The 121896-nt window shown below is 45.6% G+C and overlaps 1 protein-coding gene across 1 annotated transcript; it reads left to right on the forward strand.

Annotated features, from left to right (window-relative positions):
• Positions 1-49725: 49725 nt before the first annotated feature.
• Positions 49726-120212, forward strand: LOC139762515 (uncharacterized). The gene is given in 7 exon segments (XM_071687496.1): positions 49726-52858; positions 113075-113487; positions 113490-113861; positions 114777-114987; positions 115704-115831; positions 117322-117487; positions 118349-120212. Coding segments are annotated over 7 exon segments (1491 nt in total). The 5' UTR covers positions 49726-52788; the 3' UTR covers positions 118480-120212.
• Positions 120213-121896: the final 1684 nt, after the last annotated feature.

A 121896-nucleotide genomic window follows, 5' to 3' on the forward strand; every position in this document is an offset into this window, starting at 1 on the left:
AGCAAACCTCTGTCTATTCCCAAGAGGTTAGAGGATAGCCACTCACCACCACCACCGCCACAGCCTCGTTCCTCTCCCACTGTAATAATCTCAGTTCATATCTCCCATCTAAACCCCGCCCCTCACTTGAAACTATACGACCCATTCCTCACTGGGTAAGAGCACCCCTCCTTCACTACCCCCTGGTGCCACGAGTGCCAAAAAAGTGGCACTATATAGTTATGAAGGAGCGTGTGGTTGACGGGCCAGGATCGGCCCATCTGTTACCAGCTGAGATGGTAGGGGAAGGGCGCCACCCCCCCCCCTCCTCCTCCCCCCACACCTGATGTCAATATTGCAGTGGCACCTTATGAGGTAGAGGAGTTACGGGGGGGGGGGGGGGGGGTGTTCCAACACTTCAGGTTACGCCGTGGGTGGTGGTGGTGGTGGTGTAGTGTTTAGGTCGCCTTTGATGATGGCTCTGAGGTTTGAGGTTCCATTGGCTAGAGAGAAGAGCAAAGAAAAAGGGTTGATGGCGACTGAGAGAGATGAGGGGATTTTGTGTTGTGAGGTTTGAGGGAACGTGTGAGGAGGGAGTCTCATTACCTCACCATGTACTCAAAGGTGCCTCACCACTCATAAAACATGACCCAACCCGATATATATATATATATATATATATATATATATATATATATATATATATATATATATATATATATATATATATATATATACTGGGGTCGTTCATCTTGGAGAAGGGAATATATAACCTCCAGCCAGCCATCCAGACGAGGGAATAAACCCAGGGCATTTCTTGCCTGCTTGTCCTTCTCAGTCACGTACTGCGAGCCCCGGGCCCACCCTGGGTGGGGGGAGGGGACGAGTTAATTTGGGCGTCGCGACGGGTAAGGGAGGGAGGGAGGGAGGGGACGGAGTTGACAGCGTCGTGGGACAAAATCCGGTTAAAGAGACGGTCCTGTGATCATGTGTTCGTGTGTGTGTGTGTGGCGGACGTGACTGGCAAAGGTGATCTGAGTCGCCGACGAGGACGTGTCGCTGCCTTGGCTTGGAAAACACGTCGCATGATATTGACGTGTCCGTACCGCTGTGTGTGTGTGTGTGTGTGTGTGTAAATGAATGAATGAAATAAATAAAGAACGATTTATTGAATTCAAGCTGCCATTCTGCTGAAAATATACATTTGAGGAACTACATAATTGGGGGGGGGGGGGGGTGCTATAATAGCCACTTAATAGCTACTAGGTAAATTGATCTAAAATGAGCTTAAGATCAAGCAGGAGGTGTAGTAGTAATAGAAGTAGTGCGTAGTGGTAGTAGTAGTAGTAGTGGATGTAATTCATAGTAAACACTGTATGTCTGCTTTCAGGTGCAAGTTCTTCAGCTGAACCCGAAGAATATCGAGGAACAGTTGGGCAACACCAGGGAACACCATGTACTTATAAATCTTAGATACTTATGACTAGTTTTCATGTTGGAATTATAAGTATGAGGCTAGGGAGTCAGGTGAGACCCTTATACGAAGTAATCCTTACACCAGACGATGTTACTTGTGTAACTGGGAAGTATGGTGTCAGACTGATATATACACCACACCATACGCCAGTTATCCGTGTATCGACCAGACCCGTGGAGGAGGATGAACACCTGGGCCGGCTGTGGACTGCGAGTCGGCGGCTCTATCCAGTCTTCGAACCGTGGCGGGCTAATATGTGGCTCACACCCAGCTCTGGCGACCTCTACAACTACAGGAGCTGTTTATGTACCGGAATACGAACGGTGTTCATCAATTCGCAAGGTCTTGTTACTCCATTACGTAAAGAGGAACCAAGTCATGTCTACAGACCCAACGTTACATAATAATTAAACATGTGGCCTGGTAATCACACCAGTCATTGCGAAGTTTCGTTATAAATTGTGACCGTTCTTTCACGTCCTCATTCTGAACAATGATGTCATCCGTATTACGGTACGAGTTATTATTATTATTATTGCTGCTGGTGCTGGTGTTAGGTGGTGTGCTGAACTGACCACACACACTACTAAGGCCCGCGAGACTTGACCACCCCAGTGCTGCTGGGTTAAGGCGGCCCAGCCCCGCACAACCGGCCCGATGGTCGAGCCACGTACGTACACAGCTGGCCCAGTACCACACACACACAACTGAACCAGCGAACCACCCTACACCACCGCACATGCGACCAGGACTCACTCCCCGCCCTCTACACCGGCCTCTTGTGAATGTAAACATCTTCATCGGAATGAGGAACACGAGTTGCGAGGGGATCCCATAGGGTTGTCATGGGGTGACGGGGGGTCTCTCTCGGTCTCCTGTGGGGGAAGGGGGGTCTTTAGGCCTCCTGATGGGGGAAAGGGGGAGGCTTTCTCTCGGTCTCTTGCTGGAATGATGGGGAGAGGAGTTCTTCATGTTTACTGATGAGGTGATGGGGCCTTCAGGTCTCCTGATGGGGGTGGTGGGGGCCCTTCTCCGACGTGGTGCTGGTGGCTCGAGAAGTAGGTAAAGCAGGTATTAAAGAGAGAAAGGGAGGGGAGGGCGGTGAACCCACCTTGTTTAATAACAACAAAGAGCCTGCTGGAAAAGAGGCACTTTATCATCCAGAGAGTCTAGCAGATATTACAGGGCAGCTTTGGAAATGAAACCATCCCTTAATGGTTGAGGAGGGTGTTATTACTGTTCTGTCTAGATGTTCTGCTTCTTGTTCTCCGGTTTTTTGGCTCTGGTAGAACCTGTTCTTCAGCCTTTGACTGAAGGGGAACCTGTTCTCCAGCCCTCGACTGAGGAAAAAACCTTTTCAGTAACCTTTTCACTGAGGGAAGGGCCTGTTCAGCAGGGTTTGAACGCCAGAACATTGTTCAGTGAGAAAAGAGCTCTTAAACTGACAAAGAAATATAGTTAATGAGACAGTTTTTCAGTATAGCCAGCGACTAGTAACAGTGTGTGACAATATCTATAATAATTAGGCCAAATGCTTGTTCCCTCTTTTTTTAAAGGCCGCTTTATTATTTGCCATTTAGATTGTTGTCGTTATTCTAAATGGAACGTTTGGAGTTCACACTTTGTGCTAAGTTATCCCTTTTTTTATATACCTTCCTTGGAGCATGGCCTTGAATGACTTTGGTAAAGTTCAGTGTGTTAAAAGTATTTGAATGTAAAGGATAGAGACTGTGAGCATTTATGTAATGGGAAAACGGGGTATGTGTTTTGCTAAGAGGTTGGATGAAGGGGGTAGGGATGGGAAGAAGTTTAAGGTCAAGGGAGACTTCATGCTTGTGCATGTGTGGTACTTACTGTATGGGTCAGTGTTTCTCATGACCAGGTAGGACGTGGAGACGTCAACAATGAGGCAGTAGTAGCCAGAAAGATAAAATGGTTTAAAGGGAGAGAGTCAGAACACAGCAGACGAACGAGGGTGATCATGGAGACGAAGTTTCACCAGTGGAAGCATACGTCAGGGGCGGATGTGTCCATACTCCCTCATCCAGGGAATCACAACGAACTGCTCGCCCGCCGGGAAATGCAAAGTGTCATGAGGTCGTTGTTTGAATTGCCCGACACGAACAGCTCGCATGTTCAAGACGCTCGTTACGACGTGTCTTTGATCCAAAGTGGAGGAGGAGGGAATCATTCAGTGGTCCGGGATCCCCACTACTTGAGGTGGTCATTAGAGCCATCCACCACTTGAGGTGGTCGACAGAGCCATCCACCGCTTGAGGTGGTTCACAGAGCCATCCACCGCTTGAGGTGGTTCACAGAGCCATCCACCGCTTGAGGTGGTCTACAGAGCCACGTTTTGGAAACGTTCCGGCGCTGGGAGGCTTAAGATTGTGCTGACATTATTGACGTGGACTAAGATGAGGGGAAGGGGGTTAACCTCTTTTTTTCTTTACATTGGAAGAAAATGGACATAAGGATAGTGAATGGCCCTTTTCTCATCATCATTAATTCTTGAAGACGAGCCGGGGTTCTGACGATCCGAGGAGCTACAGAAGTGGAGAACGTAACGACAACTTTTGGCAAGAGAACGACTTTCAGAAAGTTTCCATCTGCAGCCGAGGTGTGGACTGTGTGGATCATGGAGGATGTACACGTGGATAGCAATGGATGTGTGGAAGAAGGCGAGCATAGAGGATGTAGATGTGGATTCAATGAGAAACGTAAGAATCTATTTTATGGAAATGTGGAGTTAAGATGTACGACCCCAGGAGAAGGCAACCCCTTCCTCATACGCTGAATAAGTACACACACACACACACACACACACACACACACACACACACACACACACTGAGTTAAAATTTTTTCTTCTGACACGGGAGTGTGTAATGATCGTCCGTCGTTGAACTTTTACATAGTAATCACGTTAGAATAATGTGCTGATATTGTATCAGTTCCTTGTTATTGCCGCTGGCCCAGTGTGACGGAGGATGTGTTATATGTTGTAACGTAATTGTTATGAAAGTCATGCGTTTCCCTTCTGGATTACCTATTGTGATGTTAATTGGTGTTTACGGTTACTATTAGTAACAGGGACATGAACGGTGACTGTACTGTAAAAAAAAAGCGGGCGCGCGCGCGCACACACACACACACACACACACACACACACACACACACACACCACAAAATAAGGCTGAAGGATGAGTCTTGTGCAAAAATTACTCGTTTGAACTGTAAGAGAAGGGAGTTCCACGCTCGTGAGGCCACACCTCTTGAACTTTCGGTATTATACAATTTGTATGTGTGTGTATATATATATATATATATATATATATATATATATATATATATATATATATATATATATATATATTATCCCTGGGGATAGGGGAGAAAGAATACTTCCCACGTATTCCCTGCGTGTTGTAGAAGGCGACTAAAAGGGAAGGGAGGGGGGGGGCTGGAAATCCTCCCCTCTCATTTTTTTTTAATTTTCCAAAAGAAGGAACAGAGAAGGGGGCCAGGTGAGGGTATTTCCTCAAAGGCCCAGTCCTCTGTTCTTAACGCTACCTCGCTAATGCGGGAAATGGCGAATAGTATGAAAGAAAAAGATATATATATATATATATATATATATATATATATATATATATATATATATATATATATATATATATATCAAAATATATACCAAGTATTCTCTCTCTCTCTCTCTCTCTCTCTCTCTCTCTCTCTCTCTCTCTCTCTCTCTCTCTCTCTCCAGTGCAGGAAGCAGACATCGCAGGTGGCGCCGTGGTGGCCAAACCCCGCCCTGCCAAACTCCGAAATTGTTTACGAGTTTTCTGTCATCCTCTTGATCCCCCGGTGACTTTGCGCCGTTGTGACCAGCAGTTCCACGAATGCTCGGCGCTGAACCGCGAATGGCGATGGGCAATTTTCGCAGAAATTTGTGGCAAGCGGGGGAAAAAGAAGAATGATCTCAACCTTCTTAAAAAGAAAGTTAATTGTGGGCAGGAATCGCGGCGTGAGTGGTTTAAGAACATGGGAAGAGAGCTGAATGTGTGCGAAAGCGGTTGGTCGTGCTTAAGGGTCGTACCGTCGTGTTAAAGGGTCGTACCGTCGTGCTCAAGGGTCGTACCGTCGTGCTCAAGGGTTGTACCGTCGTGCTCAAGGGTCGTACCGTTGTGCTCAAGGGTTGTACCGTCATGCTCAAGGGTCGTACCGTTGTGCTCAAGGGTTGTGCCGTCGTGCTCAAGGGTCGTACCGTTTTGCTCAAGGATCGTACCGTTGTGCTTATAGCATTAGAGGTGATCGTCTCATTCGAGATGGCCACAAATCTGGACCTTATCGCCAAATAAACCGAACAAACATTGGAGTTGGACAGGGCAGGCAATTATGTTTTAAAGTCCCCTCAAGGTATTAAGGGAACTGCAGCTCTAAGGACGGTATTGGAGAAGTTCGAGGCAAGAAATCACAACAATGTGTCAATAGAAAATTGGATAGTCGGGTAATCATAACTTGAAATATATTGGTTGATAATAGTAGATAGACTGCTTATTCCTTGTAGACCAATTGAAGTAGAATAGATGATAGATTAGTCGAACAGAGCATTATGCAGGATATAGCATTAGAATAAAACATGATACTCTTTGCATTACTGATGGAGACTTGTGTGTAGTTCATTATAAATGTATTTGAAAAAATAATATGATTAGAGTGGATGGGAAAACATCACTATGGGCGGATAGATAAACAGGAAAGCACTTTAGCTGCTGAAACCTTTACAAATGCACTACACCGAAATGTGATGGTTAAATCTATTAAAAGAAAGAAAAGCGATCGATAGATGAATAGAAGGACGAACATTAGAGTAGAATGATTGGTTGGAAAGACAATTCAGATCACATCAGGATCTAATGGATTATAGACGGAAAGGCGGTAAAGATCATAGAACCATAGAAATGGACATAAGGGTATTTTTGGTATAGATCGAGACAGAGAAATTTTAGGAATGGTTCGATAGAATTATACTATTTTACTTGAACGATAGAGAAACACTTCTTAGTCAGGAGGGTAGTAATTGCTTGGGTGGCTGCTCTGTATAACCATTCTACAATCTATGATTCCATCTCACCTCACTTTTATTATATATGTTTCTGTACGACAGTTTCGGCATCTTGCCCGGTATGCACTCGTTGCCCCTACCGCTCAATGCCAGCTGCACGATAGACTTGCAAGCCAAAACTTTTGTAATAAAAGTCTTAAGCGCCAATGATTTGCAGGTGATAAGCTTAAAAACTTAGCTGCAGCTTTTCTTTCCATTAGTAAAGTTTACTTCGCTGTTGATTTTCCCTCCTCAGGAAAGTTCTCTTTAGCTTCCATGATCGCCAATATTGTCTGTGGGATTGTTTTACGTATTTATGTATGTGTGTGTGTTTGTGTGTGTGTGTGTGGTGTTTTGTATTCTTCCCTCTGTCATCTCTACGTTTCCCTCAGTCCATCCCATCCTTTCCCGTCTGGTTCTCTCACAGACGAACCCTTCCCTCTCCCCTGCATCCATTGTTCTCGCTTCCTCTTCTTTTCTTTACATCTCGTCCTTCCGTCATTACCCTCATGGGATCCGAACCCTTCATTCTCACGTTTCAGGCTGAGCCAAATTACCTCTCAGCCAGCACCGTACGGAGTAATGCCCGTGATAAATGAGCCATCACTCTCCCCTCCCCTCACCCTCCCTCCTGCTCGCCGGATTTTATTTTTCTTTTTTCTTTACTTTCGGCTACTTTTCCGCCGTTTTTTCCCCTCAGGCTATATTCCAGCGCGTTTTTCTTTCCATGAGCTATTTTACTGCGTTTTTCCTTATTCATCGGCTGTTTTTCTGCTGTGCGTTTAGCAATGAGACGGACCTACTTAGTGATGTGAGAAGGGACGAGTCCAGTCAGCCCTTGACCTACCAAGGACTAAGTAATTTCATCTGGCTTGATGAAATATATTCGTATAGAAAAATATATATGTGTGTGTGTGTGTGTGTGTGTGTGTGTGTGTGTGTGTACATTTATGCACATACGTATTTTGAAAGAAAACCGGTGAAGTAATGGTTTTGAGAGAGAGAGAGAGAGAGAGAGAGAGAGAGAGAGAGAGAGAGAGAGAGAGAGAGAGAGAGAGAGAGAGAGAGAGAGAGAGAGCGAGAGACTGACAACACGATGAAACAATGTGGGAAGTTGTTGTCAGGCTGACCCCTGCCACCACGGACACCATGTACCTGACCTGCCGACACCACCTTCCACTTCCGGTCTACATGACCTCCCTGGAGCAGCACATCTCCCCACAAGTCTCCTCCCCTGGAGCAGCACATCTCCCCACAAGTCTCCTCCCCTGGAGCAGCACATCTCCCCACAAGTCTCCTCCCCTGGAGCAGCACATCTCCCCACAAGTCTCCTCCCCTGGAGCAGCACATCTCCCCACAAGTCTCCTCCCCTGGAGCAGCACATCTCCCCACAAGTCTCCTCCCCTGGAGCAGCACATCTCCCCACAAGTCTCCTCCCCTGGAGCAGCACATCTCCCCACAAGTCTCCTCCCCTGGAGCAGCACATCTCCCCACAAGTCTCCTCCCCTGGAGCAGCACATCTCCCCACAAGTCTCCTCCCCTGGAGCAGCACATCTCCCCACAAGTCTCCTCCCCTGGAGCAGCACATCTCCCCACAAGTCTCCTCCCCTGGAGCAGCACATCTCCCCACAAGTCTCCTCCCCTGGAGCAGCACATCTCCCCACAAGTCTCCTCCCCTGGAGCAGCACATCTCCCCACAAGTCTCCTCCCCTGGAGCAGCACATCTCCCCACAAGTCTCCTCCCCTGGAGCAGCACATCTCCCCACAAGTCTCCTCCCCTGGAGCAGCACATCTCCCCACAAGTCTCCTCCCCTGGAGCAGCACATCTCCCCACAAGTCTCCTCCCCTGGAGCAGCACATCTCCCCACAAGTCTCCTCCCCTGGAGCAGCACATCTCCCCACAAGTCTCCTCCCCTGGAGCAGCACATCTCCCCACAAGTCTCCTCCCCTGGAGCAGCACATCTCCCCACAAGTCTCCTCCCCTGGAGCAGCACATCTCCCCACAAGTCTCCTCCCCTGGAGCAGCACATCTCCCCACAAGTCTCCTCCCCTGGAGCAGCACATCTCCCCACAAGTCTCCTCCCCTGGAGCAGCACATCTCCCCACAAGTCTCCTCCCCTGGAGCAGCACATCTCCCCACAAGTCTCCTCCCCTGGAGCAGCACATCTCCCCACAAGTCTCCTCCCCTGGAGCAGCACATCTCCCCACAAGTCTCCTCCCCTGGAGCAGCACATCTCCCCACAAGTCTCCTCCCCTGGAGCAGCACATCTCCCCACAAGTCTCCTCCCCTGGAGCAGCACATCTCCCCACAAGTCTCCTCCCCTGGAGCAGCACATCTCCCCACAAGTCTCCTCCCCTGGAGCAGCACATCTCCCCACAAGTCTCCTCCCCTGGAGCAGCACATCTCCCCACAAGTCTCCTCCCCTGGAGCAGCACATCTCCCCACAAGTCTCCTCCCCTGGAGCAGCACATCTCCCCACAAGTCTCCTCCCCTGGAGCAGCACATCTCCCCACAAGTCTCCTCCCCTGGAGCAGCACATCTCCCCACAAGTCTCCTCCCCTGGAGCAGCACATCTCCCCACAAGTCTCCTCCCCTGGAGCAGCACATCTCCCCACAAGTCTCCTCCCCTGGAGCAGCACATCTCCCCACAAGTCTCCTCCCCTGGAGCAGCACATCTCCCCACAAGTCTCCTCCCCTGGAGCAGCACATCTCCCCACAAGTCTCCTCCCCTGGAGCAGCACATCTCCCCACAAGTCTCCTCCCCTGGAGCAGCACATCTCCCCACAAGTCTCCTCCCCTGGAGCAGCACATCTCCCCACAAGTCTCCTCCCCTGGAGCAGCACATCTCCCCACAAGTCTCCTCCCCTGGAGCAGCACATCTCCCCACAAGTCTCCTCCCCTGGAGCAGCACATCTCCCCACAAGTCTCCTCCCCTGGAGCAGCACATCTCCCCACAAGTCTCCTCCCCTGGAGCAGCACATCTCCCCACAAGTCTCCTCCCCTGGAGCAGCACATCTCCCCACAAGTCTCCTCCCCTGGAGCAGCACATCTCCCCACAAGTCTCCTCCCCTGGAGCAGCACATCTCCCCACAAGTCTCCTCCCCTGGAGCAGCACATCTCCCCACAAGTCTCCTCCCCTGGAGCAGCACATCTCCCCACAAGTCTCCTCCCCTGGAGAAACACATCTCCCCACAAGTCTCCTCCCCTGGAGCACACATCCCCCCACAATTTCTCCTCCCCTGGAGCAGCACATCTCCCCACAAGTCTCCTCCCCTGGAGCAGCACATCTCCCCACAAGTCTCCTCCCCTGGAGCAGCACATCCCCCCACAAGTCTCCTCCCCTGGAGCAGCACATCTCCCCACAAGTCTCCTCCCCTGGAGCAGCACATCTCCCCACAAGTCTCCTCCCCTGGAGCAGCACATCTCCCCACAAGTCTCCCGAGCAAGATCCTCTAATAACCCACATAGACAGAACTGCAGATGAGGCTGTCAGGGTCAGACTCGTTTTTCTTCAGCAATCAGATTTCCGAGGCGTGACCCCCAGAATGACCTTACTGATCTGAACGAAAGCCAAGGTCATGGACGAGGCGGGAATCGTGTTCACGACGCGTATCTTCGTCATTATCGATCGTAATATGAGGTGTCACTTACGGTAACCCCTCCGTCCAACGTAGAGTGTTTGTACTCAGCTGTGTCATCGGTGATAGATAGATAGATAGATAATTTACATATATATTGAAAAATAGACAAGATGGACAGTAGTTCGTGTTAGGTCATTCAGGCGTCCTCCATGCCATTGGCTGGTCATGGAGAGACTGTTTTTTTCTCTCTAGCCGGGTTATGTGAGGTCATGCAGAAGACCTGGGCCAGGACCCGGTCATATAGAGGTGATGGAGGAGGTTCCCAAGGGGGTCTCGAACCCCGGTACTGGGTGAGGCCAGGCGGGAAGGACATCCCCCCAACCCTACCCCCACCCCCCAACCAGTCAGCCACCCGCTGCACCTGGATATGTAGTTGTGGGGTTCACGGAAGTGGAGATAACCTGCAGAAATTCTGTACCTCTCTCTCTCTCTCTCTCTCTCTCTCTCTCTCTCTCTCTCTCTCTCTCTCTCTCTCTCTCTCTCTCTCTCTCTTCTTCTTCTTCTTCTTCTTCTATTGTCATTTACAGTGATATTTTCTACCATATAGTAGACTTGGAAGCAAAACAGATTAATGGATCAGACAGTGTGATATTAATGATAATGCTGCTTTTGCTGCTACTACTATTACTAGTAATGATGATAATGAGAATTTTATATATATATAAACGCGTTGCACCTTCACTTTGCAGGCAGTCAACATGGAGAGTGATAAAACATCAAGTGTATGAAGAGTAACGTCCTGAGAGAGAGGTGTACTGGACCGACCGCCTCTCCATTCATTCCCCACACCGCAGCCGACACACACACACTCACACACACACACTCACACACACACACACACTCACCACCACAGCAGCCGCCCCGCCAGAAAAATATTGTGGGTGCGGGATATGCGAGGCGCCAGGTGAGGTTAAGAAAGCCGGTGCTTATCTCTGCCTGGGGAACGGGAGCCCTCGGGCTCTCCCCCCACCACACACACACACACACACACACACACACACACACACTCACACACCGTCCTCCGCCTCGCCTACACGCCTTTCGCACTCTCCCTTGGGCGTACATCTTCTCCCTGGGACTCACTCTTGCACGCACGCCCAAAATGCCTCCAGGTCCCGTCCATAAGGTTGTATTTACGAGGTTACGTCTAAGGGGGGGGGGGGGGGGGGTAGTATTAAAGAGGCTAAAGAAAATGGGTAGTGGCTCTGATGCCTACCTTTCAAGAATTTGGGAAGAACTTGATACTTGACCTCAAGAGGAAAAAAAAAGTGCCCTATACCTTTTTTTTTCTTTAGAAAATGGGCACTGCTTGATGCTTAACCTATAAGAAAATGGGAACTGCACTCGTCCTTCCAGCTTTCAGTAAAGCAAGATTCACTGATACCAGAGAAAATAAGAAACTGAACACATCGAAGAAAACGGAAAATTTACAGTGTATACGTTGAAGATGAAGAGAGATTATAATATTGGACGAGAAATGTATGAGTCAGAATCGCGCCTTTCCAAATATTATGATGAAAATGGGAGCCTGGAAATAAGCAAATTGGCCAAGGGGGAAAGGAAAAAAAATGGAGTAACAGCACTTCTTTCTCTGCTTATGGTGATAACACATGATTCAAGCAACTACAGGATGCAGGTAAAGATAGCAAAGGATTGAGAGAGAGAGAGAGAACTAAGCGCCATGTCCCATCAATAGTAAACAAACCTGGGGGGGCTGTAAAGAAAACGGGCTTTAGCGGATGCTCTGCCTGATAAACGAAAATGAGAGTCTTGTACTGGGAGGGGTGCTTGGGGAGTGGGAGAAAACGGGCGAGGCTCATGCAAGAGATAGCTGACAGAGATAACGATGGTGCTGACGCGAGGGTGAGGTGAGTAAACACGAGATATGGAGGGAAAGGAGGATTGCAAGAGAAGAAATGAATGAGGAGAACTGACTCTAGGACAGGCGTAAGCGATACACGTTAGACATACTGTTGAATATGTGATTAGAAGATCAAATGTGGGTGTTTGCTGACAGCAACGAAGAATGGTGATGCGTAAATGGTATAATGATGATTATGATCGTAAGATTTATCTTATAGGATATTGGCTCAGCGTTCTGTAGGTTAACGATGGGATGAACAATACAGGTAGAGAATTGTTGCGATTTTGGACTGTGCCAGGAACAGAAAACGGTAAGCCGAGGCACAGCAAGAAACTATTATTATGTGCATGGGTAAGCATTGCTCGGTATGCTGTGTGTGTGTGTGTGGGCGTTAGGTACGGTTTTTGTGGCTTGTTACCTCCAGCATGTGACATGGGTTGCGAGGTTATCTTCATCACGGATCGTCACGTTATCTTCATTTGCATGTAGGAGTTGGCCTCCCCACGCACTCTTCCACCCAGGGGACCTCCCAAGGAATCTGTCGAGTGTTGTATCCTAATCCTAACCCAAGGGTTGTCTAAAGTTTCCAGGGTAGTTGTAGCCCCGGGGTAGTCCAAGTTCCCGGAGTTATCCCAGGGTAGTTCTGGTACTCAGGGTACCCTTAGTCCTAGCCAAGTCGTCGCCCGATGCTAGCTAGCCCCGGGTTAGTCTTATATCCCAGGGAAACCCTAGTTCCTAGAGACGTTTCAGCACCAAGGGGTAGTTCTAGCCTAGGGTCAGGCCCTTAAAGGTTAGGTCATGGTGTTACAGATAAGAACTGTGCCGATGTTTCATGACCGGACCTTAACATGTAATTGAACGACTAAAGTGTGCTTTGGTATTCCTACAAAACCGCAAAATATTCTTTTAGCAGTTTTAGGGTTTTGTGGAAGAGGGAGGTCATGATGTACGTGTGGGAACCCGGAAGGGAATGGTGGAATAAACCGTTGTGTTTTTTGTTCTTTTTTTTCTTGTGTGTGTGTGTGTGTGTGTGTGTGAAAAGTAAGTAAGGAGAGTGAGAACCAGGGGCTGGTAGAGCGAGGGAGGGAGAGGGGTTGGGATATGGAAAAGGGAGAGTGGAGTGAGAGCGTATAGTTCATTCATTTTCATGTTAGGCCCCAGTCACGGACGGAAATCGTACATGAAGTGAGAGAGAGAGAGAGAGAGATGCGTGTTGCAGCCCGTACGTTAGTAGTATATATGATGATTATAATCCTCTTATTTCTTACCCTCACAATACATTTGTCGTTTCCAGACCACCGCATGCAAGATAAAGAAGACTGAGCTCAGTTCTCTGAGAGAAAAAAGAAAAGAGTTATTGTCGTATGGTACCACATCTGCCACCAAGCTCACGCCGTCATCTGCAATCATGGCGGAGGAATTGGACGCCCTCCGCGGAGACCTTCGGTGATTTAACGCTGGGTTCACATTATTACCTCCTGCTGCAGTTAATCCACTTCAGTAAAGGCTGTGGTAGGGAGCGGGGTTGCGCGTGGACGGCCATAGTATGATGTTAAGAGTTATTAGTCATAGAGTGATTTGTGTTACGGACATACGCGCAGACTCTGAGGTATATAGACATACGCACAGACTCTGGGGTATATAAACATACGCACAGACTCTGGGGTATTTACACATACAAATGCGAATATATTACGAGAGAAAACCCGACAGGCGTCTTTAATATCAGTATCGGAGTCACGATATACGAAAGATATATAGCCAGTCGTATTCAGAAATATAAAGACCTGATCTGTGTAAGGACAGCACAGCGGAACAGACAGAGGAACAAATGCCAGTCTTAATCTAAAAGAAAGAAGTTATACAGACGGAAGACACATTTAGGACGGGCACACAGGCGAGAGACAAAAGACAGACGGTTAGTAGACCAACAGATTTCAGTTATTTGGAGAAATGAGTGCATTGTTTGAAAAGAAGCTGATGTAAACAATTAGGCTGGACAGAGGGGCGAATAGGATGGCAGTAGACAGAGGACAGGTAAACTAACCGGATGGAAGACACGACCGACAGACAGACAGACTGGATGATCAACAGAGGACAGGCAGACAAACAGGATGGTAAAGTACAGAGGACGGGCAAATAACTAGGATGGTTAACAGGGGACTTGCAAACAAATAGTATGATTGACAGAGGACGAGCAAACAACTAGGATGATTGACAGGGGACGGGCAGACAAACAGACGTTCCCGCCAACTTGACGCGTAAGGTGATAATGTTGCCAGTGATGGCCTGTCATCCCCTATTTTGCTGCCTGACGCTTAGTAAAGAATATACGAGATGTGATTTGTGAATTTTGCATGCTAATGGCGTCGATCATCGTCAATTTATGTTCGGCAGTCATAAAATGTCAGGGTTTAGATCGCAGTGGCGTGTAGTGGGGATTGCCAGACACCATCGTCGGGCAGGTAGTGGAAGCACAAACCTCTGGAGTTAGGTCAGTGAGAAGACTAAAGCAACCCGTCCCCCCCATATGTGTGACCAAGGATGCCGGACAGACCTTCCCTCCAGCTCGAGTTAACCGTCTTATGAAGTACTCGACGATCCCCTTCCTTGCCTGACCTTGTGCTGTCGGTCAGCACGACCCGCAAGACACCCGCCGACCTACGCCAGAGTTACGAGTGTCTCTCACCACGTAACCCATACAACGAGGAGAATGGAAGATGGCAGGTTGCACCCAGTGTAGGGTGAGCCGCCTTGGCCCCGTGTGTGTCTAGTTTATGGAGTGTAGTCGCGTCTTTCACCTGAGGTGTGTGTTGTGCCTCGTGGGCGTCCCTAGGTAATATTGGCCACCACGTCAGTACTGTGGTCTGCGTGTGTCCCGAGGAAGGCGAGGGGAAACCACACACTGTCTGGCCAGCAGGAGGAGACCCGCCCCCGACCGCCACCACAAACATGACCCCAGGCGGTGGTGCTCCTTGCGTCCATCTCCTGCTACACCCGCTGGCAGGGGCCGAAGGACCTCTCCCGAGAGGTTAACGACGATGCACCCGTTTGAGCCCGGGCGGCCGCCTGTGGCGAAAGGCCTTTTTCCCACAAGTTTTGTTCAAGTGACGTAGGGCTAGTCAGACCCCCAAATTCTGCCCATCTTATGACCCTGCAGCTGCAGCTGGTGCCGGAAGAGCAGCCTCGACCTAGTATTAGAAACGCCTCTAAAACTTCTCCTAAATTATGATTTGTCATTATCCACTGATGAACAGTTACGTCTCTGCCCATAATCACGGAGCTGGCAGCCCGGTGTTCCTACGTCAGTGACAGGCTCAAAGACGTCAAGGTCTATGACCAGATAGTAGAGGAGGCGGTCGTCTACATGTTGTACTCCCTCGCAGGGTCGCTCCTAGTGGTGCTGATGTCGGCCAGTGTCTGGTTCTTCAGGCGGTACCTGGTTGCCGCAAGAAGACCACGCACTACTCCTCCCCAGGCTACCGGGCTTACGACCGTCCAGGCTGCAGCCCAACCTGCCGATAGTGAAACCGTCGTTCCAGCCGTTAGTGAGAACGACGAGCCTGCCGGTAGTGAAACCGTCGAACCTGCACGTCATGAAAACGCCCAACTTAGCGGTAGTGAAGACGTCGAGCCTATCATGGGTGAGGTCGTCGAGCCTAGCGTTAATGCCAGACTTGAGGCTGGACATAGAGGGCATGGCTGGTGGAAGGAGGGTGCTCTGTGTGTAGCTAAGATGAAGGCTGAGTCTGTTTTTCTGAAAGGAGGTCGTCCAGTCCGCTGCAAGTGGTTTGTATCTCTTTGGTATAAACAGATGGATCACCGTCTCCCCTGATGATGTGATTGTTACACGAAAGTGCACTTGGGAACCTGAGGTCCAGCTGTCACGTGACACGGACGCTCCTCCAGTGACCCAGCAACGGCGAATTCGGGTCAACCCTAAACAGAAACACCGTGGGGCGAGGAGTCAGGCGCATCCTTGGCCTGACTCTGATATCTCTATACTGTACCTTGTCCTTCGTGGATGTCTTTCCTTGCCCTCCACATATCGGTAAGGGGGAGGTCATTGTGTTGCTGCCAGTTCCTGATCATTTCAAGCATTACAAGGTCACGGTGGAGGCAACCACAGCTACCACCAGCCACTTTTGGCACGTATGTACTCCCAAGGGCAACAACAGCAGTCAGGGATGCGTTTGTGAGGAAGTCTTGTCTTTCAATGAAAGACACAAACTAGAATAATGAATTCCTGCACCGCATCGTGCATCCTGCCCTCAACCCTGTAGGCTGGCAGGAGCAATGTTGTCCGGCGCTTGATTTGAAGCTGGCCCACATTTTCCTCATTCCCTGAAAGGAGGTCCTAATACGATTCTTTCTTCTTTCTTATTTGATGCAACAACTTTTTATACATGGCATTCCTGCAGTCATAGATTCTCGCAGATTCCTTTAGGATTATGTTTAATTAGAATAACAGATCACGACAGTCGTTGGGAGAGGGAGGGAGTGAGTGTGTTGGTGATAATGATAGTGATGATGAAGATGAGGTACAGGACGCAGCGTGACGTAAGGCACACTGGGCTAAACACCATTATCTCCACAGACGGCAGGTTCAGCTTCTATATAGCAAATTGTGATTACTCAGGTATTTAACAAATGGCTAGAAGGAGAATGGAGTGATGGGATACTCAAGCATGTAAGTCTAAACAGAACATTATTCTCTTACGCATTAACACTGACTTGGTTACAGAAGGTCAGGATTGCTCCAGCCACACTGTACTAACCTATGATATTTACGAATGATCCGTGCAAGTGATTTCTTCATTATCATCAAAAATGATCGTCTTCGTACTTTACAATCGTCCATTATCGTGTGAGGTTCATCTTGTGTGACCTTCTGGTTCACAACATTCTGTCCAGCGCCTCTGTTACTACTGTCTCTCCTGCCTGTCCAACACCACTCCTGTCATCTTCCTCCCTCCTTACACCAGGGTGTCCAGTGATCTCGTCGAAGGACTCTCTTTATCCCTCTTGCGGCTGAGCGGATCCATTCTCGACTCCCTGCTCCTTTCTCCAAATTCTTCTCCTCTGTAAAGTCATACCCAATATCTTTATCCGTAATGTTTATTCGTAGTTATCCATTTCGGTCACGGCCACGCTATGGCTCTGTGAAAATAAGATGTATTGAGCTTTTGGAACACAGGCGAGCGAAAATCCACCAGTTCCGTAGTCTTGCGTGTCACTGACGAAGTGGCAACGAGAGTAAGATTTCGTGACGTCATCAGTGACTCCATTCCGCCAATAGAGGCGATAAACGTCATTGATGAGTGAGAGCTCATGACAGGCTGATGTCTTCGTTCTTCGCGAGATAGCTTCATGTCTCGTAAATGGGATAGTTTTATGTCCAAAACAGTTCCTATGATACTTTTGCAGTAACTGTGTAAACTGTTTAAGACTGATTTTTCTTTGTTCTTTCTCAATGTCTGTCGATGCCTTTATTTTTTTTTTGATAGACACTATATTTTGAGATTGTATGAAAAAAGTGAAACTGACTACAGAGCGAGACCGAATCCAGTTCGTATATTTTCCTGGGTCTTGGGAAGACTTACGGTGTCACAGCTGGCCGCACGCTTTTGCCACATTTGGCACAGTTGTCCGTGACTTTGTTTGACCGAGAGGATGGAACTGACTCACCTGCGTCTGCTGAAGCAAGTGATAAGGTGTGTGTGTGGTAGGATGGTGAAACATAGGATTTTTCTGTATAGGGTGGTTTATACGTCGTGTTTATTAGGAGGACATATATGTATGTAGGATTATGTGTATATTTTTTTCATACTCAAAAATATGAACTGCAGACGCATGGGACTACTCCCACCCCATAGCCAAGTCCATTCACACACACACACACACACACACACACACACACAGTATCTTATCCCCTGTGGCTTTAAGATATACTAAGTTTACCAAACACTCCACGGTGGATGGGACGACAAGAGTTATCTATCGTCTGGTGCCCTGCAGGGTGTTTGAGCAGGGAGGGATCTTTTTTCTTTTTTTTTCTTGAGAGAAAGAAACAAAGAAGCTCCGTAGAAGTGAGGTACATTGGGGAGAATCAACGATCAGAGTGAAGACTTTCAGGAGTTCTGACGCTGAGTGCAAGAGACTGGGGAACAGGAGTAGCACATTGTGGAGGCCCTCTTTGGGTTCCTGGTACACAAGGAATTAGGAGATGGATTATATAACTTTGATTGTGTGAATGGTAATGAGATATGTCTATAGATGGTGAAGGAGACTGGGGAGTGAGAGTTACGAAGAATCTCAAATTGTTATGGGGCTTTAAGGTGAGACCTTGGTTCAGTTTCAGTCCTGTGATGACGTGGGTAGAGGGAGTAATATGTAAAGTACTTGTGAATATTATGGTTGAGTCATGTTAGCGAGGAGTGAAAAATCTTTCGGATTTAGCATCTTTAAATGGGAATCTTTCGGAGTAACTATGTGGGGCCTGGTTGTGGATACAGAGCTGTGATTTCGGTGCATTACACATGACTGGTAAAGAATGGATGTTACAGTCGTGTTTTTGTACAATGGTGTCTGAGGTCGGATACAACAGTAATATAATCTGCTAAATACTCTAGCGAATATTTATGATCGTTCAGGCTTTTTTCTCAAACCCTTTGACGATCCTCGCATATTACCCGTATGAGAAATTTGCAAAGACGAACCTGACGCCAAACTTTGCCATTTTCATCTCCAATCTGGTCTTCTGTTTCTCCTTGTTCCCTCCACTTATGGCATATATCTCCTCATCGTCAACCTTTCCTCACTCACTCTTTACATATTTCCAAACCATTTCAACACAACCTCTTCTGCTCTCTCTCAACCACACTTTGTTATTTCCACACATCTCTTACCCGCTCATTACTTACTCAATCAAACTATCTCATACCACATATTGTCCTCAAACATATCATTTCCTATACATCCATCCTCCTCCGCACAACCCAATCAATAGACCATGCCTCCCAACTTGACATCGTTACTAGCAACTATCATCTTCGCCACATACAACTGTCGTCTTCACAACATACACGAGTCACCTTTGCGACATATTCCTGTCATCTCCACTATACGCAATTCTCATCTTCATTACATGCACTTCAGCTCATCATTAGCATTTGCCAAATTCGTAACATCTTCACACTGTAAACACGAGTCACCTTTGCGACATATTCCTGTCATCTCCACTATACGCAATTCTCATCTTCATTACATGCACTTCAGCTCATCATTAGCATTTGCCAAATTCGTAACATCTTCACACTGTAAACACGAGTCACCTTTGCGACATATTCCTGTCATCTCCACTATACGCAATTCTCATCTTCATTACATGCACTTCAGCTCATCATTAGCATTTGTTAATCTTCCATCTTCGCACTACATACAAGATTCACCTTCACTACATGCACACTATGCATATATCTCCTCATCGTCAACCTTTCCTCACTCACTCTTTACATATTTCCAAACCATTTCAACACAACCTCTTCTGCTCTCTCTCAACCACACTTTGTTATTTCCACACATCTCTTACCCGCTCATTACTTACTCAATCAAACTATCTCATACCACATATTGTCCTCAAACATATCATTTCCTATACATCCATCCTCCTCCGCACAACCCAATCAATAGACCATGCCTCCCAACTTGACATCGTTACTAGCAACTATCATCTTCGCCACATACAACTGTCGTCTTCACAACATACACGAGTCACCTTTGCGACATATTCCTGTCATCTCCACTATACGCAATTCTCATCTTCATTACATGCACTTCAGCTCATCATTAGCATTTGCCAAATTCGTAACATCTTCACACTGTAAACACGAGTCACCTTTACTACATGCACCTGTCATCTACATATAAACCTGTCATCTTCACTATACATAGTTCTCATCTTCATCACATGTACATGAGTTCATCACTAGCATTTGTCATCTTCGCAACATCTTCACACTGTAAACACGAGTCACCTTTGCGACATATTCCTGTCATCTCCACTATACGCAATTCTCATCTTCATTACATGCACTTCAGCTCATCATTAGCATTTGCCAAATTCGTAACATCTTCACACTGTAAACACGAGTCACCTTTGCGACATATTCCTGTCATCTCCACTATACGCAATTCTCATCTTCATTACATGCACTTCAGCTCATCATTAGCATTTGCCAAATTCGTAACATCTTCACACTGTAAACACGAGTCACCTTTGCGACATATTCCTGTCATCTCCACTATACGCAATTCTCATCTTCATTACATGCACTTCAGCTCATCATTAGCATTTGCCAAATTCGTAACATCTTCACACTGTAAACACGAGTCACCTTTGCGACATATTCCTGTCATCTCCACTATACGCAATTCTCATCTTCATTACATGCACTTCAGCTCATCATTAGCATTTGCCAAATTCGTAACATCTTCACACTGTAAACACGAGTCACCTTTACTACATGCACCTGTCATCTACATATAAACCTGTCATCTTCACTATACATAGTTCTCATCTTCATCACATGTACATGAGTTCATCACTAGCATTTGTCATCTTCGCAACATCTTCACACTGTAAACACGAGTCACCTTTGCGACATATTCCTGTCATCTCCACTATACGCAATTCTCATCTTCATTACATGCACTTCAGCTCATCATTAGCATTTGCCAAATTCGTAACATCTTCACACTGTAAACACGAGTCACCTTTGCGACATATTCCTGTCATCTCCACTATACGCAATTCTCATCTTCATTACATGCACTTCAGCTCATCATTAGCATTTGTTAATCTTCCATCTTCGCACTACATACAAGATTCACCTTCACTACATGCACACTATGCATATATCTCCTCATCGTCAACCTTTCCTCACTCACTCTTTACATATTTCCAAACCATTTCAACACAACCTCTTCTGCTCTCTCTCAACCACACTTTGTTATTTCCACACATCTCTTACCCGCTCATTACTTACTCAATCAAACTATCTCATACCACATATTGTCCTCAAACATATCATTTCCTATACATCCATCCTCCTCCGCACAACCCAATCAATAGACCATGCCTCCCAACTTGACATCGTTACTAGCAACTATCATCTTCGCCACATACAACTGTCGTCTTCACAACATACACGAGTCACCTTTGCGACATATTCCTGTCATCTCCACTATACGCAATTCTCATCTTCATTACATGCACTTCAGCTCATCATTAGCATTTGTTAATCTTCCATCTTCGCACTACATACAAGATTCACCTTCACTACATGCACACTATGCATATATCTCCTCATCGTCAACCTTTCCTCACTCACTCTTTACATATTTCCAAACCATTTCAACACAACCTCTTCTGCTCTCTCTCAACCACACTTTGTTATTTCCACACATCTCTTACCCGCTCATTACTTACTCAATCAAACTATCTCATACCACATATTGTCCTCAAACATATCATTTCCTATACATCCATCCTCCTCCGCACAACCCAATCAATAGACCATGCCTCCCAACTTGACATCGTTACTAGCAACTATCATCTTCGCCACATACAACTGTCGTCTTCACAACATACACGAGTCACCTTTGCGACATATTCCTGTCATCTCCACTATACGCAATTCTCATCTTCATTACATGCACTTCAGCTCATCATTAGCATTTGCCAAATTCGTAACATCTTCACACTGTAAACACGAGTCACCTTTGCGACATATTCCTGTCATCTCCACTATACGCAATTCTCATCTTCATTACATGCACTTCAGCTCATCATTAGCATTTGCCAAATTCGTAACATCTTCACACTGTAAACACGAGTCACCTTTGCGACATATTCCTGTCATCTCCACTATACGCAATTCTCATCTTCATTACATGCACTTCAGCTCATCATTAGCATTTGTTAATCTTCCATCTTCGCACTACATACAAGATTCACCTTCACTACATGCACACTATGCATATATCTCCTCATCGTCAACCTTTCCTCACTCACTCTTTACATATTTCCAAACCATTTCAACACAACCTCTTCTGCTCTCTCTCAACCACACTTTGTTATTTCCACACATCTCTTACCCGCTCATTACTTACTCAATCAAACTATCTCATACCACATATTGTCCTCAAACATATCATTTCCTATACATCCATCCTCCTCCGCACAACCCAATCAATAGACCATGCCTCCCAACTTGACATCGTTACTAGCAACTATCATCTTCGCCACATACAACTGTCGTCTTCACAACATACACGAGTCACCTTTGCGACATATTCCTGTCATCTCCACTATACGCAATTCTCATCTTCATTACATGCACTTCAGCTCATCATTAGCATTTGCCAAATTCGTAACATCTTCACACTGTAAACACGAGTCACCTTTGCGACATATTCCTGTCATCTTCACTATACGCAGTTCTCATCTTCACCACATGCACTTGATTTCATCATTAGCATTTGTTAATCTTCCATCTTCGCACTACATACAAGATTCACCTTCACTACATGCACACTATGCATATATCTCCTCATCGTCAACCTTTCCTCACTCACTCTTTACATATTTCCAAACCATTTCAACACAACCTCTTCTGCTCTCTCTCAACCACACTTTGTTATTTCCACACATCTCTTACCCGCTCATTACTTACTCAATCAAACTATCTCATACCACATATTGTCCTCAAACATATCATTTCCTATACATCCATCCTCCTCCGCACAACCCAATCAATAGACCATGCCTCCCAACTTGACATCGTTACTAGCAACTATCATCTTCGCCACATACAACTGTCGTCTTCACAACATACACGAGTCACCTTTACTACATGCACCTGTCATCTACATATAAACCTGTCATCTTCACTATAAGCACGTCTCATCTTAACACTTCCACCTAACTTCTTGCACTTGTCTTACATATCACAGGATAGTTCTGATCCATCTGTGATACGTTTTTTTTCTTTTCATGATCAATTAAGGGTTTTCCAATTAATCAGCAAAATAAAAAAATGGCTTTATCAAAAATTTTCTGCCATCTTCTCATCGCGGCGTTGGTGTTGTACGTCGCGTCGGGCCTGTACTACATGTACCAAATAAGGAACATGAAGTCCTTGGTCACGGAGATATAGGAGAGGAGGTCGCGTCTGCCTCTGTCGGTGCTCCCTATGGCCGACCTACCTGGGATGGACGGCGACCTATCGGGGACGAGGATCCCCATCGTAGGGACGTATAAACTGGCCTCCCAGTATGCCTACGTCAATGAGTGGCTCACAGACATAAAGGCCTATGACGAGGTAGTAGAGGAGGCGGTCGTCTACATGTTGCACTGCCTCGCCGGGTCGTTCCTGGTGGTGCTGATGTCGGTCAGTGTCTGGTTCTTCAGGCGGTACTTGGTTGCCGCAAGAAGACCACGCACTACTCCTCCCCAGGCTACCGGGCTTACGACCGTCCAGGCTGCAGCCCAACCTGCCGATAGTGAAACCGTCGTTCCAGCCGTTAGTGAGAACGACGAGCCTGCTGGTAGTGAGACCGTCGAACCTACACGTCATGAAAACGCCCAACTTAGCGGTAGTGAAGACGTCGAGCCTATCATGGGTGAGGTCGTCGAGCCTACTGTTAGTGCCAGACTTGAGGCTGGACATAGAGGGCATGGCTGGTGGAAGGAGGGTGCTCTGTGTGTAGCTAAGATGAAGGCTGAGTCTGTTTTTCTGAAAGGAGGTCGTCCAGTCCGCTGCAAGTGGTTTGTATCTCTTTGGTATAAACAGATGGATCACCGTCTCCCCTGATGATGTGATTGTTACACGAAAGTGCACTTGGGAACCTGAGGTCCAGCTGTCACGTGACACGGACGCTCCTCCAGTGACCCAGCAACGGCGAATTCGGGTCAACCCTAAACAGAAACACCGTGGGGCGAGGAGTCAGGCGCATCCTTGGCCTGACTCTGATATCTCTATACTGTACCTTGTCCTTCGTGGATGTCTTTCCTTGCCCTCCACATATCGGTAAGGGGGAGGTCATTGTGTTGCTGCCAGTTCCTGATCATTTCAAGCATTACAAGGTCACGGTGGAGGCAACCACAGCTACCACCAGCCACTTTTTGGCACGTATGTACTCCCAAGGGCAACAACAGCAGTCAGGGATGCGTTTGTGAGGAAGTCTTGTCTTTCAATGAAAGACACAAACTAGAATAATGAATTCCTGCACCGCATCGTGCATCCTGCCCTCAACCCTGTAGGCTGGCAGGAGCAATGTTGTCCGGCGCTTGATTTGAAGCTGGCCCACATTTTCCTCATTCCCTGAAAGGAGGTCCTAATACGATTCTTTCTTCTTTCTTATTTGATGCAACAACTTTTTATACATGGCATTCCTGCAGTCATAGATTCTCGCAGATTCCTTTAGGATTATGTTTAATTAGAATAACAGATCACGACAGTCGTTGGGAGAGGGAGGGAGTGAGTGTGTTGGTGATAATGATAGTGATGATGAAGATGAGGTACAGGACGCAGCGTGACGTAAGGCACACTGGGCTAAACACCATTATCTCCACAGACGGCAGGTTCAGCTTCTATATAGCAAATTGTGATTACTCAGGTATTTAACAAATGGCTAGAAGGAGAATGGAGTGATGGGATACTCAAGCATGTAAGTCTAAACAGAACATTATTCTCTTACGCATTAACACTGACTTGGTTACAGAAGGTCAGGATTGCTCCAGCCACACTGTACTAACCTATGATATTTACGAATGATCCGTGCAAGTGATTTCTTCATTATCATCAAAAATGATCGTCTTCGTACTTTACAATCGTCCATTATCGTGTGAGGTTCATCTTGTGTGACCTTCTGGTTCACAACATTCTGTCCAGCGCCTCTGTTACTACTGTCTCTCCTGCCTGTCCAACACCACTCCTGTCATCTTCCTCCCTCCTTACACCAGGGTGTCCAGTGATCTCGTCGAAGGACTCTCTTTATCCCTCTTGCGGCTGAGCGGATCCATTCTCGACTCCCTGCTCCTTTCTCCAAATTCTTCTCCTCTGTAAAGTCATACCCAATATCTTTATCCGTAATGTTTATTCGTAGTTATCCATTTCGGTCACGGCCACGCTATGGCTCTGTGAAAATAAGATGTATTGAACTTTTGGAACACAGGGCGAGCGAAAATCCACCAGTTCCGTAGTCTTGCGTGTCACTGATGAAGTGGCAACGAGAGTAAGATTTCGTGACGTCATCAGTGACTCCATTCCGCCAATAGAGGCGATAAACGTCATTGATGAGTGAGAGCTAATGACAGGCTGATGTCTTCGTTCTTCGCGAGATAGCTTCATGTCTCGTAAATGGGATAGTTTTATGTCCAAAACAGTTCCTATGATACTTTTGCAGTAACTGTGTAAACTGTTTAAGACTGATTTTTCTTTGTTCTTTCTCAATGTCTGTCGATGCCTTTATTTTTTTTTTTGATAGACACTATATTTTGAGATTGTATGAAAAAAGTGAAACTGACTACAGAGCGAGACCGAATCCAGTTCGTATATTTTCTGGGTCTTGGGAAGACTTACGGTGTCACAGCTGGCCGCACGCTTTTGCCACATTTGGCACAGTTGTCCGTGACTTTGTTTGACCGAGAGGATGGAACTGACTCACCTGCGTCTGCTGAAGCAAGTGATAAGGTGTGTGTGTGGTAGGATGGTGAAACATAGGATTTTTCTGTATAGGGTGGTTTATACGTCGTGTTTATTAGGAGGACATATATGTATGTAGGATTATGTGTATATTTTTTTCATACTCAAAAATATGAACTGCAGACGCATGGGGACTACTCCCACCCCATAGCCAAGTCCATTCACACACACACACACACACACACACACACACACACACACACACACACACACACACACACACACACACACACACACACACACACACACACACACACACACACACACACACACACACACACACACACACACACACACACACACACACACACACACACACACACACACACACACACACACACACACACACACACACACACACACACACACACACACACACACACACACACACAGTATCTTATCCCCTGTGGCTTTAAGATATACTAAGTTTACCAAACACTCCACGGTGGATGGGACGACAAGAGTTATCTATCGTCTGGTGCCCTGCAGGGTGTTTGAGCAGGGAGGGATCTTTTTTCTTTTTTTTTCTTGAGAGAAAGAAACAAAGAAGCTCCGTAGAAGTGAGGTACATTGGGGAGAATCAACGATCAGAGTGAAGACTTTCAGGAGTTCTGACGCTGAGTGCAAGAGACTGGGGAACAGGAGTAGCACATTGTGGAGGCCCTCTTTGGGTTCCTGGTACACAAGGAATTAGGAGATGGATTATATAACTTTGATTGTGTGAATGGTAATGAGATATGTCTATAGATGGTGAAGGAGACTGGGAGTGAGAGTTACGAAGAATCTCAAATTGTTATGGGGCTTTAAGGTGAGACCTTGGTTCAGTTTCAGTCCTGTGATGACGTGGGTAGAGGGAGTAATATGTAAAGTACTTGTGAATATTATGGTTGAGTCATGTTAGCGAGGAGTGAAAAATCTTTCGGATTTAGCATCTTTAAATGGGAATCTTTCGGAGTAACTATGTGGGGCCTGGTTGTGGATACAGAGCTGTGATTTCGGTGCATTACACATGACTGGTAAAGAATGGATGTTACAGTCGTGTTTTTGTACAATGGTGTCTGAGGTCGGATACAACAGTAATACAATCTGCTAAATACTCTAGCGAATATTTATGATCGTTCAGGCTTTTTTCTCAAACCCTTTGACGATCCTCGCATATTACCCGTATGAGAAATTTGCAAAGACGAACCTGACGCCAAACTTTGCCATTTTCATCTCCAATCTGGTCTTCTGTTTCTCCTTGTTCCCTCCACTTATGGCATATATCTCCTCATCGTCAACCTTTCCTCACTCACTCTTTACATATTTCCAAACCATTTCAACACAACCTCTTCTGCTCTCTCTCAACCACACTTTGTTATTTCCACACATCTCTTACCCGCTCATTACTTACTCAATCAAACTATCTCATACCACATATTGTCCTCAAACATATCATTTCCTATACATCCATCCTCCTCCGCACAACCCAATCAATAGACCATGCCTCCCAACTTGACATCGTTACTAGCAACTATCATCTTCGCCACATACAACTGTCGTCTTCACAACATACACGAGTCACCTTTGCGACATATTCCTGTCATCTCCACTATACGCAATTCTCATCTTCATTACATGCACTTCAGCTCATCATTAGCATTTGCCAAATTCGTAACATCTTCACACTGTAAACACGAGTCACCTTTGCGACATATTCCTGTCATCTCCACTATACGCAATTCTCATCTTCATTACATGCACTTCAGCTCATCATTAGCATTTGTTAATCTTCCATCTTCGCACTACATACAAGATTCACCTTCACTACATGCACACTATGCATATATCTCCTCATCGTCAACCTTTCCTCACTCACTCTTTACATATTTCCAAACCATTTCAACACAACCTCTTCTGCTCTCTCTCAACCACACTTTGTTATTTCCACACATCTCTTACCCGCTCATTACTTACTCAATCAAACTATCTCATACCACATATTGTCCTCAAACATATCATTTCCTATACATCCATCCTCCTCCGCACAACCCAATCAATAGACCATGCCTCCCAACTTGACATCGTTACTAGCAACTATCATCTTCGCCACATACAACTGTCGTCTTCACAACATACACGAGTCACCTTTACTACATGCACCTGTCATCTACATATAAACCTGTCATCTTCACTATACATAGTTCTCATCTTCATCACATGTACATGAGTTCATCACTAGCATTTGTCATCTTCGCAACATCTTGACAATTTAAACAGATCATCTTCACTATACATAGTTCTCATCTTCATCACATGTACATGAGTTCATCACTAGCATTTGTCATCTTCGCAACATCTTCACACTGTAAACACGAGTCACCTTTGCGACATATTCCTGTCATCTCCACTATACGCAATTCTCATCTTCATTACATGCACTTCAGCTCATCATTAGCATTTGTTAATCTTCCATCTTCGCACTACATACAAGATTCACCTTCACTACATGCACACTATGCATATATCTCCTCATCGTCAACCTTTCCTCACTCACTCTTTACATATTTCCAAACCATTTCAACACAACCTCTTCTGCTCTCTCTCAACCACACTTTGTTATTTCCACACATCTCTTACCCGCTCATTACTTACTCAATCAAACTATCTCATACCACATATTGTCCTCAAACATATCATTTCCTATACATCCATCCTCCTCCGCACAACCCAATCAATAGACCATGCCTCCCAACTTGACATCGTTACTAGCAACTATCATCTTCGCCACATACAACTGTCGTCTTCACAACATACACGAGTCACCTTTACTACATGCACCTGTCATCTACATATAAACCTGTCATCTTCACTAAATTCCCCTGTCATCTACATTACACCTATCATCTTCACTATGCCCAATTCTCATCTTCGCAACATCTTCACACTATAAACACAAGTCATCTTCACTAAATTCCCCTGTCATCTACATATAAACCTGTCATCTTCACTATAAGCACGTCTCATCTTAACACTTCCACCTAACTTCTTGCACTTGTCTTACATATCACAGGATAGTTCTGATCCATCTGTGATACGTTTTTTTTCTTTTCATGATCAATTAAGGGTTTTCCAATTAATCAGCAAAATAAAAAAAATGGCTTTATCAAAAATTTTCTGCCATCTTCTCATCGCGGCGTTGGTGTTGTACGTCGCGTCGGGCCTGTACTACATGTACCAAATAAGGAACATGAAGTCCTTGGTCACGGAGATATAGGAGAGGAGGTCGCGTCTGCCTCTGTCGGTGCTCCCTATGGCCGACCTACCTGGGATGGACGGCGACCTATCGGGGACGAGGATCCCCATCGTAGGGACGTATAAACTGGCCTCCCAGTATGCCTACGTCAATGAGTGGCTCACAGACATAAAGGCCTATGACGAGGTAGTAGAGGAGGCGGTCGTCTACATGTTGCACTGCCTCGCCGGGTCGTTCCTGGTGGTGCTGATGTCGGTCAGTGTCTGGTTCTTCAGGCGGTACTTGGTTGCCGCAAGAAGACCACGCACTACTCCTCCCCAGGCTACCGGGCTTACGACCGTCCAGGCTGCAGCCCAACCTGCCGATAGTGAAACCGTCGTTCCAGCCGTTAGTGAGAACGACGAGCCTGCTGGTAGTGAGACCGTCGAACCTACACGTCATGAAAACGCCCAACTTAGCGGTAGTGAAGACGTCGAGCCTATCATGGGTGAGGTCGTCGAGCCTAGCGTTAATGCCAGACTTGAGGCTGGACATAGAGGGCATGGCTGGTGGAAGGAGGGTGCTCTGTGTGTAGCTAAGATGAAGGCTGAGTCTGTTTTTCTGAAAGGAGGTCGTCCAGTCCGCTGCAAGTGGTTTGTATCTCTTTGGTATAAACAGATGGATCACCGTCTCCCCTGATGATGTGATTGTTACACGAAAGTGCACTTGGGAACCTGAGGTCCAGCTGTCACGTGACACGGACGCTCCTCCAGTGACCCAGCAACGGCGAATTCGGGTCAACCCTAAACAGAAACACCGTGGGGCGAGGAGTCAGGCGCATCCTTGGCCTGACTCTGATATCTCTATACTGTACCTTGTCCTTCGTGGATGTCTTTCCTTGCCCTCCACATATCGGTAAGGGGGAGGTCATTGTGTTGCTGCCAGTTCCTGATCATTTCAAGCATTACAAGGTCACGGTGGAGGCAACCACAGCTACCACCAGCCACTTTTTGGCACGTATGTACTCCCAAGGGCAACAACAGCAGTCAGGGATGCGTTTGTGAGGAAGTCTTGTCTTTCAATGAAAGACACAAACTAGAATAATGAATTCCTGCACCGCATCGTGCATCCTGCCCTCAACCCTGTAGGCTGGCAGGAGCAATGTTGTCCGGCGCTTGATTTGAAGCTGGCCCGCATTTACCTCTTTCCCTGAAAGGAGGTCCTGATTCTTTCTTCTTTCTTATTATATCTGATGCAACCACTTTGTATACATAATATTACTCCAGTCATAGGTTTTGGTAAATTCCTTTAGGATCATGTTTTATTAGAATAACCTGATCACGACTGGCGTTGGGAGTAAGTGAGTGTATTGGTGATAGTGACGATGAAGATGAGGTACAGGAGCTGCGTGACGTAAGGCACACTGGGCTAAACACCATTATCTCCACAGACGGCAGGTTCAGCTTCTATATAGCAAATTGTGATTACTCAGGTATTTAACAAATGGCTAGAAGGAGAATGGAGTGATGGGATACTCAAGCATGTAAGTCTAAACAGAACATTATTCTCTTACGCATTAACACTGACTTGGTTACAGAAGGTCAGGATTGCTCCAGCCACACTGTACTAACCTATGATATTTACGAATGATCCGTGCAAGTGATTTCTTCATTATCATCAAAAATGATCGTCTTCGTACTTTACAATCGTCCATTATCGTGTGAGGTTCATCTTGTGTGACCTTCTGGTTCACAACATTTTGTCCAGCGCCTCTGTTACTACTGTCTCTCCTGCCTGTCCAACACCACTCCTGTCATCTTCCTCCCTCCTTACACCAGGGTGTCCAGTGATCTTGTCAAAGCACTCTCTTTATCCCTCTTGCGGCTGAGCGGATCCATTCTCGACTCCCTGCTCCTTTCTCCAAATTCTTCTCCTCTGTAAAGTCATACCCAATATCTTTATCCGTAATGTTCATTCGTAGTTATCCATTTCGGTCACGGCCACGCTATGGCTCTGTGAAAATAAGATGTATTGAACTTTTGGAACACAGGCGAGCGAAAATCCACCAGTTCCGTAGTCTTGCGTGTCACTGATGAAGTGGCAACGAGAGTAAGATTTCATGACGTCATCAGTGACTCCATTCCGCCAATAGAGGCGATAAACGTCATTGATGAGTGAGAGCTAATGACAGGCTGATGTCTTCGTTCTTCGCGAGATAGCTTCATGTCTCGTAAATGGGATAGTTTTATGTCCAAAACAGTTCCTATGATACTTTTGCAGTAACTGTATAAGCTGTTAGAGACAGATTTTTCTTTGTTCTTTCTCAATGTCTGTCGATGCCTTTATTATTTTTTTGATAGACACTATATTTTGAGATTGTATTAAAAAAGTGAAATTGACTACAGAGCGAGACCGAATCCAGTTCGTATATTTTCCTGGGTCTTGGGAAGACTTACGGTGTCACAGCTGGCCGCACGCTTTTGCCACATTTGGCACAGTTGTCCGTGACTTTGTTTGACCGAGAGGATGGAACTGACTCACCTGCGTCTGCTGAAGCAAGTGATAAGGTGTGTGTGTGTGGTAGGATGGTGAAACATAGGATTTTTCTGTATAGGGTGGTTTATACGTCGTGTTTATTAGGAGGACATATATGTATGTAGGATTATGTGTATATTTTTTTCATACTCAAAAATATGAACTGCAGACGCATGTGACTGCTCCCACCCCATAGCCAAGGCCATTCACACACACACACACACACACACACAGTATCTTATCCCCTGTGGCTTTAAGATATACTAAGTTTACCAAACACTCCACGGTGGATGGGACGACAAGAGTTATCTATCGTCTGGTGCCCTGCAGGGTGTTTGAGCAGGGAGGGATCTTTTTTCTTTTTCTTTTTTCTTGAGAGAAAGAAACAAAGAAGCTCCGTAGAAGTGAGGTACATTGGGGAGAATCAACGATCAGAGTGAAGACTTTCAGGAGTTCTGACGCTGAGTGCAAGAGACTGGGGAACAGGAGTAGCACATTGTGGAGGCCCTCTTTGGGTTCCTGGTACACAAGGAATTAGGAGATGGATTATATAACTTTGATTGTGTGAATGGTAATGAGATATGTCTATAGATGGTGAAGGAGACTGGGGAGTGAGAGTTACGAAGAATCTCAAATTGATATGGGGCTTTAAGGTGAGACCTTGGTTCAGTTTCAGTCCTGTGATGACGTGGGTAGAGGGAGTAATATGTAAAGTACTTGTGAATATTATGGTTGAGAGTCATGTGTGCGAGGAGTGAAAAATCTTTCGGATTTAGCATCTTTAAATGGGAATCTTTCGGAGTAACTATGTGGGGCCTGGTTGTGGATACAGAGCTGTGATTTCGGTGCATTACACATGACTGGTAAAGAATGGATGTTACAGTCGTGTTTTTGTACAATGGTGTCTGAGGTCGGATACAACAGTAATACAATCTGCTAAATACTCTGGCGAATATTTATGATTGTTCAGGCTTTTTTCTCAAACCCTTTGACGATCCTCGCATATTACCCGTATGAGAAATTTGCAAAGACGAACTTGACGCCAAACTTTGCCATTTTCATCTCCAATCTGGTCTTCTGTTTCTCCTTGTTCCTTCCACTTATGGCATATATCTCCTCATCGTCAACCTTTCCTCACTCACTCTTTACATATTTCCAAACCATTTCAACACAACCTCTTCTGCTCTCTCTCAACCACACTTTGTTATTTCCACACATCTCTTACCCGCTCATTACTTACTCAATCAAACTATCTCATACCACATATTGTCCTCAAACATATCATTTCCTATACATCCATCCTCCTCCGCACAACCCAATCAATAGACCATGCCTCCCAACTTGACATCGTTACTAGCAACTATCATCTTCGCCACATACAACTGTCGTCTTCACAACATACACGAGTCACCTTTGCGACATACTCCTGTCATCTCCACTATACGCAATTCTCATCTTCATTACATGCACTTCAGCTCATCATTAGCATTTGCCAAATTCGTAACATCTTCACACTACATGCACCTTACATCTGCACATATACCTTATCATCTTCACTATACGCAGTTCTCATCATCACCACATGCACTTGAGTTCATCATTGGCATTTGCCATCTTCGTGACATCTTCGCACTACATACATGATTCACCTTCACTACATGCACACTATGCATATATCTGCACACCTGTCATCTTCACTATCCCCACCTCTGACCTTCATCGTGGGCACTTGAAACTCGTCGCAAGCATATGTCACTTTCACCAGATATTCACAGCATACACGTGTCATCTTCACTAAATGCACTTGTCACCTCCACAAATACATATCTTTACTGTAAGCGCTTATCATCTTCATCACATGTACATGAGTTCATCACTAGCATTCGTCATCTTCGCAACATCTTGACAATTTAAACAGATCATCTTCACTATAAGCACTAGTCATCTACATATATACCTGTCATCACTATACATAGTTCTCATCTTCATCACATGCACTTTTCATCATATGTTCATGAGTTCATCACTAGCATTTGTCATCGCAACATCTTGACAATTTAAACAGATCATCTTCACTATATGCACCAGTCATCTACATATATACCTGTCATCTTCACTATACCCATTTCTCCCTTTCATCACATGCACTTCAGTTCATCATTAGCATTAGCCATCTTCGCAACATCTTCACATTATAGACACGAGTCACCTTTACTATATGCACCTGTCATCTACACATACACCTATCATCACTATGCCCAATTCTCATCTTCGCAAAATCTTCACACGTGTACATGAGTTCATCACTAGCATTTGTCATCTTCGCAACATCTTGACAATTTAAACAGATCATCTTCACTATAAGCACCAGTCATCTACATATATACCTGTCATCTTCACTATACCCATTTCTCCCTTTCATCACATGCACTTCAGTTCATCATTAGCATTAGCCATCTTCGCAACATCTTCACACTATAAACACGAGTCACCTTTACTATATGCACCTGTCATCTACATATACACCTATCATCTTCACTCTGCCCAATTCTCATCTTCGCAACATCTTCACACTATAAACACAAGTCATCTTCACTAAATTCCCCTGTCATCTACATATAAACCTGTCATCTTCACTATAAGCACGTCTCATCTTAACACTTCCACCTAACTTCTTGCACTTGTCTTACATATCACAGGATAGTTCTGATCCATCTGTGATACGTTTTTTTTCTTTTCATGATCAATTAAGGGTTTTCCAATTAATCAGCAAAATAAAAAAAAATGGCTTTATCAAAAATTTTCTGCCATCTTCTCATCGCGGCGTTGGTGTTGTACGTCGCGACGGGCCTGTACTACATGTACCAAATAAGGAACATGAAGTCCTTGGTCACGGAGATATAGGAGAGGAGGTCGCGTCTGCCTCTGTCGGTGCTCCCTATGGCCGACCTACCTGGGATGGACGGCGACCTATCGGGGACGTGGATCCCCATCGTAGGGACGTATAAACAGGCCTCCCAGTATGCCTACGTCAATGAGTGGCTCACAGACATAAAGGCCTATGACGAGGTAGTAGAGGAGGCGGTCGTCTACATGTTGCACTGCCTCGCCGGGTCGTTCCTGGTGGTGCTGATGTCGGTCAGTGTCTGGTTCTTCAGGCGGTACTTGGTTGCCGCAAGAAGACCACGCACTACTCCTCCCCAGGCTACCGGGCTTACGACCGTCCAGGCTGCAGCCCAACCTGCCGATAGTGAAACCGTCGTTCCAGCCGTTAGTGAGAACGACGAGCCTGCTGGTAGTGAGACCGTCGAACCTACACGTCATGAAAACGCCCAACTTAGCGGTAGTGAAGACGTCGAGCCTATCATGGGTGAGGTCGTCGAGCCTACTGTTAGTGCCAGACTTGAGGCTGAAAATCTTGCAAAGCTTCACAGACTGAAATTGGCTATTGCCAACTGGTTTAGGCATTTGGATCAAGCTTCTGGAAGCAACCTACCTCAGATCCAGCCCTCACCTGACGTCCACGATCGTCCTGTGATCCAGTCACCAGATGATCATCCACTGATCCAAACTGAAGTGGAAGATGGTCCTGTGATCCAGTCACCAGATGATCATCCACTGATCCAGACTGAAGTGGAAGATGTTCCTGTGATCCAGTCACCAGATGATCATCCACTGATCCAGACTGAAGTGGAAGATGGTCCTGTGATCCAGTCACCCGATGATCATCCACTGATCCAGACTGAAGTGGAAGATCACCCTGTGATCCAGTCACCAGATGATCATCCACTGATCCAGACTGAAGTGGAAGATCACCCTGTGATCCAGTCACCAGATGATCATCCACTGATCCAGACTGAAGTGGAAGATGGTCCTGTGATCCAGTCACCAGATGATCATCCACTGATCCAGACTGAAGTGGAAGATGTTCCTGTGATCCAGTCACCAGATGATCATCCACTGATCCAGACTGAAGTGGAAGATCGTCCTGTGATCCAGTCACCAGATGATCATCCACTGATCCAGACTGAAGTGGAAGATCACCCTGTGATCCAGTCACCAGATGATCATCCACTGATCCAGACTGAAGTGGAAGATCACCCTGTGATCCAGTCACCAGATGATCATCCACTGATCCAGACTGAAGTGGAAGATGGTCCTGTGATCCAGTCACCAGATGATCATCCACTGATCCAGACTGAAGTGGAAGATGTTCCTTTGATCCAGTCACCAGATGATCATCCACTGATCCAGACTGAAGTGGAAGATCGTCCTGTGATCCAGTCACCAGATGATCATCCACTGATCCAGACTGAAGTGGAAGATCACCCTGTGATCCAGTCACCAGATGATCATCCACTGATCCAGACTGAAGTGGAAGATCACCCTGTGATCCAGTCACCAGATGATCATCCACTGATCCAGACTGAAGTGGAAGATCGTCCTGTGATCAACACTTCAGTGGAACAGCTGACTCGGGTCAAACGTAAAAGAAAACGGCCTCAGGTCCAGCTGGCACGTGACGAGGACGTTCCTCCTGTGGTCCAGAAAGCAGGATCTTCCCCTGTGACCCAGGAGGAATTTGACGCTCGTCCTGTCTTCCCGTCAGGAGTGGGAGAGTGGCGTAAGGGCAAACCTAAAAGAAAACGGCCTCAGGTCCAGCTGCCACGTGATGAGGGCGTTCCTCCTGTGGTCCAGAAAGCAGGATCTTCCCCTGTGACCCAGGAGGAATTTGACGCTCGTCCTGTCTTCCCGTCAGGATTGGGAGAGTGGCGTAAGGGCAAACCTAAAAGAAAACGGCCTCAGGTCCAGCTGCCACGTGACGAGGACGTTCCTCCTGTGGTCCAGAAAGCAGGATCTTCCCCTGTGACCCAGGAGGAATTTGACGCTCGTCCTGTCTTCCCGTCAGGATTGGGAGAGTGGCGTAAGGGCAAACCTAAAAGAAAACGGCCTCAGGTCCAGCTGCCACGTGACGAGGACGTTCCTCCTGTGGTCCAGAAAGAAGGATCTTCCCCTGTGACCCAGGAGGAATTTGACGCTCGTCCTGTCTTCCCGTCAGGATTGGGAGAGTGGCGTAAGGGCAAACCTAAAAGAAAACGGCCTCAGGTCCAGCTGCCACGTGACGAGGACGTTCCTCCTGTGGTCCAGAAAGCAGGATCTTCCCCTGTGACCCAGGAGGAATTTGACGCTCGTCCTTTCTTCCCGTCAGGATTGGGAGAGTGGCGTAAGGGCAAACCTAAAAGAAAACGGCCTCAGGTCCAGCTGCCACGTGACGAGGACGTTCCTCCTGTGGTCCAGAAAGCAGGATCTTCCCCTGTGACCCAGGAGGAATTTGACGCTCGTCCTGTCTTCCCGTCAGGATTGGGAGAGTGGCGTAAGGGCAAACCTAAAGGAAAACGGCCTCAGGTCCAGCTGCCACGTGACGAGGACGTTCCTCCTGTGGTCCAGAAAGAAGGATCTTCCCCTGTGACCCAGGAGGAATTTGACGCTCGTCCTGTCTTCCCGTCAGGATTGGGAGAGTGGCGTAAGGGCAAACCTAAAAGAAAACGGCCTCAGGTCCAGCTGCCACGTGACGAGGACGTTCCTCCTGTGGTCCAGAAAGCAGGATCTTCCCCTGTGACCCAGGAGGAATTTGACGCTCGTCCTGTCTTCCCGTCAGGATTGGGAGAGTGGCGTAAGGGCAAACCTAAAAGAAAACGGCGGCCTCAGGACCAGCCTTCATCTGCCTCTGAAGATCCTCCTCGTATCAAGACTGCACTAGAACGGAGGATCAGCGAGTGTCAAGCTTGTGAGACTCCAGTAATGGACACAGCCACAGAGGCTGGAATCCCTGAAGCCACAGAGGCTGGAATCCCTGAAGCCACAGAGGCTGAAATCCCTGAAGCCACAGAGGCTGGAACCAGTGAAGCCATAGAGACTGGAAGCCCTGAGACCACAGAGGCTGGAAGCCATGAAGCCATAGAAGCTGGAAGCCCAGAGAGCACAGAGGATGGAATTCCTGTAGCCACAGAGTCTGAAACCAATGAAGCCATAGAGGATGGAAGCCCTGACTCCACAGAGGCTGAGATTCCTGAGGCCACAGAGGCTGAGATTCCTGAAGCCACAGAGGCTGAAATCCCTGAGGCCACAGAGGCTGAAATCTCTGAGGCTAAAGAGGCTGAAATCTCTGAGGCTAAAGAGGCTGGAATCCCAGAGGCCTTAGAGGCTGCAGAAAGAATCTCTGAAGAAATCGTCGATCCGGCAGAAGGAGTCTCAACCAATGAGCCTAAAGATATATCTTCCCCAGTCCCATCTCCTCCCACAGACGACCTCTGCGAAGAGAGAGCCTCGTCCCGGACTGCCGACTTGAGCCCTACTCTCAAATCTTATCTTCTGAGTTATATCTTTCAATCTCAGAGACTCGACACTGCATTCGCAGAACACACCGGACTTCCCAGTCCTGTCCCACAATGTTCTGCCCCATCCGCTGCCTCCGGATGCCCTATTCCTCCCGCTCCTATCGAACTCACGTCTGATAAGAAACCTTCTCATTATTCGAAGGTTAAAGTTCTCACAAAATTTGCAGAGAACAGGGGGAAGGATATCATGTTATTGCCAATTTCCCGTTCTTCCAATATTTCCACGTTGGAAGAGGCGGTCATCGAGGCCAGTCGCTACATTTGGCATACGTGTACTCCCGAGGACAACTACAACTGTACGAGATGCGTTTGTGAGGATTTCTTATCTTTCCGTGAAAGATACAAACGAAAATAATGAAATCCTCCACCACATCGTCCATCTCGCACTAAGTCCTGTAGGCTGGCAGGAGCAATGTTGTCCGGCGCTTGATTTGAAGCTGGCCAGCATTTACCTCTTTCTCTGAAAGGAGGTCATGATTCTTTCTTCTTTCTTATTATATCTGATGCAACCACTTTGTATACATAATATTACTCCAGTCATAGGTTTTGGTAAATTCCTTTAGGATCATGTTTTATTAGAGTAACCTGATCACGACTGGCGTTGGGAGTAAGTGAGTGTATTGGTGATAGTGACGATGAAGATGAGGTACAGGAGCTGCGTGACGTAAGGCACACTGGGCTAAACACCATTATCTCCACAGACGGCAGGTTCAGCTTCTATATAGCAAATTGTGATTACTCAGGTATTTAACAAATGGCTAGAAGGAGAATGGAGTGATGGGATACTCAAGCATGTAAGTCTAAACAGAACATTATTCTCTTACGCATTAACTCTGACTTGGTTACAGAAGGTCAGGATTGCTCCAGCCACACTGTACTAACCTATGATATTTACGAATGATCCGTGCAAGTGATTTCTTCATTATCATCAAAAATGATCGTCTTCGTACTTTACAATCGTCCATTATCGTGTGAGGTTCATCTTGTGTGACCTTCTGGTTCACAACATTTTGTCTAGCGCCTCTGTTACTACTGTCTCTCCTGCCTGTCCAACACCACTCCTGTCATCTTCCTCCCTCCTTACACCAGGGTGTCCAGTGATCTCGTCAAAGCACTCTCTTTATCCCTCTTGCGGCTGAGCGGATCCATTCTCGACTCCCTGCTCCTTTCTCCAAATTCTTCTCCTCTGTAAAGTCATACTCAATATCTTTATCCGTAATGTTCATTCGTAGTTATCCATTTCGGTCACGGCCACGCTATGGCTCTGTGAAAATAAGATGTATTGAGCTTTTGGAACACAGGCGAGCGAAAATCCACCAGTTCCGTAGTCTTGCGTGTCACTGATGAAGTGGCAACGAGAGTAAGATTTCGTGACGTCATCAGTGACTATTCCGCCAATAGAGGCGATAAACGTCATTGATGAGTGAGAGCCAATGACAGGCTGATGTCTTCGTTCTTCGCCAGATATAAATGAAGAACCCCCCCTCTCTCTCTCTCTCTCTCTCTTACATTTCTGTATTTGTTTGTTATGCCTCAGTTCGGAAACTGCAATGTTACTGAATCTTTTTTTTTTTTTTTTTTTTTTGTAGTTCCCGGGAAGGGCAGTGAAAAGGGAAAGGTGGGGGGGGGGGGGGGTTAAACGAACAAGACCTGACCTTGACCTTCTCAAGACGCGTCTCTGTCCCACCGCACAGTGGGACAGAGACCCCCTGCCCCCGCCCCCGCCCCACCCACCCCTTATTTTAGCGCATCTTGACCCTCGCACGTTCTTGGGTGAACGATGCGGCCGATGTACATATTTCCTTTACACATGCCTAAGTACAGGGTGAGCGGATGAAATATATCCCTGATAAGTGTTTGCTGATGATTCCTGGGGCCCCAGCCAGGGTTAGCGTTCCCTCGTTTGGGTCATGAGGGAAATAATGTAGCGATGGATGCCGCCCGGGGGAGGCCAGACACTGCCGACCACAAACGATGGGTGGGTGGGTGGCTCACTTGTTTATGTGTTGCGATATCTTTATCGTTTTTTTTTTTTATAGTACTATTCCCCGTCCTTAGCAAGTTGGAAAACGACACTGAAAAAGTAAAAAGATAAATCGCGCATTCCTGTCTCCCTAATGATACTATTTAAAAAAAAAAAAAAAAAAAGAGTAGAAATTCAATCTTTTCCTGTTCCGAAGACATAAAGGCCAGGATAAGACTTGCAGGTTTAGTGTTAGTGCGGGGAAGGAGGTATTAGCCATGGTGCGGGTCATAAATGTAGAGTATTTGGCTCTCGTCGATTTGGAAGAAGGCAGAGGAACGGGGGGGGGGGGGGGAATCGTGTTAACGCGAAAATGGAACGCTTGTTTTAGGTCAAGTCTGAGGCGTCTCCTCCAGTCAGTAGCCATCCCAGTTTGCCAATCACGGGCGCCGCCACGTGCCTTATCTGGCCGGCGAAAATCCCTTAAAATTCTGCATTACGGAGCTGGAGTTTTCCTTCTGGGTCATTAGCGGCGGCGTGGGCGTCGCTTGTCGATAGTGCACACCCTCGCTAAGGCGTGGGACGGGAGGGGTGTCGTGGAGGAAAAAGAGGAAGAGGGAGGTAAATGGAATGGAAGATGAATTCAGGGCTTGGGAAAGATGATGATGGCTTGGTGCACTGATAGCACGGGAGAGAACACCAGGGAGTAAATAGGTAGATCGAACGTCAGGGAGTAAGCAGGGCGATAACGAAAGGGAGTAAATATGGGAGGAAGAAATAAGGGAGTAAACAGAGGTAGAGGACGTCAGGGAGAAAATGCGAGAGACCATAAGGGAGAAGTATGAGTGAGAACGCAAGGGAGTAGATAGGAGTAGGAACTGGGGGGGGGGGGGGGGGGGTAAGGAGAATGAACGTAGAAAAGAAACACTGCGTCAGAGAAATTTAGAATGACGGAGTGAATATGAGAGAGACACTCTTACTATTTATGAAAAGTACCAAAAGGCGAGTTTCAGTTCCGATGAACGTTAATTAGAAGAAAATATCAACGTTACTAAAAAAAGAAATGAAACATCATAGATTTCCGTGTTCTGAAAGACAGGAAGAGATAAGAGAGATAAAGCGAGGCGAAAGGAAGATGGCAGGTGGGATCAAAGAAGAGGCTCGGCAGTCCAACGTAGACTCCTGGAGACCAGTGAGGTCTGCTGGAGAGAGGGCCTTGTGGTTTTGTCTAGTGAGAATAGCAACGTGGAAGAAGTGACATGTGAAGTTCCCATAATATAGTAGGGTTAGTAATGCCCTGAATTAACCCTGGAATATCTAAGATGTGGAATCCCTTTCTTTCCCTTGGTCTCTCCCCCCTTTTTTTTTTTCTTTTTCTTTTTTATATTCTTTCCACCTTTCTGCTCGGGTCTACAAACATCGGCGTAGCCCTGATTAATTTCTACTTTCTTTTTCCCTCACTTCATTCTTTTAACTTGAGAACTAAGTCCGAAGCTCCTCTGCACCTCCAGGAGCAGCAGCGTGACCCCTGACCTGAAGCAGCAACGTGTTACGGAGTAGCGTGTCACACGATATGGTTAACTCGTCATCGTAACTCTGGTCCGGCAGGAAAAAGCAATGTTGTCTCGGCTACCGTCGTCCCTGAGGACCAGACACACACACACTCTCTCTCTCTCTCTCTCTCTCTCTCTCTCTCGCCATATGTACGTCCGGTCTCCTTACATTTAACAGATTTGTTGACTGTTCCTGCCTGGTGATGTGCGATATTAATGAAAGCCTAAACCCTGTAATTGTCCTATTGTGCCTGGGAGACGAAATGGCTTAGTGGAATTCAACTTCGTGTTGCCCAGTTACTTTTTTTTTTTTTTTCTGTCGAGGTTTCTACTCTTCCTTCGTTGCGATTCACTTGATAATCTTCACGAAGAGAACACAGTCGTTTACAATTGAATTGGAACGATGTTGTATACAGGGTGGATGTGCCGTCAGTGGACTGACCAGGGCATGTGAAACGTCTGTGGTGGACCACGTAAAGGTATGTGGGGCCTGGTTGTGGATAGGGAGCTTTGGGTTCGGTGTAATACACATGACAGGTGGAGAATGAGTGCGAGCGGATGTGGCCCTTCTGTTTTCTGGCGCCACATCGCTGTCGTAGGGGGCGGCTGTCGAGAGAAGCGTTTAGAATATATGGTGTGGGAGGTGAGCTGCTGGAAGCGGTGGGTATGTTTGAAGTAAGAGTGATTACATCAATATTATATGGTTACGAGGTATGGGCTATAGATAAGAATGTGTCGAGGATGATGGACGTGTTGGAAGTGAAATGTTTGAAGACAGTATGTGGATGTGAGGTGGTTTGATCTAGTAAGTAAGAGAATTGCTTGATAATATAAGAGTGGTTGAGAGAGCAGAAGGGGTGTGTTCACATGGTTTGGACATATGGAGAGAATAAATGAGGAAAGATAGGGAGCAAGGAAAAGCGGGAAACCAAATTGGAGGTGGAAGAATGGAGTGAAAAAGATTTTGACCGATTGGGTCTTGAACTTGCAAGAGGGTGAAAGGCTTGCACTGAATAGAGTGAATTGGAATGATGTGCTTTCCTAGGGTCGACTTGCCATCAGTTGACTGAACCAGGGCATGTGAAACGTCCGAGGTAAACCATGGAAGGGTGCGTGAGGCCTGGATGTTGGATAGGGAGCTTTGGTTTCCGTGTAATAAACGTGACAGCCAGAGAATGGATGTGGGCAGATGTGGCCTTTCGTATATTTCCTGGCGCTACCTCGTTGATGTCGGGAGCGGTGATGGTTTTTTTCTGTGGGGCGCCTGGAATGGATAAAGGCGAATATTTTTCTTTCTTTCATAGTATTCGCCATTTCCCGCGTTAGCGGGGTAGCGTTAAGAACAGAGGACTGGACCTTAGAGGGAATATCCTCACCTGGCCCCCTTCTCTATTCCTTCTTTCGGAAAGTTAAAGAAAAAAAATAGCGAGGGGAGGATTTCCAGCCCCCCCACTCCCTTCCCTGTATTCAAATTTCTAGAAAGGGAAACAGAAAAAGGAGTCAAGCGGGGAGTGCTTATCCTCCTCGAAGGCTCAGATTGAGGTGTCTGAATGTGTGTGGATAGTAACCAAGATGAGAAATAATGAGAGGTAGTATGTTTGTGGAGAAAAACCTCGATGTTTTGGCTCTGAGTGAAACGAAGCGCAAGGGTAAAGGGGGAGAGTGGTTTGGAAATGTCTTGAGAGTAAGGTCAGGGGTTGGTGAGAGAACAAGAGCAAAGGAAGGGGTGGCACTACTCCTGAAGCAGGAGTTGTGGGGGTATGTCGTAGAGTGTAACAAAGTAAATTTTTGACTAATGTGGGAAAACCTGAAAGTGGATGGAGAGAGATGGGTAATTATTGGTGCCTATGCACATGATAATAGGAAGAAAGATCATGAGAGGCAAGTGTTCTGCGAGCAGCTGAGTGAGTGTGTTAGGAGCTTTGATGAACGAGACTGGGTTATAGTGATGGGTGATTCGTGTGCGAAGGTGAGTGATGTGGCAGTTAAGGGTACAATTGATGTACGTGGGGTCTTCAGTGTTGTAAATGGAAATGGTGAAGAGCTTGTGGATTTGTGTGCTGAAAAAGGACTGGTTATTGGGAATACTTGGTTTGAAAAGAGAGATACGCATAAGTATACATATGTGAGTGGGGGAGATGGTTAAAGGGCGTTATTGGTTTACGTGTTAATTGATAGGCGTGTAAAGGAGAGACCTTTGGATGTTAATGTGATGAGGGGGGCTGCTGGAGGGATGTCTAATAACTATCTTGTGGTGGCGAAGGTGAGGATTTGTAGAGGTTTCCAGAAAAGAGAGAATGTTGGGGAGAAGAGAGTGGTGAGAGTAAGTAAGCTTGGAAAGGAGACTTGTTTGAGGAAGTACCAGGAGAGATTGAGTGTAGATTGACAAAAGGTGAGAGGAAATGACATGAAAGGAGTGGAGTGAGGAAAGGGATGTACTTAGGAAAGCAGTGATGGCATCCGCAAAACATGCACGTGGCATGAGAAAGGTGGGCAGATTAGAAATGGCACTGAGTGGTGGGATAAGTAAGGTTGTTAGTGAAAGAGAAAAGAGAGGCGTTTGGACGATACTTACAGGGAAGTAGTCCAAATGACTGGGAGATGTATAAAAGAAGGTGGTAGGAGGTCAAGAAAACGGTGCAAGAGGTGAAAAAGAGGGCAAATGAGAGTTGGGGTGAGAGAGTATCATTAGATTTTAGGGAGAATAAAAACATATTAGAAGGTTTTGAAGGTTTGTTGAGTGTTTTTGATGATAGAGTGGCAGATTTAGGGTTTTTTGGTCGAAAATGATTTAGTAAACAGACTAGAGGTAGTGAAAGCTTTGTGGAAGATGAAAGCTGGCAGGGCGGCGGGTTTGGATGGTATTGCTGAGGAATCTATTAAAAAAGTGGGTGACTGTGTTGTTGACTGTTTGGTGAGAATATTCAATGTATGTATGGATCATGGTGAAGTGCCTGAGGATTAGCGGAATGCATGCATAGTGCCATTGTACAAAGGCAAAGAGGATAAAGGTGAGTGTTGAAATTACAGTGGTATAAGTTTGTTCAGTATTCCTGGGAAATTATATGGGAGGGTATTGAATGAGAGGGTAAACGCATGTACAGAGCATCAGACTGGGGAAGAGCAGTGTAGTTTCAGAAGTGGTAGAGGATGTGTGAATCAGGTGTTTGGTTTGAAGAATATGTGTCAGAAATACTTAGAAAATCAGATGAATTTGTATGTAGCATTTATAGATCTGGAGAAGGTATATGACAGAGTTGATAGAGATGCTCTGTGGAAGGTATTAAGAGTATACGGTGTGGGAGGTAAGTTGCTAGAAGCAGTGAAAAGTTTTTATCGAGGATGTAAGGCATATATATACAAGTAATAAGAGAGGAAAGTGATTGGTTCCCAGTGAATGTCGGTTTGCGGCAGGGGTGCGTGATGTCTCCATAGCTGTTTAATTTGTTTATGGATGGGGTTGTTAGGAAGGTAAATGCAAGAGTTTTGAAGGAAGGAACAACTATACAGTCTGTTGTGGATGAGAAGGCTTGGGAAGTGAGTCACTTGTTCGCTGATGAACGTGAAAAAGAAAGAAATAGAGAAAAACGAGACGGAGAAAGGAGCAGAGAGTCGAGAATGGAACCACTCAACCGCAAATTAAAAAGAGATAGAGTTCTTTGAGATCACTGGAAACCCTGGTGTAAGGAAGGAGGAAGATAACAGGAGTTTTGTTGGACAAGCAGGAGAGTAGAAGAAGGAGAAGAAGAAAAAGAAGAGGAAGAAGGAGAAGGAGGAGGCACTGGACAGAATGTTGTGCACCAGAAGGTCACGCAAGATGAACCTCACACGATAATGGACGAGTGTAAAGTACGAAGACGATCATTTTTGATGATAATGAAGAAATCACTTGCACGGATCATTCGTAAATATCATAGGTTGGTACAGTGTGGCTGGAGCAATCCTGACCTTCTGTAACCAAGTCAGAGTTAATGCGTAAGAGAATAATGTCCTGTTTAGACTTACATGCTTGAGTATCCCATCACTCCATTCTCCTTCTAGCCATTTATTAAATACCTGAGTAATCACAATTTGCTATATAGAAGCTGAACCTGCCGTCTGTGGAGATAATGGTGTTTAGCCCAGTGTGCCTTACGTCACGCAGCTCCTGTACCTCATCTTCATCGTCACTATCACCAATACACTCACTCCCAACGCCAGTCGTGATCAGGTTATTCTAATAAAACATGATCCTAAAGGAATTTACCAAAACCTATGACTGGAGTAATATTATGTATACAAAGTGGTTGCATCAGATATAATAAGAAAGAAGAAAGAATCATGACCTCCTTTCAGGGAAAGAGGTAAATGCGGGCCAGCTTCAAATCAAGCGCCGGACAACATTGCTCCTGCCAGCCTACAGGACTTAGTGCGAGATGGACGATGTGGTGGAGGATTTCATTATTTTCGTTTGCATCTTTCACGGAAAGATAAGAAATCCTCACAAACGCATCTCGTACAGTTGTAGTTATCCTCGGGAGTACACGTATGCCAAATGTAGCGACTGGCCTCGATGACCGCCTCTTCCAACGTGGAAATATTGGAAGAACGGGAAATTGGCAATAACATGATATCCTTCCCCCTGTTCTCTGCAAATTTTGTGAGAACTTTAACCTTCGAATAATGAGAAGGTTTCTTATCAGGCGTGAGTTCGATAGGAGCGGGAGGAATAGGGCATCCGGAGGCAGCGGATGGGGCAGAACATTGTGGGACAGGACTGGGAAGTCCGGTGTGTTCTGCGAATGCAGTGTCGAGTCTCTGAGCTTGAAAGATATAACTCAGAAGATAAGATTTGAGAGTAGGGCTCAAGTCGGCAGTCCGGGACGAGGCTCTCTCTTCGCAGAGGTCGTCTGTGGGAGGAGATGGGACTGGGGAAGAAAAATCTTTAGGCTCATTGGTTGAGACTCCTTCTGCCGGATCGACGATTTCTTCAGAGATTCTCTCTGCAGCCTCTAAGGCCTCTGGGATTCCAGCCTCTTTAGCCTCAGGGATTTCACCCTCTGTGGCCTCAGGGATTTCAGCCTCTGTGGCCTCAGGGCTTCCAGCCTCTATGGCTTCACTGGTTCCAGCCTCTGTGGCTTCAGGGATTCCAGCCTCTGTGGCTTCAGGGATTCCAGCCTCTGTGGCTGTGTCCATTACTGGAGTCTCACAAGGTTGACACTCGCTGATCCTCCGTTCTAGTGAAGTCTTGATACGAGGAGGATCTTCAGAGGCAGATGAAGGCTGGTCCTGAGGCCGCCGTTTTCTTTTAGGTTTGCCCTTACGCCACTCTCCCAATCCTGACGGAAAGACAGGACGAGCGTCAAATTCCTCCTGGGTCACAGGGGAAGATCCTGCTTTCTGGACCACAGGAGGAACGTCCTCGTCACGTGGCAGCTGGACCTGAGGCCGTTTTCTTTTAGGTTTGCCCTTACGCCACTCTCCCAATCCTGACGGGAAGACAGGACGAGCGTCAAATTCCTCCTGGGTCACAGGGGAAGATCCTGCTTTCTGGACCACAGGAGGAACGTCCTCGTCACGTGGCAGCTGGACCTGAGGCCGTTTTCTTTTAGGTTTGCCCTTACGCCACTCTCCCAATCCTGACGGGAAGACAGGACGAGCGTCAAATTCCTCCTGGGTCACAGGGGAAGATCCTGCTTTCTGGACCACAGGAGGAACGTCCTCGTCACGTGGCAGCTGGACCTGAGGCCGTTTTCTTTTAGGTTTGCCCTTACGCCACTCTCCCAATCCTGACGGGAAGACAGGACGAGCGTCAAATTCCTCCTGTGTCACAGGGGAAGATCCTTCTTTCTGGACCACAGGAGGAACGTCCTCGTCACGTGCCAGCTGGACCTGAGGCCGTTTTCTTTTACGTTTGACTCGAGTCAGCTGTTCCACTGAAGTGTTGATCACAGAACGATCTTCCACTTCAGTCTGGATCAGTGGATGATCATCTGGTGACTGGATCACAGGACGATCTTCCACTTCAGTCTGGATCAGTGGATGATCATCTGGTGACTGGATCACAGGACCATCTTCCACTTCAGTCTGGATCAGTGGATGATCATCTGGTGACTGGATCACAGGACCATCTTCCACTTCAGTCTGGATCAGTGGATGGTCATCTGGTGACTGGATCACAGGGTGATCTTCCACTTCAGTCTGGATCAGTGGATGATCATCTGGTGACTGGATCACAGGACCATCTTCCACTTCAGTCTGGATCAGTGGATGATCATCTGGTGTCTGGATCACAGGACTATCTTCCACTTCAGTCTGGATCAGTGGATGATCATCTGGTGACTGGATCACAGGACCATCTTCCACTTCAGTCTGGATCAGTGGATGATCATCTGGTGACTGGATCACAGGACCATCTTCCACTTCAGTCTGGATCAGTGGATGATCATCTGGTGACTGGATCACAGGGCGATCTTCCACTTCAGTCTGGATCAGTGGATGATCATCTGGTTGGACTTTATTGATTCTAGAATCTTCTTGCATATGCCTAAACCAGTTGCTAATAGCCCTTTTTCGTCTGTGAACCCTTGTGCGATTTTCTAACCACTTTCCATCTGGCAAAGTCAGGTGAACCATCTGTTTATACCAAAGAGATGCAGACAACTTGCAGCGAACTGGACGACCTCTTTCAAGAAAAATAGAGTCCGTCTCCATCTCAGCTGCACATAGAGCACCCTCCTTCCACCAGCTATGCCCTCCATGTTCAGCCTCAAGTCTGGCACTAACGCTAGGCTCGACGACTTCACCCATGATAGGCTCGACGTCTTCACTACCGCTAAGTTGGGTGTTTTCATGACGTGTAGGTTCGACGGTCTCACTACCAGCAGGCTCGTCGTTCTCACTAACGGCTGGAACGACGGTTTCACTATCGGCAGGTTGGGCTGCAGCCTGGACGGTCGTAAGCCCGGTAGCCTGGGGAGGAGTAGTGCGTGGTCTTCTTGCGGCAACTATGTACCGCCTGAAGAACCAGACACTGACCGACATCAGCACCACCAGGAACGACCCGGCGAGGCAGTGCAACATGTAGACGACCGCCTTCTCTACTACCTTGTCATAGACTTTGATGTCTCTGAGCCTCTCACTGACGTAGGCATACTGGGAGGCCAGTTTATACGTCCCTACGATGGGGATCCACGTCCCCGATAGGTCGCCGTCCATCCCAGGTAGGTCGGCCATAGGGAGCACCGACAGAGGCAGACGTGACCTCCTCTCCTCTATCTCCGTGACCAAGGACTTCATGTTCCTTATTTGGTACATGTAGTACAGGCCCGTCGCGACGTACAACACGAACGCCGCGGTATGAAGATAGTAGAGAATTTTTGATAAAGCCATTCTTTATTTTGATGAGCAATAAGAAAAACCTCAATTGGTAATGGAAAAGAAAAAACGTAACACAGAAGGATCAGAACTATCCTGTGATATGTAAGACAAGTGCAAGAAGTTAGGTGGAAGTGTTAAGATGAGACGTGCTTATAGTGAAGATGACAGGTATATATGTAGATGACAGGTGCATTTAGTGAAGTTGACTTGTGTTTATAGTGTGAAGATGTTGCGAAGATGAGAATTGGGCATAGTGAAGATGACAGGTGCAAGTAGTGAAGGTGACTCGTGTTTATAGTGTGAAGATGTTGCGAAGATGGCTAATGCTAAGATGAACTGAAGTGCATGTGATGAAAGGGAGAAATGGGTATAGTGAAGATGACAGGTATATATGTAGATGACTGGTGCATATAGTGAAGATGATCTGTTTAAATTGTCAAGATGTTGCGAAGATGACAAATGCTAGTGATGAACTCATGTACATGTGATGAAGATGATAAGCGCTTACAGTAAAGATATGTATTTGTGGAGGTGACGAGTGCATTTAGTGAAGATGACACGTGTATGTTGTGAATATCTGGTGAAAGTGACATATGCTTGCGACGAGTTTCAAGTGCCCACGATGAAGGTGAGAGGTGGGTATAGTGAAGATAACAGGTGTGCAGATATGTGCATAGTGTGCATGTAGTGAAGGAGACTCATGTATGTAGTGTGAAGGTGAGAGGTGGGTATAGTGAAGATAACAGGTGTGCAGATATGTGCATGTAGTGAAGGAGACTCATGTATGTAGTGTGAAGATGTTAGGAATTTGGCAAATGCTAATGATGAGCTGAAGTGCATGTAGTGAAGATGAGAATTGCGTATAGTGGAGATGACAGGAGTATGTCGCAAAGGTGACTCGTGTATGTTGTGAAGACGACAGTTGTATGTGGCGAAGATGATAGTTGCAAGTACCGATGTCAAGTTGGGAGGCATGGTCTATTGGTTGGGTTGTGCGGTGGAGGATGGATGTATTGGAAATTATATGTTTGAGGACAATATGTGGTATGATGACAGGTTTATATGTAGATGACAGGTGCATTTAGTGAAGTTGACTTGTGTTTATTGTGCAAAGATGTTGCGAGGATGAGAATTGGGCATAGTGAAGATGATAGGTGTATATGTAGATGACAGGTGCTAGTAGTGAAGGTGACTCGTGTTTATAGTGTGAAGATGTTGCGAAGATGGCTAATGCTAATGATGAACTGAAGTGCATGTGATGAAAGGGAGAAATGGGTATAGTGAAGATGACAGGTATATATGTAGATGACTGGTGCTTATAGTGAAGATGATCTGTTTAAATTGTCAAGATGTTGCGAAGATGACAAATGCTAGTGATGAACTCATGTACATGTGATGAAAAGTTCATGTGATGAAGATGAGAACTATGTATAGTGAAGATGACAGGAGTATGTCGCGAAGGTGACTCGTGTACATTGCGAAGACAACAATTGCATGAGGCGAAGATAACATTTGCTGATGATTATGTCAAGTTAATGGGCTATTGATAGGGTTGTGCGGTGGAGGTTGGATGTATTGGAAATGATATGTCTGAGGACAACATGTGGTATGAGATGGTTTGATTAAGTAATGAGCGGGTAAGAGATGTGTGGGAGTAAAACAGTGTGGTTGAGAGAGCAGAAGAGGGTGTGTTGAAATAGTTTGAAAATATGCAAAGAATCAGTGAGGAAAGGTTGACATTGAGGACATATGTGCCAGAAGTGGAGGAAACAAGCAAAAGTGGGTAACAAAATTCAAGGTGAAAGAATGGAGTGAAAAAGATTTAGAGCGATTGGGGCTTGAACATAAAGGAGGGTGAAATGCTTGTATGGAATAGAGTTAATTGGAACGATGTGGTATACCGGGGTCGAACTGCCATCAATGGACTGAACCAGGGCATGTGAAACGTCTGTGGTAAACCACGGAAAGGTGTGTGAGGCGTGGATGCGGATAGGGAACAATGGTTTCGGTGCGTTACACATGACAGATGGAGAATGAGTGTGAACGGATGTGGCCCTTCGTCTGTTTCCTGGCACCACCTCGTTGACGTGGAGGCACGTGGAGAAGAGGACAGTCAGCGCAGTGAATAATGTAAGTCTGGAAAATCTCGGGCGAATTTGGACTCGAAGACGTGAGAAGTTGGTCATGATGGTGCAGGAAATTTTGGTTCGAATATCACTTCGCAGGGAAATGTGGACTCTCTTGGGATGAAGGGCTGTCTGACTCTTCTTCACCCGCCGTGTTAGCGCCGGTTACATCTCATCTTCACTGTATAAGGGTAAAACGCTCCGTAGATTTCGCTATATGCAGAGATGTTAGATCGTTTTCGCTTAAAGGCCCATTGTAATAGTTGTAAAGAATGATGTTTTGATTTTGATTATATGATCACAGTAGCTGTTGCGTTTTTCTTCAACAATTTTGGTGTTGGTGAAGGCGTGTGGGGTTACATGGGCGATCGACGTCTTCGTCTTTTTGTTAGCGGTACAGGAGGAGCGGATTCTCACTCCCCAGTAGGACCTTGAGCCACACGTGTGGAATACACCAAGTGAACAGCACACAGCTGTTTAGATGGTCTTATATAGAGATGGTAGAGGAGATATACAGGAGAAGAGAAGATTCCAGGGGTTCAAAACTCCCTCCTCCAATACAATAAGAATAGGTAACACCTAACGACATGGGTTTGCAACACAACAGTCGGTAACATGGCGTATTTCAGTCCCGGCATGAGTGATGAGTCCTTACCTCAAGGGCACTTGGCAGAGGAAACGTACCAGGACAGAGGGAGGAGCATAGCTGTGTCCTTTCCGCAGTAAGAAAACTTCAGGACGCTCCTCAAGCCGCCCTAAAATAGTGAAAAAGAAAGAGAGAATTCTGAAGATTTCGTCAAAAAAGGCAGGGCTAGCGAGTAGCGCTCACAGCAGGAAAATCTAGGGATGCGAATAAACGAATCAGTTTAAGTTACATTTCAGGTGTTGTGTGTGAGAATGAGATATTGTATGTCTGGGGACTGAAAGTCACCAGCACACTTGTAGTGGTAGAGAAAAAAAAATGAAAGCTACCTGAGCCAAAGAGAGTGACGCTTGACAGCCACTGACGTTATATTTTAGCATTTAGTAGGAAACGACGGAAAATGTTCATCTAAAGGGAACTAGATTCATCTGTAGGTTTCATGGGTCGACGTAGAAGCTCCTGTGGGAAAGTTGATAATCATTTTGGTAAAATCTAATAGTATTATGAAGAAGGAGAATGAATGGAAGATTGAAATGGAGAAAACGAAGAATATGAGAACAGAAACAGTAATTAACATTGCATCTGACTCTCCACACTTGTCGCCTCTACCTAGCCATTTCACACAGCTTGACACCAATGTCTCATCGCCATCTTCCTCTTCTTTTCTCCGTAGCTGGCGAAAGACGAAGCAACAAGCGTCAAGGAAAACCGTTATATAAAGATGTGGAGGGGCAAGCGGCGAGTCAGTGGTGGCTCAGCCGTCATCGAGGAAGGCTGCGTCCAGTGCTCTTGGTACCTCGTGACACGCTCCACGATACCAAGTCAACTTGTGTATTCATTTGAAATTCAGTTGTCGTTCTTTGCTAATGTTCTGTTATCCTTTTCTTAACGTAATGCCCAAGATATTCAACAGTTTGATGTTGAGTATATGTCTGGCATTGTGGAAGTAAAAATCAGTGATTTTAAGAAGTCCACGTGATTTAAGCTACTTGGCTCCAGCTTGTTGCCTCCCCTCACCTACAACGAAGTCAGAGGCGGACACACACACACACACACACACACACACACACACACACACACACACACCAACTCCCCTTCTTCCCCACCTTGTGCATACGTGGTGGGTGGTAGGCTGAAGGGAGGAGGTATCTCCAAAACAATGACTTCGTCTCCTCTCTTCCACTGCCCACTTCTGCTTCTGCTACCTATCTCCCTGCTCATCCAGCTTGGTAAGTAGTATTTCTGTGAGACTTAAACTTTTCGCTTTTAGTATTAATGCTGTAAAGCAGTGGTTGGTGCCTCAACCGCTGTCGAGGGTTTTAAGTTACAACAAGTTATTTATTGTATGTGTGTGGCTGGTTTTATTTGCCATTTTGATAGATTATATATACTCTCATTTTATCAGTTTTTTTTTTTTCTTTTTTGATCTGAATGCCTACGGTAAACACGATAATTGGACAAGGCTGTCTTACTTTCGAAAACGGCAATTGTGGTAATTATGGCACTGACTAGGGTTGTAATAATATCAGATCATATCTGTAAACCTTCCAGGTCATGTTGGCTGAACTCTGAGGATTATTAGGTAGGATTTAAGCCAGCCTTCATGCTCTGCGGTTGTTTAAAGTTGATATTGAGCTACTGGCGTGGTGTGTGTGTGTGTGTGTGTGTGTGTGTTGTTACAGCGAAGCATAAGAGGCTGTAACTGACTTATAAGAATTTCTTTTCTTATTTCATGCTACAAGAGCACAACTGCCTGGAGTCATGGACAGTGGTTGTATGATTCACGAAATTTTATCAGCAAGGTGTTATTATTTTATATTGTGAGGTGCAGTCATATTTTCTTTATTTGATTACTTTGATTTATGATTACATTTATTCATGATTACCTTGATTTATGATTACATTTATTCATGATTACCTTGATTTATGATTACATTTATTCATGATTACCTTGATTTATGATTACATTTATTCATGATTACCTTGATTTATGATTACATTTATCTGATTGCCTTGATTTATGATTACATTTATTCATGATTACCTTGATTTATGATTACATTTATTCATGATTACCTTGATTTATGATTACATTTATTCATGATTACCTTGATTTATGATTACATTTATTCATGATTACCTTGATTTATGATTACATTTATTCATGATTACCTTGATTTATGATTACATTTATTCATGATTACCTTGATTTATGATTACATTTATTCATGATTACCTTGATTTATGATTACATTGATCTGATTGCCTTGATTTATGATTACCTTGATTCATTATTACTCTGATTTATGATTATATTGATTATCAGTGATATCTGAGCAGCACTTTCATTTCTTTGCGGTTAGCATGAGTGGCATTCTCTTAATTTTCTTTTTGAGACGAAAATATCTTCCGCTTGAATATTTTACGTAAGGTCAGACTGATAGAATCCACCAGTCTCGAAATGTCACCAACCCCGATGATTATGGTAAACAGTGACGTCACGCACTGGCTACGTCACTTGTGTCGTGAGCAGTCCACCACCCCACAAACCAGGATAGTTAGCGAGATAGCCTCCATTGCTAGAGTAGTCGTCAGTGTCATTATTATACAAGCTAAATGCTTCTTGGCCTAACCCAGCTCATAAGGTAGTATCTGATAGATAATTAATTAGCAGTGGTCAGTATCCCACCGCTGGCTATAATGGACTTAAAGAAAAGAAATAGAGAGAAAAAAAAAAGCGGGTGATGCAGCCCTTGAGGGACGAGCGCTACGTTAAGTTGCTGAGATGGAGGGAAAAATATTTATATATCCGCTTATCTTCTCTAGGATGGCGGGGCATCTGGGATAACGAACGATGGATGATACATCCTATCAGATATATATTTTAGAAATGATATAAACGCCGAAATGTATCATGAATATATATATATATATATATATATATATATATATATATATATATATATATATATATATATATATATTATCCCTGGGGATAGGGGAGAAAGAATACTTCCCACGTATTCCCTGCGTGTCGTAGAAGGCGACTAAAAGGGAAGGGAGCGGGGGGCTGGAAATCCTCCCCTCTCGTTTTTTTTTTTTTTTTTTATAATTTTCCAAAAGAAGGAACAGAGAAGGGGGCCAGGTGAGGGTATTCCCTCAAAGGCCCAGTCCTCTGTTCTTAACGCTACCTCGCTATCGCGGGAAATGGCGAATAGTATGAAAAAAAAAAGATATATATATATATATATATATATATATATATTTATATATATATATATATATATATATATATATATATATATATATATATATATATATATATATATAAATATATATATATATATATATATATATATATATATATATATATATATATATATATATATATATATATATATACATATGTGTGTGTGTGTGTGTGTATCATTCGTTGACAGAATCCTTTGATTCATTATAAAAGTTGGAATGTCTGTTTACGTTGCCCTGTGTTTTGAGATGTCAAAGTTTCAGGAGAGCTGATGCAGTTTGCGTGGCTATGACCTTCCTTGTTCCTCCGTATCGTATTGTTTATCTGTTGAATTACCCCTTAAGACTGAAATCGCACACCCTCATTGGTTGGTCAAGGATGTGACGTAATACTGGGTCTGTGACGTCATGAGTAATCAGGTGTTGCTGCCCTTAATGGTTGACAAGGGACTGGGTTATCCAGTGATTCACGACCCTTCAGCTTGATGTACAACAGTGCCATGAAAAGGTACTGGAAGGTGAAACACTTACGCCATGACGTCATAATAACTGCCACTGATGAGCATAGAGAACCAGCGTTCACATCAAGGGTCGGTGGGTGTGTTGTGTAGCGAAGGGACTTATTTGAGGCGACCTTCCTTGAGGTGGACCTCAGCCGGAGGGTCAGGTTAGGTAGACGGGGCGTACCGTCGTGCTCAAGGGGTCGTATCGTCATGCATGTGTCTTAGATTACATAATGAGATTGGTATTTAAGTTGAAATTTGTGTGCGATTGTATGAGGTCTATATTTGGAAGAATTTTAATTACAGTTTGAATTTCATGCCATCATAAAGTATAAGTAAACGTAAACAGTAACAGGTGCACTTATTTCGTAAGTACTTTACAAGTGGATAATAGGAGGGCCACTTACCACGTATACGCATGCAATTAGTCCAGAATTATTGCGTATAATTAGCTAATGTATAAATAATCTTCGTGTGAATTTTAGAGCACAGGAGATAATTGCTAAGTCGAGTGATTATCACTTTTAAATGTTTATTAGAAAACGAGCCATTTTACATCGTTAAGAATTAGATGCAATTTTGTCGTAATTTGTGTAACTCTGATATATATATATATATATATATATATATATATATATATATATATATATATATATATATATATATATATATATATATATAAGAGATTGTAATTTCTGCTGAATGGTATGGATACGATTCATTGCATTGTTAGGAGATGTGGAGTGGAGGACTAATTGGGTGTTACTGGTCGTTTATGCAACTGCTCAAGTCGTTACTTGTGGTAGGTGTTGCTGGGTGTTCCCTTCGTTTTAAGGTGCTCCATATTCCATGAGCTGGGGGTCTCTGGCCTCCACAATGTTACGTTCGTATTGCTGTGTCGCTCTTCCTTGGTTCATGTCCTTGGGCTTCCCACATGCTCCTTACTACTGCTGCTTGTGTTTCCTGTACCACAGGAGTTCCGTGTTCCTGGCACCTTTGGCGCTTCAGGTGCCGCTTCTGCTGCTGTTACTTTCTTCCCGTGTTCCTCTATCAGGTGTTCAGTGTTCCTAGTGCTCCACTGTTGCCCGTCGAACCTCATCACCGTCTCGGGAGCATGTTACGTGCCAGCCGAGCTGGCCGACACCAGCCTGCCGTGACTCCTCTCATATTTGCCGTGCTGAGGGGGTTAAGTCCTCTTACTGAAGTGGTTAAGTCGTCTTACTCAAGGTGTTAAGCCGTGTTCATAGGGTAATGGGTATTGAGGGCCCTCAGGGATGGATGATGGGTATTGAGGGCCCTCAATGATGGATAATGTGTGTTGAAGGCTCTTAGTGATGGATGATGGGCGTTGAGAGCCCTCAGGGATGGATGATGGGCGTTGAGAGCCCTCAGTGATGGATGATGGGTGTTCAGAGCCCTTAGTGATGGATGATGGGTGTTGAGGGCCCTCAGTGATGGATGATGGGTGTTAAGGGCTCTTAGTGATGGATAATGGGTGTTGAGGGCCCTTGCTGCGTCTCTTGGTTGAGGGAGATGTAACAGCCAGCGTGCAGCCTGGCTGTTCCGGGTCCAATTGCATCGTTAAATACTTGATAGTTTATAGATCGGTCATGTGGGTTCCCGCGTTACGTGACGGGTGGGCAAGTGGCCCACCTAGCCCACTGTGTCTGGCCAGCCATGTTTATGGCTATCTAGGTAATGTGTCTTGTCTGTCTAGTCATATGGCTGTTTACGCAATATGTCTGTCAAGTATAGTTGTTTATTCTTATTATTATTATTATTATTATTATCATTATTATTATTATTATTATTATTATTATTATTATTATTATTGGGAGCGGGGGGCCGGAAATCCTCCCCTCTCATTCTTTTTTTTTTAATTTTCCAAAAGAAGGAACAGAGAAGGGGGCCAGGTGAGGATATTCCCTCAAAGGCCCAGTCCTCTGTTCTTAACGCTACCTCGCTAATGCGGGAAATGTCGAATGGTATGACCCCATTGAATGAATGAATGAAATTATTATTATTATTATTATTATTATTATTATTATTATCATTATTATTATTATTATTATTATTATTATTATTATTATCATTACTATTATTATTATTATTATCTGCTGGCCTGTCCTCTTTGTCTCTACCCTTAACTAATTTTTTAAGGGTCAGTCTGACGTTATTGAAGATAGTATTCACGGATATAGGAATTAGAGCTCTCTCTCTCTCTCTCTCTCTCTCTCTCTCTCTCTCTCTCTCTCTCTCTCTCTCTCTCTCTCTCTCTCTCTCCATCTGGGATGGGTGAGGGGAGGGAAGGGCATGGGATTCGAACCCTGCACAATGATACGTTTGTTTAGTGTGTTTTTTTTTCTTGTAGCCGTGAATAACACAGAGCGAAGTAGCAGGGAACTATTCCTGCATGACACACTGGAACTTTTTTTCTTTTCCGTGCGACTCTGCGTAGAATATCTGCAGTGCGTATGAACGCCTTGTGCTCTTCTGTACATGAAGATTGCGTAGCGCGTAAGATGTATTTTTGTGGGTTCGAATTCGCTCATTTTCCTCGATAGTGTTCTCCCGTTTTCTGAAGTTTTTACATTTTCTTTGTGACGTGACGTGGAATATTTACCATTCCGTATTGTTGACCTTGCAGAAATATAAACTCAGATCAGAGCTAACAATGGCTTAGGTCACGACGGTTCAGGTCACCAGAGGTCGTGTCATCACAGGTCAGGTCACCACGAGGGACAATAGATTCTTTCATACACACTTACGTCCATGGGGATCGAACCGCCGATCTTATAGAAATACACGAACGCTTTACCAACAAGCCATCGAATGTCTGAAAATCCTTGCCTCACTTACGCTTCAATACCTGTGTCCCTCTGTCCGAGCTAGGAGGGGTTCGAACCCTAGTAAGCGAATCGCCGGCGAAGTGCTGTGACAAGACTCAGTATGTGTCACACACGTACACTCGTCTGTCACAACACGAGCTGTCATTACGTCTCGCCCTCGACAGCCAGCGCCGGACAGCCAGGCTGTCAAAAGTTGCGAGTCGATGTTACTTTGGCAGCGAGGGAAGGGCATATTGATACACTCCCTCCTCACGCCGCTGCTGTGGTGTACACACCCTCTTGTCGCCAAGTTCCTTCCAACCTCACTGTAATATTGGCGTCTCCTGGAACTGAAGAGGGCTGATGGGGGCTCAGTAATGCCATAGGAAGCTTGTTCTTAATGGAACCTGGAAATAAAGACGGAAGAAACATGGTCTAATGGAGTATTGATATCTTGCAACATGTATATATACATCCGGCAAGTTGAATATTCTACAGGATGAAAGACCTGGCCGCCTAGACGGCTCGACGGAGCAAAACACTTCGTGAATATCATTGTGTTGTGTTGCCTTAGTCTGGCCTGGTGGCGGGAGAGGTGTTCATTAGTGTACACAAGATCCCAGATAATTATGATGTAACATAATCCCAGTCCAATGACTTGTGGAGCCGAGTAGAAGCTGTGCCGACGTTTCTGGGTCAGGTTGTCTTATAATATCAATGAATTCATGATTCCTCCCTCCCTCCCTCTCTCTCTCTCTCTCTCTCTCTCTCTCTCTCTCTCTCTCTCTCTCTCTCTCTCTCTCTCTCTCTGATATCATCCTATAAGCTATCCCATCAGTTATCTGTGGATAGCTAATGAGATATTTATATTACATCTGTGATCGATAAGTCTTACCGAATAGCTAGACCCGATTGAAACGTTATTTGGACGAAGGGATTATGATTTGATAAGGTTGTGTGCTTAACAAACACCCTCCGAGCGAAGAAATGGTCATGTTTACGGGTTTTTTGTTAAGATTAACATCACTACACATATTTTTAACATTATTGTGACAGTTTTTTTTCCAAATTAAACTCGTTTTTGCAGACACCCGGAAGCCATAATTAGCACGGGATTTTCGGTAGCAGTATTTGTGGTAGTAGTAGTAGTAATAGTAGTATTGGTGGTAGCAGTAGTAATAATGGTAGTAATAGTAGTAGTAGTATTGGTGGTAGCAGTAGTAGTAATGGTAGTAGTAGTAGTAGTAGCAGTAGTATTGATAGTAGTAGAAATAGTAGTGGCTGTAGTAGTAGTAGTGATACTAGTAATAACAGAAGTAGTAGTAGTAGTAGTAGTAGTAGTAGTAGTAGTAGTAGTTGCGTGATGAGTTGGTCTTCCTATGTGCGTGTAACCCCCCCCCCCCCCCCCCTTCATATTAATGAGGTCATTAAGTGGGATGAGAGTGTCTGTAATTATCTAATCTTAATGATGATATTAATGACAAATGACTTACCATTTCATTGTCGAGGGGTCGCATGATCTTGTCTGTCGGTGATGGACCTTTGGATATCATGTCGTGATCTTTGACCTGAACCCTCAGCGGTTGTGTCAGAGGTCAGGCCATCATACCAGAGGGTCGTGCGTACATCCTCAAGGGTCGTACCGTCGTGTTCAAGGGTCGTTGACACTAGCCATAAGCTGGAGAATTTACCACATCTTAGATATCTCTTAATGATGAGGATGATTCATTTATCATAGCGTTGTTTTGTACCTGATGTTTCTCAGAGATGATTAATTAATTGAGAGGGGAAATTAAGGTTGTTAATGGTCTTGCGTCCTGTTCGTACTTCATTAGCAGGATAATTTATCCTAATGGGCTAATGTATGATGTATTGCATTGAGTAACCTCATCAGCTTGTGTTTATTACTGTTCAAACTCTCTCTCTCTCTCTCTCTCTCTCTCTCTCTCTCTCTCTCTCTCTCTCTCTCTCTCTCTCTCTCTCTCTCTCTCTCTCTCTCTCACACACACACACACACACACACACACACCCGTGATGTCGACAGCAGCGTCGCTCGCCCTGGTTGCAGTCCTGGACTTGTCATAAGAAGATGTAAAGAAGTGCTTTCATAGTGTGAGAACGGCGGATGACTGGAATAAACTGAGTTATGGGATATTGAATGTGGACAGCGTCCAGAAGGTTTGAAAGATGTGGTCGTAAAGGAGTTCAAGAGATAAGGAGCCCACGAGGACAGAACAAAAGTAATTACTCCCAGCTGATAACATTACAACCAGAGAACAACACAACCACAATATTAGAAAACATCATCCAGAATATCAGAGAACATCGACTAAAATTTCAGAGAACACTTCAATAAAAATATTAGAAAACATATCAACCAGAATATCATCGAACAATAGGCAAAATGGAGAACACATGAACCAGAATATCAGAGAACATCATTCAAAAGATACCGGAGAACACATCAACCAGAATACCGGAGACAGACATCAGTCAATATTAAAAGAAGACAAACAGATAATCATGTGGACGCCTCACTTGCTTCACAAAACTTCAGAATGAAACGAGACTGAATAAATCTTCGCTGCTCCACCCGAGCACTTGGCGAATATTGCACTCTCACGGATGTGATACATTGAAAGTGATGAATGTTTACAATTAATCATGTAATCAAATTAATGCGCTCGCTCCTGACATTTAATCACTTCAGTATAGGAAAGAATCCACCGTTTTCTGTGAAGATTTAGTCGAAGCGTTTCGGATCACTGGCGACACAGGTTTTGTTTCCTGCCTGAGATCCATGTTTGAGCTGGACGACTGAGGACTGCGGAATATATATATATATATATATATATATATATATATATATATATATATATATATATATATATATATATATATATATATATTACGTATAGGTATTGTTAACTCCTAATTTTTGTTTTTCTTTTTGGGAGAGTTAGAGGTAAAATACACCTGTGTCCATAGTACTGAAATCCCAAACCCGATCAAAAGCGAACATACAAAATATATTATGTAAAACAAATAATCTAATCAAACGATTGATTTTTTAAATCTTTTTCATAAGCTGTTCATCATTAGAGGGCTGTTAATCCACGCTGTTCTCTGTTCTCATCTGAAACACACACACACACACACACACACACACACACACACACACACACACATATATATATATATATATATATATATATATATATATATATATATATATATATATATATATATGTGTGTGTGTGTGTGTGTGTGTAATGACACCATATTATGTTAATCACTCTATAAAACAAGTCTTGAAACAAAGGCACTTACAGTAGTGACTACAAAGCACTACAGCCGTCCACTCTTTAATTGCATTTCCAAAGCAGAGAACAATTTGCCAGATGCGTTCCACAAATGTTTGCAGATACATCAAATGATTCATCTGGCGGTCACGTGAATACAGGATAATTGCGCATTACTTATCTCTTTGCGACTAAGCAATATATATATATATATATATATATATATATATATATATATATATATATATATATATATTAATTTTCCTCACTGCGACTTTGTTAATGAGTTGGTCTTCCTATGTGCCGAGTAACCCCCCCCCCCCCCCTTCATATTAATGAGGTCATTAAGTGGATGAGAGTGTCTGTAATTATCTAATCTTAATGATGATTATTAATGACAATGATTACCATTTCATTGTCGAGGGGTCGCATGATCTTGTCTTTGTCGGTGATGGACTTTGGATATCATGTCGTGACTTTGACCTGAACCCTCAGCGGTTGTGTCAGAGGTCAGGCCATCATACCAGAGGGTCGTGCGTACATCCTCAAGGGTCGTACCGTCGTGCTCAAGGGTCGTACCGTCGTGCTCAAGGGTCGTACCGTCGTGCTCAAGGGTCGTACCGTCGTGCTCAAGGGTCGTACCGTCGTGCTCAAGGGTCGTACCGTCGTGCTCAAGGGTCGTACCGTCGTGCTCAAGGGTCGTACCGTCGTGCTCAAGGGTCGTACCGTCGTGCTCAAGGGTCGTACCGTCGTGCTCAAGGGTCGTACCGTCGTGCTCAAGGGTCGTACCGTCGTGCTCAAGGGTCGTACCGTCGTGCTCAAGGGTCGTACCGTCGTGCTCAAGGGTCGTACCGTCGTGCTCAAGGGTCGTACCGTCGTGCTCAAGGGTCGTACCGTCGTGCTCAAGGGTCGTACCGTCGTGCTCAAGGGTCGTACCGTCGTGCTCAAGGGTCGTACCGTCGTGCTCAAGGGTCGTACCGTCGTGCTCAAGGGTCGTACCGTCGTGCTCAAGGGTCGTACCGTCGTGCTCAAGGGTCGTACCGTCGTGCTCAAGGGTCGTACCGTCGTGCTCAAGGGTCGTACCGTCGTGCTCAAGGGTCGTACCGTCGTGCTCAAGGGTCGTACCGTCGTGCTCAAGGGTCGTACCGTCGTGCTCAAGGGTCGTACCGTCGTGCTCAAGGGTCGTACCGTCGTGCTCAAGGGTCGTACCGTCGTGCTCAAGGGTCGTACCGTCGTGCTCAAGGGTCGTACCGTCGTGCTCAAGGGTCGTACCGTCGTGCTCAAGGGTCGTACCGTCGTGCTCAAGGGTCGTACCGTCGTGCTCAAGGGTCGTACCGTCGTGCTCAAGGGTCGTACCGTCGTGCTCAAGGGTCGTACCGTCGTGCTCAAGGGTCGTACCGTCGTGCTCAAGGGTCGTACCGTCGTGCTCAAGGGTCGTACCGTCGTGCTCAAGGGTCGTACCGTCGTGCTCAAGGGTCGTACCGTCGTGCTCAAGGGTCGTACCGTCGTGCTCAAGGGTCGTACCGTCGTGCTCAAGGGTCGTACCGTCGTGCTCAAGGGTCGTACCGTCGTGCTCAAGGGTCGTACCGTCGTGCTCAAGGGTCGTACCGTCGTGCTCAAGGGTCGTACCGTCGTGCTCAAGGGTCGTACCGTCGTGCTCAAGGGTCGTACCGTCGTGCTCAAGGGTCGTACCGTCGTGCTCAAGGGTCGTACCGTCGTGCTCAAGGGTCGTACCGTCGTGCTCAAGGGTCGTACCGTCGTGCTCAAGGGTCGTACCGTCGTGCTCAAGGGTCGTACCGTCGTGCTCAAGGGTCGTACCGTCGTGCTCAAGGGTCGTACCGTCGTGCTCAAGGGTCGTACCGTCGTGCTCAAGGGTCGTACCGTCGTGCTCAAGGGTCGTACCGTCGTGCTCAAGGGTCGTACCGTCGTGCTCAAGGGTCGTACCGTCGTGCTCAAGGGTCGTACCGTCGTGCTCAAGGGTCGTACCGTCGTGCTCAAGGGTCGTACCGTCGTGCTCAAGGGTCGTACCGTCGTGCTCAAGGGTCGTACCGTCGTGCTCAAGGGTCGTACCGTCGTGCTCAAGGGTCGTACCGTCGTGCTCAAGGGTCGTACCGTCGTGCTCAAGGGTCGTACCGTCGTGCTCAAGGGTCGTACCGTCGTGCTCAAGGGTCGTACCGTCGTGCTCAAGGGTCGTACCGTCGTGCTCAAGGGTCGTACCGTCGTGCTCAAGGGTCGTACCGTCGTGCTCAAGGGTCGTACCGTCGTGCTCAAGGGTCGTACCGTCGTGCTCAAGGGTCGTACCGTCGTGCTCAAGGGTCGTACCGTCGTGCTCAAGGGTCGTACCGTCGTGCTCAAGGGTCGTACCGTCGTGCTCAAGGGTCGTACCGTCGTGCTCAAGGGTCGTACCGTCGTGCTCAAGGGTCGTACCGTCGTGCTCAAGGGTCGTACCGTCGTGCTCAAGGGTCGTACCGTCGTGCTCAAGGGTCGTACCGTCGTGCTCAAGGGTCGTACCGTCGTGCTCAAGGGTCGTACCGTCGTGCTCAAGGGTCGTACCGTCGTGCTCAAGGGTCGTACCGTCGTGCTCAAGGGTCGTACCGTCGTGCTCAAGGGTCGTACCGTCGTGCTCAAGGGTCGTACCGTCGTGCTCAAGGGTCGTACCGTCGTGCTCAAGGGTCGTACCGTCGTGCTCAAGGGTCGTACCGTCGTGCTCAAGGGTCGTACCGTCGTGCTCAAGGGTCGTACCGTCGTGCTCAAGGGTCGTACCGTCGTGCTCAAGGGTCGTACCGTCGTGCTCAAGGGTCGTACCGTCGTGCTCAAGGGTCGTACCGTCGTGCTCAAGGGTCGTACCGTCGTGCTCAAGGGTCGTACCGTCGTGCTCAAGGGTCGTACCGTCGTGCTCAAGGGTCGTACCGTCGTGCTCAAGGGTCGTACCGTCGTGCTCAAGGGTCGTACCGTCGTGCTCAAGGGTCGTACCGTCGTGCTCAAGGGTCGTACCGTCGTGCTCAAGGGTCGTACCGTCGTGCTCAAGGGTCGTACCGTCGTGCTCAAGGGTCGTACCGTCGTGCTCAAGGGTCGTACCGTCGTGCTCAAGGGTCGTACCGTCGTGCTCAAGGGTCGTACCGTCGTGCTCAAGGGTCGTACCGTCGTGCTCAAGGGTCGTACCGTCGTGCTCAAGGGTCGTACCGTCGTGCTCAAGGGTCGTACCGTCGTGCTCAAGGGTCGTACCGTCGTGCTCAAGGGTCGTACCGTCGTGCTCAAGGGTCGTACCGTCGTGCTCAAGGGTCGTACCGTCGTGCTCAAGGGTCGTACCGTCGTGCTCAAGGGTCGTACCGTCGTGCTCAAGGGTCGTACCGTCGTGCTCAAGGGTCGTACCGTCGTGCTCAAGGGTCGTACCGTCGTGCTCAAGGGTCGTACCGTCGTGCTCAAGGGTCGTACCGTCGTGCTCAAGGGTCGTACCGTCGTGCTCAAGGGTCGTACCGTCGTGCTCAAGGGTCGTACCGTCGTGCTCAAGGGTCGTACCGTCGTGCTCAAGGGTCGTACCGTCGTGCTCAAGGGTCGTACCGTCGTGCTCAAGGGTCGTACCGTCGTGCTCAAGGGTCGTACCGTCGTGCTCAAGGGTCGTACCGTCGTGCTCAAGGGTCGTACCGTCGTGCTCAAGGGTCGTACCGTCGTGCTCAAGGGTCGTACCGTCGTGCTCAAGGGTCGTACCGTCGTGCTCAAGGGTCGTACCGTCGTGCTCAAGGGTCGTACCGTCGTGCTCAAGGGTCGTACCGTCGTGCTCAAGGGTCGTACCGTCGTGCTCAAGGGTCGTACCGTCGTGCTCAAGGGTCGTACCGTCGTGCTCAAGGGTCGTACCGTCGTGCTCAAGGGTCGTACCGTCGTGCTCAAGGGTCGTACCGTCGTGCTCAAGGGTCGTACCGTCGTGCTCAAGGGTCGTACCGTCGTGCTCAAGGGTCGTACCGTCGTGCTCAAGGGTCGTACCGTCGTGCTCAAGGGTCGTACCGTCGTGCTCAAGGGTCGTACCGTCGTGCTCAAGGGTCGTACCGTCGTGCTCAAGGGTCGTACCGTCGTGCTCAAGGGTCGTACCGTCGTGCTCAAGGGTCGTACCGTCGTGCTCAAGGGTCGTACCGTCGTGCTCAAGGGTCGTACCGTCGTGCTCAAGGGTCGTACCGTCGTGCTCAAGGGTCGTACCGTCGTGCTCAAGGGTCGTACCGTCGTGCTCAAGGGTCGTACCGTCGTGCTCAAGGGTCGTACCGTCGTGCTCAAGGGTCGTACCGTCGTGCTCAAGGGTCGTACCGTCGTGCTCAAGGGTCGTACCGTCGTGCTCAAGGGTCGTACCGTCGTGCTCAAGGGTCGTACCGTCGTGCTCAAGGGTCGTACCGTCGTGCTCAAGGGTCGTACCGTCGTGCTCAAGGGTCGTACCGTCGTGCTCAAGGGTCGTACCGTCGTGCTCAAGGGTCGTACCGTCGTGCTCAAGGGTCGTACCGTCGTGCTCAAGGGTCGTACCGTCGTGCTCAAGGGTCGTACCGTCGTGCTCAAGGGTCGTACCGTCGTGCTCAAGGGTCGTACCGTCGTGCTCAAGGGTCGTACCGTCGTGCTCAAGGGTCGTACCGTCGTGCTCAAGGGTCGTACCGTCGTGCTCAAGGGTCGTACCGTCGTGCTCAAGGGTCGTACCGTCGTGCTCAAGGGTCGTACCGTCGTGCTCAAGGGTCGTACCGTCGTGCTCAAGGGTCGTACCGTCGTGCTCAAGGGTCGTACCGTCGTGCTCAAGGGTCGTACCGTCGTGCTCAAGGGTCGTACCGTCGTGCTCAAGGGTCGTACCGTCGTGCTCAAGGGTCGTACCGTCGTGCTCAAGGGTCGTACCGTCGTGCTCAAGGGTCGTACCGTCGTGCTCAAGGGTCGTACCGTCGTGCTCAAGGGTCGTACCGTCGTGCTCAAGGGTCGTACCGCAGTACTCAAGGGTCGCACTGTCGTGCTTGAGGGTCGTTTCGTCGTACTCAAGGGTCGTACCGTCGTGCTCAAGAGTCGTACCGTCGTGCTCAAGGGCCGTACCGTCGTGCTCAAGGGTCGTACCGTCGTGCTCAAGGGTCGTACCGTCGTGCTCAAGGGTCGTAACGTCGTGCTCAAGATGTACCATTGCCATAAACGCCTATGACTGGCAAACGTTTTTAAAGTTTTACAAATTTATGTGGAATGGAATGTAAATTTTCATCACATACATATATATATTCATATATGTATACATGCACTGTAAAAGGTTAAGAGACGGGCAACACTAATGTAAAATTATCTCCGTGACACACACACACACACACACACACACACACACACACATTTATGATATGTGGAATTCGTTATTCTACTAAAAGTCCTTTTTTCATTTTTCTGTCGTAAATGATAAAGAATTCATTTTGTAAATCCCTGTTTATATACGAGCAAAAGGTCATCGAAAAGACAGACATTTATCACAGACATTTATCATATGACATTTAAAAACCATAGAATTATAGTAAATACCATGAGTTGTTTACAGGTCCACTTTGTAAATCTGTATGTTTCTCAGTCGATGATTTACATTGCTATCTAGCACAGTGTTGCGTGTAGAAAAAATTATTTATCATGCCAGATATGAGTTTATATCCACTGATATATTTCTATATTTGTTCAATTTTTATTTACATTCCAGGTTCATTTTTCTCCGTCTTTCTAAAGGTTTTTAAAACAGGGTTTGGAAGATTTACTCTGGGATCGAAACGCCGCCACACACGTTCCATACGAGAAAAGAAAATCTTTCAGAAGAAAATAGATGAATATCGAAAATGGTGAACATTTTACGTTTATAATTGGCGAAGCTTTTAAGGGGGAGGGGGGGGCGTAGTAACAAAGCCTTCTCTCATGTTCGCCAACAAAAGCGGAAGTTGGTGTGGAGTTTTCGCGGTTTCGTATTAGAAATTAATAAATAGACGAATAGATAATGGTTTCAGGCAACCATTTAGTTGGAAATACACAGCTGAAGTATTGCATGATACAACAGTAGTGGGAGGGTCATGATTGTTACTAGTTAACTAATCATAGCTTTTATTTAGGCGTCAGAGACCACAGAACATCTCCCTTAGGAAGTCATACCTCGCAAACCATTACCGCCACCACACCACACAAACCATCACCGACCATTACCGCCACCACACCACACAAACCATCACCGACCATTACCGCCACCACACCACACAAACCATCAGCTACCGCGGAGAAAGACCTCTCCCAGTCCTCCTGTGGTGGAGGGAGATGCAGGTTACCATGTGATGATGGTAAAGCTCATTCATCATGCAAAGTTATGATTCATTATCTAATAATGAATAAACCTGTCAGGTTGAAACAGTGACGTTTTGATATTAAAAATACTGCATGTTAGATTACCTTTTAACATCTTGGAATGTTAGATTTAGATCCTGCAGTTTAAATTAACTCTTCTCTAACATCCATGAATGTTAGCTTCTCATCCTGCTAGTTAGATTAACATTAACATCCGTGAATGATAATATCATTGGAAGTTTAATTAACTCTCTCCCGTACAGTTGGTGGAGCGGCTAGGGTTAATAGGGCGGCTAGCAGGTCTTTCTGGATAATTGGTTAATCAGGGGAAACATGGAGAATGGGGCCAGCCCTCTGGGGGACACAGATAATGGGGCCAGCCCTCTGGGGAACACAGGTAATGGGGCCAGCCCTCTGGGGAACACAGATAATGGGGCCAGCCCTCAAGGTAACACAGATAATGGGGCCAGCCCTCTGGGGAACACAGATAATGGGGCCAGCCCTCTGGGGAACACAGATAATGGGGCCAGCCCTCTGGGGAACACAGATAATGGGGCCAGCCCTCAGGGTAACACAGATAATGGGGCCAGCCCTCTGGGGAACACAGGTAATGGGGCCAGCCCTCAGGGGAGACTAGGGGTAGGACAAGCCCTCAGGTCAAGCCATTATAAGGAACGTACCGTCTAGTTCAAGGATCGTACCGTCTTGTCCGAGGAGTGGAACCATTAGCCTCTGATATCTTATCAGCTTATCAGTGGGTCTAACGCCCTGTTGAGATGTTATCAGAGCTCTTTACGTTTCCTCAACGTTCCTACTTTTTTTCTGAAAGAAAAATGATAAATTGATTCTCATGGCAATTAGTGTACGGAGAGTAAATCTGAAAAGTTAACATCCGTTAATGTTAATGTTAAAAACATCTCTGAATTAGAAAAAAAAAACTTAATTCGTATAAAAGATATTTATCCTGTTCGTTTTAAGTAGTTTAAGGTAATTTTACAATGTTTATAGGGAATATGGGTACTTTATACTGTTTAAGTATATAAGTGTAATTTTACGTTTTAAGGAAAGAAACAGTTTGGTGGTGATACAGAAAGAGATATGCCGGATGCGTCCCGTAATACCTGCTGGGCAAGGCAGGTGCGACCCTGTGATATAATGTCTGTTTTTAACTCGTAAAGTCCTACAAATGGTCCAGGGTCTTCAGCCCGGATACTCTCAAATGGTTCGAGGACCTTACCCCGGATACACTCGGCCTCTGTCCATTATCGGAGTGTATTGGCATGTTGCGTTGCGTCGCGTCACGTTGCGTTTCGTTGCGTTAGGTTGCGTTGCGTCGCGTCGCGTGAGGCATTTCTGTTTGTAGCTGGATGAGGGTAATCGGTTCGACGCCCACTGGCCCTAAACATTCAAGATCTTTGGGTTGAAAGCCCTTAAACTATCCGTGTTCTGCTGGTCTAAAGCCACAAACCAACCAGGGTCTACCAGTAGAAGGCCCGTAAATCAGCCAGGGTCGACCAGTCAAAAACCCTTAAACCATTCAGGTTTTACCAGTTTGAGGCCCATAAACCAACCAGGGTTTATGTCGTAGTGTCGGGGTACGTTCATATCCGTGGCTATTGTAATGAGCTGTCATGTGGGTCCAGGAATTGTCTGCCTCTTTGATGATTATCGACCGCTTCGCTCTCACCCCTGACACCACGCAGAAAACGGGATGAGTTCGTGGATAAACAGGGATATGTTGGTAGGGATCCTGAAGAGCAGAACAGAAAATGGGAAGATTTATTATTTTGGGATGGTAATGTGTGATGAGCACGACCCCTCGCTAGATACGACCCCTAAGGACCCTTAACTAGCCTCGACCCCTCGTTAGCACTAGATACAACCCCCTAGTTAGCCAAACGAGGATCGTCTGTAGATAAGAATGATTATGATGGAAATGTGCTCGATAAGTGGCATTGTGAAGGATGGTGATGGAGCAGGTATTGTGTTGCATATGGCGATGGAAGATGGTGAGGGCCTCCTTCACTCGCCCGGAGCTCCATCAGCATAGGGACATTTTGACTGATCTCCCTTCTTTATATCCCTCTTTTATCTTCTGTCTCTGTATCTCTTTCTCTCATTCACCGTTCTCTCTCTCTCTCTCTCTCTCTCTCTCTCTCTCTCTCTCTCTCTCTCTCTCTCTCTCTCTCTCTCTCTCTCTCTCTCTCTCTCTCTCTCTCTCGTGTCTCTCCACTCCTTTAATCTTTCTCATTTCTCTCTCTCTCTCGTTCACCGCTATGTCTCTTGTGTCTGTACACATATAATCTTCCTCATTTCTCCTCCTACTGTTTATCGCGTCTGCTGTCTTTACCAGTTCTGTGTCTCCCCCTCTGCTACCTCTCCCACAGTGGGGTGGGTCTGTGATGGTGTTCGTGTGTGGCTCGTCTGGGGTAATATATGAGATGGGCGATAGTCATATACCCTTTTGTGACCATCCTATCACACCCTCGTTACCCCTTATCTCACCCCCTTCTATCTCTTTTCCTCAACTCACCTCCTTTGTTATCAATTTACCTCTGTTATTACCCCTTTACCTACCAATTCACCCTTTTGCTAACCTTTCCCTCCTTCCCTTTCACCCCTTTCCCATCCCTTGGTTACGCCTTTTACCTCTTCAGTTCATCCCTGAACAAGTTGTCATTCTTCCTTTCATATTTCCTGCTATTTTTCTTGCTTGATTTTCTTGGAATTCCTCTTCTTTCTGTGGGTCTCTTCCTCTTCTCCCTCCTGGTGCCTATTGGAGAGAGGGGAGCTAGGGGGCTGGTGGATCACGTGCCTCATCACTGGGGGAAGAATGGCCTCTTTGTTTCCCTCTTATCGTGTCATTGCTCCTCCTGAATGTTGTTGTCCAACCCAGACCCCCAGCAGTGCCTGGCCTCTCCACCACTGTCTCCAACAACACCACCACCACCACTGCCAAGGTGCTAATAAAACCGGCACGACTTTACTTATATACTTTTGTCGTATTGAGTTATCGTGATATATATATATATATATATATATATATATATATATATATATATATATATATATATATATATATATGGTAAACCATGGAAAGCTGTGTAGGTATGTATATTTGTGTGTGTGGACGTGTATGTTGGGCCATTTCTTTCGTCTGTTTCCTTACGCTACCTCGCAAACGCGGGAGACAGCGACAAAGCAAAAAAAGAAAAAAATTATATATATATATATATATATATATATATATATATATATATATATATATATATATATATATTTTATATATATATATATATATATATATATATATATATATATATATATATATATATTATATATATATAATGCACCGCTCACGGGTACTGGTAGCCAGGTGAGGTCGAATACCTGATTGGTGGAGATAAACAGGAGTCCGCATTGTCTCAGCCGAAGACGGATGGCAGACTCTGGCCATACGAAGGTCATCATTCCTCAACCTGGAAGTGGAAGGAAAGAGTCAGATAAGAGTGCCATACCAGTCCTCTGGTTACCATCGCTCACACGGTAGGATTGTAAGGACGAGTGTGGCCCTGGCAAGCAGACGACTGTGAAAGTGCAGAATCCAAGATGATATCTGAGAGAGAGAGAGAGAGAGAGAGAGAGAGAGAGAGAGAGAGAGAGAGAGAGAGAGAGAGAGAGAGAGAGAGAGAGAGAGAAACAATGTTATGTCGAAGAGTAGTGGGTGAGGGGGGGGGGGGGGCTCCTGTAGGCTTCAAAAACAATATTTAACGGTTGATGTCGTCGTTAAACAATGCTGCTTTCTCATAACTTCTTGGGAATAGATAAATGACAGTCCTGTCTTGATTACCAGTCGTCGTTGAACATAGTTTTCTCAACGATAGTTATGATCGTTAAACAGTACATCCCATGATAGTTTCTTTAGTCGTTTAAACAAGTCTTATGACAGTTGTCATCGTTAAGCAACACATCCGAAGACAGTTTCTGTGATCGTTAAACATTGCCTATGGTCGTTAAACAACTCTCATGACTGTCGCCTTGGTCGTTCATTAAACACTATTCTCCTCGCCGAACACGACATGTAGTAAGTATTCTTTATAGAGCGAGTCTTCAAGCAAGTCGTCCAGTCCATCATAGAGATAAGAACACGCGATTGTGCCATAATGGCGAGTCGTCGAAAGCATTATAGTGATAACCTGCACGAAACTATATACTAATACCCGGCATGAGTCTGGCCGTGCGTGGGTATGCTTTATACTGGGATGGTGTTGCCTCTTAATAAAAACAATGACCCCCTTTTTTTCTCTTTCTTGGTGTGACTAAAATGCAGGAAATTACCATAATTGACATTTTAAATATTCATCTAAAGTGTCCTTTTTTTTTCATTTTTTTTTACTGTGATTGCGACGCACCGCGGACGGTCGTCTGTTATGAGAATAACCGGACCGAACTGGTAATTACGGCAGTGTTGCCACCTCCACCCAGTGCGGCTCAGCCCGTTGCCTTACCGTTGCCATATCGCCGTCAACTGTCATGTAATAATAGTTTTATCTTTAACTTAGATTATTATTATTTCTATTATTATTATTATTATTATTATTATTATTATTATTATTATTATTATTATTATTATTTCTGGTATTGTTATCAGTATTAATTTTCATCTTTATCTTTGTTATTATTCTTATTATTATTATTATTATTATTGTTGTTGTTACTGCTGGTGTGTAAAAGAATGTTTCAACAAATGAACCTTCATAATTAGAGATAATGAGGTTATGCCGAGGGTGCTTTATTTTATAACTTGTACTGTAGTACTAAACAGATTCTTAACACTTATCAACTCTATTTCTTTTCTTGTGTGGCGTAATTGTGTTTTTCTTGGAGAGGTCACGTGTTACCCTCAAAGAAACACACAGCCGAACGCACGTTACCAAACCCACGAGGATTTACAATGTGTTACCTGATCCAGTACTTCACAGAGTCGGGCTTCAAACCTCAAGAAAATATTAAAATACTTGTCGAATATTAATTTTGCAGTTTATATATATATATATATATATATATATATATATATATATATATATATATATATATATATGACGCATATACACAGACAGGGCCTGACATCTGCAGATGGTATCCCCAATAGGCAATGACTACCAATTAGCACTGGTAATTGGCCTTAATTATGGAAGGTAGCTGATGATATGTGTCCTGACATGTTCTTGGCCTCGCCCCCATCTGACGACCCGCCAGGGAGAGGGATGGGGTCGTATGTATCGTGATTGAGTTCACAGTCAGCAGGCTGGGTGGTGTGTGTGTGTGTGTGTGTGTGTGCGTGATGGTTGGTTGGTTTAAGAGCATTACATCATCACACATGTAATCCCTAATAGGTACGACCCCTAGAGTACAGTAGTACTACCCATTGTGTACGACGGCACGACTCTCTCGAGTACAGCAATACGGCCCCTGACACGGTCGTACGACCGCTTGAAGACGAAGTTGTACGACCCCCTCTAATACCCCGGAAGAACTGCTCTGCAAGGCGTTTATATCCCTTCTACATAGAGATACGACCCTTGACAACCCATATGGACAAGATTACGGAAGTTGCAGAGGTTAATGAAGAGATAAAAGAAGAGACAAGGGAAGTATTTACGCATCCTATTAAAAATCAGCTCTGGTGATTACCAATTTGTAATTACATATCGTAATTACCAATTTGTGATTACAGATTGTAATTACCAATTTGTGATTACATATCGTAGTCACCAATTTGTGATTACAGATTATAATTGCCAATTTGTGATTACATATCGTAATTACCAATTTGTGATTAGATATTGTAATTACCAATTTGTGATTACATATCGTAATTACCAATTTGTACGGCACGGGGAGGTAGTCGTACACTCGTGGGGCGCAGACTTGCTCCTGTTGTGTGGGCATTTGTATTTAATCAAGTTAATTGCAGTAAGCAATTAATCTGTCGTTAATTATGGTAGTGATTGTTTTCTTATCACTCCCAGCCATTCAGCGCATTAAATCCTGGGGGATTTAAGTGGAAAATCCACGGATGGGGGATTACCTACCCGCTCTTCCTTGTATTAAATCCCCGCCAGAATGTTACGGGTGAGATTGTTTCTCCCTTGTCATATAAATCCGTCGCATATATATATATATATATATATATATATATATATATATATATATATATATATATATATATATATATATATATACCTGGCCAGGTTACTATATCCTCGGGTCGTACTCAAGGATCTCGCGCGCCGTTCGGGATTACCTGTCGTCACATTTGAGTTGGCATGACTGCTGTATGCCAGTCACACTTGATGGCTGTTATGACACTAGCCACAGTCGATCATGCGGCGTGTACTACAAGTGTGACCTCACGTCACGGATGATGGGTGAAGATCATCTTAGGTACGATGTGGCTGTTTTTGATGGAACCCCCCGGACAGTGGCAGGGGAAGGTAGTAATCGATGTAATGATTATATCTTCTGCGTTCGAGAGCGGGGTAGGGAAGGGCCTGTCTTGAGGACGGGTGTGACCTGCTGTAAGACACAAGGCCTCACCTGATTTCCTGCATCACATTTTCTTTCTCCTCCAGAAGTGGCTGGTGCAGATGTGAGTCCAGGTGTTTCTCACACGAATGACGGAGCGCCCACGGAATGGGTCGTTAGTTCGTAAAAGAGCTTGTTAGTAGAAGACGAATAGGGTTGTCCGTCCCAATTATAGGTCAGTATATCGGGTCTTATCGATCCCGGGATTGGATACTGACTGGCCAGTCCTTGGTTATCATGCAGACACAAGCCCGGGTGATTAGCCAGTCTAACACAATGGGGATCCCGAGTCCCCCCCTCCCCTCCCCCCACACCAATATGAGCGACCGCCTCCCCCTCTCAATCGAGCCGGACATAGAACTCCATAGCTGAATATTAAACGACATGCAAATTACTTTTTATATAAGTATTTTCAATAATTAGATATTCGCGGTTTGTATTTCCGTGACCTTCGGCGGAGGAATTGAACTTTATATTTCCAGTAAATGATATAGTGGGCGAGCTGTGGCAATTAGGGAGTTTCCGGAGGGGAAAAAATAATTTTCCGACATATTAGATGTGCATTTGTTGAGCTGGTGACTGACAGCTGGGCTCAGGGATGGGAACACAGACGCGCGCGCGCGCTGTTCTGGTGTATAAGGCACTGAATAGAATTAATCAGAAAGCAAATGGATGACATCTTATGGAACAGAAACTACCTCAGTGAGAGACAACATGGTTTCGGAGAAGGAACGTCAGGCGCAAGGAACCTCTTGGATTTTCCCACGAGAGAGCGAGCTCTGTGTTGGACAAAAGAGAAGGATTGGTAGATAGAAAGCGTTTGACGCTGTACCTCTCTGGAGGTTTATAAGGAAGGAGGATCATCGGGCAGGAGTTAGGGGATGACTCCTTCGTTGGGCTGAAGAGCGTCACAGTGGAAAGTGAAAAGAGGACAAATGTCAGAGGAGAATCCTCGACATGGGTTAAGGTCCTCAGTGGAGTGCTCCAGGGTCATGTTCTGGGACCACTCTTCTTTATAAATGAGTTGCCAGGCGGCTGCGTGGACTTTTCCCTATAATTGTGTTTTCTGTTGGTACCATCGTCATGAGGAGGGCAGCATATACATAGTACCATTGATAAGAGCTGAGTTACAATGAGAGGTGTAAGAATATACGTTTATCTACCATGCAAGAGAGAAGAGGAAGGGGTGGCTTGATCACTGCCTCTAATATTTTTCTTTTTAACCAGTTAGATGACGTTAACAGTGATCATTTCCTGAAAAGGCGTAGGGAGAGAATAAACAGAGGCCATCACATGAAAGTAAGAAAGAATCTTGTTAAAAAGATAAGTGAATAATTGCCTCTGTGGTATAAGGATGGTGGATGAATGGAATTAACTGAATGACGATATTGTGAATATAGACAGCGAATTTTAGTTCATAAAGTTATATGAGAGAATGTTCAGAAGGTGAAGAGCTCTCGAGTGTGCGACGGAACTAAGTAATGACACTCGCAGAGTCTATTACTTTGCTTTCCGACCCATCAAACTAACGGTCCTGAGTTCGAATCCCGGGTCAGGGCAGCCAACCATCCCAGCTATTTATCCTTCACCTTAGGATGGTTGGTGGATCTGTGGGTACCTGGCGTAAAGTGAGGTGTGTGTGTGTGTGTGTGTGTGTGTGTGTGTGTGTCTGTATACCCAAAGTTAAGACATGGTACATATGTACAAGGTTAAGAGACGGGGCAACGCAAGTGTAAAACACACACACAAACAAACATACACACATCCAGATGGGGATTGGCTGAGCCAACATTTCCAAACTCCAGCATTTTCGGGTAGCCAGATTTTTCAACCCTTTCATCGATGAAGTTCCAAGTTTCAGGAAAGAAAATGATTTTCTTATTTGGAGTAATATGTAGAAACATCACATGCTGGCTGACAATATGTGAAACATATATACTTTGACAGAATTTATGTGAGCAGGAAATTCATGGGTTTGACTCAATTGTTATTTGGGAAATTGATAAAGTTAATATTTCAGAAAAGGGGTAGAATCGTAAAACGAATAATTTGAATGTTAAGAAATAATGAATGGGTTCGTGAGAGCTTCATCAGCGATGGCTTCGAACCCTGAGACTCAGGTTGTGGCAGAGACAGACGTGCGTACATTAATGAGGTACGTCCAGAAGATACGAAGCGAATGAGTGAAGGAATTGAATAAAAACATTGACAAGTTGTTGTTGAGGGTCATGGCGGCGAAACTCTTGTGTGAAAAATTTACGAAGACGAAAAGACGTATTTTGTTGACTTTCTTTGTTGGGAGTGTTTTCTTTGTTGTTGTTTTTTGTTTTCTTGTTTGTCGAAATTTTTTTGTTTTGCTGGGCGGGTTTGGAGGCGCGAGTGTTGCCATCTGCGGGTCATAAACTTTTGCCACAAATTTTTGAGGAAGTTATATGGACGTGGGAGAGAAGTGGTGGAGGAGAGTCTCCAACACTAAGGACGAATGTCTCCAACAGTAAGGGAGAGAGGGTCTCCGCCAGGGTCTCCGCCACTGAGGGAAATACAATCTTCAACACAGGGAGAGTCAATCTCCAACACAATGTTAGTCTCCAACACTGAGGGAGAGACCCTCCAACACACACATCTCGTCAGGGCTGCCCATTTTTTCCTCCCACACCCTCACCATCTCGGTCACGCCCCCTCCATTCCTGCCACGCCCTCTCCATCCGTGCCACGCCTCACCATCTCTGCCACGTTCCTTCCATCCCTGCCACGCCCCTCCATCCCTACCACGTCCCCTCCATCCCTGCCACGCCCCGACCATCCCAGCCACGCTTCTTCCATCTCTGCTACGTACCCTCCATCCCTGCCACGCCCCCATCATCCCTGCCACGCCCCTTCCATCTCTGCTACGCCCTCTCCATCCCTGCCTCGGCCCCACCATGCCTGCCACGCCCCCCACGCTTCATCATGCAAGCCATGTGTGGTAATACGTCATCTTTACATGACAGAGACGGCTGTTGCCAAGCCCATGTTGGTTACGCCACTGTTACCTCCCCACCCACCACAGCTTGAAGCTTAAGCTGACACTCCTACCAGCCCCACCCACCTGCATACGCTCTCACCACAGCTTGAAGTTCAAGCTGGCACCACTGCCATCTAATGTACCCACCTAAGCTTAAAGCTTAAAATGACCGCGTTACCAGTCCCACCCACTTACACATCCGCCCGCACCACAGCTTGAAGCTTAACCTGGCAACATGATTACCAGTTCGACCCATCTACACACCCTCCCCACCACAGCTTGAAGCTTTACCTGGCAACACGACTACCAGCTCCACCCATCTACACACCCTCCCCACCACAGCTTGAAGCTTAAGCCGGCGGTGATCTCAGGAGTGCAGATAATGAAGATAGTTAGGCAGTAAGCTTAGTAACGTATGCTGATTGCCTCCACCACTCTATTGGTGTGGCCCTTGGCTGGCAGACTGCTCTCTCTCTCTCTCTCTCTCTCTCTCTCTCTCTCTCTCTCTCTCTCTCTCTCTCTCTCTCTCTCTCTCTCTCTCTCTCTCTCTCTCTCTGAGAGAGAGAGAGAGAGACAGTAAAAAGAAAAAGAGGGAACATCGACTCCCATAAATATGGCGTAATGTGATCAGAACTCGGGAAGGCAGAGGTCGGCGGGCTTTGGAATTAATAACCCAAATTGGTCATGCCCTCTGACCTCCCTCATCACCTTACCACCAAGGTCACTAGGGAATATATATATATATATATATATATATATATATATATATATATATATATATATATATATATATATATATATATATATATATATATATATAATTTAAGAAGGACCCCCTTAAAAGTACCTGATTCTAATTTTTTTTTTTTATCTGTTAATATTACTGTTAATTAACAGAGTTGATAAGTTAAGTGTTGATTGTTAAACTATGATTGATGTACTAAACAGGAGATTAATAAATTGATTACTACGGTATCATGACCTCACCTTTGACCCGACTCTAATTTGAGTTTGTTGGATCAATTTGTTTTTCCAGCAGCTAACCCGTCATTATGAAGTGGGGTCAAAAACCAGGTCAGAGAAAAATGATAATAGCAAAGAACTGAAAACAATATTTACGAACGGCCGGAGTAATAAAAAAAAATGGCTCATTTTGCAATTTTCTTTTTTTTTTTTCTTCTTTTTTCAGCGTATTTGGAACATGTTCAAGTCACCGCCTCTTTTTAATGAGCTTCTGCGAAAGTTTTTTCTCGCGGAGAGAAAAAAAAAAGAAGAAAACAAGAAAGAAAATACAAAAAGGAGATAGTTTGATGACCCGCGCGAAAATGGTTGGGAAACACAGATGCTCTGGTCTAACGTCGTCTGCTTGTGTGAGTAAGAATTGTCTGGGGGGGAGTTTGTGCTCAATTGAGGAAGCAAGTTTGGCACGGATGGAGGAGGGAAGGGACAACCTGTGACCCACCAGAACCTCCTCCCATATCTCTCTCTCTCTCTCTCTCTCTCTCTCTCTCTCTCTCTCTCTCTCTCTCTCTCTCTCTCTCTCTCTCTCTCTCTCTCTCTCTCTCTCTCTCTCTCTCTCTCTCTCTCACTGACTGTACTCTAGTCTTGAATGTTATCATTTTCACATCAAAAACCTTTTTATAAGTAAAGATCTTCCCTTTGAAGCCAGCCACTCGCTAATTATCAAATTAATTAATGCCCCTCGTCGTCTAATTAACTGTTGTCTAACGTCACTCAGTTAATTATTGTCTCGCACGACCTGATACGTCTTTACCTTGATCCTACTGTTCCTGGTTCATGATTTGTTTTATCTTATTGTTTCGTCTGTATATTTGACCTGTTCATGTCTTGGTAGACGGTGATTAAGAGTGATGATGATGATGATATATATATATATATATATATATATATATATATATATATATATATATATATATATATATATATATATATATATATATATATATATATATATATATATATATATCGTTCTTAACCCTAGAGCACGACAGTACGACGGTTCGACCCTTGAGTATGATGGACTAACCCATAAGGGTCAGGTCAGAGGTCAAGCCATCATACCCAAGGGTCTGTACCGTCGATCTGTAAGGGTCTGTACCGTCCTGCTGTAAGGGTCTGTACCGTCCTTTTGTAAGGGTCTTTACCGTCCTTTTGTAAGGGTCTGTACCGTCGATCTGTAAGGGTCTGTACCGTCCTGCTGTAAGGTTCTGTACCGTCGTGCTGTAAGAGTCTATGCCGTCCTGCTTTAAGGGTCTGTACCGTCGTGCTGTAAGGGTCTGTACCCTCCTGCTGTAAGGGTCTGTACCGTCCTGCTGTAAGGGTCTGTACCGTCCTGCTGTAAGGGTCTGTACCGTCGATCTGTAAGGATCTGTACCGTCGTGCTGTAAGGGTCTGTACCGTCGATCTGTAAGGGTCGTACTGTACCGTCCTGCTGTAAGGGTCTGTACCGTCGCGCTCAGAGAGATGTACCGTCGTATTTCAGGAGTTCAACACAGAAGGGCAGAGGATCATTGTTTTCCCGTTACCTTCACCAACGTAATTTATTTACGTTTATGCTCCCCTCCCTCCCCTCCCCTCCCCTCCCCTCCCGTGTTAATTAGCGAGTAATTGCTGCCTCTGGCGCGGATGACCCCCCTATTTATTAATGAAGAGGGGCGAGTAGGTGCCAAAGGAGAAGGAGGAAATTGGACCGTTGAAAACGTTAGAGAAAGAAGGTTAATGAAAGGCAGTATGGAAAGGAATTACCCTCATTAGGGGTGTATAGTGTTCAGGGCAGCCAGAGACTGGGGTGTGGAACACACACACACCCCACCCCCAGACCAGCTAGACCTTCAGGCTTTGACAGACCACACCCATCCTACCCCGGACCTTCCCAGACCTTCTCAGACTACACCTAACCTCCCCAGGCCGTACCCTACCTCACCCAATCTCCCTAGACCTTACCAGACACTAGTCAGCCTCCCCATGCTTAACTAGACCAACCTAACTTCCCCAGACCACTAAAGTAAGCTCCCTGGTCCTTACCACATCTCCCCACACCCTTACAACCCACCTTGACTTTCTCCCCATCACCCCGCGCGGTGGTTCACGCCCCCCATTGCGCCCTCCCCGCCAGCCAAGGTCTTGCCCTGATTGGCAGCGTAGCGGGGAGCCAAAGCCTCACTTGTTGTGTACTTTCAAGCATAAGGAACAAAAGAGAAATGTAACCACTTCCCTGTTGCTTTCCCTTCATTACCTTACGCCTCTGTGCCTTTCCCACATTCCCATCCCCCTTTCCCACATTCCCATCCCCTTATTTTTTTCTTACCATTCCTGAGGGAACGCCTGGGCCAAGAACAGCTTGCCTCTCTCTCTCTCTCTCTCTCTCTCTCTCTCTCTCTCTCTCTCTCTCTCTCTCTCTCTCTCTCTCTCTCTCTCTCTCTCTCTCTCTCTCTCTCTCTCTCTCTCCTCTCCACACTTATTGAACCAATCATTTTTACCCAAAGAGACTTTTCCTTACTCTTGCCCATCGTTTCTCCCCTCCTTCCTCCTTCCCTCCTTACCTTTCCTAACCAGTCTTGTGCCTACGTTCACCACCAGGATCGGCATCAGGGGGCGTTCACGAACGCAGGTCGTTCCCCCAGAAAAAGAAATCGTTGAACAATATATATTCATTTTTTTCCATACATATTCGCCATTTTCTATGTTAGCGAGGTAGCGTTACGAACAGAGGACTGAGCCTAAGAGGGAAGATCCTCACTTGGCCCCCTTCTCCGATCCTTCTTTTGGAAAAGTAAAAACGGGAGGGGAGGATTTTCATTCCCTCCCTCCCTCCCCTTTTAGTCGCCTTTTACGACACGCAGGGAATACGTGGGAAGTATTCTTTCTTCCCTATCCACAGGGATAATATATATATATATATATATATATATATATATATATATATATATATATATATATATATATATATATATATATATATATATATATATAATCGACAAGATGGCCACAATATTTTACAACGATTTTCTTTTCTGTACCCGTAATACAACCACAAAATAGCAATTTACAAGAACCGGACATAAACATGATTTACGTATGAATATTAAGGAAACAGTTTTCTTTTTCCCTTTTTTTTCTTTTTAAAAGGGGAAAGAATTGGGTAATATTGTCACTAAGTGGATTTGTGTTGTGCAATAACCTCCTCAATAGTGGCGTTCAAATGTAGATAAAGACGGCTATAAAACATACGTAGTGTCGGACCCGGACGCAATCTCTTACACGTTAATAAATGTTGATAGTGTGTGTGTGTGTGTGTGTGTGTGTGTGTGTGTGTGTGCGTGTGTGTGTGTGTGTGTGCGACATACAGGCGGGCGTCGTACTCTGCTCCCAGGGTACGTTTTGGAAGGCTACGACGCCGTCGTATGGCCAGGGTTGTCTCGTAGCGCCGCAGAGATGAGATGACGGAGCGACACGGTGTGCGGAACTCCGTCGTATATTTTGTATTGGGATGCTTCCATGTGTGTGTGTGTGTGTGTGTGTGTGTGTGTGTCACAATGAGTGGAACAGAGAAGTGAGGAACCACGACGGCGCCGGGAGCCCCCCTGGAGTCCCCCGAGAAATTCATAAATTCATCAATGTGGGAATAAGAATATTGAATCGTCTTATCTTGACTATTACCAATGATTAGAAAATTGCATTGATTTACTGAATATTATATTGAATTAATAACGTGTACAAAGGGGGATTTATTCTTAAACAAGGGTTTGATTGACGCCAGATGAAACAATTTTTTAAGGCAATGGTCCAATTCAGACTGCAGGCGGGGTGATTTGGCTCAAACAGGCATGTAACGACATCCAAGCCATTTCCCCTAACGAGCTGGCCTGCCACTCCCCTCAAACAGCACATTGTAACAAGCTGTGTGGCATAGTTTGTGTGGTGATGGTGTGAAAATGGGAGTTGAGGGAGGGGTGGGTCTCCGCAAGGGAAGGTCACCAGTGCTGGTGCCTTCTGTGTTTTGTATTCCACTCAAGGACTCTGGGAAAGGCCGGTGGTCATTACGTATCTGGTCATTGTGGTCGTACTGCGTCCTGCTACCAACGAGGTCGTCTCTTGCCTCGCCACTGTGGTCGTACCCCGGGTCGTCTGGCCATCCGAGTCATTAGTACAACTAACTGCTTGTTGGACCCACCCATTCTATTCATTAGCTCGCTCGCCTCCACGCACTGTATTACCCCTAAACTAGTTTAAACTGGTCACCAGGGTAGGTGTGTGCAATTGACCGTGTCACTAATTACCTGTCTGTAATTACTTGTTTGTACTGTACGTTGAGGGAGGTGGACACACTCGTGGGGGGCCCATCTCGTGTGTGTGTGTGTGTGTGTGTGTGTGTGTGTGTGTGTGTGTGTGTGTGTGTGTGTGTGTGTGTGTGTCACACGACCTCTGTCCTTGATGTGAGTCCACACGCTAGCCTCATTACCACCACACCCCTACCTGTGTTCACACTCACACCACGTCACACTCGCACCTCGCCATTCTCATACTTGCACCCCCAACCCCCCACTGGTCTGCACGGTAGGATCTCCCTTAAGATTCTCTCTTTCTCTTTCTCTGTTTCTCATGGTCCCCAGGTCCCCCAGACTAAGGAGTGCTCCCTTCCCCCAGAGAATGTGTCCCCTTACATCATGTGGCGGTCCGTTGGGCCCCAGAAGTCTGTGTTTCCTGATGCCTCCAGTGTTGGTGGTGGTAGTGGTAGGGATGGTGGTAGTCGTGGTAATGGTTGTGGCAGTGGTTATAGTGGCAGGGAAGAGAAGCAGGGAGGCGTGCGGGAGCGGGGATTGAAGTCTTTAAACAGTTGAATCGATTGCGTCACCTCCAGGGATAAAAATCCTTTTCAAATCACTCTAACACAACAGTGGTCCGCCCCGCTGCTCATTAAGGAATCGACTACCCCAAATCCCCCGATATAATGGTACATCAGTGGCGTGTAGTACACGGTGTGTGTGTGTGGGGGAGAGAGAGAGAGAGAGAGAGTCAGGCCTCTGCCTCGTAATGCCTTTAATAAAGGAGTAGTTTTCGAACGAAAGAAGAAAGAAAAATACATCCTGTAGCACACGTAAATATCAGTATGAAATCTATATTATTTCAGTGTGTTTTATTAGGCATCATGTAAACAAGACTAAAAACAGGCATTTAGATCTGTACATGTAAACAAACCTCCAGACATTCAAAAATGATGTAACTTGTGGACGAAACTTCAGACAGACACTTAGATCTATATAACGTGTAAACAAACCAGTACACATTTAAATGTATGTAACGTAAACAATCCAGTAGACAGACATTTGAATGTATATAACGTAAGCAATCCAGTAGCCTGACATTCAAATGTATATAACATGTAAACACTCCAGTAGACAGACATCTAAATCAATATACCCAACAGGGTTACCAACACTCACATTACGAGGTAACGCTGGTTTTTCCCTTCATGTGACAGTGTTCATCTTGACAACATATTTGCAGACCTTTCCCACTGCTTATAGGAGAACCTGTGGTTACTCTTTGTTAGCCTCTCTTCCCTTCTTTTACCCTTGACAAAGGAAGGGGAGGGTAAAAATGGAAGGAGATAATAAAAGGGGTGAGGGGTGAAGGCAATAGTGAGTTCCCCCGGTGTAAACCTTGCCTACTGACACCTGAGCCAAAATTCCAATATACTGTACCCCAGGCCGGGCCAAGAGCTGAGCTCAAGCCTTATGTAGGAGATGTACTATAGGATCGTGTCTTACAGGATACTTACAGGCGCTGTAGCGAGAGTGAATGCCTTACAGAATGCCATACAGTTAAAGGTAATATTAGTCTTACAGGATCATACAGGTACTGTAGCCTTACAGGAAACATACAGGTGATGCCTACATTAGTATACAGATGTGGCAGGATGCCCTACACAGACGTACAGTCTGTAGCGTGCCACATACAAGAGGAGAAAAGGGCTAGATGAGTGGAATGGTGTACGAGCGGTTGGTGAAGACTATCCTTAGAAGTAATGAATAAAACAAAGAGATAGGAATCAAGACCCATGAATGAAAGTCAAAGGTTCAACTAGAAAAAAATGGAAATTTTTTTCGTGCAAGCAAAAATTTGTTAAGGTGTGCGTTTTGCAAGCTGCCACAGGCAGACCCTAACAGCTTTGTTTGTCCCTCCAAAAAAAAAAAGAATTTCTATTACTGTCTGCTTTGTATTATGACTAGGTGGGTCCACACGTGGGGCTGCTGGCAGACACAAACACACCACTATATCAGTCCCCCACCCACCTACCCCATCCCACCTTTATGTGTGCTAAGGGAGGGGGGGGGGGGTAAACACCATTTACCCCTCACCCCTTCGAGCCTCCGTTTAAGAAAACATTCTCTCTCTCTCTCTCTCTCTCTCTCTCTCTCTCTCTCTCTCTCTCTCTCTCTCTCTCTCTCTCTCTCTCTCTCTCTCTCTCATGTTGATTCCAAAAGATTAAATGAATATTGTTTGTTGTGTGGAAATTAACGTCCTGTGTTGAGGGTAAAACAGTTTTGTGTTGCTGTGGAAGTCAAATGTTTGGTGTTATGTGGAGACTGCAGCGTAGAAGTGAGATTTTGTGTTGTATTGTTCAGGCAGCTTAGTGTTGTGTGGAATTCAAATATTTTGTATCGTTTGGAAGTGGACGAATTTTGTGACGTGTGAAAATGAAAGATTTTTTTTGTTGACTTCGTCTGTAGCTTATGATGTTAATAAGGTCAGTTGGTATAGAATATGGGAGAAAATGTACTCGTAAAAGTTATATATACACATACTTTCCTATACACGTTTTTCGTTAGCAAATAGTTATGGACACATGTTTAAGAACACACACACACACACACACCTATCATATCTCATATTCTCATCAAGTTATATGATTTAATTTGTCCTGTTGCACTGTGCACGAAGTCTGCCGTGCATTTGAGGGAGGCATCAACCCAATCAGGGTTAAGCCGTGTGTAGCGCCGTGGGCCTCACCGTGTATGCACAACGCCCTCTCCCACTGGTCCCTCACATTAGTGTGAGAGATGGAGGGTCGTGAGTGAGGGAAGGGGGATGGTGTGAGGGGTTGGAGAGTCGTGAGTGAGTGAGTGGGGGGATGGAGGGGAGGTACACCCTCCTGTGAGGGCCAGGATTATGTGTTGTGTGGCACTGTAACGGCCCGAGGGTGAGAAACAAGTGTTGACTGGCCATTTGTGGCCCATACTGCTGATGATGGCCCGGGGGAGGAGGGTAGTAGACAGGACCCGCTGCCTAGGGGGCGATGTGGCCCGTGCAGGACCCCGAGTGAGGGGGGTGTGTAGACGACCCAGGTGGTCTTCGTAAGGCAGGTCTGTTTGTGTGAGATTATGTACGTCTTGCTCATGTCTGCCTCGTCAGGTGTTGCATGGGTCCGACCAGCTACATCACTCGTAGTTCTGTGTCTCTGTTTCTTTGGCGTCAGCCTCTCTGTGTCTCATTGCCTCCGCCTCTCTGCGTCTCGCTTGCGTCCGCCTCTCTGCATCTCACTTCTCTCCTTGTATTGCGTCGGTTGCAGCTGCGTCGCACGTCACAGTTCGTCCTTTGTTGCTGCTGACGTGGTTCCTGGCTTGTCAGGTCAGGGGTCAGATGGTGCTACGTCCTCAGCGTGAGAGGTCAGAGGGCAAAGATGACAGAACATGGCGGACATCAGCCACAGTAAACCCCATTATCTAGCGCTATCATATCCACTGTGCCAGTAATGACTTCTAATGACCTTTTTCTTAATCATCCAGAGTAAAGATTCTGCCTATAGAGGGGACATTAGATGACCTAACGACCTATAACGAGTCTGTTAAACCACACTAATCACATTGTGTAAATCAGACGCTAGTCTTACGAGATTAAGAATTAGCATACGGAACTACGAGAAGAAACGCCCAGTAAATATAATTGGCAAAACGAGACAGACACACGGACGTGACCCATGAGGTATGTTCAGGCCGCAGGCCACACTGGGGTTATAATATAAACCAACAGGAAAAATTCTCCTCACCTGTAAATGCCTGAGCTCCTCTAGGGAACATTTTCTCGCGAGCGGTAATTTCCACTTGAGAGTATTGAAGTCTCGTCTTCACACAGATGGGTTTGTCCATGGCCTCTCTCCCCGCTTTACGTTGCGCCCATTCCTCGCTATTCGCGGCCTCTTTCCTCGTTTTCCTCGCCATTCGCGGCCTCTCTCTCTCTCTCTCTCTCTCTCCCCGCTTTACGTTGAGCTCTTTTCCTTGCTGGTCGTGTCCTCAGACGCACTCCTCACACTTTCCCCCGCATGCATCTTTCGACACAGACATACAGACACGCACGTTACTGTGTTAAAGATAAGTTCTCCTACTGTCTCGTATTCTCTCACACTCTGTTGGTTCCATAGACAGCCTCCCTTTGTCCTGTTCCAGAGCAATGCTCTCCCGCCATACAAACCTGAACTTCTGGCTTCCAGTCGTGGCCACAAAGCGTCTCCCAAAATCTCTAATTCCATTGTTTTCTCCCCCCCCCCCCTCCTCCCCCCCACAGCGCTTCCAGCCCTGTGATGCAAAAGTCCTACTCAGTCCTCTGTGTGACACAGGTCCCTGTCGTCCTCGTCCTTCTGTGTGGCACAGGTCCTTCGAGCCCTCAGCCCTCTGTGCACCACAAGTCCCCCTCGTCCTGTGTGTGTCACACAGGTCCCCCCAGCCTTCACTCGTGATGCTGTCTGGCACGGGGACTCCCAGCGGCCGGGCTGAAGGCGCTTGCCTTTTACTGAGTCTGAGATGGCCTCCCTGATGCCTACCTCACTCCTCTTGGCCAGTTACGGCCATCTTGCCCATCCCCTCCACGTCCTACTGGGCTTCCGAGCTCCTGACCCACTGTTGGTGTTGAATCCGCTGTTGTTGTATCTGATATGAAGCCAACAGGTGCTCGTGAAGCCTTCCTTCCTGTGGTACTGACGAAGCTTCAGATTGTGCACGGAAGCCATCTGTTAATGCTTCTGTTGCTTGCTTTAGCCTTTTGAGGTGTTGGTGGAGGCACTGAACCTTCTGTTGGTGTGGGAGAAATCTGTCTTGCTCCCGTTGCTGAAGCCTTCCAGGATTGTTAAGCCCTTGTTAAGCTTCTGTTGATAAACGTTCTCACTTCCTGTTGATCCATACCGTTGGTGGATCCTCTGTAGAGTTCCTGTTGAGCGCTCCTGTTGGTGGTCTTTCAGGTACGTGTTGAACCGTTTTGCTTCTGTCGAACCTGAAGTTGCTGAAGTCTCAGAGGTTCTGTTGTACCTTCCTGCTTGTGGACGCGCCCAGAGTGCCTTGTGAACGATATAGTTCCTGTTTGAACCCAGTGTGCGTTTCTGTTGAACCCTTCTGTTGGCTGAATCCCCTTTCTTTTGTTGGACCTCCTTGCATCTGTTGAAGCCTCCTTTTGCCTGAATACCGTGCGAGACAGCCCCAGCCACGGCGAGTAGAGCAAGGCAACACACACACACAAAACCCCCAGCACCGTCCTGGATATATATATATATATATATATATATATATATATATATATATATATATATATATATATATATATATATATATATATATATATATAATTTGAAGGCCATAGCGATCAGATGTCCACCGTTACAGTCTTCCTTTTCTCTCTCTCTCTCTCTCTCTCTCTCTCTCTCTCTCTCTCTCTCTCTCTCTCTCTCTCTCTCTCTCAAAAGTCTGCCCTGATCAGGAAACGCATTGCTGTTTCTGCATGGATGACCCCATTTGCGTTGCATGACGGCGAGTGGATGGGAGAGGAGGAGTGCGTGGGAGGGTGGGGGGGAGGATTGTAGTAGGTGGGAGTGGGAGGGTAGTGGATGGAACTGGTGGGGAGTACGTGGGAGGGAAGTTGTCACACCACTGGTGAGCCAGGTCACATCATGAAATGGGTCACCTCCTTCGTACAGCTTTTTATGTTGGTCGCCATTGGTTGGTGGTGGGCCAAGAGTGTGGTTGTGGTGGGCCGGGGGTGTAGTGAGTGGTGGGCCAGGGGTGCGGTGGGCAATATGGAGACAACAGAGGGAAGGTCTTCTGGTAAGATGGGGCGACCATTACGGGCCAGGTGTTGGTCTGATCTCATTACTCTGTTGATGTTATGATCTGGGTAATGGTGCCTTGTGCCTCTCCAACACCAGGTCCCACCATCACCAACACTGCCACCACCGTCACCAACACTACCACCACCATCACCAACACTGCCACCACCGTCACCAACACTACCACCACCATCACCAACACTACCATCACCAACACTACCACCATCGCCTTTCTATTCATATTATTAAGACTGAGTTACACTTGGTCCTGATATGTGTTCATATAACAGATAGCGAGTCAATGTCAAGAGGACTATCTGTTTTTTAATGAAACCTTTCAAGTTATGGTGGCTCAAAACGTCAGCCAGTCATGTCGCTAGGGGACATAAGCCCCGCCCTCTTGGTCACAAATCTGTACAATACACACACACACACACACACACACACACACACACACACACCAAATCTGAGTGGCCGATGCCCTCAGTTAAGGTATCAATGTATTATAAATCTACCCGCAAACTCGAGGTTGATTTGCCAAGGGCAATCAATGGGTTGAGAGGTACCTGATCATTGGCTGTTGGCAGCGGGTTGAGGCACTGACTGCGGGCAGTAGCCTCAAGCTGGCCGTTGATTGGTTGTTGGGCAGCGGGGCAGCGCATGCGCAAAGACGAGCCAACAAGACAGGTTACCAGACGGCGCCCCTCACTAAATCCGAATTACATTCATAATGTTTATAAAAGAACATTTATATTTTGTAATGCATTGTTATTCCTGACGGAAATTTTCTCTCTCAGCGATCTCTGTGGTAATGGCCAGACGCCGAGGCCGCACAAATGTGGCGGGAACATATCCTTCTCACAGCGAGCGTCTGGCCCCGCTATTGTGACCATGACGGAAAATAGAAAGCCGAGTCTTAAGCCAGAGAATTGACCAATATGGCAACACAAATACTGCCCCTTGTGGTAATCTACACAATGCAGTAATGTTGTAAGAGAGATAATGGCTGATAAGCCAAAAAGAATCGATGATATGGCAGTAGATTTTATTCATTTTTGTGATAAGCTAAAGCCACAAATATGGCAACAGAAGAAGCCTTTCCCAACCCCTCCACACACAGAGACACAGACACACAACACACCCTGTGATGGACAGCCAGCCTCGCGCTGCACTGCACTGACAAACAACTTTCCTCACACATCAAAGCCGTGTCACAATATGAGAAAATGGAAGAGCTCCGGGAATTGACTCGTACCGCCTGCAAATATAATTATTAAAAGCCAATGGCTTCGGTTTGGGCTACTGACCCTCACCTTCCCCTTACCTTCCGGATATCCCAACTTGACCAGATCAGTGACGTCATAAAGATGAGGATATTTTTTGTAGAAAGTGGGAAGCGGAGGCTTCCAGAACGTAGTGTGAGAGAAATGACAATTTAGTGACTGGTTTACATAGAGATATACACGCAAGTACGTGTTGTGGTTGACTGCTACACTTGGAATTCAAGTTGGCCGACTTTAGCAATCCGTTTTCTCCTAGGGAAGTTCTTTTGACGTGCGTGCTCTGTGTACCGGAAGTAAATAATGTTTAGAAAAAAATGTTGAGGTCACTGGTAGAGGGGCCTCTCACCCAGGCCGACATGCTTAAGACGTAGTTCATTAGTTAGAGGGAGTAAGGGCGGCTCCTCCCGACGCCTCGCTACACACAAGAAAAAAAAAAAATATGGAAACAGCCCGGGTGCCCGTAGCTCTTCCTCCTTCGACCGCTCGACCGCTGGTCAATAGCTAAGTACCTCCCTCCAGGAAATCGTAAGGCATGCGCGAAGCTTGGAATTTCAAGTAACTTAATCGCTATATTTTATTTTCATTATTATTATTATTATTATTATTAGTATTAGTATTAGTATTAGTATTAGTATTATTATCATTATTATTACAAAGTAGTTTTCAGTACTTATCTTTTTTTTTTTTATAGACACCACCCGTTACTAGCAGGTACTGGTACTACATCTACCGCTTGTTACTGAGTTACGGAGCTGTGACGGGTAGTGTTACAAATTCCTGTGCCCCGTTACCAAGCGGGGCGAGTAAAGGATGATGTTAAGGATGTTTCTGTCCCGTGTTACCAAGCTTAGGCCAATTACGGAGCAGTAACGAGTGATAGTGTCATGCGTTACAGTGTGTGTGTGTTGGGGAGAAGCATAGATGATAAGTGATTAAGTAACTACTTCCTTGGTTTAAGTAGATTTTTCATGTAGTACCGATGATTTTAACCAGTTTTACTGTATAACTTAAGATTTTTGGGTATTTTTACTAGTCATTAAAATCTTACTACTTTTAGTGAAATGATTAAAGCTAATACTTTTACTGAAGTGCATAAAATTTTTTATCGCTGAGTACCCAAAATTTTAGCAATAATAATGTACTTAGAATTCTAACCATTTTTACTCTTCTTCATTCATTGTATAAACCTTTGAGGGAAGACTTGGATGTTGGCTATGCAACGTAAGAATGAAGAATAATACAGTGAATTCACTGTCATGCATCAGGAAATTCAGAGGTCAGTATTAGTGTTGTGTGAGGCTTGTAGACGTCAGAGGTAAACAACAAAGATGGCCGCCTCTCGGAGGAACACGATTGGAAAAAGGAGGATTGGAAGGATTGGGTCTCTGGGTCTTGCATCTGTCGGGGTCAGGATCTCTCTCTCTCTCTCTCTCTCTCTCTCTCTCTCTCTCTCTCTCTCCCCAGTGTAAGCAGGAAATAGAGGGGCATCGCTGTATTATAACCCTGAGGGGAAATTTGATCCTTTGGTGCACGACGGTACGACCCATGAGCAAGACGATACGACCCTTGAGGACGACGGTAAGACCCTTGGTCATGATGGCCTGGCTTTTCACCTCACTTTCAGAGGGATATGATAGTCAGCACATGACCCTTTGGTACAGAAAACGACCAATACATCCTCTCTGTTAGAGAAAACGACCATTACATCCCCTCTGGTGCAGAAAATGACCAGAACCTTCCCCCATTTTTACAGAAAACGACTTGTGCTTCCCCTCTAATAGAAAATGACCTGTACTTCCCCTCAGGAACGGAAAACGACCAGCCGTTTCCTCTCTCTGACTGAAAACGTGGAACAGTACCCTTGTTACACCATACATGACCAATGCAATCACCCACTTCAATGTTACACAGCATGATGACCCGTCAGTCAGGACCACGTGGTATAGAAGCACTCTCCTCGTAAATCACGTTTGGAACATGTCCTCATAACACACGGGCAGGACGCGTTCATACGTCACTCAACCTAGGGTGAGCGACTGTACACCATGCCGTATGGACGAGTCCATTAATGACCAAGTGAACTGAATTGATAGCCAGCAAATGTATTAACCGGAGGATCTCATCCATCAAAGGTGTATTTCATTTTTCCAAGTGACTTTGAGCTCAAGATCGGGTATTTTTTCCCCAGTGCCTTTAAAGGAACGGCTTTTTTTTCCTAGTGCCGTTGTGGACCGGCAGTATTTTCACCGTTTGCTTTGCGTAGACAGAGGCACAAAGTGCGTGCTGGAAAGCGCTTATTTACACGCTTCTTTTGCTGCGGATTTGATTGATGATGATTGCTAAATGGCTTTTCTGGTTTCCCTCTTAAGTACCTCGTAGAGTTATTAGCGACTGGATGCCGTGTTAATTACGCCGGATGGATGATTTTTGTGTGTGCAGAGACGCAGGTCAGTGTGAGTGGGGGCGCGAAAAACGTGTCAGCATTGCGTCGGAAGACCATCGAAAGAGTCGAATATTCAGTGGCTGGTATTGTCCTACTTGGAAAGCGTCTGAGTCAGATGGGAACAGATTAAACGTAATGACACATTCGAGCACTCCGGGTCCTTGTCTGCTTACCAGGCTCGGGAGGGCCTGTGGCCAGCTGACCAGTGACATTTTAACTTAAGAGTTACTTTGAGCAGATGCTCCGCCTACAAGAACGGTAGAATGACATTGTTCATTGGTATAATCACTCACCCCCTCCTCTGCCATTTTTCCTCTTCATGCCTCCCGGCACAACCTTTTCGATGAACAATAACATACTTCCCCAAAAAATATGTTATCTCAGCAGCCAGCAATATCTGTCTTGCCGAGGAAAGTGAATGAATTATTGGCATGTATGTCAGGGTCTTAGTGATCATGAGTCTGGCAACTTCCTCGGTATGTCTACAGACAGAAGACTGACAGTATCGGCTCTGTGGGATACATGAGAACAAATAAAACCTAAGCCATAAGGGCAACTATGGATACAGACCAGATGTATTGTTAACTTAATTGCCAAGTTCAGTGGTTGAACCATCACATTACCAGACCCAATCAACAAGGAGAGTAAATTCAACGCACCGATTTTATGATCGTCTTCACGCTTCATTTGCATACAAGGAACGGTGATACATTTATTGATAAAGCTCTTATATATATATACTCAACAGTATAATTCGATAATTGAAGGTAAGGTTTGATAGTATGAAGCATGCCATCTTCAACACTCGTTTTCTTGGTTCCCGTAAAACCCATATTAAAGGACTTGGACACGGTTTTAAAATCACTGAAATTAAAAGATGAATAATAGTTTACGATATACGTGGGGTAGAATTGCTGGTATCCAGTTGCTGCTCGTATCTTTACGGTTATTGACGCTGGTGTGACAACATGAATGTTTCCTGCACCTCGTAAGGATATTTCAGGAACACTATATACCATTTTTTATTTTATTTTTCTCCCTGCTGCTATTTGCAATAAATTTTACTTAGTAGTTGTAGCTCGGGGCAAGGGTTGTGGCCTCTATGTACTGTACGCTAGACTGCGTAATGCGTACGGAGAGATGTGTTACCCCTTTCTGACAGAGTTGCTGAGGTAAAGTTTATTTTTTTTTCTACATTGGACAGACGGGAGTTTTGTTCTCTCTCTCTCTCTCCTTTAAATCTACTGTAGACTGTAGACCAGACGATGCCGACGCAGATCGAGTTTACATTAAAGTCTACGTAAACTTTCGCCGTCTTGGATACATATGAATATAATCATAGGGCCTGCTGGAGAGGGAGTTTTGTTGGAACTGAATGTTAATTTCCTCCATAATTGTTTGATATGGTCCAGGTTTAGTGTGTGGTTTTCATGATAGTCTGGTTGAGTTTACTTAAAGTACAGGTAAACTTGCATAAATTTCTTATGTATTCTTGCAGGGGGGAATCGCGAACTCTTGTATCATACAGTGAGGTACTAGGTACAGCTGGGTACGTACGTACGTACATGTGTACGTAAAGTGTCCCGCCATGATGGGAGATTTACAGCTGAGCTGAGTGTAAGCTTTTATAGTGAAGCTTATGATAACACTCTAAGCTTCGCCAGGCTTCCTGAACCCCCCGCCCCGCCCCGCCCCGCCCCCGGCTGCATCGCACCCCATACATTGTCTGGGGTTGGGCTGTGTCGGGGGGGGGGAGACTTTGGTTCTGTGTGCAATATTCTGGGGGTAAATGTTGTGAGTTGTGGTGGTGGTGTTGTGAATGGCCGTTCATTGTTGCCATCTTTTGATATGGCGGTTGGGTCTCCACGGGGCAGGAGCTGCTGGGGCGCGTCTGTCCTGGCCTTATTGCCGACCTTACTGATTTTTATCAGGGTAGTAAAGTCTCTTATGGCATCAGAGTGGTAGAGATTGTCTCGTGGTATGAGATAGTAAAAGGATATATGTGCCTGTATGTTACGTTGTATTGATAATGCTCACACACCCACCCACACACACACACACACACACACACTTGCGTGCGTCGAAGGCCTGGTGATCTAGACTGAACGAAGTTCTTTGTGAAGAACACAAAGAACATTCAGAATCTGTTGAAGTGTTCACTGTAGCATAGAACAATATGGCGGGCCACGCAGTGATTACTCTGTGTATGTGTGTTGGTGTAATTACCTATTTGTAACTACTTGTTTGTATAGAACGGGGAGGAAGTTCTACACTCGTGGGGGACCCCCCCCCCCCTCAACCCCCAGACACATTCTTGAGTGTGTGTCTGGGGAATAGGGGGTTGACGAGTGCTTACACTGAGGGAAATAAAGGTGTGGTGTGGAGAGTGTTAAAGGAGCAATGTGTCTGTTTTAAGAGAGGGTGCGTTTTAGAAGACCTCTCACGTACCCAGCTCCTGAGTGCATCGCCAGGTGCGTGGATGGACGGACCAGCCCCCTTGAGTGCATTAAGTTTCCCCCACCACTACGTATTTTCCCCTAGATAATAATTACCCAAGACTTGTATGATAGTTAGCCAGGAAACTCGCTCCATTTTTCCCCCGAAACTTCCCCCGCTCACTAACTTCCTCCCGACGTCGTAAAGGTCTCGATATATATATATATATATATATATATATATATATATATATATATATATATATATATATATATATATATATATTATATATATATATATATATATAAATATATCTTTTTCTTTCTTTCTTTCAAACTATTCGCCATTTCCCGCATTAGCGAGGTAGCGTTAAGAACAGAGGACTGGGCCTTGAGGGAATACCCTCACCTGGCCCAATTCTCTGTTCCTTCTTTTGCAAAATTAAAAAAAAAAAAAAACGAGAGGGGAGGATTTCCAGCCCCCCGCTCCCTCCCCTTTTAGTCGCCTTCTACGACACGCAGGGAATACGTGGGAAGTATTCTTTCTCCCCTATCCCCAGGGACAATATATATATATATATATATATATATATATATATATATATATATATATATATATATATATATATATATATATATATATATATATATAAGTTTTGCCCGGTCTCTTAACCTTGTATACATGAATCACGTACCGATTTATCGACCAGCCTTGAGGGGAGTCAAACACTTAGGTTGGGTGTGGGCCGACTTCCACGCCCAGGATTCGAACCCATGCGGGTTCTACCCCAGACTCTAACTCGTGCTGCCTCATGGTCCGTGTGTGTGTTCGTACTTGTGGGCGAGAGCGTTAGTTCGATACTCCTTTAATATTGCATGGGTTACGCCCTTGTAACTTTCCCACACACACACACACACACACACACACACACACACACACACACACACGCACTATCTTTTCAAAGCTGTTTATAGATACTTCTTAATTAGCCACCTGAGTCGTAGGTTGTAGCCATGTGGCTCACAGCTCGTCCTATGCATCACAAATCTCTATAATACAATAATGTATTCTCCCCCCCCCCCATACAACTGTATCAGCTTTAAGCATAACATCTGCTGGCGATATACACTACTGTAGTCCTTCGACCCTCCGTCATACAACTGTATCAAGTTTACATAAAACTTACACATCTGCAGAAGAACACTGATGTATTCCTTCTCGCCTCCCTCATACAGCTGTGTTAGCTTTAAGCACTGTATTTTCCTCCTTCCCCATACACTTGTATCACGACATTAATCATACTTTAGACTTTGTAATACACCTCTGTATTCTTGCTTCCCGTTCCTACATAGTCTTAACCTACACCCCTGTAATTCAATGTTGTATTCCCATACCCCCTGCCTCATTCTCCTGTATCAGTTTTAAGCTTCGTATTTAGCTGTGCCAGTGGTCCTGAGTTACTGTTGATAGACCCCACAAAGTCATATATATATATATATATATATATATATATATATATATATATATATATATATATATATATATATATATGTATATCCTCATTCATTACTAGTGAAAAAACAAAACACATCATGGCGGAAGTACTGCCCCGTTGTGTGTGTGTGTGTGTGTGTGTGTAGTCAATACATCATGCAGTACAAGAACTGTATCAATACCAATTCATCTTTTGTGATAAACCAGAACATCGTATGACGTTATGAGGAGGAGGTGCGGTATATCTACTCATCGTCTATTAATGAAACTCTAAATCTCACATAATTGGAAGTAATTGAAAAGCGAGACTGATTACATGTCAAAAGTAATCGTGTATCACCTCAAAAGGTATTGATTGGGTTGGGAAAAAAGAAACGCTGAATGCGCGCCAAAGGACAGAAATGTAAGCCCGAGTTAATTAAGATGAATCAGAACGTAAGCCTGAAATAAAGTGCGGAAGGGAAGGCATGTACACACGCACCGTCATGCTTCAAAGTTATTTGAGAAAGATTTTAATTATGGTTTCCGGTGGAGGAAATGGCTTTCAGGGTAGTTCAAAAGTGAAACGAGACGGAACAAGTTTTTTTTTTCATTCTCTTTATTTTGTTTTTTAAGTATGGGTAAGATTACTTGGTGGGTTTGAATAACATATGAGATTTCTCTTTCTAAGTTACGCGACTTTTAAACCCTTGAACACGACGGCTGCGATCCTGTAACGTGAGGGTACGATCCTTGAACACGACGGTACGGTCCTGGAGCATGACGGTACGATCCTGGAACACGACGGAACAGTCCTGGAACACGACGGTACGGTCCTAGAGCATGACGGAACGGTCCTGGAGCATGACGGTACGATCCTGGAACACGACGGAACAGTCCTGGAACACGACGGTACGATCCTGGAACACGACGGCTGCGATCCTGTAGCGTGAGGATACGATCCTTAAACACGTCGGTACGATCCTGGAACACGACGGTACGGTCCTGGAACATGACGGTACAGTCCTGGAACACGACGGAACAGTCCTGGAACACGACGGTACGATCCTTGAACACGACGGTACGGTCCTGGAGCATGACGGTACGATCCTGGAACACGACGGAACAGTCCTGGAACACGACGGTACGATCCTGGAACACGACGGCTGCGATCCTGTAGCGTGAGGATACGATCCTTAAACACGTCGGTACGATCCTGGAACACGACGGTACGGTCCTGGAACATGACGGTACAGTCCTGGAACACGACGGTACGGTCCTGGAGCATGACGATACGACCCTTGGATATGATGGTCTGGCCTTTTTAACCTAACCCTTAGGGATCGTACCGTCGCGCCCACGACGGTACGATCCTTGGATATGATGGTCTGGCCTTTTTAACCTAACCCTTAGGGATCGTACCGTCGGCTTTCAGGATCGTACCGTCGCGCCCACGACGGTAAATATGTACCCTATCCAATATTCATTTCCGTACCCTCCTAAGCCCCTGTGCTTGTGTACCCACCCCCCACCACCACCCCCCACCCAAGCCTTACAGAACTGCTGTGTGGGTGTACAGGGAGGAGGGGGGGGGGGTGAAAAACTGGGTTTCTGATGATGAATGTGTGGGAAATATTGATACACACACACACACACACACACACACACACACACACAGATAGGGAAAGGCTAGAGGCCATAGATTTACCCACCATGGTAGAGAGAAGAGGGAAAGGGTGACTTAATCACGACCTTTAGTCTTACTATCATCTTGATGATGGCTGTAGGTAGACAGGTGGTTGTGAGAGACGCAGGGCTCGTCATCTTGATGGCTGTAGGTAGACAGGTGGTTGTGAGAGACGCAGGGCTCGAACACCGTGAGGACGTAGCCTGAAACGAAAGACGGATCCTGTCAGGAAGGATGGAAAGAAGTATGACAACTATACCCTGAATGGAATACAGCAAGTGAGAATAAATAGTAATACAGTAATTTCAGACAGAATACAGAAGTTGATAAAGTTATATGCTTGGTAGAGATGGCTGTATATAATTCTTGGAAATATTCATTTCAGATCTGTAACCATACGATGATGATACATTCAGTACATAAATTGATTTTGATATGACAAGTTTTACGAGAGTGTGGGGTCAAGTTATGGAAAATGGCCCGTTCGTTAGATATATACATATCGTAAATTATAATATAGAGATGTATAACGTTTTCGATAGATTTGCTTTTGATCAATAAACCAATACAGTAATTTCCTGAAAATTTATGATGGACATAGAACATATAGAGATATATATTTTGTTATATTGCCCTATGTACTGGTGGGTGAAGATCTGTGTTGTTTGAATGAGAAAGACGAACGGAGAGTATCGTGCCTTGGGCCAGACACATCGTAAGAGTGAAAGTGGTCGTAAAATTATCCTCAACACATGAAGTTGTTAATATGATTTGTGATTTGTGGTGGTTTTGACTTGACCTGAAGGCTTTAATAACCCTGACAGTTTATTGGCCTAATGCCCAAACAATCTATTTATATATTTTCCTAAGTATTTGTTTTCATATGCCAGAACTGTTGTCATATATGGTAATCTCTTTATAATCCTTTGAACTGTAATCCTGTCATATAAAGTCAAGTTTTCCTGGTACTATTCCGCTTTCAAGATGACTCAGGGAATGATTTCTAAACGCGTCGCCTTGGTTTTCACCGGTGCGTTCCAGACACCATGTTGTGCTGTGTGTTGATTCCAGCCCCTTGCTTGTTGACACGACCTTCAGACCTTCCTCTGAGTAGCCGTCACCACAAAGTATTGCTGGAATCCGCCCGAGAGACGAGGCCGACCCTTCCATAGGCAGCGCCACCGTGTCTTTAGTCTCGAGGAAGGACTACCTATCTCCTCCTCCTCCTCTCCTCCTCCTCCCGCAGCACCAGCACTAGCTCGACCTGGAGAGAGGGAGAGAGAGGCACCTACTGTGTCCTCCTCCTCCTCCTCCTCCTCCTCCTCCAGCGCCAGCCGGAGTTCTTCCTTGAGCAGGACCACCACCAGTAGCTGATCCTTGAGAGAGGGACCCGCCTTCCTCTCGCTCCTCCAGCAGCACCTGATCCTTGATCCTGCGATGATCCCAGTCGTCCCAGGTCCCCACCCCAAAAATAAATGCAGATGGAGCCTCCCTCTTGGTCCGGAGAGGTGACCTCGTTTTTAAAGAGCTTCTCTACATGGTTCCTTGAGCTGGATTTGCATTTTATGTTGTGTCTTATTTTAGTCTTATATCAAGAAGGTTTGAGCTGATATGTTTGGCCCTAAGGGAAGATATTAAGGCCAGTGTTTACAGAAAGGCTCTGGGTTGAGTCCTAAGGGTCAATTACGTCTGGAGGGCTGTCTGATGATCCGTCAAAGAAGATAATGGGGGTGGGTGTGTGTTCAGATCCTAGACAGTGGCCGGGGGGGGGGGGGTGGCCTGCTGCTGCAGCTCCTCCTCCTGTCTCGTCCTCCTCCAGCAATGTGATCCTGCCACTGAGGTAGCATGAGTCCACAGCGTCGACGTATGTTACATGCAGACAAACTTTACAGGTCACCTTGTCGCCTGACACATTCATAAACTGGTGTGTGTATGTGTGGGAGAGAGAGAGAGAGAGAGAGAGAGAGAGCTCACGGGGGATCTGGTCTATTCTTCTCCCTCCTCTTCTTCCTCTTCTTCATGACGTGATAAACAACCCGGTTTGTGTCATTTTCTCCTGCATGTCCCTCGTGTGTTTGGTTTGCCCCTGATGGCAACGTTGTGGTCTTGGCTGGTCGATGGTCGGTACACAGACTCATGGAAGGACTAGGGTTAGGTCAGTGATGTCCCGGGACGTGGACGCCCTTGGCTTTGCCTACCACAGCCTCAGAGAGGTCAGTGGTGTGCGTCAGGAAATCAAAGACGCCATTGGTTGTTCTGTGTATCGCCTTATTGATGGCCAGACAACATTGATCTCCGATAGGTCACGGTATAAACAATCTGCTTGGACGAAGTGTATTGGTTATGATTGTTTATTAATAAATCATAACGAATAGATAAGTTTATTGAATTCAGGCGTGTGTGTGTGTGTGTGTGTGTGTGTGTGTGTGTGTGTGTGTGTGGTTCAGTCTATACACCATCCTCTCGTTATCCATTTGAATTAATAATACATTCAAGAAACGATATATTTATGCCCTAACTTCCTTACCGTGGGTGCTCATCCAAGAGGCCCCGGCAGCGGTGAGGAAGCCAGCCACGTCCACCAGCCGGGACATTAGAGAGGAGGGTCTCGCTGATGCGGTCACGGATCCTGATATACAGTAAGTCTCGCCAGAATGTCTCGCAGCCGCAAGAGAGATCAGGAGAGACACAAGGGCGGCCGTCCCTCACACACGCCCGTAAAAAAAGACACTTATGCTGGGTGGTGGGGAACACAGTGCTAAGCTGACTCGCCGTAACTTAGGTCCATCAGCCGTTAGTTCCTGCATGGGAAAGCCGGCCGTAAAGGTCCCATCAGCAGGGAAGGGTCTCCGCTTGAAAGCTATCCCACGCTGTGGGATAGCACAGTCTGCACCGGTCAGTGGGGAGAGCACATTGGTCATCTTCGTCATAAGGGCAATTATCCGCTTAAACCAGCATGGGAGGCGTGGAAAAGGTGCGGAATAGCACTGTTTACACCCGACGGAGAGTTTGTTTGGGGGAGGACAGTTGTAATCCCCCAGTAATGGCCACAAACCATTGAGTGAAGCTTAAAATATGGTGTGACGATTTCCCTAGCAGGTGATATTGGGAAAAGACAGTGCTACCCTGGCCATAGGGGTCATGAGTCACTGGGGCGGTAGTGGTACTCCCGCCTTAAGGGCCATGGTTTAGGGGAAACGAGAGAGAGAGAGAGAGAGAGAGAGAGAGAGAGCGTGGGTTAGCACTGTCATCCTCCTATCCCAGAGGCTGAGAAGGCTCTTATGCACATTGAAATTGCCCGTGCGCTTCGCCCTTACAGGCAGGATGGAAGCTGTATAGAGAAGTGAGCAGGAATTACCGGGAAGTGAAAGGATTAACGAGTATTGAGGGGGATTAGCGGGGAGTGAGAGGATTAACGGGGAGTGAAGGGGAGTGAGTGGGAGTAACAGTTACTGAGAGATGTAGGAGGTGTAGGAGAGTAGTGGATTTATGCAGAAAGATCGAGAACGATAGGAAATTAAAGGAGATTACAACCAGGCCTAGGTAAGGTTGGCGATTACATTAGAGAGGATTAACGGTGAAATGTGGTATGAGACGAGGTAGAGAGAGAGAGAGGGGATTGCGTGTGGTACACTCTCTCTCTCTCTCTCTCTCTCTCTCTCTCTCTCTCTCTCTCTCTCTCTCTCTCTCTCTCTCCCCCGCCAGATTGATGCACCGATACAACCCTTGCATCTTCCTCCTCCTCCTCCTCCTCCTCCTGCAGGAGGCGGTGTCACCGCAAAGCCGGGAACCAAAAAGATGGCTCCCCACAGATCCTCCCCCAAGAGGAGGAGGAATGGCACCTCGCGTCCCCTGCCTCACCCCCCGGACTCTGGAGTCAACACACACCCCCCCTCCCGCTCTTCCCCCAGGGAAATGTTTAGGTTCTCTACAGAGAATGAGAGAGAGAGAGAGAGAGAGAGAGAGAGAGAGAGAGAGAGAGAGAGAGAGAGAGAGAGAGAGAGAGAGAGAGAGAGAGCATCTTTGTGTATGCATTGTGAGTGAATTTTGATTCATGTAAGATGATGATGATGATGATGCTGGAGGGTTTCCTCCCAGCCTTACGTAATGTGTGTCCTCCCTCACCTCACAGTTCGGCCAGTAAATCATTTATCCATCCTTGACAGAGGTGGGCCAAGGTAGTTCCCCTCCCTTAACTACAGTGGATTTCTTGGCCACTCCTTTGCCCTCGCGATCGATTTCTCTTCGTTTTCATAACATCATCGTATTTATAAGTTATTGTTTGTAAACATGTTAAAACATAACACATCATTTAAGCACTATAAAGTTAATGATGACTTTGTTTACTTTCATATTTCAGAGATATTTTTTTTTGGGGGGGCGTCATAATTTCCAGTCCGCTATGACGAAGTGTTGTTTTTTCCCTCCATTGTGGCGTGGGTAACGACATAGTGGCCCGTTTTGTAAGTTGTTAGTAGGGGCGGTGTGAGGCTGGTAGGGTGTTGGCAGGTGCGGTGTACGGTTGGTAGGGTGCTGGTAGAGGCGGTGTACGGTTGGTAGGGTGTTGGTAGAGGCGGTGTAAGGTTGGTAGGGTGCAGATGGAGGTGGATATAGCATATATGAAGACATAGTCACAAAATGCTACTTGGATTACCTGCAAGAAGCGTTTGTGTTGGAATCAGTTTGCGGTTCGTCCGTCTCTACGTTCGTCCGCTGTGGCCTACCATCGCTCGGGTCGTCCGCTGAAGCGGACCTGTACTCGTCCGTCCATATATATATATATATATATATATATATATATATATATATATATATATATGTATGTATATATATGGCGGGAAGTTATCTTAACATAGACGCTCATTTGAGTTATGCGTTTAAATCTCTTCCCCAACGGCGTTACTCAAGACTTGGTCACATTCTTCAGTTTCTGCCGGCCAGCTCACGAGAGCTTCGTGTACCCGTAATTATAAACGAAAGAATTACACAAGTTGTACGGATGGGGGACGTAAAGCGTGTAGTTAAGAGTCCGGGCCACAGAGGGCGTGGGTCGTAGCTTGGCGGGAAGGGACGATGGCAGAGGTGGGGAGAGGGACCAGAGCCCAGCCATCCCGGGCTTTAACTGTCTGACGTTATTCGGGCGCCAGCTGTCCTCCCCCGCCGTTACTGCTTCTCCCGTTGTTGTATCTGATATTTTGCTTCTGTTGAAGCGCTCGTGTCTCGCTGCCGCTGCAGCCGTTGATTCCCCGTTATCCACAACAGGAGACGGAAATGACGTTTAAGAGAATTGTTTCCGTGTGACCTAGAATGGCTTGGCTTCCCTTCCCGGGGACCTGGGACGGCCTGGTATGCGGTTCATGTGACCTAGGGAGACGGTTAGGTTGCCTTGAGGACACGACACGACACGAGAAGACGTCTTTACGACCAGTCGTATCTCACGGGTTGAGGCCATCCCGCCGGCTTATTGTGTTTAGATCCAGCCGACGACACGTGACGGTACGACCCTTGAACACGACGTTACGACCCTTGAACACGACGGTACGATCTTTGAACACGACGGTACGACCCTTGAACACGACGGTACGATTCTTTGTGGAATGGCCTCTGACCTTCCCAGTAAAGATCAGGTCACGTCATCATACCGTCGTATTCAGCGGGTCTTAACCTCCTCCTCCTCACGGCTTCAGTGCCCCATCAGCTTCAGTCACGCCCCTGAACAAATGTTTCCAACTGTTTATGTTTTATTTCTGTGACGAAATCATTTCAGCAGCTGAAATGATCTTAAATGTGGCATTCAGTATAGAACAACTACTTCGTACGTTATTTATTACCGTTATTATTATTATTTATTTCATTATTCATTATACTTTGTCGCTGTCTCCCGCGTTGGCGAGGTAGCGCAAGGAAACAGACGAAAGAATGGCCCAACCCACCCACATACACATGTATATACATACACGTCCACACACGCACATATACATATTATTATTATTATCATTATAATTGTTATTATTATTATTATTATTATTATTATTATTATTATTATTATTATTATTATTATTATTATTATTATCAATATTTTTTCCCAAAATCATAATAAGTTTTGTAGGTCATGTGAAACTGTAATATGTTTAGTTTTTCTCTTCCCATTTTTCACGCCTCGTAGTTACACATGGTCTTCATTTCCTGTCATTCCTCGTAATCACGTTGGTGAGAATCAAAAGACCATTTTACATACCACTGATTACTTCCTACACTCGTCAATGATGACATGATACGTAGCCTTTTTTTTTTTTTTTTCTTTTACCCAATTGAGCAATATTTTCTGTTAATGTTGACATGTTCTGTGAGTAATGATGGTATATTGTGTTCAGGTGTTACCCAATGAGGTATCCTGGGGGAGTAGACATTGAGAGGTAACCTATGGAAGGTACCTCCAAGGGGGATACCCTAATTACCAAGTATCTGGGACAGGTATAAGGCAAAGCTCTTACAAGCAGGATATAAGGGTGAAGGACTGACAGTATAAGGTTAGACCCTTAATACAGGTATAAGGCGGGTATAAGAGGCGAATCTAACAGTTTTAATGGCTGACTCTAAGAATCAGGTATTAGGAGAGATACCTGAATATATGGCAAGGGTTACAAATATACAAGGAGGCACCCCCCCTGGGGCCCCACAGTCTACACATGAAGATATATGATTTCTGTACGTGATTTGTAGCGTCGGTCGTCTTGGTTATATATCTTCCTCTGGAGTTAAATATTCAGCTGACATCTGCTGTGACCCCGGCCAGCAGCCGTCCCTGCCTCCCTCGTGTGGCGCCCTCACTCCCCGCGCGGGGAGTCCTCCTTCTGCAGGAGCCCCTCAAAGGATTTAGCGACTTGACTGAAGACGTTGGGATGGAATATGTCAGGGTGGTGATGGTGGGGGGGAAGAGGGGCGTTAGTGTGATGATAAGGGGGGGGAGAGGGGGCGCTAGTGCGATGGTGGGGGTGGAGGGGAGGAGAGGGGTTCTAGTGTGATGGTGGGGATGGGAGAGGGGTTCTAGTGTGATGGTGGGGATGGGAAGAGGGGTTCTAGTGTGATGGTGGGGATGGGAAGAGGGGTTCTAGTGTGATGGTGGGGATGGGAAGAGGGGTTCTAGTGTGATGGTGGGGATGGGAAGAGGGGTTCTAGTGTGATGGTGGGGATGGGAAGAGGGGTTCTAGTGTGATGGTGGGGTTGGGAAGAGGGGTTCTAGTGTGATGGTGGGGTTGGGAAGAGGGGTTCTAGTGTGATGGTGGGGATGGGAAGAGGGGTTCTAGTGTGATGGTGGGGATGGGAAGAGGGGTTCTAGTGTGATGGTGGGGATGGGAGAGGGGTTCTAGTGTGATGGTGGGGATGGGAAGAGGGGTTCTAGTGTGATGGTGGGGATGGGAAGAGGGGTTCTAGTGTGATGGTGGGGATGGGAAGAGGGGTTCTAGTGTGATGGTGGGGATGGGAAGAGGGGTTCTAGTGTGATGGTGGGGTTGGGAAGAGGGATTCTAGTGTGATGGTGGGGATGGGAAGAGGGGTTCTAGTGTGATGGTGGGGATGGGAAGAGGGGTTCTAGTGTGATGGTGGGGATGGGAAGAGGGGTTCTAGTGTGATGGTGGGGATGGGAAGAGGGGTTCTAGTGTGATGGTGGGGGTGGGGGGGAAGACAGGGGGTTCTAGTGTGATGGTGGGGGTGGGGGGGAAGACAGGGGGTTCTAGTGTGATGGTGGGGGTGGGGGGGAGGAGAGGGGTTCTAGTGTGATGGTGGGGGTGGGGGGGAAGACAGGGGGTTCTAGTGTGATGGTGGGGGTGGGGGGGAGGAGAGGGGTTCTAGTGTGATGGTGGGGGGGAAAGGGGTGCCGACGAATTAGGAAGGAGGAAGATGGTGGTCCCATTGATTAATGGGTGTCATATATCCCCATTAGTAGAGGGAGGTAGGAGGGGGATGGTTGCCCCATTAATTCATGTGTCTCGGCTTCCTCCATCACTGAGGTACTGGTTGTTAGAGGCAAGAGTCGTCCTATATTGACTACAGTAACCCAGCTACAGTCTTGCTGTATTGACTACGCCGGCTACAGTCTTGCTGTATTCACTACAACATATCGAGGTGGTTATGGCTGTATCGTGGGAGGTTAGCAATAGAGGTGTGGTGAGGCTGGGTGGTAATGGCCATGTAAGGGTGATGGAAATGATGGTGGCCATCTATCTTGGTGAGGGGGAGGACTCGGGTGTGATGGGGGTGTAGGCAGGTAATAGGTAGTTTATGGGACCATTAAATGGGGCAGTTTAAGCGGGTTTATAGAGGAGGGGATCGTTAATTAAGGTTCATCAAAGGCTGGCGGGAGGAATTCCTCGAACGCTTGGGCTCCTATGTTGTGCTCCACCTGAGGCTCAGGTTAATCTGCCACATCTTCCATTTGAGGCTCATTATGATCCATCCCAGGCGTCATCTGTGGCTTGAGGATGATACGTCATTACCTTCATTAGAAGATCAGGATCATCATGGGAAGGTCAGGGATCAGGAGCCGTGATGGTTAATAACAAGGTTATCTATCAAAAAGGTAAAACTAACTATAGTGCTAGAAGGAGAATAGCAAAGCCACCCACCTCTCCCTCTGGCTTAACAGCCGGAAGGAAAAAGGCTTGAAAAAAAGAACTGCCTTTCAGTATTGTCTAAGAAACTAGTGTGGAAATTATATCGGAAAATGTGTCACGGAAAACTCACGTGTAAATCTAATACTTTAACTTTGGCTGGATCCGAACAATTGTTTCCTCACGTTTCTCTCTACATCCAGTTCTTCAAGTCTTTGAAAATACATCAAGTGTTATCCATCTTCAGGCCCAGAATTTTAGAAATATAGTTAAGTAGTTAAGACTTAAACTAACTGTTGTTGAAATTATTGGCTGGACCGCCCAGCGTGGCCAAACACGCTTTCTTCTATTTCCCGCCATTACTCTAAGAGTTCCAAGGTTTATTGCTGAGAATAATGAATGCTTGGAGACGCCTTAGTCTTATAAACTTGAATTCAACGTCCTAAGTGAGTCGCTTGTCATTTATATTTAATGGCGTAAGTAGTGACTGATCTTAGTCGAAAGCCGTTGCTGAAAACTGAATTACTTAGAACACTTAAAGCCACAGTAAAGTAAGGAATTGTCTTCCGGAAATATTGGTAAATGGTTTTTTCTCTGAAACAATGTGAATTTGATTTTTTTTTCCTTTTATTGATAGAACTTCGAGCGTTTGTGTCTTCATTATACAGCGGTGATTGACAGTGACAACAAGACCGGGAGTACAGACTGCCTACTGTGAAAGTTCACAGCTATTTTTATCTCTTTTTTGACGAACCATTTAAATGGCAACTGGCACATACCGGCCAGTGTGACGTCATCGTGACCCAAAGCGACCACGGGTCCAAACATTGTTCTGACCGTTCGAGAAGTTGTGGTAAATATGGCCGTATATTGCCTCACGTTGGAATGTGGTGACTTTTCTCCCCTTTTTTTATTGAGGATATAAATATACCATGACGGTGGGAAGGACGCGAGGTGTGCTGGCACGGATACTTGCTTAGTTCATCCTGCTGTATATAACAAAAACAAAGCCTTATGGAGCGTCTTTCGTGAAGGTCGATCATCCTGGGGTATAAAATATTTAAAATGATGTAGCGCAGCCATCACTCACGATAGGGACGAGGCTAGAGGCATTAATTATTGATACTCATCGCTGTCTTTGTCCCCATTACACAACCAATTTATAGAGCAACAAAGATTGTCACGTGCGTGTAATTTCAATAAATAATATTCTTATTAATGCAATCCTGTCTTTACTTACATCCTGGCTTCCTCGACCTCCTTGCTGCATTCCCGCCAAACACACACGCTCTTAATCCCCCTTGTTTTAGATAGTCTTAACTTAAATCGTACTGATTAACTTGTGTTCAAAGTTTTAAACCACTGGAATTTATAAGATAAGAACTTAGTGGATGTTTAGCTACAAACACATCTCGAGGAATGAAGGCGTGTTACGTGGGAGTTGCCGCCACACTGTGGTGCAGACGGTGTGGGGGGCTGGGATGTGCCACCCTTGTTAATGAATGGGTGGTCGTCCGCACTCCCCGGGTAGCCTCGCGAGACTCGTTACGACATGGGAAGACCTGATAAAACACATGCAATGCTCTGGTCACTAATTAAAGTGGATGGTTTTTTTTCGTGACAGACTTAGTTGAACTTTAATGGAGGAAATTCTTTGAGGAAACTGTTTACATCTCGTGAATTGTAAATAAATGAGGGCATTCGTTTCATAGAGTAATTTTACTTTCGTAAACTAGGTTAAGATTATTTTGCCCTTGACATAGAGAGCACTTATTGTTTTTTTAGGAGTTTCCATTTATCATGCGTCTGAGGCAGGGTAAACATACAGGTTAAGTTGATATCAAGGATAACTTCATCGAATGAGACGTCATCGTGAGTCCTCATCACGGCGATAATGTAAACAAAGACAGCCTCCATCTTGGAACGTTTCGTACCCTGCAGCCGCCGGGTACGAAACGTTCCAGTAAGAATGTTTACACGTTGTCTTGCTTCCTGGAAGGTCGGGTAAGAAATGGTGATGGAAATGTATTGATATATAATTCATATATCGTAAGCCACATTAGATTACTTATAATAGAATTTTTTGTGGGAAAAAATAAAATTTGCTGTGTCTCGAATGATACTGTATGATAATGGAAATACCAGTGATATATACCTTATCCGTCATGGCAGTGTGAGGGGCAAGTGTGTCGGTGTTTACTTAGTCATGAAGTCTGGACGCGTGGCTTTCAGTACTCTCCCACGAAAAGATAATCACAAAGATGGTAAAATATTTAGTCAACACGAGTCGGCCACCGTGTCCTTTTAGTGAAGGGGTGTTATCTACTTAAATTTCAAAGCACGCTCTGTTCATCCTATAATGTTTGTAGGTTATATAAGGAGGGGCTCAGGTTGATCAATAAGACTCCAAATATCCGACGTCTCCAACCATCCTAGCCCAGCCCGACAGACATTAGGAATTTTCTTTTATTTTATTTTCTTATTCCTGTTTCTGCCCTGCCTTAAAACGTTCTCGTGTTCCTCTTTATCGCCCTCATGAAGCCGGTTTTATATCCCAAATATTTCGTGGTCTTGCTGTGAATATGCGGATAAGACATTAGAGAAATAAGGTTGGGTGCATCCCAGGGTGGTGCGCACTGATCGCCTTTAAAAGTATTCGAATGTTTTTCTATTCTTTTATTCACTTATTGCCTGGCGAGTGCGCTGTACAGCGACGACGGTAATGTGTAAATACCACACGTTGTTTACTGAAGGAAGCAACATTATTTTATGTTCCATGACACATTTCTACGTTCGATTTGAACTTTACCTTCGTCACTTAAATCATCATTCGAAGTGCTTCGTTCAGGCGTTCTTCCCCGTGAGAATGATTCATGAGTTCGCAGCGTGTTAACAACCCATTCCTTATGAATGATGACTTATCATACGTAACGTGTTGTTAGGAGTTCACCGGAGTTGGTGTTTAATGTTTGCCAGTGGACGATATTCGAACGAGACGGAATACTATCCATGTCTTCGAATTGATTTTTTTTTTTTTTTCCAAAAGAAAGAACAGAGAAGGGGGCCAGGTGAGGATATTCCCTCAAAGGTCCAGTCCTCTGTTCTTAACGCCACCTTGCTAACGCGGGAAATGGCGAATAGTGTGAAAAATATATATATATATATATATATATATATATATATATATATATATATATATATATATATATATATATATATTCTTTCTTTCAAACTATTCGCCATTTCCCGCATTAGCAAGGTAGCGTTAAGAACAGATGACTGGGCCTCTGAGGGAATATCCTCACCTGGCCCCCTTCTCTGTTCCTTCTATTGGAAAATTAAAAAAAAAAAAAAAACAAGAGGGGAGGATTTCCAGCCCCCCGCTCCCTCCCCTTTTAGTCGCCTTCTACAACACGCAGGGAATACGTGGGAAGTATTCTTTCTCCCCTATCCCCAGGGATAATATATATATATATATATATATATATATATATATATATATATATATATTTATTATCAGACCAGAACTATGATTTCAAGAATTGTTTCATAGACAAATACGTAATCATTTAATATTCACTGAGAAGCATGTACATGCATATTGCAGATGAGGATATTAGTTACATTGTTTCCCATTTTTATTTGCATGAATATTCAAACGTAAAACATTTCTGTAAAAATTTGGGTAAAGGGCATTATAGGTGGGCGAAGACCATCGCAGAGCGTACACAGAGTGGGGACAGGAGAGCGACACAGGAGGGTGAAAGGCGGGCCAGGGAGCCCTGAGGGCCCTCGCTCCATCGCTCCATCGTAACAGGGCCCTCGCTCCATCGTAACAGGGCCCTCGCTCCGTCGTAACAGGGCCCGCGAATGGCACTAGCTACAATACCAAGCGAGGTAACGTAAGATGTTACATAGACAGAGTAACGGATAATACACAGTTCCTAACTCTGACAACACGACGGATAATGCAAATCAATTATATTTAGGACGCTTAACTTCATAATGTTGTTGTGGTGTGTTTATCAGGCTTCATAGTTTTCTGTAATGCTCCAGATGTGTACCTGTAACCAGATGTATTCCATGATACAGGATTAAACAGTCTAGCTGAGATTTTGATATTATTCATACTGGTGTTTCTCATGCCAAAGGCGATCATTATACTGAACATGGCGCCTATGTTCTGCATGTAAGGGTGTCAGTAGAATGAAGATGTCTGTGTGGCATTACCCTCTGCTTCAGCAAGCGGTGAGTGAGTAGCGCAAATGAAGAGGCAGCGCGCCAGGTGCACTGGCTGGGAGCTGTTGTTGCAAGGAGCGATTTTGGAAATTATATTTAGAAAGAGAAAACCTAAGTAGGATTTTATTCTTTAATGTTCAGGATTAAATGGCGAACCAAAGATATTTTGAGGAGGGGAAGTACGAAGCAACAAGAGCATTCAGAATAACCAAGGGAATTCGAATCGAAGGAGAGTGGAAGGGATTTGTAAAATTGCCGGGGAAAGCAGGCACCCTGGTGGCTTGTTGAACAAAGAGCGCACAAAAATTGCTGGAACTTGCCTCATCAGCAGCCTCTCGGGCAAACTCTTCACAAAGATTACGGCAAGTTTGAGGAAATTCCACCCTTCGATTTTTTTTTTTTTTTTTCTACTGTAGGAGCAGAGTTGAAAGAAATATAGAAAAATAGACCAGCAGTCTCGAGAGAGAAGTCTGCCATGATCCCCTTGATAGCGAAAGCCTCGTCTGATTAGAAAATGTGGGAAGGGAATCTGATCCTACTTAAAGCATGTAAAAGGAATTCAATTCTCCTTAGAAAATGTGGGAAGGGAATCAGATCCTACTTTAAACATTTAAAAGGAATTTAATTCTCCTTAAAATCTCATTGAGCCTGGGAGGGCGAATGCAATGTTGTTAAAGAAAGCTATAATTTCAGCGTGCATGGGAAAGAATATTAGGTTAATGGCTCTCGGGGAGTTAAGACAGTCTCTCACTAATGTGGACGAAGGTAAATATATATATATATATATATATATATATATATATATATATATATATATATATATATATATATATATATATATATGAAAATTTTGAGAGAGCGAGAGTAATTTCCAGTGATGAGATCAATAATACCTCTCTCTCTCTCTCTCTCTCTCTCTCTCTCTCTCTCTCTCTCTCTCTCTCTCTCTCTCTCTCGGTCCACAGACATACTGTCTGTCTCACACGTAACACTTGACCACACGTGACTAAGTCTCGGTCGTCTCAAGCATATATATATATATATATATATATATATATATATATATATATATATATATATATATATCATACACCAACATATACTCGCACATCCACTCCATCTCTCTGTAGTGTGGGCAACCTCTCCCCTCAACCATCACTCCCATTTAAATCCCCCTCCCTACACCGTCACATTCCCCCCCCCCTCCCCACCTCCCCTACAATACAGCAATTTCTCCATGGATGTCGCAACTCTGGACGTACAATCTAGCACGTAACAATACTGTCGGCGCCCGACGCCCTGGGAAGTCCCACAAATTACTGGGGAAACCTTGAAAAGTTTTCCATCGTGTCGTAGCTGATGTAGAGGCACGTCACTGCCAGGGCAACGTGGAGGGTGGTGGGTGGTTGGGTCACCCAGGGAAACCTTCAGACTTTTAAAAAGGATATTGGAACACTTTCTTAGATTCGATTTTCGCTCGCTTTCTTCACTGTATGTCGTTGTTTGAAAAGTTTTGACGCTTTTCGTCGTTAATGTTATTCTTTTATGATTGAATGTCGGCCTTTAGTGAAATTCTTGGTCAGTTATAGTTTCTGATCACGAAGCCGATGTTCTCAGTGTGGCCGCATACAGCAGCTCCTCGAGTGCGTCAACTTTCTTTTCCTCATCGTCCCGTAACGCTGTCGTAACTTTACATCTCACTTCCTCTTCAGAGGCGGAACAGCCATGTTTTTCTCGCTTATTAAGAGGAATTCTTATATATTTTTGTCGCTGGCAAAATAATGTTAAGCACTTTGGCGTCCATTCTTGGTATGAGACTTGCCTCCCACTACCAACACCGGGGGAGTCCATATTTTGCCTTACTGAACCAGAATTAGGATTCATCGACCTCTTGAACCTGGCTATACGACCCTTGATCGGGACGAAACGACCTTCGACGCAACGGTACGACCCTTGGACGCGACGGTACATCCCTTCAACGCAGCGGTACGGCGCTTGCAAGGTATGATGGCCTGGTTCTTGACATCACTCCTTGAAAGGCTTGGCCGTCATATCTAAGGGTCGTACCGTCGTGCTCAAGGGTCGTACCGTCGTGCTCAAGGGTCGTACCGTCGTGTTTAAGGGTCGTACTGTCGGGCAGAATAGGGTAGACACCAAATGATCCACACGAGACAAGTAAGGTGTCCAGAAGAGTGGACGAGGAATGGGATATGTTAACATGTTTGTCAACACTGTTGTTTTCCGCGACTTACCCGGCCTTGTGTTGATAGGGGATGTCCCTAGTGTTTCTTTCTGATGCTAATCAAGTCTTGTGTTGCAGTAGGGGATGGGGATCCTAGTGTTGCCTCCCGCCACTAACCAAGCCTTGTGTTGCAGGAAGGGTGGAGAGCAGTCCGGGGCAGCATGGGTCTCCTGCAGACTCTGACGAGGTCCAGTACATCCCGAAGCAGGCGCCGCCCCCATCCACCGCCCGTCCAGCCAAGGCCTCCCGCCTTCCCAACATCCTGACCTCCCTGGAGATCCCCCAGGCCTACCTGGAGGAGATCCTTCGCCCGGATAAGCCGCCTCAGAGACTTCCTCCTCCTCCTCCTCCTCTTTCCCTGACGAAGACCACAGCCTCCAGCACCGACTGCTGTACCAGCCACATCCTCCACCACAGCACCACGACCACTGGAGGGGATCCCAGAACCAAGGCTATCAGGGCCCCCAGCAGCAGAAGCACCGTCAGGATCAACACTACCAGAGCCTGGGTTACAAGGACAAGAAGCGCGGCCGAGGTCAGTACTACAATGGTCAGAGGTATCAAGACCACAAGGACCGTTATGACCACTACCAAGACCCGAGGTACCACGTAGAACCCCCAGTCAGCCGCAGGTCCAGGGAGAAGACCTCGTCGGGAGGTCTTTACCAGGGTGACAACGACGTCACCTACGGCAGCGTGGAGAAGACCCCACCAGGACCCAAGGCCCAGTGGTCGTGGGTCTCATCGCAGGAGACAACGTCGGAGGAGGAGGAAGAGGAGCGCCCCCACAGCGTGCCCCAGGAGGTTGGGGCGTCCGGGACGGGGCCCAGGTTCGACAGGTCCCTACCTAGGGAGGTGACGGTGCAGGCGGGGAAGACGGCCGTGCTTACCTGCAGGGTCCTGGACAGCTCGGAGAAGTCTGTAAGAACCTTCCACAGTTTACCCAAGTGGTCTAAAATGTCACAGATGATGAGAGGGAAGATAAGGCATTACGTAAGAGGTTGAGAGGGTAGACAGTAGCTAGGAATGGACCTGTACCAGCCTGATGACCCTTTTCCTATAACAAGCAACCCATGTAGTTACCAGCAACCATTCTACTAGTTTAGGATACTTGTAATTCTAGAGAGACAATAGTGTTCCAGTAAGTTTAGTTTATCAGTTGAAGTTTCTGTTTCCGGGTTGGGTAACAGAGGGCGCCTTCTGTAGTGTGAGCTTGGCTTACCTTCGCTGTGACTGCCTCGCTAAACCTTAAGATTTACCTTTTGTTAAACCTCTCACTAAACCCACTAATAAACCTCATCGTTTATCGTCGACTACACACTGATTTTAAACCCTACACTTCATCTTAAAGCAAACTACTCACTAAAACGTACACTTCTTCGCTTACTAAAACACCCCCTTCACGCCACACTTGAACTCTTCCCACTTCATCCCGCACTTGACCATCCTCCCCGCTCCTCCCCACACTTGACTACCCTCCCCGCTTCTCCCCACACTTGACCACCCTCCCCGCTTCTCCCCACACTGACCACCCTCCCCGCTTCTCCCCACACTTGACCACCCTCCCCGCTTCTCCCCACACTTGACCACCCTCCCCGCTTCTCCCCACACTTGACCACCCTCCCCGCTTCTCCCCACACTTGACCACCCTCCCCGCTTCTCCCCACACTTGACCACCCTCCCCGCTTCTCCCCACGCTTGACCACCCTCCCCGCTTCTCCCCACGCATGACCACCCTCCCCGCTTCTCCCCACACTTGACCACCCTCCCCGCTTCTCCCCACACTTGACCACCCTCCCCGCTTCTCCCCACACCCACTGGTATCCGTCACCACAGGTATCATGGATGCGTCATGAGGACCTCCACATCCTGTCCGTGGACCAGTACAAGTACAGCACGGACGAGCGGCTGTCCGTGGCGCGTCAGGTGGAGCGGCAGGAGTGGACCTTGACCATCCAGAGGGTGAGTGTGGAAGACGCTGGCATGTACGAGTGCCAGGTCTCCACCAAGCCCGTCCTCAGCTTCATCGTCAACCTCCAAGTGGTAGGTGAGTACCCCACCCAGATGTTCGTCCTCCCCTGGGTGTTGGTCGATAGATGGGGACCTGGATGAGGCTGGGGTGTGTATAGGCGTACATACACTGGAGAAAAGACAGGGAACATATATAAAGGGGTAAGAGACGAGGCAACACTGGTGTAAAACCCTCTGCCTGTAACACACACACACACACACACACACACACACACACACACACACACACACACAGTTACTTATTCACTCTCTGAGAGAGAGAGAGAGAAACACACACTCACTCACCCTCACACCCAGGTTACCCTCCCATTAGCCAACATTCGCCACGTAAAAATTGTACACGAATTTGCACGATTAAGCCTCTTGTACTGGGCGCGCACGTCACATTACTCCAGAACACACACACACACACACACACACACACACCAGTTAAGGGTCCTGGAACATTTGCAGCTGTTTCCAGCACGACCAAACATTTCCATACCGTCTCCGTTTCTAGGGGCAAAGTTGACACCAAAGTTGACGGAAATATATAAGTTTACTTATTTTCACGTAAAGATTTTTGTAAAAAAAAAAAAATCACTTGTTTCATGAGTCTAAGAAATATTGATGATTAGATGGGAGTCGAGTGAGGTTTATTTGATATTTTCCTCCCTTGACGTGGTTGTCGTTCACCTCTCCCTTGACGTGGTTGTCGTTCACCTCTCCCTTGACGTGGTTGATGCGGGCCAGTCCCTCGAGCGGAGGTGGTGAACGGACCGGAGATCTTCGTTCATCGAGGGTCGTTGATCAACCTGACGTGTGTCGTCACCCACGGCACCCAACGACCCGTCTACGTCTACTGGTACCACCACAACAAGGTACGACCCGACTATTCTACCAGCACCACCACAACAAGGTACGCCCTAACACTACCAGTAACACAACATTAAGGTACGACCCGACTGTATTCTACCAGCACCACCACAACAAGGTACGACCCGACTGTATTCTACCAGCACCACCACAACAAGGTACGACCCGACTGTATTCTACCAGCACCACCACAACAAGGTACGCCCTAACACTACCAGTAACACAACATTAAGGTACGACCTGACTGTATTCTACCAGTAACACAACATTTAGGTACGATATGACTGTAGTCTACCAGTTTCGCCACAACTTGGTACGACCTCATTTCATTCTACCAGTACGACCACATCAAGGTACGACTACCCTGTATCCCCCAGAACCAACGAACAATTTACAAAATACACCATAAACAGAGCTGTAGTCTCTCACAGGATCATACGGGTCTGCAAAAGTCTGAATGCGTCTCATTTTGCATAATTAAAAATTCAGGCTAAATATTCCCTAAAAACAAAACAAAAAAAGTCAAGTATATAATATGCAGTATTTTGTATTTCGCTTTAGGGTCAGAAAAAAAAATGGTGCAACTGATGGATGTGATTTATCAGGTTTTTTTTTTTTTTTAGATAATGTGTGTATTTTGATGAGTAATTAGAGATGATGAATATAATCAGGGTTGATAATGATTATATTCACTATGGAAGTTTACACCTGAAAAAAAGAAAGTCTGAAAGAGATATTCTCAAACGGTCCAGAAAAAGTCTTATAAAATATTTAGATCTTGACTGTCCATTGTGTGAAGCGTGCTTCCAGTACCCTGATTACCGAAGTGTAAGTCTGTTTGATACACAGCGGAGGACACGTGTTTGTTGAGTGTAGGTCGCCGCAGATGCGTGGGCCGACAACAACAGCTGTGTGGGTATCGTGCGCGTGATAGGCAGGTGTAAAAACATTTGGCTCCGCCACCAAAGCCCCGACGTCTGTCAGCGACTCACACGGGTTGCCAGGGGGTCACGCTATCAGCCACAACTCACGCACGGGTGTTATGGAAGCGGTTACTTACGACACCAGCAGGAAAATCTGGTATAAAAGTCATGTGTTGTGCCCAAGTCATACTACTGTCGCTTGAGGAGGATCAAAGATTGTCTTCAGTATGTCCTCAGATCTCGCGATTACTGTTCACAATTTGTGTGTGTGTGTGTGTGTGTGTGTGTGTGTGTTTGATCATTGTCTTAAAACTGAAGGAATGCGTCGTGTAAATCGTAAACATTATGCACACTAGTGTGATTTTTTTTTTTTACATCGTTAACGAAACCCTAGCCACCAACAACCAAGCTTAAACCGTGTAAGTAAAATGTTAACTACTTCATTCAGTAATCACCATACGTTGATTACGCTAACATTAACTATCAGTAGTAACTGAAGGAAGCAGTTTGCAACTTTTGTATCTCAGATTTACCCACAAGCGCGACTAGTTACTGGTTCCTTCCCCCGGCAGGTGTTGGACTACGAGGGTCGAGGTGGAGTAACCGTGATCACCAAGGCCAGCAGCCACACCGTCAGCCACCTCCTCATGAGAGCCGCCACACCCCAGGACTCTGGCCTCTACTCCTGCAGGCCATCCAACGGCGAGGAGGCCACTGCCACCCTCCACGTCCTCAATGGTCAGTGCATTTGTTTCCCGCCACAAGGCCTCGGTCCAGCTGTGGACAAACGTCCTCCTCGAACCCCATCCTTGAAGGAAAATTGATGTCCCAAATAGAAGAGAATAGAAGAAGGTGAAGATGATGTATTAGTCTGTAGGAAGGGAAATGCCTGTCAATAAAAAGGAGTAGGTCTTAGCTGTCAGCATTATCTTTTATGTCTTAGATGAGATGAGATGAAGAACGGGACACTATAGTGTTGGTGATAGCCGAATGAGAGGAGGTGAGGAATGTATCCATCCTGAAGGTATGGTTGGAATGAGATTTGAAGACAGGAACATTCTGAATGAACCACAAGGTATCCACTGAAATGGTCAATGTCGTAATTGAAATTAGGTAAACTGTGGCAAATTTTGAAATATATATTTATACGAGAGATATTGTAGTACTGACAGTTACTAAGATATTTTATGAGGGGTTTACCATTACCTGCTACAGTCTCTGTTTTTTATAGTTTTTACGAATTTGTTCAGTGTTGATGTTATGATAATGATTATTTTTAATGTAGAAGGTTCATGCTTGTATAAGATGCAACACCTCATTGTAGATTTGAATCTGCAAATCCAATCCACAAAAGATATGTTTGGGAAACACTGGTTTTTGAAAAGGTCGTGACTTATTGTGTTCACATATACCTTTACTACAGGTAAACAGATGTCTGAGTAACTTTCATCATCATCTCGAAGTTAGTGTAGTTACGGCTGGTCCATATTCAGTATCAGTTTTCCTGAGGTTTAGAATTTTTGATGGGGTGTTTTAAAGAATGTTTCTCTGAATAACATCTTTTCTCCTGTGTCTAATGCTGATCCTTTTTTGTCTCAGGTGAGCACCAAGCGGCCATGCAGAGTGATGCAGGTCCCAAGTTGCTTGCGCCTCTCATAGTCATCGTGCTGGGTGTCTGTCTCACCCACATCGTGCAGCCGTACATGAGCAATGTTGATGGTGCCCCTTAAGAATGCCAGCTCCTCATACTTGCCACTGGAATGTAGCAAAATCCGCCAATATTGTAAAGACGTTACGGGCACATCTTGTGCATTGAGGGACCCCCCTAGTTTGTCACAAGCGGAACCTGAGTTGACATGTATGGTACTTGACTACGCTGAGTTCATCGTGATGGTCTTATTTGGGTAGCTATGCCCAAGTGATGCATGACGTACCTGGGCCTTCACAGAACTTTAGAGTATTGGAATGATAACTGAAGTGTGTGGTACCAGTCCAGTTGACAGAGACGTTGAGGAGCGGCAGTCAGCTTCGAGTTCTGATATTCTTGAAGACCTTAACATGGGAACTCCCCCCAAAAAAAGATTTCTGGACTGCTCTCTAGCATTCCTGTGTACATATGTACATAGTTTGTAAATAATAAGGCCGTCTTCATGTTCAGGAGGAAGTCAGATCCACATTATGAAGTTGATTAATTTACAATCCTAGAAAACCATGCATATGTACTGCAGTGTTGCAGACGTTAACTTACAACACAATTTTTTTTCATCATCCACCAAAGACCTTCAGTGCTTCTGACATGCTACAGTGTGCCATAAATTCACTAAACACGTTTGAAAAATGATATATTGCATGTAGGCTGCTAAATGTTTTGTTGTTAAGACAAAACAACTTGTGATATAACCTCACACGACGACAGTGTTTGATAATGAGTCCAGTTGTGTGAGTTAGTTTGAGGATAAGATTCGTGCGAGCAGGTCATGGGACTCGCCCTTGGTGCTGATCTGGAGTCATTCTTCCTTATATCTGCGGAGATTATGGAATATTCCTTCCCTTCTAACGTAAATAAAATCGATTTATGCTTTTCATTTCTGTACTTAAGTAACAGATAAGGCCAATCTGAGGAAGGTTATTTCATTTGAGATTCATGGGAAAATAGATCTGGTGTCCCAAAAAATAGAGTTGGCCAATACATAGATCTGTGTTTGTTGCTACACAGACCAAACATGTATTACCGAGTACACATTTTACATGTTGCACAATTTATAAAATATCAAGGTTTCATGAACGCCCAAGAACTCTGTTACTGTTGATAAATATTTGCATTAAATTCAGTCCCTTTGAAGCCTATACAATATGTTGAACCAACAAAAGATTTTTTCAGTATGTTTAACAAAATTGTTTCCATACTGGAGTGGAAGATTTCAGAGAAAGACTTTCATGAGTGAAAAGCTTATGAATTATTGAGAAACATGAGAAGTCTTGCATAGGGCATCATGCAGTCACAACTTCCCACATACTGGAAAGAAATTATTAAGATCGTGTGAATCCGGGAGGAAACGGCATGACCTTCTCAGAGATCACAAATCCTAAGAAAAATAATATTGAATGTCTGAGACATTTCGAAATACTGTACATGTGTAGGAGGGAAGAACTGACTGTAAGGACATTATAAGCACTGGGAAATTGCAGATTGTCTTCAAGCCTCAAAGAATTATGGTGTAAACTAACACTGCATTATCAATTACACATTTAACCATTTTTTTGTGTATAAATTGTATATAAAGGATAATTGTGTCTGTATGACTGTACATAATGTATTTTAGTAAATTCACAATATGTATGTTCATTCCATATAATCAGGCGTTACTGTTACTAAACATCTGCCCATTTCAAGGTAGTAGTATCTTTGTTGAGCAGTTCATAAGTTTAAAGATTTTCATTTGGTTTATATATATATATATATATATATATATATATATATATATATATATATATAAAGGAATGTCACTGTCAGAGAGGTGTTACTAAGCACAGTCTGAAACTGTCCGAAAATATAGAGAGGATGAGTGAAAAAAAGACTGACCAAAAGGATCTGTTTGTCAAAAGTAGAGGGAGCAAAGCGGAAGGGGAGACTGGAAAGGCAATGAAAAGATGTAGCGAAGAATGTTTTGGAGTGCTGAGGCCTGAGTATTCAAGATTGTGAATTGCATATGTATGGCTCAAGATAAGGTGCCTGAGGCTTGGTGGAATGCCTAAATAGAGCCATTGTATAAAGGTAAGGGGGATGAAAATTAAAATTGGAATTGATTAGATCGATGTGGTATATGGGGGACGACGTGCTGTCAATGTGCTGAAGGAGGGCATATGAAGTGGTCAAGGTAAACCATGGAGTAGTCTTAGGCTTGACTATGAATGATGGGCGTTGGTTTCATAACGGATATATATATATATATATATATATATATATATATATATATATATATATATATATATATATATATATATATATATATATAGTGGATATACGCAAATGAAGCCTTTTTCTTTTTTATCCTGACACTACCTCGCTAAGGCGAAAGAAGCAGTTAGGCAGAAGAGAAAAATACATATACACACTGCCACTTCTGACAATTTTTACTCACACATGATCCTCCATCATGAAACTACTGTTCCCTGTCTGTGAACTCTCTCCTTCAGTACACTTAGTTTTAGAACATAATAAAGCTTAAATGCATATAAGATGTATTATAGTTTTCTTAAGCATTGTATATATATAGTTTATGTTCAGTATTATAGCACTGGAAGGAGTTTGAGTCTCACAGATTCTCCGTTACGCATTTTAGAATAAGGTGAACATTTGTACGAATTTCATTGAGAGATAATGATCATGATTTCTGTATTGATTTTACACACACACACACACACACACACACATTATATATATATATATATATATATATATATATATATATATATATATATATATATATATATATATATATATTGCCGATTTTTAGATGGTATTGAACATTAATACACTGATCCTTAAATCTTTGTACGTTTTTGTCTGCAGACTGTATGTCATGAATGTAATCTATGTATATTTTAGATTAATGTAAATTATATTTTCATATATTTTATGTAACTGAACCTTTGTTTGATTTCCCTTCACCGAATTGAAATCCTCACTACTTTGACATATTACATCCAAGGCTTTGTAATTGTAACTTTTCAGCATTATTATATATTCTGTTTTCAAACATTTGCATATAAGTGAATTGTCTATATAGATAATATTTTACCGCTATATGAAACATGAAATGCGACACAGTATTTGTAAGAGTATTGTGGACGTAACTAATCGAATGTATGTGAAATTTAGTATTTTACTTAATGATTTCAAATATATCTGGCAGGTGTGACGTGAAGGGTTGACCGTCGATTATCGAGTGCGTTTCATTACAGTAGGGGTGTGTGAGGGTGCGTGTCCCAGGGTTGGAAAGTGTGTCAAACGTAGAGTTAGGGGAGGAGAGACTTATCTTGGGAAAGTCAGCCGAGTTTTATTAGTTTACTGGTCTTGCATGTTACGATATCTCGTGCGTGATGGGAAATTATGCTCAAAAAATGTAAGATGCTGTAGGTGGAGA

Source organism: Panulirus ornatus, chromosome 43, assembly GCF_036320965.1.
Source record: "Panulirus ornatus isolate Po-2019 chromosome 43, ASM3632096v1, whole genome shotgun sequence".
NCBI classification, from domain to species: domain Eukaryota; kingdom Metazoa; phylum Arthropoda; class Malacostraca; order Decapoda; family Palinuridae; genus Panulirus; species Panulirus ornatus.